Raw genomic sequence first — 143,022 nt, 5'->3', positions numbered from 1 at the left:
GATGATCGGTGTGAGTGCCACTGGACGGTAGTCGTTCAGGGTGTTGATGTTGGTTCTTTTCGGCAGGGGGACAATGGTAGAGGACTTTAGGCAGGGAGGGACTGTGGCTTGAGACAGGGACTGGTTAAAAATCTTTGTGAAGATTCCAGCCAGTAGGTCTGCACAGTCTTTAAGCACCCGTCCCGACACACCGTCAGGTCCCGCAGCCTTCCTTGGGTTCACCTTCCTCATCACCTGCCTCACCTCACTCTCCTCTACTGTGAGAGCAGAGCTGCTGTGGACAGGCAGCTGTGATGGAGCTGTGGTAGGTGTCACCTCAAAGCGGGCAAAGAAGATATTCATCTCCTCTGCCAGGGAAGTGGTTCCCTCCGTGCATGGCTGGTTGCTGGATCTGTAGTTTGTAATGTGCTGAACACCCTGCCACACCTGCCTGGTGTTGTTGCTCCTGAGCTGCTTCTCTATTCTCCCTCCGTATGATGCCTTAGCTTGGCAGATGCCTCTTCTCAGGTTGGCTCTGGCAGAACTGTAGAGTGCTTTGTCCCCAGACCTGAAAGCAGCGTTCCTGGCTTTCAAGGGGCCCCGGACCTCCTTAGTCATCCAGGGTTTCCTATTCGGATAGATCTTCATGAGTCTGTTCCTGGTGACATTGTCTGTGCAGAACCTGATGTAGTCCAAGACTGCTGAGGTGTAGTTCTCCAGGTCCTGATGTGCAAAAACCTCCCAGTCAGTTCTCTGGAAGCAGTCCTGTAGTTGGTGAGAGGCATCCTCAGGCCAGATGGTGACAGTCCGGGTTGTACTGGGGACACGTTTCCGCAGGGGGGTGTAACCAGGGATCAGTAGCAGGGACACCTGATCAGACTGGCCAAGGTGTGCTAAGGGTTTAGCCCTGTATGCTTGTCTGATGTTTGTGTCCAGCTTGTCCAGAGTTTTATCACCCCTGGTTGTCCACTTTACGTGTTGATGGAGTTTAGGGAGGACTGATTTCAGATCAGCATGACTAAAGTCCCCAGAGACGATGTGAACAGCCTCGGGGTTCTGGTTCTGGTTGTTGCTGATAGCATCATGCAGGAGTCCCACGGCCGAGCTAGCGTTAGCATCCGGTGCTATGTAAACCTATCGGGTCTGCATTTAATTGTGATGAACTCCACGCCTGGAGAACAGTGGCTAACAACTACTGTGGAGTTCGTACACCAGCTGTTATTTACATAAACTCATAGTCCACCTCCTCTTTTCTGACCGGAGCTGCTGATCGGTCCTGTCGGTGTGCTGTGTAGCCTGCTAGCTCGACCTCTGGTCCGGTATGGTTGGATTTAACTACGTCTCCGTGATCAACAGGACGCAGCATTCCCGGATGAGGTTGTCAGTTGCAATCCACAGCTTCCATTCGTCCAGTTTGTTAGCGAGAGAAAGATGCTTGGTAGCGGCGGTTTGTGTGGCTGTTTCCTGAGCCTCGCTAACACGCCGCTGCGACGCCCCCTCTTCTGTTTACATCTCTGCGCCGTCGCCCTGTCGTAGATACTGGGATTATAATCCAGGGAGAGCCTGGTGTCCGAGCAACATCGACCAGAATGTTGTTGTGGACACGGAAAAGCTCCTGTGACAGACTTTCCCCGATTGCTTGACCAATGGCCAGTAAATTTTGTCGGTTTTAGGTGTTTTTAACCGAGCAGAGTGGAAAAGACAAATTTCGAGTCGGTGAGCACAGAGCCGCTGCGTCTACATGCGCCGCCATCTTGAGTTATTACACCATATTGTAGCCATGGTAACACAACAATCAAACTATCAAGATGATTATTTAAACTTTTACAAACTAAACGTCCTAATTAAATCCTAAATGTAGTTTTTTTTCTCAGCTGATGCATTAAATAAAATGTAATAACATTGTTATTCTCTATAAATTATGCTACAGGTTTAGATCTATGGTCTGTGTTACAATTAAACCATTTCTAGGGGCCCCTGAATCTCTGGAGGCCCCTGAATGGCCCCTACCAGCAGCTACTGAGTTTTCTTTGCCTTGATATCTCAGTCTTATAATTCTAGATCTAGAGGTGCCAACATAGAAAACTGATGTAGAGTGAACCCTCTGAGCTTTTTGGTCTTTAAATCATCTCCAGCCAGGTTAGAGGTTAAACTGAAGTACTAGGGCTTATTTAATAAAATAGCATAAGATTTTCTTATTTCATAACTTCATAACCTTTGACCTTTGACCTTCTCTCCTCTGGTCTGTTTAACAGCTACAGTCTCAGATCAGCTCAGCCTCCAGCAGCAACATTATACCTATAGGGGAAACAAAGATTATATTAGCTTTGCATCGTCCCCACATGATGACAGTGATATGGTGTGGTCTCATTCAATATCAGATTGTTGATCAATCTGGGTTGTTGTATGGTGTTTTAAGACCTTGTTCAAAGGGCCCATTTTTAACTTTGAGCCCCCGCCCCTCCAAAGGTCTCTGCACGGCCCTGATGTGACTGATGACGGGCCTGATGGCGCTAGTGCAGTCCACCAGTCTGACCACTGGAGGGCGCCAGAAGACTGCTGACCAAGAAACAGAAAGCAGAAACGGTCAGAAGAGGAAAGCGCAGCAGGAGCAGGGTGGGGTGGGGGGTAAATGGTGTTTGTGTGTGTGTGGGTGGGGGGATAACTGGAGGGGCAGTGGGGGTCATTAAATCTCTGGGGTATTTTTTTGGTCGTTTTGTTGCTGCAAAGAAAGTTAAACTCGGTGCCTGCAGCTTTCGCCCCCTGGAGACCCAGAACAATAGGGGTTATTTCCTGCTCCTCGCTCGGCCCTGCTGCTGCTGGGGGCTTGGGTGAGTTCAGGTTGGATCTGCCGGGTTGGGTCGGTTCAGGACGGTTTCTTCACTGGAAGTCCAGGAGAAACATGAAACATGAAACTGAGACAGAGAGATTCCCCCAAACACCTCAACTTCTAGTTAAAAACCGGCATCACTTCCTGTTCTCTGGGAACCATCTGCTGTCCTTCAGGAAATGACTGACAACAGATATGACATCACTTCCTGTGAGAACCCGGATTGTCCAGCACCTGGTCCAGAAGTGTTCAGGTTTATATTCTCATAACGGCATGGCCTGGACAGCTGGACAGGCAGAGGACAGCCGTCCCGGTTCTGCTGGAGACACTCAGAGAGGAACAGAACCTGGAGCGGGTCCGGAGCCTTCCTCCATCATCAGCAGACCTTCTCCTCTTCCTCATGCTCACCAGAATATTCTGGAAGAAAAATCCTCCCAGAATCCCCTTGTGATGAGATCAGAGGGTTTCTTAAAGAACTGGATTGGTCCTGAAATCCCCCTGACCCGGTTAGAGGGAGACGGCTGCAGCCGACCCGCCAGCACGCCGTGTTCCTGGAGGTTCTGGACGAGAGATGAGAGGAAATGCTTCCTGTCATCAGAGACACCAGATCCAACCATCAGATGTTCACATTCCTCACGTCTGCAGAAAACTGCTGACAGCATTACAACCCAATCAAGCGGCCCGCTTCATGGAAACCAGAACAGCCCAGCTGCGGGGGGTTCGTTCACACAGCAGTGTGGTCTGGACCAGAACCAGAACCAAAACCAGACAATGGATGTGATGAAATCCTGAATCCAGAAGAGTTTCCATCCAGAGGGAAACAGAGACAGTTGTTTCCCTCTGGATCTCTGAGAGAAGCAGGAAAGATGTTAAAACATCCTGATTTTCCTGAACACTCTGTCTCTAAGTCAAACCTGATGGTCCGGTTGACCCGGTTTTACTGGAACCAGAACATCTGCTCCACCTCCAGCTGCTGTGGTTCTGACCCAAACCAACCTGTTCCCCTCCTGGCCTGTGGGGGCGCTGCACCAAGAACCACTGAAGGAAACGACACAAAAAACCTGTGAAGACACTGAGAGCAACTTCCTTCTTCACCAGATGGAAACAAGATGGAGGAGTCAGATTTTAGCGGTTGGAGGATTTCTGTTTAGTCTTTGGCTGAAGACCAGGAGCCATTTTGCTGCTAGCGCTAGGCTAACACGTTAGCTTTGGTTGTATTTACCCATCCTTACCTATCCAGAAAAGGACAGGTCAGGTCAAGACAGGTCAGGACAAGACAGGTCAGAACAGGACAGGTCAAGACAAGACAAGACAGGACAGGTCAAGAAAGGTCACGACATGTACGAAATGGACAGGACAGGTCAAGGAAGGTCAGAACAGGACAGGTCAGGACAAGACAGGTTAAGACAGGTCAGCACAGGTCCTGACACGTCAAGACAGGTGAGGACAGGTCAGGACACCTGACCTGGATGGTTCCTGCCTGGAGAGCATCAACACTCATTCTTCCATTCTAACGTCTCCTGGACCGGAGAGCCTCTGCACCTGGAGCGAACATTGAGTTTGTGTCAGACTTGTTCAAACAAGACGTCTTATTTTTAGTCCAGGTGTCAATCGCTTCATCTGAATTCATGACTCATTAACATTTATATAAACACACACACACACACACCCACGCACACACACAGCTGAGTAGCTGCTTCAGTATTCAGCCAGTGATCTTGATGCTGCATCTGAAGGATTTACCTCCCAGAGACGTGTCTTTGTCCTCAGCAGGGAGGTGAGTCCTATGTCTGTGGACAGATTTATGCAGGTCATAATGTCGGGTTTAGCCGCCCCTAACACACACACTCTCACACACACTCTGTCTCACAGGGGGCTGAGTGTTAGCAGATGTGCGTCCTCTGGCTGCTCTCTGCAGCTCTGATAGTTGATACATGCTCGATGCGGCGTGAAGCTGGAGGACATGGAGTCATGATGGATGCTGCAGCGTTGCACAACAACCTGCCGACTGTTTCACAACCGCTGAAGGAGTAGGTCCAGGTTCCCACCATGTTCTGGAGGAAGATCACTGACACCAAGGAGTCCCTATCAATCAACCAACAGCCATTTCTGCAGTGGGCACAATGGAGACCAAACTGTTTCAGGGTCAAAACCCAACACAGCAACAGGTAAACGAGCAGAAACAACAAACTACATACTAGACAAACTAGATAAATCCAGAAGCGTTTCCAGGTTGGGCGCCATCTTTACCATAATACAGGATGTTTACAGCAAGATTCTAAATATGCCAATACAGGAGCAGGGTGGGAACGGGGAAGAGTACGGTAGTTTCCTGACCAAAACGGGAGAATGGCAGGTGTGGTGGTGAAGTCCTGGAGTTGATCAAACGGATAAAAACAGCCTGACCTGGTTTAACAGGAGAAAATAAGCAAATCTGGAGAACAACAGAGATTTGTTGTTCAAGTTGTTTTGTCAGACGTGATTTCGGGTTTTTCACTTGTGGTGAAATTACCCAGGCCAGCAGCAGCAACTTTGTCTCCATGTGGGATCCGTTCTGCTTGCTGGTCGTTCGGGAACCGGGAACAGAAAGTTCTGCCTGGTGAATAAATATCACATCATCTCCATAACAAGTCAATTTGAAGTTTCGGTGGTTTGCAATAAATCTCAGAGGCAACAAGGAGAAAACCAAGAGAGCTAAAGCGGAGCCCTGCGGCACACCGCTCAGAGAGGCAGGAACCGTTTGAAGGCCAGACCACAGAATCCACAAAACCACAGCAAGGTCCACAGAGTCAAAGGTCACCATTAGCTCCAGAACCACCAGCAGCCAATTACTGACAGTCGAGTGACTTGGGTCTGGGTTCTGGATCTTGGTTCTGGTCCTGTTAGCTGGATGTTGCGTTGCGTCGCTGCTGGGGATCAATCGCAGCTCGGCGTGTTTGATCCAACTCCAACATCTGGATCTCATCAGCTGGTCCTGCTGAGCCTCTCTGGGTCTGCAGAAGAACCCAAACCTCACCAGAACCAAACTCAGCTTCGCAGAAATATGCATCCTAAGCAGCATGTTCTGCGCCGTCGCATGGAGGAGACAAGATGTCCTCACATGCCCTCCACTGCAGAAGGCGCAACTAAGACTGGAGCAACAACTTCTGCTCTCCGTGGACACCGGGGACTCCTGCTGTTGCTACAATTAGCACTGAATCAAGAAGACATTTTGAATCTCTAAGAGTACTGAACAAATTAACCAAAAACATTTAATAAAGTGGATATTTAATTATTGGTCTCAGACAGAGAAAACCTGCCAGAGCTGCCAGTTGGGTAGCAGTGTTTCTCTGGCTGCTAGCCTTATGCTAACAGAGCAGGGCTAACTGAGCTAGCAAGTGAGTCGTGGGTCTGCTGAGGCGGTCAGCGCAGACCGATGGAGTGAAGCTTCAGCCGTCTCATCTAGGAGGAAAACAAACGTTCAGGGTGTTAGAAATGATCATGTTTCCAGACAGACAGTTTCATTTAACAGAGTCCAGGAACTGCAGCCTCCAGCTGTTAGAAACATGCTTTATGTCAAATATGACTCAGAATCATTTTGACTTGACGTCTGTCTCTATAAAGGGATCCAGGGTTAGTTGAACAAGTTGGCCTAAATATGTTGTAATTTTCCAATTACCAAAAAAAATATTGTTTGTATTACGCCAAAACTCTTTAATTACTTCAAAAATGTACATTAGGCTTATTGCAATAAACAATACATCAATTAATCGCCTGATAAATGAAAATGATCGACCTCATTTTAATTTACCGGTTTCCTTGTTTCTTTCTGCCTTTTTCTCTTTCTATTGATGACACTGGATCAACTCCGATTCTCTCCACTGACCATCCCTTCCTCATGTCCTTGGCGTAAGGGAGGAGTGAACTATTGCATCAGGTAGTCGGATTTGCCCGTCGTCTCTATCTAAATCTAATGATTATTGAAGGCCAATACAGCATAAAGACTTCATAATCTGTACTCTTTTGGTTGAACGTACTTTTTATTTGCACTTTGTTTAGTTTTGATTGAAATGCATTTTTTCTTAACAAAGACTGAGAGTCCATTTTATTTTTATTTTTGGTTGTTTTATTTTGTTCCACTTCCAGTGTTAAGTGTTCTTTTGAAAGTAAAGTGCATTTATTTTTGACAGAATGTGCATTATTACATCGTTACCATTACATAAGTTTAAAATGGTCTTCAAACAATATTATCGTTTATTGCAATAATTTTTGAGACAATCGCTCAGCAAAATTTGTTATCATGACAGGCCTAGTGCACATCTTTTGTTGTATTTGTCACCCATGGAGGTCGCCATTTTTTCACCGATGGGTTGATGACGTCATCAGGTCCAATCTGTACTGGAGTCTACAGAGTAAACACAGGAAGGCTAACTTTATCCCAGTAGTTGTTGATCATATTGCGTTTGACTGGTGTAATTTTAGATAACGTCACACTGTGTCACTATCGACTGTGATAAAAAAAATAAAAATCTGAGGCGAATCTGGATAATTTCCCACATGAAAGAAAGGAGAGCGAAGGCGAGAGCCGGAGTGGAACAACAACGAAGGACCTGGGGGCGGGACGTTAGCATGCTAACGGTTTGCTCCGTTTGCATTCCCAGCTATTACCGCTGGGAATGCTAACGGAGCTATTACCGCTGGGAATGCTAACGGAGCTATTACCGCTGGGAATGCTAACGGAGCTATTACCGCTGGGAATGCCAACGGGGCTATTACCGCTGGGAATGCTAACGGAGCTATTACCGCTGGGAATGCTAACAGAGCTATTACCGCTGGGAATGCTAACAGAGCTATTACCGCTGGGAATGCTAACGGAGCTATTACCGCTGGGAATGCTAACAGAGCTATTACCGCTGGGAATGCTAACGGAGCTATTACCGCTGGGAATGCTAACAGAGCTATTACCGCTGGGAATGCTAACGGAGCTATTACCGCTGGGAATGCTAACAGAGCTATATCACCGGTACTGAATGTGAAACCACCACCAGTAACAGCTGTTGCCGAACCGGACACAGAGCTATAGTTCTTACCGGACCACACAGTGACCAGGTGAGTCTCATTCATTGTTTCATTATGAACCTGAAGGCAGCAGCTGCTGCAGCCAACTCTTCCTCTTCCTCTGTTTGCTCCTCCTCTTCATCACCTCTTGTTATTCCTAGTTCTGATCGGTTTCAATGCGCTCCGGTTCAAATTAAAAAGGCTTAATGTTACTCATCACTGTTCTAGATGGAGGAGCCATTACACGTCATCTACCCAGAATGCATTGCAGCGTGAACAAGATGGCGACATTCCTGTGACAATATTTTATTAAAATTTATAAAAACTAGGGCGTACCGTGGTGGCGTAGTGGTTAGTGCGACCCACATTTGGAGGCCTTGAGTCCTCGCGGGTTCCGTCGCGGGTTCGACTCCCGGACCCGACGACATTTGCCGCATGTCTTCCCCGTTTCCTGTCAGCCTACTGTCATATAAGGGGCACTAGAGCCCACAAAAAGACAGTGTTATTACGGTATTTGCCATGATCTGTGTTTTTCTGTGTATTTATTTCGAGTTTCTGTGTCTCTGAGTCTCCGTCTTGTCTCCCCTCGATCATTCCCAGGTGTGTCTCGTTTCTGTGATTACCCTCTGTGTATTTAATGCCACCTGTGTGTCTGCGTCCTGGCCGGGTCCTTGTCTTGCAGTCGTTTGTGCGTGTCGTATGCACTGTTTTGTTTGCTGTCCATTCTAATAACCAGTTGCTACCGGCGTTGAGCCCTGGCTTCTGCTCAGTTGTGCTGCCTGGTGTTTTGGATCTTGCACTTTCACCATTAAACTGTCATCATACATCTTACCTGGGTCTCAAGCGTTCTGCCTCACCAACTCATCCACCACCCTATGACAGTATTGCTTTTACATCTAAGATAAATATTTCCCAAATAAGGTCTAGTTTTATTACTAATCGTGGATCCCTTTAAGAAGCTCCTGCTCTTCCTGAAGATCCGCCTCCAGGAAGTCATCCCAACATGGCTCCTCTATTAATCCTTTAGTGTTTTCACCAGCGTTGCTTTGACAGCAGGTCCTATAATGAGCTCAGCAGCTGAGCTCATTATAGGATTGCTAATTGCTAATAGCTAGTCTTGCTGGCTAGTCTGAAGGAGCTGAGTGGGGGAGGAGCTGTGCCTCGAAGGCGGGGCTAGGTCCTCCCAGGTGTTTAGCGTCCTGGTTCTGTTTGGTTCTGTTGTGCACATCTCTGACAGCAGGGGGCGACGCTGAGTTTGCTCAGAGTGACTGGACTGATTGGGTTGAGCCCAACCCAAAATCAGCAGCTGATGGAATCAGGTTCTGCTGGGTTCTATTCATCGGTGTGGTGGTGAGTCATGTTGGAGGGAAAAGCTTTAATCAGAACATTTCCTCCAATAAATCATTAAAGCGTTAAACTGCTGCTGGGACGCACCATTCAGAAGCAGACAGGGTGTGTGTGTTATCAGTGTGTGTGTGTGTGTGTGTTGGGGGCCAGGGTTGGCCCAGGCCGTCTGGGCTCGGTTCTTCTGCTGTGAGACAAAAGGCTCTGGGTTCGGTACCGGGTCACTGCGACCCGGAGGGACAAATGGAGAAGGATTTATCAAAAATATCCCAGCATGCTTCAGGGTGCCGACTCAACGGCTCCACCAGACACACAGAGCAGAACCAGAACTGTTTCGGGTCTGAGAAGCCGCCAGAGGACTGAGGGAGAGCTCAGGTTCTCCAGTTTGGTCCCTTTAATCCCAGCAGAGATTCTGGTTTCAGGTCTTCATGAGGCTCAGTGGAGCGTCTGTAACGTCCTGTTCTACCCTTTATGCTTCCCAGCCAATCAGAAGGCTCCGTGATGGAACCAAGAGCCAATCAGAGGGCAGTTTAGTGGAACCACTCTGCTAAGCTAACAATAGTCGTATTCTAGAGGTTTTATGATCTTTTTGCAGAACTTTAGACTATTTTAGAGAATTTGAACCAGCACTCTGCTGGCTGCTAATACAATAATATATATATATATATATATAAATAATAGAATAAAATATATCTATGAACTCGTGTCGCACTTCATTCAGTTTCTGTTCATTAATGCTTTGGCGTTTCATTCAAGATCAATAGCAGCTTTAGCCAGACGGCTCTGTAGCGCCCCCTGGCTGTGGAGGAAGGCTGTGGCACGAGTTTCTCCTCTTCCTGTCTGCCCTCCATTAAAGGGGGCGGGGCCAATATCACACTCTTTAAGCCCCATTTGGATCACTGTGTTGCTTTGGTTCCATTTCTGCTGCGGTTCCGACTGAACCGGACCAGCAGGACTCGACATCTGCTGGGAGTTTTTACTCCTGCCAAGTCCACGACCCGAGTCCCGGAGCCAAGTCCTGGCTGCTACAGGTACAAAAAGCTGAAAAATGCTCATCTATAAACAAGAAATTATTCAGAACCGCCCCTGACCTTTGACCTCTGACCCTGTGCTATGGCAGAAACATCTGAGTAGAGCTGAAAATGATCGTAGCTCCAGGCTTCAGTCGAACATTCCTGCTCAAGACGGGACGCGTTCCTCCACAGGAAGCATCTTCTGCTCATCGGTTTCATTCGGCCGAATCGTCTCCAGATCTGTTCCTGATGATCCTCCCATATTAACAACAGAAATCAGTGAATAAAATCCGTCCGCTGTAACCTGGCCTCATGACGTCTGCTGTGGTACAAACCTTTTCTCCTGTGGTTGTGGGACCTGATGAGGACAGTGAGGACAGCACTGTCCTCACTGTCCTCCAGGACAGAGGTGAAGGTTTGAATCAGGAGGAACTGAGACTTCATGTTTTTATTTGTTCACGTGTCCTGTATGGACAATATGGCCGCCGGGCCTCTTTAGATGGTTTCAGTCCTGTGATTCTGGCAGCGACCAAACAACCGGACCCAGATCCACTTTCTGAGGCTCTGGTGTGAATGCAGACTGATCTCGATCAGAACCAAGTACAGAAAACGAATGTCTGTTTGGACTTCCTGAGTCACTGTAGCTGGGCATCATGGGTAAATGGTGCTAACGCTGCTGCAGGCTCTGATTTTACTATAGTGGACCTGACCCGACCTGACAGAACCAGAACCATTTCATCGGAAAACCAGCGAAGAAGGAGCTGCCCTGGACCCTAAACCGGTTCTCAAGGTCTGGACCTTTTACTGGTTCTTCCCAGAAGAGCCCAGCAGATCCCAGGGCTGCCATGTTTGTTTCTTCCCACTCTGTCTCAGCAGAACCAGCTGATCCGAAGCCTGACCCGGGTCCACTCCGTCTGATCTCATCGGTTCCTGGCGGATGGCCTAATCAAAGATCTGACCTACATTCTGTTTCCTCTCCCGGCAGGAACCTGAGCTGGAGATGAAAACACAACAACATGAAATATCTTGGCATCAAAATGCCTGGAATCAAACAGCAGCGCGGAGACGGAGTAATCTCTGCTCAGCTTTATTCTTGGTGTTTACTCTGGCATCCGAACCGTTCTGCTTTGTTTTGATAAAAACTGAGGGGATCAGGGTCTAATCCAAGCGTCCCGCTCTCATTCAGCTTCTGAAACAGACCGTGACTCCTCCATGGGGACAACAAGATCTCCCTGAAAGGCAGAAAAGAGGCCAGAGTTCACCAGCATATCGCAGCAGGACAGCTGCCAAAACGCGCTCTTCATCCTCCTCCTCCTCTCCACTTCAGGCTGGTTTATCTTTCCATCTGATGCTGAGGGCGATGACGGACGCCGTGTTTACTGACGGGAACCGTCTCCAACATGGAGCTGCTTGTCCTGATCTCAGGAAGTAAACAGATCTGAAGCTGAAACCGGGTCAGAACCAAAAACAGCCTGAGACCATTCACCAAGAACCCTGATCCTGGTCAGCACAGCCGAGCTAACGCTAATGAAACCAGCAGCTGACTATCAGCTCAGGAGGTGTCAAAGGTCAAAGGTCATCTCCGGGGCACGGAGGCCGTAGTCCTCGATGCAACTGTCACAGGATCGAATCTTCTGGTCAGACAAGAAAAGAAAGGAAACAATGGACCAGGATGGACAGAGTCGGACTGAGGCGGACCGGAATCGGACTGAGGCGGAACAAGTAATCAACACACTGCTATTTCAAATCCAGTAATCAGATTACATTTACTGAAGAAACACTGCAAGTTGCAGTTTCCTTCAGGAAACAGATGTATTGTTGCTTTCCTCGTGTGTCAGACCAGCAGAGGTGAAACGATGATGGAGGACAGAGATTTGTGTTTCTTACTGTTTCTGTCGGTAGTTTTTGTTTAGTTTCTGTCACTAAAGATGGAAATATAGATTTTGGTTGTTCTCTCTGAGTTGCTGCTGGAAAACCTGAGGGATTTCCTCAGCTGCTTGCTTCCTCACCATCCTGTTAGGTTAGCAGGACAAAACCAAGCTTGACTGGATTATTCTGCGTCCTGACGGGTATCCATCATGATCCACAGATCAGGTGAAGCCTGGAACAGGAACGGACAGAAGCTGAGCTGATGATGGGAACAGGTTTTTATGGCTCCAGCTTAGAAAGATGACTGAATTTCTTTGGGTAAATCAGAGACAGATTGGAGCTCTTTATAAATCCAGTTGCTGTCAGGAGGCCTCTCACCTTACACCTCTATCTTGGCTCAGGAAACGAGCCACCGTAAGATAAACGAGCTGCTCATGAACGTCTCTGACAGTCCAAACACTCGACCAGTCGCACAAATCCAGATAAATGCCTGAGCTTTCCAAAAATAACAGTCTGCCTGAGGCCGACCTCCACACTGAGAGACGCCGAATAACGAGAAAATCCTGCCGGTTCATTTGGTGTTTCTCTGGTAAGACGGACCGGGGCTGAACTTTGTCCTGGTTTAACGTCCAGCACCAGGTCGGAAACTACTGGTTCTGTTCAGTTCAACCCAGACTCACCAAGTCAACAGGAACCAGCAGAGCAACGGTCTGAATGAAGACATCCTCTGGTCCCAGGAATGCTTTGGTCTGGTTTTATTTCCTCCTGTCGGTGCGGCTTCCTTCACATTGTGCTTTTAAACGAGCAAACTACCGTTTCTGAAGGAAGCTGAGCGGCCGATGAACGTCGCTCATCTTGGACAGACCCGGGAAGAAAACAAAGATGGCGGCCGCGCAGGCTGTTGGTCAGATTAGTGCTGCGATCATTCTGAAAGTCCAGATCCACTCCGACTTCAGTCCAGCCACAGCATTAGCAACAACATCCAGGTCCAAAAGGACTTTTCTTTTGGATCGAGGAATAACACCAGAACCGGACTACAGTTAGTTTGGAACCGGACTCGGACCAGCTCAAAAACTGGGCCTGGGTCCAGTTGTGTGGTCTGCACCAAAGTTCTGATGGGGCTGTTCACACCAGGAGAACTGACCCGGACCTGCGGGTAGAAATGTAATAAATGGGGCGTGCTGTGGTGGCCCAGGGGGTTAGCATGCCCCAAGTTTGGAGGCCTTAGTCCTCGACGCGGATGTTGCGGGTTCGACTCCCGGTCCCGGCGACCTTTGCCACATGTCCTCTCCTCGCCCTCTTTCCTTTCTGCCTACTGTCGCAAAAAATACGAGCCAGTAGCGCTGCAAAAACTCTTTGAAGAAAGAAATGTAATAAATAATCTGAATTATGATGTCAATCGTAGGAGTGACATCAGGCCTTAGGATCTCATCTCTGCTCTTTGCAGACGATGTGGTCCTTCTGGCTTCATCAGGTCGTGATCTGCAGCTCTCGCTGGAGCGGTTCGCAGCCGAGTGTGAAGCTGCCGGAATGAGAATCAGAGCCTCCAAATCCGAGGCCATCATGGTCTGGAGCCGGAAAAGGGTAGAGTGCCTTCTCCGGGTTAGGGGGGTGTCCTGCCCCAGGTGGAGGAGTTCAAGTATCTCAGGATCTTGTTCACAAATGAGGGAAAAAGGGAGCGGGAGATCGACAGGCGGATTGGTGCAGCGTCTGCCGTTAAGCGGGCGCTGTACTGGTCCGTCGTGGTGAAGAGAGAGCTGAGCCAAAAAGCGAAGCTCTCGATTTACCGGTCGATCTACGTTCCCACCCTCATCTATGGTCATGAGCTTTGGGTCATGACCGAAAGAACGAGATCGCAGATACAAGCGGCCGAAATGGGTTTTCTCTGTAGGGTGGCTGGGCTCTCCCTTAGAGAGAGAAGCTCAGTCATCCAGGAGGGACTCAGAGTAGAGCCGCTGCTCCTTCACATCGAGAGGAGCCAGTTGAGGCTCAGGCATCTGGTCAGGATGCCTCCTGGACGCCTCCCTGGTGAGGAGTTCAGGTCCCACCAGGAGGAGGGGAAAACCCAGGACACGCTGGAGGGACGATGTTCCTCTACTGGCCTGGGAACGCCTCGGGATTCCCCTGGAGGAGCTGGAACAAGAGGCTGGGGAGGGAATTCTGGGCCTCCCTTCTGAAGCTGCTGACCCCGCGACCCGACCCCGGATAAGTGGAGGAAGATGGATGGATGGATGGATGGATGTCAATAGTAGAATCTAAAAAGAATTTTTTGTTTTTACTTCAAAATTGTTAATTAATGACGGTGGTCTGTGTCTCTATGTGGTAGAAGAGACACTGGGCTACTATTATGTAGCTCAGGATGGAAAGACTCAAAATCTGATAAATAGAACTACGTTCAGCATCCTAAAGTCTATGTAAGTGTAAATGTCTACTATTACTGATGATGTTGTTGCCGGCGCCATCTTCTTTGCTGCTGTGTGTTGGGGAAGCAGCATCAGAGCCGGCGACTCTAATAGACTGGACAAAATCATCAGGAAAGCTGGCTCTGTACTGGGACTAAGGCTGGAGTCCCTGGAAACTGTGGTGGAGAGGAGGACACTGAAGAAGGTTCTGTCTATTATGGACAATAAACAGCCCCCTCTCCACCACATAGTGGACAGACAGCGGAGCACCTTCTCACATAGGCTGCTCCAGCTCCGCTGTCGTAGGGACAGATACAGGAAATCCTTCCTGCCACATGCCATCTCACTGTACAATAAAAGCTAAATCATTGTTCTGCACTAATCAGTCCGATTTTGCACAACTGCACTGTGGCACACTTGCTGTACATATATTTACATATAAATACTGTATCTGCATTTTTTGAATCCTTGCAAGGACTGCTCTAAGCTGCTTTTTATACTGACAGCATGTTATATTTTATTTTTATTTTGTCTACATTGCTACTCAGTGGTGGTTGTTGTGTGTCTTTGTCTCTATGCTGCTGTAACTGCGAAATAATTTGCCTGCTGGGATGAATAAAGTAATTCTATTCTATTCTATGAACGTTTTTATAACTAACAAACTAGACATGAGTGACGATATAAACAAAACCCCCATTAGCCCCCCGACACACACACCAAAGAGCCAGCTCAGGTTATAGCCCAAGTCTGTAGCTTGAAATTACAGCTCATTATCACCTCCCATAGACAGACACACATTTTCACATTTTCTGACTCCTTAAAGCCTGTTGAGGGTTTTAGCTGTTAACTCTTGTGTCCCTGGAAACAACTGGGATAAAAGAAATGTATCTAGTTTGGTCAAAAGGTGTGGAAAATGTTATTTTTGGTGTAACAAGCTCTAGTGACCTCTGTGTTGGTCAGAGAAACTCAAAACCTGCTTTAAATAAAAGTCAAGAGTGTCCCCTTTAAGATGATACCAAAGATTATATTATAGACCTTTGACAAATGCCCATACCATGAGCCTAAACCAGACATACACCAGTCTCAAGAAACAGAATTTGTCCAAAGGGGTCGTTCACTTCATGAGCTGATAACTATGACCCAGCTACCATTTTGGAAGGGCTATCATGCCAAAATATTAACTAGAGACATGTATCTTTTCAAAAAATATTGATAGACTTTGCCACCCTGAAATGGACAAATAAATGGTCTGACACATGGACTACAGAGTGAACAGTCTGAAGGCAGCAGATGTTGCTCAGCTGGACAAGCCCAGACCATGATGCCACCGCTACCAACCCAGAACATGTCAGGGTGTGATGACCCTGACCCTGACCCTCCATTACGGTCTGGCTTCTTTCTGTCCCAGAGAATAACTGAAAGTAAAATGTTTGCAATTTGAAAATCTCGATGATTTCTGCATTCAGTGGGAGGAGCGGCACCGTCTGGCAGGAAGAGGAAGATAAAGACTTCCTGGACGGTCTCTTCCCATCAGGTCAGACTGGGTTTAGATCAGGGGTCTCAAACTCCAGTCCTCAAGGGCCGCAGTCCTGCAACTTTTAGATGAGCCTCTGCTGCAGCACCTGAATAGAATAATTAGGTCATTAAGGCTCTGGAGAACTGATCTACACCAGGAGGAGGTAATTAAGCCGTTTCATTCCAGTGTTTTGTACCTGTGGCACATCTAAAAACTGTACGTCTGCGGCCCTCGAGGCCTGGAGTTTGAGACCCCTGGTTTAGATGGAGCTTGGATCGTTCCTGTGTGTGTGCCGCAGAAATCCTTCCTCTGGGCCCGCGCTCCGGAGACCAGGAAGGAGGTCCAGGTCCTAACCCGGACCCCGCTACCGTCCGTCCATCCATTTTCTTCCAGCCTCGTCCCACTGGGGTCAGAAGGGGTGCTGCTGCCTCTCCAGCTGTCAACGGGCAAGAGGCGGGGTCACCCTGGATGGGTCGCTGGTCCGTCGCAGGACCCCGCTACTCATGTTAGCAAAATAAAGACCTACAAGAGAAAGGGTTTGTTTAAATGAGCAGAAAGCTTTGATGGAGTTAAGACCCAGCGTGAGCAGCTCGGCTCGGTCCGTGACTCAACGTTTAAATAATCGTTTCAAACTGGTCATAATCTGATGCTGATGTGTCAAACCATCAAGTATTTTTTGGTTGTATAAGTTCACAAAACGATCAGCTTTCCTCATTTCAACGCAGCTTCGTGCCCAAATGATGACTCTGTTCTTGTGACTGAAACAAACCAAAGAAGTTAGTCTGGCTTTACTGGGAATGCTAGATGCTATCCCCTGTTTATCTCTTCCGATAAGCTAAAATATTAGCAACATTGTTGTACGTTTTACACAAAAACATAAAAAGTTATCAACCTTTTTGAGAAGGAAAAAGCAGCTGGAAAGTGAGCGACGTTTAAATTTTAAACAGGTTTTGAATTTGGAGGAGCGATTCCTCTCAGCTTCAATAAGAACTTCTGTATTTGACCGTAAAACTCAGCCGATCCTGTTGATCCGACGTGGTTCTGCTCAATAAAAGCTGTTTTATGGCCCACATGGCGGCGCAGTAATAAAGTCCACTTTTAGACTTTTACAACTTGGATTCTGAGCAGAACTTGTAAAAGGAGCAGAAGTTTTCAGGCATCACATCACGACCACGGCTGCTGCTTCATCACTTCCACGTGTGGTTCCAACTCTGCCCGGTGCTGAGGGTGAGCGCCGGACCGGGTCAGAACCTGCTTCAAGGAGAGTTCTTGGACTGGACTGGGTTCTGTTTATATCATTTCTCCGTTTTTTATGGTTCCACTGGAGAACCCAGCCAGACTGTTTCCCATGGACCTTACCAAGCTCCGCCCACAACGACCCACGTGACCGCAAGTCTCACAAACAAAGCCTTGCGGCGCGTTGTTTCTATGGAAACATGACTGATTAGTGCATCATTTCTAGCGGATTTTCACAATATATCAGCTGCTAAATGGACAGAGGATCTAACAAGTTCATGTCATCAACTGGGAGGAGGTTACTGGTTTCTCAGTCACAAGCTGGTTGCAAACCTGAGGCCAGCAGGTGTCAGTCAGTTATGGTAGATCTGAACTTTGACCTCAATATGAGAAGCTACAGACTGATAGGAGGAACCAAAGAGCTCTGTAAAGGTAAAGGCAAATCTGAAGTTGGGATATAATTCATTTAATTTCACATAATTACCGCGGTAGAAGCCATTTGTTTGTTAAAATTTTATGAAATATATTTGTTCTATTTGATGTTTGTTGTGAATGACGTAAACTCACAAACTAACGAGGTAATTAGTCCAACATTTAGAAACTACAGCGGCTGTAATGAGCCACAGCAAAGGGAAACAAAGGTAAAATAACCTGAACAGGTGATCAACTCAAAACCACTCCTACCTTTTTACTCTCTCTCTCTTTGTAGTTTAAGCACACCTGTTACCGTGGCAACCGCCTGCGCCCCGCAAGACGAGCAAAGATTACGTTAAAAACATAACATTCAGTCCGTTACGGTATCAAGTTTCCAGGCTTGATATTTATTTATCGATTATTAATCAGCGCTTCCCTGAACACAGCGATGGTTGATTGACTAGCTGTACTTGGTGCTAACGTGGCTAACAGAGTAACAGTTTAGTCCAAAGCCTTTTCTGCTAAAATAAAACCTTTAGTGTATATCAGATACAGACACATTGCATATTGATCTGTTTAGCTAACGTCAGACTGTGTAGCAGACAGGCTTCAAGGTGTACAAGTTGTATCAGTTCTGCCATTATGCTGTACTTAGCTAACGGGAAGCTAAGTGTGTTTGTGAGACGGCCACGCACGTGACCAGGTAGAATGGGCATCAGCCAATGAAACGCGGCCTCTGTGGTAAGGTCCATTGACTGACACGCAGAGTAGCTCCACAACAAGCCCACTCCTGATTGGCTGACCAGTCCGCTGCAGACAGCTGGCCCAATCAGAACCTTGGAAATTTGCTGACCCAGTCCAGAAGGGAGACCGGATGAAAGATTCTCAGACATTTTGTTCCTGAGCTCAGCAAGAAACCCAATTCAGCAGAACCTGAGAGGGAACCGCCAGACATGGACGGTTCTGACCCGAGCAGCATGAGCCAAAACCCGAGCTGGGACCACAGCAACACCTGAGGACCAGATCCTGCTGTTCTGGTCCAGAAAGCTGATGGACCTCAGTACCATCAGCGTCTGACTCTCCAGTTCAGTTCTGGACGAATCTTTGAGCTGCAGCTTGATGGAGTCTGGATGAGGGAGAGACTGATTGATCAGTGATTATCAGCATAGCTGATTATAGCTTATTATTGTTACCAAAGGAAAAATGAAAACATGAAACTGACTGAAAACAGCAGAAGAGAAACTGGATGTTTATCAGGACAGGTGGAGACAGAGATCAGAACAGAGGAGGCAAAGTTAGAGAAAATATAGTAAACAGCAACACAACCCCACACACACACACACACACACACACACACACACACACACACACACACACACACACACACACACACACAGACATTAATCTGGTGTTTTCTGGCAGCTCAAAGGCTTGGCAACAATAAAGTGATTAAAGACAGAAAAGCACCATGTTCCCACTGATTTAATGAGTTTGTGGCGAAGTGTGTGTGTGTGTGTGTGTGTGTGTGTGCGTGTGTGTGTGTGTGTGTGCGTGTGCATCAGGGTATTACCATCAGACAATACCACAGGACAAGATGAGACGTGTGAGAACCTTCCTGCACGCCGCCCTCTGACCTCCAGCCTGAGTGTTGAGGATGTTTTCACCATGGCTGCCTTGCAGCAGGAAGGTTTTGGATTTGAATCCCTGCCTGGTCCTGCTGTCTCCTCTGGTTCTGACACCACCAGCAAAACTGGGTCTGAGTTTAGGACTTTGTGTAGGCCTTATGGTCTTTAGCCAAAGACTAAAGAGAAATCCTCCAACACTAAAATCTGACTCCTCCATTTTGTTTCCATCTGGTGAAGAAGGAAGTTGCTCTCAGTGTCTTCACAGGTTTTTGTGTCGTTTCCTTCAGTGGTTCTTGGTGCAGCGCCCCCACAGGCCAGGAGGGGAACCGGTTGGTTTGACTCAGAGAAAGAGAACCACAGGAAATCCACAAGATGGAGAGGTAGAGGTCAACGGCCTGAACTGATTCAGTCTGTGATAAAATCATCTATCTGACCACAAGGGGGTGATGTTCAGTAATTTCTAGTAAAATTTTCTTGATTCTAGGGTTTCCATGCAGATTTAGATCATCAGAAATGAATTATCTAATTTGGGGTTGAAAAGTATTGTTGCCTGGAAAATAGATTCTGGCCCTTTAAGAGCAGCTCCTGCAGGGTCCCTGAGGAGTGCCTTCCAATCATTAAGGCCCTTGTTCTGTTCGCTGCAGCTGAACTTTTCTAATTGCCCAAGTGAGTGACCTGCTCCCCTGCGTGCTAACAGCCGGAGCTAGCAGCCTGCTCCCCGCAGTGCGTGCTAACAGCCGGAGCTAGCAGCCTGCTCCCCTGCGTGCTAACAGCCGGAGCTAGCAGCCTGCTCCCCGCAGTGCGTGCTAACAGCCGGAGCTAGCAGCCTGCTCCCTGCAGTGCGTGCTGAGGAGCTTCATGTCATGGCATTGCAGAAGGACAGCAGCACGTTGACTGGAGCAGCCAGAGCCACGTGTCTCTGGCCGCCGTAGCGTAGCGTGGTTCTGAAACACACTGGCCCGGCTCTGCTGTCCACTCTGGGTTTATCCCTTCTTAAGGTGGCGCTTTAGGTCAACCTGTGTTTTAGAAAATTCCTGCTCAATCCTGCTAAAGCTGCCAGATATCTTTAACAGCTACTACAGTAAATCTGCTTAGCATGCAGCAGGAACATTACGTTTGGAACAGTGACCACGAGGAGCGCTTTACTCCAAAACAACAACAGCGGCCAGGCGCCAGCGGCCAGCTGGCCTCTCCCTGATGCCCGCTCTAATCTGGCCGCTGCTGCTCCGTCGCTCGCTTCACAGCAGATTATCCCAAACGGAGACAAGTCACAGAACAACAAGGACGTTCAGGACGCTTCCTGCCGCAGACCAGAGCCCGTCCTCCAGGTCCTGCATGTCTTCACCTGGTCCAACTCACCTGGACCAGGTGAAGCATCATCAGCAGAACCTCAGCAGAATGCTGCTGAGGAAATGCATCTGGAAGCGAAGGAATGGAGCTGGACTCTGTGGTTAATAGCATGATGAACCAAACTGACAGTTTAAATGTAAGAATGGTCCTGACCTGGAGTCAGGAGGTCTGAGGATCTGGAGGACGAAACAAGTTACAGGAAGAAGACGTGAGCCGGTAACAAGCACATAACCTGACCTGGACTCTCATGTTAACCAAACTACAGAGCCGCCGAAGCAGCTGCTGCTGCAGCTAGCCATTTCTTTTTTTAAGGAGCTGCTGCCTCCAGGTTTTAAATCCTCATCCACATTTCAGGTGGAGGTTAGCTGCTGGAGACGGTGACCTGTTTGTCTAAATGTGCAGACCCTCCACATTTCTTCTTCTGTGGTAATTGTTCTGAGGAGGGCGGTGCGTACCTCTCATCATGACGTGCAGCGAGAGTCGGTCCTCCTGCACTAAACTAGTAATAAATTTATCAGCTTAAAGCACAGAAACGCAGAAAAACACCGAGAAGGACGGAAACCTTTTCACCTGCCATGATGTCCCAGACAGATTTCTTTCTTTCTCTTTAGCAGCAGATCCAGCTAAATGTCACCAACTCTGCTAATGAATCAGCTCCGATTCCACCAGCAGAGAAAAACAGAAACACTGCAGCTAGAAGCTGAATGTTATCTGTCCGCTACAACCAGAGCAATGAGAAAACCAAAGACAAACTGAGAATCAGTCAGATAACAAACTGATTTCTAAGTTCAGAGTGTAATGTTCATAACTCAACATGAATGAATCGGATAATAATTCGGTTTTACTGAAGCCATGTCTTCTCTGCTCCTCCTGAGGCAAAACTGAACCGATGATTCCTGAATAAATACTGAAGCCAACCTCGGATAAGGCGAAGTCAGGAAGAGGGCAGCTGTTCCTGAAGCAAGGTGAGCAGATTAGCTCCTCAGACAGGTCATGACCTTTCTATCCACAGCACCACAGCAGCAGCGCGGCAGCAGAGTAAACACCGCCGCTCCAGGAAAACCCACCCCCTTTGGGACAGGAAGTCCTGTCTTGGACACCGATTAGCTGTTGAGTAACGCTGCACTTCCTGCCATCATGGAGCAAAGTGACCCTGAGACGACTTTAAGGACGGTCCTAAAACAGGGACACCTTTAACACCAGCCTTACTCAGCGCCCTCTAAAGCCCCATCAAGTCATTAGCGCTAAATGAGATGATGGTGAGGAAGAGGAGGAAGAGGAGACCCTGTTACGTCTCAGTGATTACAATGTCAGTGATGGATAACATGCATGGTTCCAAGGATCTCTACATAGAAAACGTAGTGATGCAAAAAGGAGATGTGCATTATATGCGCTGCGCAGGCGCCAACATGATGGCAGAATCTGGTCTTTTCTGAATGAAATGATGTGAATAACAGAGGCACTCACATTCAGTTAGCGTAGCTAGCTTTTCACTTAGCGTGACCATCTCTGCATATTTCCTGTTCTATATCATCAAATTTAATTGAAACAAACATTGTGGAGGATGGCGTCTCTGCACAGTTCAAAGGTTTTCAACATGTTTCAGGGTCATGTGACCATCCAGGAAGTCTTGTTGTTTCCGGCAGACATGCCAGTCATCAGCTCACCCTCCGTCAGATTCACACGTGAAATAATGAGGCTTAACCCTCCGCATGTTGTTTACTGCTGCTAACGGTTAAATGAGGCGCACACGGCCTGCCATTGTCCCGCTTCCTGTTTACTGAGGACATGCGATGTCCTAACAGCGTTTCAAACACATTGTGTCCATGCTGGAGGTCTCCGTGTCACGCCATCCTCTAATGAGAGGACGACTAGAGCAGCGGCACCTCCACTGCCACAAAGACCGCATTCTGCAGGATGTTGACTTTCTGCGGTGACCGATTGCTGACCGATGGCAGCGCTCACATGTTGGGCTGAATTATCTCAGAGTCCCGTTGAAGAAAACAGGTCAGAATGTTCGGCTTCTCTTCATGGGAGATGGACCCATTTGTTCTGAGCTGCTGGTCCGTTTCACGACTGCGTGTTGCCCACCAAGCTTCCCCAACAGCTTCTGATTGTTTCATAATGAAAACAAATACAGGAGGATTCAATGTCAGACCAGGAAACCTTTACCAACACAACTAGAGAAGAGAGTCCTGAACAAACTAACTTTGACCTCACAATGAAAGAACATGACAGACGATGATGATGATCATGATCAAGGTGTTCTCTGTAACTTCAGGCTCAGATCCAAACCTGGTTTTCCAACAACCTGAAATGTCCTGACGAGTTTCGCTGTTTCAGATCAAACTCAGCCTTCAACATCAGCCGTCGGCCTGAACGCTCTGCTGCTCCTAGACGGGCCGTCTCCTGCTAGTTTGAGTCTCGCGTTATCTGAAGGTGTTTCTAGGATCTGTGGAGAAAAACTCAGCTCCTACTGGTGGTGGTGAACCCCAGGGGTCCATCCTGGGCCCTGTTGTGGTTTCACTGTGCTTGATGGTTCCTTTTGTTGATGAAACTGTGTGATGGCGAGCCACACCGGGTCAGATCCACACCTCAGCATAAGTTGCTTTTCACTTTAGTTTGCTTTGCAGTTATTTAAGTATTCCTTATTATATTATTTTCTAACACCTTACAGTGTTTATATGGAGTACACACATGTTAACACTGCAAGGTCAAAATTCAGTTCTGTTGTATTGAGTTAGCTGGAGTTTGGCTCCCCCTCAAAGGGCCGAGGTTCCTGAAGTGCCGCTGATGGCCTCATCGATCAACCACATGCTGGGGGTGTTTGAGGATTTATTTCATTGGTTTGGGTTAGTTTTCAGGTGGCAGCCATTTTGTTTTCCCCTATTGTGTCAACATGGTTTAGCTAAGGCAGGATTTAAACGCCCTTATGTGTCATTTCAGGTGAGGTCAGTCTGTCTTTGAGTTTAGTCTTTTATTGGCATGTCCGCCTCATTGTTATGTGAATCGTTGTTAATACTTTGGGGTAAATAAAAACCCACTTTTTTTAATTCAACCCATGTTCTGCATTCTGTACTGTTTGGTCCCTGACAAACTAAATTAATCGTCCTTCTCATTGGAAGTGTCTGCCCACTGCTGGCTAGCCGCGGCTGCGTCGGTTCCTGCTGTAGCAGGATGTAGGTCAGAGCGCCCAGCAGGGGTCAGCCTGGCCCAGGGCAGCTGAGGCTACTATGCAGTAGCTCAGCACCATCAGAGGGGAACGACTGAAGCTTTGGAGTCCTCTGGACTTGATGTGCTATACCAGTCCAATTAGCATTTAACATTTAGCATTATGTCTGGTAGGACAGGTGGGTGGATCCTCCTGCTGCGGTTCCCCTGACCTTCCCCTGACCTTCCCTGGTCCCAGCAGACTCCGTCAGTTGCCTCCATGTTTTACTGTGAAACGTTTAAAGGCCAGAGAGCCGATTATTTGAGTGAGTGTCTGGACCTGCGTGACCCGAGGAGCCGCGGCGTCTTCCAGCCAGATGTGCAGCTAAAGACTCTGGAACAAGCTGCCTCTTCGCACTTATTGCCCTTTTACTCACATTGCTTTTTATCTGCTTTATTTCCTTAATTTCATTGCTTTGTGTTCTTTCCTGCTTGATTTTGATGACCTTGTAAAGCGCTGCGGTTAACGTTGTGGTTTTGAAATGTGTACTTTGTTCCAGAGCCGTTTGGTTCAGCTGAGAAAAATCTGCAGCAGATGAAGCCGTCGGAGTTGCAGGACATCTGGAAAACTTTGGTTCCTTTGGGTTCACATGGCTGCGGCTCTCTGGCCCGAGGAGCCGGGAGTAAACGGGATTATTCTCCAGGCGGCTTCTTTCAGCCAGGAACCAGAAAGTCTGCTGGAAAGGTCAGAGGTTAAGCTGAACCTGCTGGGAAGGTCGATGGCTGATGAGATGTTCTCCTCTCTGGATACTGATGGACACCACATGGTTTGGAGATGACCTTTGACCCTTCCCTGGAGAGCCTCAGTTGTCCTAAAGCTCACCTAGATAAAATGGAAACTGTTGCTGGTGACGGCCAGGCCGCAGACCTGATGATGTCATGAAGCGGTCCAGCTCATTTTCCAGTAAACACCACCAGCTGCTCCCAGCTCCGGGTTTTCCCAGAATCCTGCTGGGTCTGGTTCTGGTCGGCCTGTGTGACACACTGACCTAAATCTGCAGCTCCTTTGTTCTCTGGAGTCGCTTTGTTCTGGTGCTCTGCAGGTGGTCACATGACCCCTGCCCGCTCCGGTTCCGGTCGGGTCCGTTTCATCACAACGGCTTGTGGAGGCAGAGGACAAGACGGGAGCCACGGGTGGCTGCCATGGGCCGGCTCTGATCCAGACCCATCAGAACCTCTGTAGAACCTCCATCCAGCCCAGAGGACAGCCTGTTCTAATCAGAGAGGCTGAGCATGGAGCATCCATGAGGTGGTAGAGGTGGCATCATGCTGTGGGCCTGGATCCTCACCCCTTCTCTGATAATCCAGTAAAGTCCAGCAGGGATTTCAGAGCCTCTGCATTCAGGTACAGGTGCAACCGTACAACAAACGCACAGCAACCGCACAACAAACGCACAGCAACCGCACAACAAACGCGCAACAAAGGCGCAACAAACGCACAACAAAAGCGCAGCAAACGCACAACAAACGCGCAGCAAACGCACAACAAAAGCACAACAAACGCACAACAAACGCACAACAAACGCGCAGCAAACGCACAACAAACGCACAGCAACCGCACAACAAACGCACAACAAAAGCGCAGCAAACGCACAACAAAAGCACAACAAACGCACAACAAAATCACAGCAAACGCGCAACAAAGGCGCAACAAACGCGCAGCAAAAGCGCAGCAAACGCACAACAAACGCGCAGCAAACGCACAACAAACGCGCAGCAAACGCACAACAAAAGCACAACAAACGCACAACAAACGCACAACAAAAGCACAACAAACGCGCAGCAAACGCACAACAAAAGCACAACAAACGCACAACAAACGCACAACAAAAGCGCAGCAAACGCACAACAAACGCGCAGCAAACGCACAACAAACGCGCAGCAAACGCACAACAAAAGCACAACAAACGCACAACAAAATCACAGCAAACGCGCAACAAAGGCGCAACAAACGCGCAGCAAAAGTGCAACAAACATCCTGTCTCTGTCTCAGAGGTTAGACCTGGTTTTGGGGTCCAGCGCTGTAAATCTGAGCCTCCACTGTAACAGTTCCTGCTGAAGGACTGGGACAGATGTTTTCCATGTGAGGATGATTTAAGACACTTTCTGCGTTCAGTTACATCAGATCTCGTCCAGTTATCAGTGGGACAGATGTTTCCACTGATGGGAGAATTTTAATGGCTCTCTTATGGCTTACAGACCGCGGCGGGTCGGAGCTGGTTGCGTTCAGGTCTCTTGTTCTCTGCTTGTTTTTCCTTCTGGTTTTCCTCGTGTTTCTGCGCTGCCAGCTTGTTAATCTGCATCATGTGGACTCCGCTCAGATCTCTCTGAAAAAAGCAGCAGGAACGTTTTGGACGCTGCTTCTTCCCTCTGAGCAGAACTTTAAACGCAAACTGAGCTGAGCAGAACATGAAGAACCTGATCAAAGAGCAAACAGCCTTTCAGCAAGAGTCTGATATCGCCTTCATGTTGGACGTGTCCTACATGTTATGTCCAGCTTGGTTCCAAACAAATCTCATCTCATCAGTGACTCAGTTCATTTAAATTTTCCAGACACCCGAGTGAAGTTGGCCTAGACCAGGGGTCACCAACACGGTGCCCGCGGGCCCCCGGTCGCCCGAGGGGACCTTGTCAGTCGCCGGCAGAGCAAGTTCTAAAAATAGCCATTGTCATTAGGAAGCACTGCCAACAAAATTATTTAATTTAATGTTTTTACATTGAATTAATAACATTTGTTTATATTAGAATTTTTTTAAAGCAAATTACAAAAAAGATTTAAAATTAATTGCTTTATGCATAAATTTTTTTTCTATGGTTAAAGTTCAGAACTGCGCAGACGCCTGCAGGATTTTATCGGAGGGCAGCAGCGCCTGCAGCTGGACGGCTGCACCCACTCTGCCTACCTTAAGATTTTCCTTGAAGTAAAAAAAGAAAATAATAATTTCTGAAAGTTTTATTATCGAACCCTCTTTACAGCTCACAAAATTGTGGAGAAAAAAAAAAGATCTTATGTGTCAAAACATCTTGTACGTAGCGCACGTCTGAGTCTGTGGGGGGAGGGGAAAGGCACGCCAAAGCTTAAATCTGATTGGTCAGTTTGCTTTTGTTTATTTTGCGGCTTGGCGCTTTTTCTGTAGGATAAAAATGAATGACAGGAGTTTGAACCTCCCGTAGTTCTAAGAGCGGTCGTTTGGATCCCGGCGGAGCTTTGTACCGTGTCGGTTCTGGCGGGTCGTCGGTTTCTGAGCTTTTTTGATGTTTCCCGAACTGGAGAGCTGATGGTCACCTGTCGGCTGACATCTGCTGCTCTTCCTGAGCGTCGCGCTAAGACTGCGAGTTAAACAATTTAATCTAGTGGAAACGTTCCCCAAAAGAGTAGAAATTAAGCAAACATTGTTGCTTCACCTTCTGCTCCTTTGGACGTCTGACACCACCTGAACCTGGGAATCAACATCCTCCTCTTTCCGTGGATCACACGGGTCGGCTTCGCTTCCATGTCTTTATTATTTAGCACCGTTTGTGTAAAACGAAAAAAAAGGGTGCGCTGCTTTAGTGGTTTAGGTTTGTGCGGCTTTTGTGCGACGCCACATGATGAGAGAGGTGGTTGTGCTCTATCAGGTCAGGTGCAGTGATACTTTTGTACATACCTCCCAATCTGTCGGACAGTTTTTTTCTACATCTGCTGGTGTCAGCCAGCTGGTGACCCGTCAGCTTTTAAGTTTGTGAAACCACAAAAAAAAAGCTAATAAACCGGCGACTCGCCAGAACTACACACTGTAAAAAGTTCAGGTGGGATCTTAGAACCATGGGAGGTTCAAACTCCACTCATCATTTTTAGCTCACAGAAAAAGCAAACTGACCAATCAGATTTAAGCTTTCGCGTGCCCTTTGACCCCCACAGACTCACACTGATGTGCGCTACATACAAGATGTTTTGGCACAAAATAACTTTTTCTTCTCTCCACTTCTCTCCACAATTTTGTTAATAGTAAAGAGGGTTGGATAATAACAAAATACAATAACGTTTCTTTTTTTTATTTAAAGTTAAATCTGTTCAGCTGCACCAATCCAGACTCTTCAGTCACTTGTGGGCAATTTAGAATCACACAGAAAAGCTCCAAAAGGGAATCAAACTGAAAACTCTGAACTAAGAATTTCTGATCACATAATAGCAATTAACCATAGCTGCATGGTAAATTATTACTGCTAACTATTGTCAGTAGTACCTAACATTAATATGATCAGGCAGCATGCAATCATATACCATATACTCTTATTATAATGGCTGAGCCAAGAAAATGTATGTCCGTATCAAACAAGTAGCCCTTCGTGTTACTCTGTACCCGTGAAGTAGCTCCCAGTCTCAAAAAGGTTGGTGACCCCTGGCCTAGACCTTCTTCAAATCAGACAAAATTGGTGTCAAACGTTTGAGCTGTTCTGACCTTTGATGACCTCTAGAAACACAAACCAGCACAAACATAGTCGAGTGAATTGACACCCATTTTGTTTGATTTGAAGAACGTGGGGGGGCTAGCTGACCTTTTGACCTTTAACATTTCATGAATATCTTCAAAGCCAAAGCAGCACAAATGTTTGACACCAATTTTGTCTGATTTGAAGAAGGTGGGGGGCAACTTCACTCAGGTCCTCCAGACATTTTAGTTAGTGTGACTGCAGGCGCCTCGTTTTTACTCGCGAGTCTAACAAGACGGCAAACCCAAACTTTGCCGTCGTTTGGGTTCCTACTGGTATTTGCTGGGTGGTGGTGGAGGAGTTCGCCCTGTAATCGGCGGGTTGCAATCTCCAGCAACTTGCGTTGCACTTTTTTCCCGTTATAATGTGAAGTTCAGGGACTGAACATGGCATTGTAAAATCCAAGCAATAACGTGACTTACTGATTCCGTGCGTCTGTTACCCGTCGCCTAGCGTACATTTACTAGAGTACATTTACTAGAGTACATTTACTAGAGTACATTTACTAGAGTACATTTTTGTCTGTGTATTTGTACTTTTACTTTCTCCACCACTGTTGTTCCCAATATAAATAAATTTGTGATTTATTGCACTTTTCTTTAATTTTTCTGTATTTTTAAGAGAAATATTTCAGTCTGTAGCATTAGTGTATTAACACAGTTTATGTAATGAAATAAAAATAATTTACTCTTAAAAGAAATTTCACTCTGTCTTTGAGGTCTGTAGCTGAGTTTACATATCAAACTGTAATAAATATTTTTTTTCTGGAAATATGGTAAAAAAAAAAAATTAGCTAACGTTTGAGAATGACTGATTTATCAAAGTTTATTGTCTTTACAATAAAATGTCAAAAAAATAACATTTCTTCATATCTTGAAACATTAAATGCTTTAATGTACATTAAATTGTGGAATCATGTAAATATGTTCTTTAATAAAACACTGTAAAAGTGTGTCTGTTTATCAATGTCAATATAAAAATGATCAGAATCATTTCTATCAAATTAAAACATTGTGCTCTTTATTCAGAAATCCCCCAAAACAAAATAAATAATCCTATCAAAAGTTAGAAACTCTGATTTTAGTCATTTCTCTGATTACCAAATATATCAGTGTGTGAGAGAAAATGTGTCGTTGACAGGAATTAACTTAAAATACTTTGTAGAACAGCACTTTATGAAGTTCGGTCCAGTTACTTGTGTTAGTTTACCGGAAAATTCAACATGGCGGACGCTGTGAGGTATCGCAGCAACGGGCCGACCCGCTCCGTCTGTCTATGCCTGGAGCTCAGGGAGATCGGCTGATCCAGAGGAGCAGCAGTGCATTCTGGGTAGGAGATCAGCTGGATAGACCTGGAAGACGGACCGGTGCCGAGGGTTCTGATGTCAGCATGCGAGTCCGGCAGAACCCAAACAGTTGGACATTCTCCATCAGCAGGCAGAACGACTGCCTTTCATCAGGCTGACCTTTGACCTCTGAGGCTGTGAAATGTTTCCTGGACAGTAATTAGATCAGAAGCTGCATTAGGTCACGATGTTCCTCTGTGTCCTGGTGCGGATCAGGACCCGAGCGCAGCCGGTTCCAGGCACAGAATGTGGCGCCGCCGGCTGTTTGTTTTGGTGGACATGCTTCCAGATTTCACAGAGGACACGACCCGATTCTCACCGCAGAGAGAGCGTTGATCTGAGAGGGGCCCCGAGGGGAGGCGGGCCCCGGGCCCCGGCCCTCCCCCATTATGTCATTTCAGGACAGGCCTGGGCTTCTGTCCGTGACAGACTGATGCTCCATGTCTGTTGGCCAGATTAACCCTTCCACTTCCTGCTGACCTTCAGGGCGGCTCCCAGAACCGCCGACTGTCTGAACACAGGAACAGGTCCAACCTAACAGGATGTGTTTGCTGAGCTCAGTCACGTCCAGAAGCCGGTCTGCTGCACGCGCATCTGCTAACCTGGAACTTGACCGATGATCTCTGGAGTCTCGTCAGGATCCTACATTTTTATTCATCTCTTGTCTTCAATTGGAGAATAAAATATGTTGATTTTTTTAAATGTAAAAACTTGATTAAAAATGTTATTCAAATTAATTTCAGGGTCTTTAAATTAATCACAATTAATCAAAACCTATATTGACAAAATCAGCAACATTTTTAATTAAAAAATCTTTTAGCTGCTAAATTATGGAATAAATATCCGCCAGATATTTATAGTTTTTAATCTTCAGCTTCTCCGTCAGATTGGAACAAAGTTCATCTTTCCAGAGTTTCTTTGATTCAACTTCTTTTGAAATGTGGATGCTATTGTTAGCATTAGCTGCTACATGTTAGCATTGAGACACTATTTTAGGCTAGCATAGCTTCACTGATAGGCTAACTGCTTTTAGCTCAACTTGAACACAACAATAGTGAAGCTTCCATTGCTACCGTTAGTGATGTAGCTGTGCATCAGATTTACAGTCCTACCGGAAACACGTGAAAACAAAGGTTCCACCTTGAGACTTTAGTATGTGAAAAATAAAAGTAATTGCAAAACTTTAACGTTAAAATCTATGGAATTAGTTAATTGCAAGTCATGTGTAAAGGTTTTTAATTTTTATATTTTTGAGGGTTAAGATGTTTTTGAATCTGAAGTTCTGATTGTCCTTGAAAGCCAAGAGGAGTCAGGCTGATGACGTGTAGATCAAGCTGTGCTGAGTGGCTCTGTGTGATGATGATGATGATGATGACGATGAAGATGAAACAGGCTGTCCCGTTCTGACCGGCGCTCCTGGTGTTTCTGTGTTGAGCTGTTTTCCAGCAGCAGAACCAAACTGGATGAATCAGTTTGACCTGGAAACAAAAAACCACCAGCTGAGGAAGAGGAGGAGGAAGATCAGGCGGAACCTTTCAGGTTGGAAAGTAAAACTTCAGAAAAATCAAAATGATATTTCTTATGAGCTGCATAAGAAATCCTTTCCTCAACACTACATCCCAAAATAATCCAGCACAGATTATTCTACATTCCCTGGTTTCCCTTCTGGAGATCCGGTTTGTCCTCAGCAGCGCCGCACCGCCGTCTATCTGAGCTGCGTTCAGAAACCTAACAGCTGCAGCGTGGCGCGGCTGCTAGCAAGAAGGTCCTGGGTTCAAATCCCCGCCATGCAGGAGTGTGTGTGTAGCGCAGCAGTGTGTGTCTTTACATCGACGCGTGATTCTCTCTCTCTGGTTCTGCGGGTGAAACAATCCCCAGTAAACACACAAACTCCATAAGGATGGATGTTTGTTGATGTCCGTGTCTCTCAAGAGGATCTCCTTGGAAACCGCCTCAGTCTGGTCATCTGCTACTTCCTGTTTGTGGTCCCAGCGTCCTTCCTGTCAGCTTCAGAGTCTGACCTGATCAGGCTGTGATCCGGGTTCTGGTCTGAACTGGACGTTTTCCATGACAGCTGCTGATATTTAAGCCTCCAGTTCAAACCAGTAAAACTTGAAACACCAGCAGGAAGTAACCAGCCCAGATAACGGCGCAGTCTGTCCCTCGGCCAGAAGGAAACTTCTCTTCCTGTTTCAATAAAGTTATATCTGGGTGAACATCCTGTCTGCAGCTTGCTTCTTGAGTTTCTATCTCCCTCCATGACGCCGCAGATCTTCACCAGGCAGAATCCCTCCTTGGTTTGACCCAAATATCTCCGATCTTGTAATCCTGGAGTTATTCCTTGTCTCTGCTCCTTCTCATCACATCTTCCCAAGTCATGAAGCTGCTGCTCTCCCTTCATCATGTTGAGGAGACCATGGCGTCCTCTGGACTCTGCTCCGGTTTCGTCTGGATTCACGGAAGCTGCAGCCTCTCATGATCAGGTGAAGGATGAAGCTCAGACTCTGTTTCCATGTTTCTCTTGTTTCTAAAAACTTCCAGTTTATTTTGAGGTCCAGCTGAGAAGTTTGGGGAGAATGTGGAGCTCATTCTAAAAGTTAGCGGCTCTTTGTGTTGAAAACCCTGTTTTCCTTTGGGGATTAAGACACGTTTAAGGTCGGGGTTAAACTCTGATCCTGCAGAGCTGTTTCCTTCCCTCAGACCTGGAGGCCCACAGCATGCTGGATCCACAGCAGGGACCGGGTCGGCTTCTCCTCTGGGAGTCGGCAGGTTGCATGTAATCTGTTGCACATCCCGCCCAGGCCGGGCTTTCTCCTGAGCTAAAGCTGATCTGGGACACGTGAGGACCGGACGGGATGCGTGTGAAACGCTGCTGGGATTAGGGGAAAAGGTTAGACCTGCTCTGGGAGGCGGCAGGTGATCGAGTCAGGCAGGGGAAGATGGGCGACGTTGTGCCGACCAGATGCCGACGGCGGCAGCAGGCCTGAAGGAAACGGTGCAGGACTCCTTCCCTGATCCGGGCTGTTCTCTGACTCAGGTCTGTTTGTTTGACTGAAACCTGAGTCAGATGAACAAGCGGGAACAAATCATTGAGCCGTGAAGGTTCTCTCAAGTCAAAGATAAATAAACAGACAGAAAAACCTGTTTTGATGCCGAGGACATTCCGTTCCCAATCCTGAAGTCGATGCAGGATCACTGCAGTCGGGCTGTATCGGGTCCAATGAGGACACGTTTGGAAGGAAAAGACATTATTCCAGATTGGAGCTGTATTTTATCCTTTATATCATTTCCATTCCTTCTACTGCCTGCAGCCGATCCCAGCAGGTTGAGAAGGAGACGGATAGGAACGGCGTACAGTTCTTTCTCTGCATGGCAGAACTTCATCCTGCTGTGAACTTTGACCCATCAGGCGGTTCTGATTCCAGAACCAGCTGGTAGAACCTGCAGGACAGAGGTCGGTCCAGAGAGCCTTCATCTGCCTCCCAGACATTCAGTCACATTTCACTGATGAATCAAAGTTTGCCTTGTGTAATTATTAATGATCGTTAGCAATTTATTATTGTTAATGAATATTTTAGTAATTGAGAGTTCTGTCGATTATTTTTACGATTAATCTGATAAAAAACAGATAAAATAAAATATTGGTAAATCTAACATAACAGCAGAGTTACTATCGCATATCAACATCAGTCCAATTTTTCATATTTGAGCTTTCCTAGCAATAACTTTTGTGTAGTTTAGAAAATTAACCTGTAACATTAACAGCTCACTTTCAAAGTTTATCTGTAGAAAAGTTATATAAGAATCTGAAATTATATTCAATTTAATAATAAAGAGGCAGACTCACAAATATGCTTGTAAAATAAGTCTCCCCTCCTTCTCGCTCTGAACCAGCAGCTCCAGGAGGAGAAGAGCTGCCGACTCTAACCCACTGCTTACCGGGCCCCACAAACCCAGACATGATCATCGGTCCATGAAATCCTCGTTATGCTGCTAACACTTAGCTTTCCTCAACAACAACAACTCAGACGGAAGTGAGAGCGCTGCGCAATGCAAATAATGACGCGGCGCGCTAAATAATAAAACATAATTTAACGAGACTTCCAGGCAGATACGTTTTCCTTGAAGAATTTTAATAATCAAGTAACTCAAATCAATCAAGGAATCGTTTCGGCTCTACAATTCATTAACAGAGTTGAATCAAAAAACAGTAGAATGGAGTCAAACCAGCCAAAATGAAAAGCAGATTAGGACTGAAGCGAACGGCGCCAACAGCAGGAGCTGTCCGCATGACCACAACAAGCACAGGTCACTGAAGCGGGAGCAGCAAAGAACAGCTAGCATGCTACCAGCTAGCATGCTATGAGCTAGCTGGTTAAATGCTGATCAATGAGCAATCATGATTCAGATCAACATACTGAAACATAACTTCAAGACTAACTGACTCATTAATAAAAAAGAGAAATCAGCAAAACAAATGATACAATGACGTCATCACTGAGCAAGGAGGAAGAGGAGCAGACAGGGTGATGAAGGCAGACCAGAAACAAAGCTCCAGAACCAGGAAACCTCAGCATGAGGCAAACGGAGAGAGATCAGAACCCGCCGGTTGGCTTTGGAGCCTGAACTTTGACACAGAATATAAGAACCACTCTTCAGAAATGACATGGTATGAAATGATCTCAGCCACGGCTCGGTCTGACTGAGGGGATTCCAGCCATGTTCAGGTCCAACAGAACAGCACCGGACCTCTTCTATTGGACGGTACCGCTGCCGTGCCGACACTCGGGCGAGTCTGGGAGAAGCTCAGGTTCTAACCGTCCAGCAGGGCCAGCGTCTCCATCGAGGTTCCGCTCCAAAGTCTCCCTGATCTCCATCTGCAGCATTCGCTGGGTGGTGATGCAGCTCTGAGGGCACAATGAATGCTGGGAGACGCAGTCCGATCGGTCCGTCTGAGTAAAATGGCAACTTCTCTAGACCAGACGGACCGGTTCTCCCCTTAGAGATCCACCAGAACCTCTGCGACACTGAGGTCTAGTCCATGATTGGCTCCGTCCAGGCTGGACTTCTGTAAGGCTTTAGGTTACTTGACCTTTGGCTGCTGGAGGTCAAGCTGACCTCTGCTCCTCTCTTTTTTCTCCTTGCTGTTGTTTCTGTTTTCTGTCCATGGAAGCTGAACCTGGTCTGGTGTTCTGATTGGCTGGTACTGAGCCCGGTTCTGGTTCTGCTGGAGGTTTCTTCCTGTTCGAGGGGAGTTTTTCTGCTGCTGGGTTTCCTCAAACAGAAAATTAATTTGAATAATGAACTGAAATGATTTTTTGTTGTGAAATGTTGCATCGTCAATAAAACTGGAGTGAATATTTGATCAGCTGTTCCAGGAGGACGAGGACAGAAACCAGCGCAGACTCTTCTTGTCCTCCGAAGCCAGGAGACGTTAGCGTGCTTTTATTTTGTCCGACTGCAGCCAGCAGAAACTTCCTGTTCCTCCCAGCTGCTGTCCAGCAGTAAGTGCGTCTCTGCTTTTGTCCCTTCTTGGGTCAGACGAGTTCAGCTCTCTGAACAAAGAGTCGTGTCTGATTTTCCGAGAGCTTTCAGCTGCTGCTCCTCTCAGCAGGTGCTGCCGGCCTTCACCTTTCATCCTCCTAATGTCGCTTTTCCTCGCTGCAGAGAAACGGAGCAGACTAACTGGAAGGTTCAGGAACGACGTGTTGAAGTTACAGCTGCTCCCTGTTAACGTGCCAGGTAGAGACGAAATGATGAAACCTGACATTTCTTCCTTTCACTTCTGAGAAACAAACATCTGCTGGCGAGAGAAATAGAAAAATGTTTCTAATGAAAGACAGAAAGCGGCAGAGAGGCTGTGAGGGGCAGGACAGCAGCTTCCAATCGTTCTCCATGAGACAGCCGAGTTTTCCTCAAGTCTGGACTACAAACTGCCAGCCTTGACGCAGGACGTCTTCGGGTCTTATGGGACAAACTGGAGCCTTTGGACACAATTCAGGCAGGACAGAATGAACAAAGCAGGGTTTCCCTCGGGGCATCGCCAGCACCAGGCGACGCGTCGCTTTTTATTAATATTACGTTAGATTTTTATGTAACCATCATAGCAAAATGGGTTAGCCAGGGTTACGGTCATGACTGGCCGCCCAGCACCAGAGGAAACCTGGAAGCATCTATAAAAACATCTCAGCCACGGCGAAGCACGGCTGTAGCCACATCATGATCCGGGGTTAATTCCTCGGGAACTATCAGCATCACAGTGAGTCAAAGCCAAAAGGAAATGATTCAACCACCAAACAGGAAGCCACATGATGTCACGCGGTCATGTGACTGCTGGGAGACGGAGCTCAGATCATCTGGAAGTCCAGATTTAAAGATTCCCCCAGCGCCTCGTCTCTCTGCTCTTCTCCTCACAGGTTCAGAAATCAAAACGCTTCATAAAGCTTTTCTTTCCAGAATATTTTCTAGTTTTAAACCCAGACGCCAAAAGCTCTGCTGAGGGACGCAGTGACACCTAGTGGAGCAAATGGCAACTAACAGGCGCTGAAGGCCAGGAGGGTTTGGATGTGAGGAAGAAGCTTCTGGACTTTGATCATTTTTTGTTGCTCAGACCTGCTGGGGGACAGATGGGGACAGGTGGGTCCCTCGGATGGGGCCCCTCAGAGCAGCGACTTCCTCCAGCCAATCAGCAGCTCTGTGTCTTCCTCTCTGCAGACCAGAGACGTGACCAATCAGCAGTGAGGCTGGTCAGATAGCAGTGTGTGTGTGTGTGTGTGTGTGTGTGCAGATTAAATGCAGCCTGTAACCCCTCCCCCTGCAGCCTCTATATATTGAGCAGTGGAGCCGGCGGGCTGCACTCTCCTGCAGACAGTCAGAGAGAGAGTTGTGTGTTCAGCAGAGAGAGAGAGAGAGGAGTGTGTTCAGCAGAGAGAGAGAGGAGTGTGTTCAGCAGAGAGAGAGAGAGGAGTGTGTTCAGCAGAGAGAGAGAGGAGTGTGTTCAGCAGAGAGAGAGAGAGAGGAGTGTGTTCAGCAGAGAGAGAGAGATAGGAGTGTGTTCAGCAGAGAGAGAGAGGAGTGTGTTCAGCAGAGAGAGACTGAAGCGACCCCTGGAACACGATGGACGACTACAACCTTCCCTTCTGGATCTACCTGGCCGTGGTGACGGTGTTTGTGGGCGGGGCCATGAAGAAGATCCTGGCGTCCCACCTGAGCGCGGGGCCCACCCTGGTGGCCTGGCTGGGGGCCACGGTTCTGGTGGAGCGGCTGTGGGCGTTCTGCCTGCCGGCCGTGCTGCTTCTGGTTCTGCTGGCCGTCGTCTGCTGCGTCCGCTCCGGCTCCGGGACCGGCCCGCCGCCCGGCCCGCCCGCGGAGGGCAAGGCCGTCTTCATCACAGGTAAGGGGAGACTCCGCCTCCTTCCTCAGGTGCGCCGGACTCTGAGAGGCGAGCTGAGAGCAGAACGCGTGCAGGCGGCTCCCTGCTGGGAGTTCATGTCTGAGACGCTGCTTCACGTTTAGCTGCACAGACCTGCAAGGAGCCCAGAGCAATAAAAAGGTCAAAGGTCAGAAAAATGTTCAAGCTTGGCTTAGGAACTTGTTTGGTAAGTTTCCTGCAGGTTCCAAATAAAACCACAAACACAGTTTTTCACTTTTTCTCTTCAAACAAAATCTCAGTTTGAATTCATGGAAAGCAGCTAGCAGCTAGCTGACCTGAGCTAGCAGCTAGCTGACCTGAGCTAGCTGGAGGGGTGTGTGTGTGTGTGTGTTTTCATTTAATGACTTTCATATTAGAAGTCATTAAGATCTGCAGTGTTTTTTCTGGTCCCACATTATCAGAGATCCAGTTGATAACAGGCAATGTGTGTGTGTGTGTGTTTGTTTGTAGTACCTTGTGGGGATCATTTTCCTGACACTACGTTGTGGGGACCCACTGCTCTTTATGGGACTGAATTCTGGTCCCCGTAAGGGGAAACTTATTTAGGACTAAGGTGTTAATAGACCCTTTTCACAGTGACGTCAGACAATGGCCGCCATAACTCAAAACTGGGTATCTTTACTTCCGGTGTGATTTTGCCTTGGGAACCAAGCTGAAAACTTCCCGCATTCTCATAATCTTAAGGATATAATAAAAGGTAAGTTTAATAATAACAGCATTTAAGTGTTAGATAGCTGTTACTAATCATTGTAAAGTCACCATTCTCTATCTGTGTATAAAATAAACAGCCTCCGATCGGAGAGTAAACCACCTAGCAGCAGCTTTAGCCACATTTAGGAAAAATATACTCTCTGTCAGCGCTGTAACGTTTAGAGGTTCACTTTCTGTGTTTTATAAAACAGTGTTTACGTGCTAGATAACCGTTATAAGTCATTGTCAATTTACCATTCTCCAACTGTATTCAAAGGAACCAGCTTCCGATCATGAGTAAACCAGCTAGCAGCAGCTTTAGCCACAGTTAGGAAACATATACACCGCCGCCTGTCAGTGATGTAACGTTTAGAGGTTCATTTTCTGTATTAATGGAAAATAAAAACAAGACAAAAGCCACAAATAACAGTTGGGCTTGACGATATTTCTGTTTTTCCAGCAACAAAATGCGCATCTCCATGCACTGTTCATGTTTCTGTCACTGCTAACTGTCACAGAGTCTCTCCCAAAGACGCAAAGAAGGAATAAAAATAAATACACAAGAAAATATTAATGTGCAATGATTTGGATAAATAACTTTAATCTGATTACTGGATTTGAAATACGAACTCGTTAGATTATTCGTTACCGAAAAAGTGGTCCGATTAAAGGCATTACAAAGCAGCGGCGGCACCGGACATCTCTGCTTATAACAAACAAATCCCTATTTTATGGGATGAGTGGCAACTCCAGTCTATAATTTAATAATCTGATCAAGATTAGAGCCTAAAACGTTAGAGTTCAAAAACAGTAAAAAGTTCTGGTTAAGGAACAGTTATGTCACGTAGTTAGCTAGCTAACAAAATTCACTAATGCTAAGCTAACGGTTACGCAAAACAAAAATACCTACCTTCATAGTCAAACAGGTATTGTTCGGTGAAGAATTTGTAGCCTTTGTCTAATTTAGATTTTTTTGTCAGAGAGAACTGGTTTGCAAATCGTGATATATCTTCAAATCTTATTTTAGGCAAATGTTTTAGAGACTGTGTAAACTCCATGCTCCGGTGATCTGTCTGATCAACATATGCTGTCAGATTTATACATCTCTCTCTCTCTCTCTCTCTCTATATATATATATATATATATATATATATATATATATATATATATATATATATATATGACATATATATATATATGAAATAGACAACTTTATCATTACTTACTATGTACACCGGAACTAAGGATACACAGCTTCGAGTCAAAACGGAAGTTGTGTGACGTCATGTGAAAAGGGTCTATTGAGTTTTGGTTATGGTTAGGGTGTAGAAATGAATGGAAGTCAATGGAAAGTCCCCACAAAGATAGCCACGCAAACATGTGTGTTTCAGTGTGTGTGTGCGTGTGTTTGTGTGTGTGTGTCTGTGTTCTAGTACGTTTGTTTCTAATACCTTGTGGGGACCATTTTCCTGACATATACTACGTTGTGGGGACCCTTCTTGTGGGGACTGAAGCCTGGTCCCCACAAGGGGAAACACTGTTTTTGGGTCAGGGGTCAGATTTAGGACTAAGGTGTGAATTGAGTTTTGGTTAGAGTTAGGGTTAGGTATGTAATGGATAGGGTTAGGATTAGGGTAAGGTTTAGGCTGTAGAAATGAATGGAAGTCAATAGAAAGTCCCCGCAAAGATAGCTGCGCAAACGTGTGGGTGAGTCTGTGTTTCAATGTGTGTCGGCGTGTTTCAGTGTGTGTTTCTTTAGTAATTCTCCGGCGGTGGAAACCTTCCCAAATGGCCTCTCCGCTCAGCTCTTTGAAAAGTAAAACAGGCGTTGCCACGGAGACCGGGAGCCATCATGCGGCCTGCTGTTAGCGGCGTATAAGCTCCGCCTCTCACTGACGTCAGGGGAAATGCACCATGTGTCAGAGAAATGCTAAAATGATGCAAGCAAACCAGGCGACCTTTAACCTTCGGCCGGAGCTAGATAAGACGCCCCGTTTCCGTCCGTGACCTTAACGTCACCAAGCAGCCGTCTGCACATAGCACACCTCCAAATGTCCTCCAAGACGCCGCCTTTGAAAGGTCAGAGGTAATAGGCGAGACGACCGGGCTCCGATCTAATCCATCGATCATCCATTCTACAAAGGCCAGATTAAAAATTGATCAGCTACCTGGGGAGGGTCAAAGGTCATGTCCAAACCATCTGGACTCCATCCACAGGAAAACATCTCTTCAGCTGTCAACCTCCTAAGCAGGTTCAGAGGTCAAAGGTCAGAGAAACGACCAGAATCCTCAGAGCTCTGCCTCAGACTCTACAGCAGGGGTCTCAAACTCCAGGCCTCCAGGGCCGCAGTCCTGCAGTTTTTAGATGAGCCACAGGTACAAAACACTGGAATGAAACGACTTCATGACCTCCTGGTGTAGCTCGGTTCTCCAGAACCTTAATGACCTCATTATTCTGTTCAGGTGGTGCAGCAGAGGCTCATCTAAAAGTTGCAGGACTGTGGCCCTCCAGGACTGGAGTTTGAGACCCCTGCTCTACAGGCTTCAGGTCAAAGGTCATACCACACCTACTCTCTCTAGAAACAAGATGGCCGCTGAACTGAAGAGTCCTCTGGACAGACAAGAGAGGAGACACTGGACTTGGATGGACAGAACCAGGATGGCACACCAGATAGACGGGATAAAACATCTGGAGACTTGGCTGTCCCACAGGTCTACGAGTCTCTGTGGTCCACGACCCGCATCCTGCGTCCTCAGGTCCAGAGGACTCCACAGCGTCATGCGAACTCTCCCTGTGGTGGAGAAGAGCTACGGGACAGTAGCCGCCCTGGACTGGGATGCAGCGCCAACTCTGCAGGCAGGACACTCGGAGGAGATTCGGAGGAAAGTTGAAAGGGATTTTTAGGAGACTTGGAGACTCAAAAAGGAATGCAACGGTTCGGACTCGGGTCAGCTGCCAGGTTCTGTTAATTGAGTCTTTATACCTTTGACAAGTCACTGACCACAGACTTGTATCAAAGTGCTTTATTCTAGTCTTTTTTTCCCTTGCCCAAGTCGTTTTTATTGCTTTCATTATTTAGCTTTTTATTTCTCCTGTTCTTGTTTTTCTCGGTTCTGCCTCATTTTCCTGGTTTTGGTTTGTTTTTTGCCGAGTCCTCTCCGTGTTTCATGACTTTTTATTTCTCCTCTTGCTATTTCTGCCTCTGACATTTCGTGTTATTCTGTTCCCACACACGCCCCTCCTCCCCCTGCTGCTGCCGAGTTCATCAGAGTTCAGCTTTATGTGAAGACCAAGTCAATCGGTGGCGAAGAGTTCGCCTTGTTCTGTGCTTGGTGCTCGTCAGAGTGTTGAGCAACGCGCTGCGCGCCGAGTGGATTTCTGCTTATGGAGAGTTTTTCTCTCAGAAGAAGCAATGCTGACCTTTGCTGTCTGCAAAAAGGGAGGAAAACAACCCAGAGCTGCAGAAAGTTGCTTAATATTTGTGCAGAGACTCGTCTGGTTTCGCCGCAGAAACACGTCAAAATGGTCCGATACCACAGAACTCTCTGCAGCACCACAAAACCAGCGTCTGGACATCATAGGAGACATGATGAAATGTTTGGGTAAACGCCAGCAGAGGCAGAACATCTGATGTTATTTATAAAGAAACAACAGAACCTGACGAGTCTCTGATCTCATTACAGACCTGAGAGCAGCAGGGGGCAGCGGTTCAGGCTCCGAAGGTTTTAATGAGACTCCAGTAATAAAGACCAAAGTATTTCAGATTTGTTATTGGGACACGACATGATCACGAGTCTCATGAAATATTTTCCCATCTTCTGGCTGTTACATAACCTGGAGACAGAGAACATCTTGGAGCATGCCCAGAGATCCACAAATTGCTCAACAGCTCTCTGATCCTCATTCCTGCTGTCTCCAGCCTGGCAACAGGCGGACCAACTGAGCCCAACAGAACCCCCCACAGGTGCCTCAGAGTCTAACGGGTCCAAACACAGCAGTTACAGGACCTACCAGAGCGCTCCACACTAATTCATCATTTAGCCGTAGTATATCTCCAGCATCTGTCCTTCCTCTTCCTCCAATCTTCGGACATATTTCCAAATGTCACCAGAAAGATGTTTTTCTGCCTCTTCCTGCTCAGACGCTAGGCAACATCGTCTTTCTTCAAATTAGTGTTAGGAGCAGCAAGAAAAGTTTGTTTGTCTTATTGGGATCCAGTTAGAAGATCTTCTGGGTCACCAGTAAAACTTTCAATTCTCTCTGAAAGAACATCTTCAACTTCCAGAATAATACATAAAGCCCAGAAAATCAAGGAAGAACTTCAGATGGAAGTGGACACTTTTATTTCCTCCAGGTTGTGGAGAGCAGACCAAGTCCCTCCAGATCTCTCTGCTATCAACGGTCTTCTTGTTGTTGTTGAAATCAGAGATCTTCTCATGACCTTAAGGTGTGGCTCCCAGCTGCATGATCGACCTTCCCGACAGATTTATAAACTCTCTGGTCTCTTCTTTCACATCTTTGAAGCTTTGGTGGAGCCGTAGAACTCGAAGCATATTTCCACAAAACGTCTGCACCATCAGTCAAAGTGACACAGGTCTACTTTGACTGATTCTCATCTCTGCTGAAAAGAAATTACATCTTAAAATGAAGGAAACGTGAGATGAAAACTTTGTTTCAGATGTTCTTGGTAAAACGGATGCAGATCTTTACTTCTCAGGTCCAAATACAAACGCAAATACTAGAAACCTTTGTATGGAAAGTTCCCAAACCAGCATAAGTGAACACTGCACCACAGTAAAGCCTAATGTTCACGCTCTGACTCTTTGTAAGTACAATGTTTATTCATATCTATAAATACGGGTATGAAGACATAAGAGAGATTCCATGAATGATCAGGGGTTCCTGAAACAGTAACAATAAATCCTCGTGTCTTCAGGTGTATTGAATGAAGGCAGACCATCCAGAACCAGAGCTGGATGGCAGAAGGAGGAAGAAAATTAAAACAATTTGATAAAAATCCTTCAGAAATATGAGAAACGGCCGATTAGAACCTGATGAACCCGAGATTCACAAACCAGATCAGAGAATCTCCTTGTTTCTGAGAACAGCAAGTTTCATCTCCATGTTCTCCTGGAGCCAGTCGACCCAAAGTCAGAACCTGGTTCCTGTGGAACCTGGACCACGCGGAAGCAAGCGGACCATGTGGATCATGTGAACCCTGCGGACCATGTGGAACCAAGCGGACCATGTGGATCCAAGCGGACCATGTGGATCATGTGAACTTTGCGGACCATGTGGAACCAAGCGGACCATGTGGATCATGCAGAACCAAGCGGACCATGTGGAACCAAGCGGTCCATGTGGAACCAAGCGGACCATGTGGATCCAAGCGGACCATGTGGATCCAAGCGCACCATGTGGAACCAAGCGCACCATGTGGAACCAAGCGGACCATGTGGATCCAAGCGCACCATGTGGAACCAAGCGGACCATGTGGAACCAAGCGGACCATGTGGAACCAAGCGGACCATGTGGATCCAAGCGGACCATGTGGATCCAAGCGCACCATGTGGAACCAAGCGGACCATGTGGAACCAAGCGGACCATGTGGGACCTGGATAATGCGGACCCTGGCAGCCTCAGTAATCGGAGCTGCAGATGTTGCTGCTGGCCTCCACTCACACACAGATGTGTGTTTCTAACCCTGTTCGTGTTTCTGTATCTGACAACGTTTGTTTGTTTCTTCACCGTGGGGCCCCTTGGAGCCTTGGCCCCGTTGCATAACCACGTTGCCCCCCGCTTGGGATTGGATAGCATTAAAACATGTTCAGCTGTCCCCCTTTGTCTAAAACTGGACTCTTGACCCCACCTCACCCTGCAGACAGAGGGAAGCACTGAGGTCTCCTCCAATCAGATGCAAGCATTCACCATTTACTCTAAAACGCAAACATGAATTATGTAAGCTCAATTAAACAATTAGTTAACAATTGGTTAATAATTAGCTAATAGTTAGTTGGTGTGCCGTGGGATTATTCCTGGGCTGAGAATAAAGCACCAGGCTCAGCATGACGCCGTGTTGCAGTCATGCTGCGGCTCTGGAAATAAAACGGCTTTCTCCCCAGGGCAGCAAAGCCTGAGGGGAGGCACAATGATGCATACTGTTGGTTTCACTTTGAATTGCTTTTCTGCTGCTTCTTAGTCCATCCAGTAAGTGTGCATGAGCGCCCCCCTGTGGTGAGCATATTGTAAGAACATGATGTGTCTCTGGGAAGCTGCTGATGCTCCAGTTGGTGTCTGACTGAGCAGTAGTTAGTGTGAACTTTGATTCAATTTCTGTGGATTTAAATCTGCTCCACTGTGCAGCGGCTCGCCCCCTGGCTCTGGTCTGACTCCCCACACCTGCTTTCATCCCCCCCAGCTGTCAGACTGCGGCTCAGAATAACCCGGCAGGTAAAGCCGGCTGGCTCTGCCTGCAGTGGGGAGCCGAGCAGAGGATGGATTTCACTCCCACTCAGCGGCTCCTTTCTCAGGATACGATGCTGGACGTCCTCCAAGGACACGGCAGCAGCAGCGTGCCAACGCCTCGCCGCTCTCGCCAGCAGAGCCGCCGCACAAAGAGGCCCAAAGAGAACAGAAAGTTCTGCTGCAGACCAGGCTGTGGGAGAACTGGACAATGAAACGGGTCTGAAGACCAGAGAGGATGGACATCAGAAACCTGGAAGTCCATTTATCGGGTGTGGGCCCAACAGAACCAGCTGGTTCTGCCAGAATCATCAATTAAAACAATGAAAACGATGTCAATATGGATAATTTTCCTTTTTCTCCCAGCATGTTGAGTTTCTCCACCTCCAAGTCTTAAAGCAGCTGCAGGTTGAAAAAAATCTAATGCTTTCTGATCGGTTTGCTCTGAATTCAGTTTATTTGGAGAAAACAAGACCGTTCAAAGAAATTCATATCATCAAAACATAAAACTGAACAAATGTCACTTTCTTTGCCTCTGCTAGTCAGAAGACTCAAACCTGAAGCTGATAGATTTACTTCTGCACCAGATTCACAAAGCAAAAAGCCCCAAATGGAAGAAATTTATTTAGAACAATTTTAGCTTCAGATCTGGACGCTTTAGGGTCAGAGGTTAGGATGTTTAGATTCTGAATTTCAAACTGTCACTATGTGATCATTTATGAGAAAATTTTATATGTATATTACATGTAATGTATGGATGGATGTGACTGTGTGTATAGATCAGTATGTATGAGTACAGGCTGTCGCTGTTTGTTCCCGCCACATAAATTTATGACAAATTAATAGTAGAAATCTGGCAGTGAAGCAAAATGATCCTCGTTTCTCAGCAGTCTGAGACAAACATCTCAAAACAAAGTTACTGAGCGGCTCAGTGGAGCTCCTTCAGAATCAGAAGATAAACCGACAGCAAACACTTCTGACCTGTGAACTCTGAACTTGGCCCTCTGTGCAGGTCTATGCAGAAAAGAAAACAGACGTACAGATTTGTGTTCAAGAAATAAAGAAGTCTGTAATCAGCTGTTTGCTTGGATTTTATAAACCTTTTAACAAAATGAATCACAGTTTAAAGGGATTAACAAAACTAGACCTTATTTGGGAAATATTTATCTTAGTTGTAAAAGCAATACAGTAATAACACTGTAGGTTATTTAATTTATATAAATTTTAATAAAATATTGTCACAGGAATGTCGCCATCTTGTTCACGCTGCAATGCATTCTGGGTAGATGACGTGTAATGGCTCCTCCATCTAGAACAGTGATGAGTAACATTAAGCCTTTTTAATTTGAACCGGAGCGCATTGAAACCGATCAGAACTAGGAATAACAAGAGGTGATGAAGAGGAGGAGCAAACAGAGGAAGAGGAAGAGTTGGCTGCAGCAGCTGCTGCCTTCAGGTTCATAATGAAACAATGAATGAGACTCACCTGGTCACTGTGTGGTCCGGTAAGAACTATAGCTCTGTGTCCGGTTCGGCAACAGCTGTTACTGGTGGTGGTTTCACATTCAGTACCGGTGATATAGCTCTGTTAGCATTCCCAGCGGTAATAGCTCTGTTAGCATTCCCAGCGGTAATAGCTCTGTTAGCATTCCCAGCGGTAATAGCTCCGTTAGCATTCCCAGCGGTAATAGCTCTGTTAGCATTCCCAGCGGTAATAGCTCCGTTAGCATTCCCAGCGGTAATAGCTCTGTTAGCATTCCCAGCGGTAATAGCTCCGTTAGCATTCCCAGCGGTAATAGCTCCGTTGGCATTCCCAGCGGTAATAGCTCCGTTAGCATTCCCAGCGGTAATAGCTGGGAATGCAAACGGAGCAAACCGTTAGCATGCTAACGTCCCGCCCCCAGGTCCTTCGTTGTTGTTCCACTCCGGCTCTCGCCTTCGCTCTCCTTTCTTTCATGTGGGAAATTATCCAGATTCGCCTCAGATTTTTATTTTTTTTATCACAGTCGATAGTGACACAGTGTGACGTTATCTAAAATTACACCAGTCAAACGCAATATGATCAACAACTACTGGGATAAAGTTAGCCTTCCTGTGTTTACTCTGTAGACTCCAGTACAGATTGGACCTGATGACGTCATCAACCCATCGGTGAAAAAATGGCGACCTCCATGGGTGACAAATACAACAAAAGATGTGAATTTTTGAAGTAATTATGAGTTCTGGCGTATCAAAACCAGCATTTTTTTAGGTAATAGGAAAATTAACAACATATTTAGGTCAACATGTTAAATAATTCTGGATCCTTTTAAAGTTTAGGAAAGTGAGACATAAAAATGGTGCAGAAACAATGTTTTTACACCTCAAGAGCTTTAATGGAATATAGTTACATCTTTTAAATTACATTAAATACTTTTACAAAAAGTATGAAATGTAATGACGGTTTGGCATGGAAGCAGGAAGCATCATTGGTTCCCAGTTTTCCCTCGGTGTCCCTGCAGGCTGCGACACCGGCTTTGGGAACGCTGCAGCGAAGCATCTGGACTCTCTCGGTCTGGACGTTTTTGCCACCGTTCTGGACCTGACGGGAGACGGAGCCAGAGCTCTGCGGAGAAGCTGCTCATCCCGCCTCACCCTGTTGCAGGTGGACATCACGCAGCCGCAGCAGGTGCAGCAGGCGCTGCTGGACACCAAGGCCAAGCTGGGCCTCCGAGGTGGGTTAGGGTGGAGGCACGTACGTACGCACACACAGCACCCTGAGCGAACACACAGTGGGATGCAGATATGAAGGAGTCAGGAAAACAAACCTTGCATGGATTGAAAGCAGTAAAGTTTGATTGGAGCCAAAGGACGGAGCTCTAGAGGACGGCGCTTTGAGGGACGGTGCTCTGGGGGACGGAGTTTTGGGAGACAGAGTTTTGGGGGACAGAGTTTTGAGGGACAGAGTTTTGGGGGACATAGTTTTGGGAGACAGAGTTTTGGGAGACAGAGTTTTGGGAGACAGAGTTTTGAGGGACAGAGTTTTGGGGGACATAGTTTTGGGAGACAGAGTTTTGGGGGACAGAGTTTTGGGAGACAGAGTTTTGGGAGACAGAGTTTTGAGGGACAGAGTTTTGGGGGACATAGTTTTGGGAGACAGAGTTTTGGGAGACAGAGTTTTGAGGGACAGAGTTTTGGGAGACAGAGTTTTGGGGGACGGAGTTTTGGGAGACAGAGTTTTGGGGGACGGAGTTTTGGGAGACAGTGTTTTGGGGGACGGAGTTTTGAGGGATGGAGCTCTGGGGGACAGAGCGATGGGGGATCGTGGAGGAAGTCATGAGCTCCAGATGTTTGGCAGCAGCTGCCGGGACTGATGGACAAGAGGACTGGGACCAGAGGGACAAACATCCACTCAACAGGTCCGGATGGTTTGGACCGTAAAAACTGGTCCAGATGGACCTGTAGGTCTCAGAGCCGCCAACTGTTTTGGACCGGTTCTGAGATAATCTGAATGAAGCTTTACAGCCGCATTCATTCCAGTCCAAGTTTGACTTCCTCTGCTGGTTCTGCTGGTCCCTCCAGTCCAATGGACTGTTTGTGCCGCAGCCTTCTAGGAAACCCTGGAACAAGCAGCTGTTCTGGGACCAGTCCGAGAGTCGGTGGCTTCCACTGGGACGAAAAGCGGAGGGGGCGGTTTCGTGTTTCACCCGGGAGTCAGACTCTCTGTGATTGGCTCAGAGCTGCAGCTCCCACAGGCTTAGAGCTCATAGAGTTGGCTGCTGCACACAGTCATTCAGGGATACGCTGGCTGCTGTATGTGTGTGTTGCAAGGAATGAAGGTAAAGGTCACAAACACACTCTCTCAGGGCTTCTCTTTGTTGTTATGTTGTAGGGACATAAAGCTCTCCGCGGTGACTCTCCTCACTTCTGAGGACAAAGATCAGAAGTCTTCATCACATGAGTCATTAAAGTTTAACGCAGCGGTTTGAGGTCTGGGCCAGGTTTCCAGGAAAAGTCAGGGATGTATCAGGATCTCCTGCGCTGAGTGAGAAAATGTTTATGGAACAATGAGCAGATTTGTTTAATCCTTTGGTTGCGGAAGTATTCAGAGGGTTTGTTGAGGCTGCAGACGCTGCTTTGTCCTCAAATGTCCCCAGGACATGTGTCCCAGAAAGAGAAGTCGAGGGATTGAAGAATGAAAGATGAGATGTCCTCGGTCAGGGTGGACACAACACATCTGGACGAATGAACCCGGCCTTGGGCAGATTGCTTTGTTTCCTCTTTGGATCCCAGCTTTGATCTCCAGACGCATTTTAAGCCAGAATTGTTCTGAGTTTTTATAAAGACAATAAAAACAAATTGTTGTTTTTATTGTCTTTATTCAGGTTTAACCTGATTTTGTTCAAACACCTCACACCGTCTCTCAGGCTGGTTTCCTTCTGATGGTCCGGTAGACCCAGTTCTATTGGAACCATAACTCCATTATCTGCTCCAAACCAACCTGTTCCCCTCCTGGCCTGTGGGGGCGCTGCACCAAGAACCACTGAAGGAAACGAAACAAAAACCTCTGAAGACACTGAGAGCAACTTCCTTCTTCACCAGATGGAAACAAGATGGAGGCATCAGATTTTAGTGTTGGAGGATTTCTCTTTAGTCTTTGGCTAAAGCCCAGGAGCCATGGGGCGTGCCGTGGTGGCGTAGTGATTAGCGCGACCCGTATTTGGAGGCCTTGAGTCCTCGACGTGGCCATTGTGGGTTCGACTCCCAGACCCGCCGATATTTGCCGCATGTCTTCCCCCCTCTCCTTCCCCCTTTCCTGTCAGCCTACGTTCATATAAGGGACACTAGAGCCACAAAGACCCCCTGGAGGAAAAGAAAAAAGACCAGGAGCCATTTCTGCTGCTAGCGCTAGGCTAACACGTTAGCTTTGGTTTTATTTACCCAGAATGCCTGTGCTGTAGTCCACTTCCTGCTTTAGGTCTCTGGTTCGGTTTGTATGTGAACGCCAAGCGGACCAAAGTTCACTTCAACCGAGGTTTGGAGGACCAGAGGTCAGAGGTTGATTAGCGTTCACACCAACTGGACCGGACTTTATAGCAAACCGACTGGAGTTGGACTAAAGCGGATTGGTGAGAACAATGCAGCCTAAGGCACGGTGGTGGAGGGCGTATGATCCGGGCTTGCTTTGCAGGTATTGAGTTGAAGATGCTGCGACAGACTGGCGACCTGTCCAGGGTGACTCCGCCTCTCACCCGGAACATTAGCTGGAGAGGCACCAGCAACCCTCCCGACCCCACTAGGGACAAGGGTGTACAGAAAGTGGATGGATGGATGGAGTTGAACATGAACTTCTCTGGAGGTCAAAGTTTCTGCCTCAAGCGGAAACTTTGAAATCATCTTTGTCTTGATAAATAAGCTGAGTTAAAAGAATAATCTGAGGTTCTGTTGAGCTGACTGGTTCCGGTTTCACATGATGGGAACCTAAAGAAACAGGAAGTCACCTGGTCGCTCCCTCTGAGGCCTCTACAGGCCATTCTCAGACCTAAATACGGATCCCACAGCGACCGAAAACAAAGCCTGGGATTCTGGGTCATTGACCCCAGACGGGGCGAGCGAGGCTTGTTTACAGATGGGGAGAGAGACAGGCTGACTGTTGGTGACCCGACCGTGGTCTTATCTGCACGTAGCCACCCTGCAGATGTTACATAAACCCTCAGAGACCGTTGGTAGGTTTCCGCAGCTGACCCATAAACATGGAGTGAGGTCCATCACTGAGACCCTAAAGCCACAGAACCCGGTCCAGTCAGGACATCAGTTGGTTCTTTAGGTCAGAGCTGTCTGTGTTTTTCCACTTTCCTCCAACATCAAACATTAACATTCAGGAAGTTAAAGTCAAACCGGAACCGTTTAGACTCAGCCTACAAGCCTCAGCTCCCACTTGATGACTGTGTGTCTCTGTGTGTGTTTGTTTCTAATACCTTGTGGGGACCATTTTCCTGACACGTACTATGTTGTGAGGACACACTGCTCCTTACGGGGACTGAAGCCTGGTCTCCACACGGGGAAACGCCGTTTATGGGTCAGGCCTAAGATTTAGGACTTAGGTGTGAATTGAGTTTTGGTTAGGGTTAGGATAAGGGTAAGGTCTAGGCCACAGGTGTCAAACTCCAGTCCTCGAGGGCCGCAGTCCTGCAGTTTTTAGATGTGCCACAGCTACAAAACACTGAAATGAAATGTCTTAATTACCTCCTCCTTGTGTAGATCAGTTCTCCCAGCCTTGCTAACGACCTAATTATTCTATTCAGGTGGTGCAGCAGAGGCACATCTAAAAGTTGCAGGACAGCGGCCCTCGAGGACTGGAGTTTGACACCCCTGGTCTAGGCAGTAGAAATGAATGGAAGTCAATGGAATTCCCCACAAAGATAGCCACACAAACATGCGTCTGTGTGTGTGTGTGTGTGCAGGTCTGTGGGGTTTGGTCAACAACGCAGGAGTGTGTGTGAACTTGGGAGACGCAGAGCTGTCCTTGATGTCCAACTTCAGAGGCTGCATGGAGGTCAACTTCTTCGGCACGGTGAGCGTAACCAAGAGCTTCCTGCCGCTGCTACGACAGGCCAAAGGTCGCATCGTCAACATCTCCAGCCCAGCCGGTATGTAACACACACACAGTACATAACTCAAGGTGTTAACTGTGTGACATGCATTTGTATTCAGAGCCCAGCAGTTGGTATGTTTTTGTAGAACAGGGGTGGGCAACTTCATGCCTGGATGGCCGGAGTCATGCAACCTTTAGATGTGTTTCTACTTCAACACACCTGAGTCACATAACAAGGTCGTTAGCATGAGTCTGGAGAATCTGACTGCACTGAGGAGGAGATTCAGCTGTTTGAAGTGCAATGGACCAGGAAGACATATATGTAAGAGTTGCAGAACACCGGCCCTGGAGGGCTGAGATTTCCCTCCCCGGTTGTAGAACCTAACACTGCTGTAAACTCATGAACTCCATCCTCCCGGACCCGCTGGGTCTCTATAATGCTGAAGGTTCTGGAGAACATCTGAGGCCAGAACCAGAACATCTGCACTCTGGTTCCTAGCTCCGACATCTGAAAGTTGGATTGGATTTAATTCAGGGGGATCAGGATTAAGGGGTTCGCCACATAACAGATATTTCTTAGTGAAGATGCTAAAAACTGTCAGTGCTTTTCTCTCCTGTTCAGTCAGAACCAACTTTCTGTTGGTTCAGCATTTGGCTGCAAAGTGACAGAGTGTGAAAGAGTTCATGGGGTGTAAATACTTTGGCAGGACTCTGCACCGCTCCAGAATCAGCCACCTGCCAAAGCAAACAGACTGAGCCAATCCAACTCAAACTGTCTGGGAGCCAAAACTAATCAATCACAGATCTTCAGGCCAGATATTTTCCACCCTGGACAACAAGTTTAGCAAACTGTGTTTTTGTGACATTAACCCATTAAAGTCCAGCTCTGCGTTGACTCACTGGGGGCCGGCGGTGGGCAGAGCGGGCATCTCCTTGGTCAGACTGTGTGTGACATCAGAGTGATGCTCCGACCTCGTCTTCCAGGTGACCAGCCGTTCCCCTGCCTGGCGGCGTACGGAGCGTCCAAGGCGGCGCTGAACCTGTTCACTGAAACCCTGAGACATGAGCTGGTTCCCTGGGGGGTTAAAGTGAGCACCATCCTGCCGTCCTCATATAAAACAGGTAAGCCCCGCCCCCAGACGTCGACCTGGCCTCACCTGCAAGGGGCAGCTGCAGATCTGATGTAGAGTTGGCACAGAAAGAGCAAAGCAGCTCCCCCTGCTGGCCATTGACCAGATCTACACTTGTAACTAGATGTCTTAAAATAAACATATCCTGTAAACAAATTTAAATCGTTTGGCTCAAAACTCTCCACATTTATGAGAAAGGGTTTACCTCAGTCAGCTGGTCAGTCGGCTTCCCAGCTCAACACCAGTACAGATCAGTTTTTAGTGGCCGTGGACCCGTTCCGCTTCAGTACCGACCCGTTATTCCCAGCATCCATCAACACATCAGCACTACAACGAGTCCTTCAAACACCAGGAGCAAAGCCATAATGAGTGACCATCCAAGTCAAGGAAAACATTTATTATCAAACTAATGTTTTCTATTCATAGACAAAAGTAATAAACTAAACTAATATAAATAAGGATGACCAGAAATGTTGCCTGCGGAGTCTGACATATAATAGTTATTGATCCCTAATAACCAGATTCTCATTATTGATCTCTGAAAAGATCTTCACTTTTTCCTGCTTGCTTTCTCATCCAATCTGACCTAAAAGAAGAAACGTCCAGTTTGAAGTCAGACAGAACCTCTTGGTACACTGAACTCCTGTCTGGGTGGTTCTGAGAGGCCGGACTCTTCGCATCCCAGGGATCCCGTCTCAGAACAATAAATAAAAGCTGCTTGGTTTTCCAGTTAAGGAATTAATTAATTCGACCTGTCTCAGTTCTTATAAGCTCCAGGTCCAAACTGAGCTGCACCAGAACCAACCAGCAGGGAGAAAGGGAAGCCTAAAGCCCGTGACGCTCCAGGTGAAGAGCTGACACCGGTTCTCGTTGGCACAGCTACGTGACAGAAATCGCATCAATTTGTTTGTAGCCTCGTGTTGTTTGCCTCTTCCTGTCACAAATCACCTGGATGAACTTTTCGCCCTCTCTCTGTGTGAACCTATTGGTTTCAGTTTGTGTATTTGTTTATGTGGAAGCTCCTCAATTTCCAGCAAGTAGGATGTGTAGGTTCAATTCTCTGAGACAGTGAGAAAGTCCTACTGTTGGACCAAAACACTGTACTCACCGCTCAATTCTGGTCCGATATATCAAAGGAACATCCCGCTGACTCCTTCGCTTCTTCAAATGAAGAATAACATGAGATGTTGCAACTGGTCACTTATTTCCTCATCCTCCAAACTTATGAACTTGAAACAGTCAATTATCTTTCTCGGAGTTGCTGCAGTAAACCCTAACACTGACCAAACGTCCTGACGCGCGACCAAACGTCCTGACGCGCGACCAAACGTCCTGACGCGCGACCAAACGACCTGACGCGCGACCAAACGTCCTGACGCGCAACCAAACGTCCTGACGCGCGACCAAACGTCCTGACACGCAACCAAACGTCGTCACCCGAGAAAACGTCATCATGACATCGATCTGACCACGCTGGCCCTTTAATGCGTCTCATCAGATGAGCTTGGCAGCATTACATGTTATTGCAATGCTGCCAATTTGTCTAGACAGATGATGCTATCACTATGTTGGTTGCCATGGTAACTCTTATCTTCTCCTCCCAGCTCCCTCCAGCAACAACGCCTACTGGGAGCAGCAGCACCAGCAGCTCCTCCAGAGTCTGCCTCCGGCACTGATGGAGGAATACGGCGAGGACTACATCGCCGAGACCAAGGACTTGTTCCAGAGCTTCGCCGAGCACGCCAACCCAGACCTCAGTCCTGTGGTGAACGCCATCGTCCATGCGCTGCTGTCGCCGCAGCCGCAGCTGCGCTACTTCGCCGGGCCCGGCATCGGCCTCATGTACTTCATTCACAGCTACTGCCCACTCAGCATCAGCAACCGCTTCCTGCAGAAATTGTTTGTGAAGAAGACACTGATGCCACGCGCGTTAAGGAAGCAGTCAGGTCTGGAGGCAAACCTCGGCCTCAGCAACAACAATAACAACGAGGAGAAGCTGCAGCCGTTGTAAGGAGTAGAGGACCACTCCAGTAACACTCAGAGCCAGACCCCTCCTGTTTGTTCTGTAACTGTTTGACTCCGCCCACCTAGGAGACTACTCACCTGGAAGTCAGGGGGCAGAGCCTGTTAGACGTAGCAGCACGAGTTGATCAAAGAACCTCATCAGATTTGCTCTGTGTGCCTTCATCACTGAGAGTGCAGAAGCCTTATGCCACACATGGACCAAAGGGGGCACTCACGTAAATCATTCAGTCACCGGTTCCTTAGACTCCACCCGGTTGGCATGCCTGAACTCCTAAAGTGAGCGCTCTCAAACAAGCTACTGCCCGACAGTCAGCCTCTCTGTTTTACCTCATCACACTCCTCTGAAAGGACGTGGCCAATCACTTCAAAATAAAAGTCCCCATACGATAGAAGACATTGGTGATATCAAGCCTCAGTCCTTCTGCGTTAAAGCTGCTGTACCTGTAGCACATTGCCACAGCCTAAGGCACATATTTAATGAAAAATATCTATTTAATCAGACACATGCTCCAGATTTTATAACAGAATGTGTTCCCAGAGGGAGAAGACCCTAACCCACCAGCCGCATGGTTTTTCTCATCCCTGAGAAATGTTTTAATCTGTCCCAGTTTGCAGCAGATTTACAGAGCCAGTCCAGTACCATGTACTGGAGGACACATCTGTGTGAGTGAGCGTGTGAGAGAGAGAGACAATGTGTGTGTGCCGAGTCTGAAGAACCACCTGTGGAAACGTCCCATTATATTGTTTTATAATCCAACTATTTATGGCGTATTTTCTTCTATCACTTAAACTGTGAATTTTATACAAAAAATGAAAGACTGTAACAAAAATATATGTTCACTTTGTTTATTCTTTCATAGAAATAAAGTTGACTTTTTCAGACATGAGAGCTGCTGATTTTTTGAAGATCTGATTGAGATCAGCTTTCAGGAAGCAACAAGATCAAATGAAGAAACTTTGAAAGACTGAGTAAATTAGTAGTTTCTATCATTTCGTATCATAACAGAAAACAGTCTCAGCGATCAGCAGACCCAGACCGCCAGCTCTGCACTGCTGGCTAATTTTACCAAATCAAAAGATGATTTGGTTAAAATTTTATGTGCAGCTTTTTTCCTCACTGAATGAATGTTCCTAAATTAATCTCAAAGTTTTTCACTGAGTTTTTGCTGAAGGAATAAAGCCTGAATTTCTTTTCATTGTTTCCGTGTCGACCAGTAGGAGGAGCTAGACGAATAGCAGGGCTCCATAACTTGAGCGAAGTGTAGAATAAAATAGAATACAATAAAATGGAATCAAATAGAAGAGCTGGGTTTCCCCCAGTAAACCTGCTGAGCCGGCGGTCGTGGCGCCGAGGCGTCCGCCATGTTTTTCTAAAAATATTACTGGGTAATTACATGTTACAGGAAAACATTGCCAGCTAGTCTTAAAAACAACAAATTAAAAAACACAATTAAAATGAATATCAATTATTTGCACTTCTGTTTAATCCAAATGAAGTCAGCGGCTCCATCGGGCCCCCAGGGCTTCAGGGGCCATAAATGCTGATATTTTAACACAGATACATAAATATAACATTTATTTATTGAGATGATCGATGCTGCTAAATTTGGTTTAATGGTTTCAACATAAATTAAAAGATTTTAACATTTAAGTTTAAGATTTTAAGGAACTGGCAAGTTTACTTTGTAAAAGTTCAAAGAACAATATTCATAGTTAGATTGTTTTGTTACCATAGCAACAATCTGATGCTGTGAGTTTAATCTTTAAGTTTGAGCTGTTTGTTCATAAATACAAATTAATAAACTGTAATTATAACTGTGTCAGGTTCTGGGGTTCTTGGTTTTTTTTGTTTTATTTTCCCCTTTCTCCCTCTGCTGCCACTCACCATTCATCCACTAGATGGCGCCAAGCCGTCCTCTTTTCAGAGAAGCGTGCTGTCATTCTGCACACTAGAGTTTAATCATCTCATCAATCCTGGAGTACAAGAGGAGCGGACTACCAGTACTTCGACGCTTGAGTGTTAGCCTACTAACGGTGTTTTCCTTGAGACGCCCTGGATCCTCCTTTGTGAAGATCAAGCCTGGTTTGTGGACCAAGCCTCCCTTGTGACGCCGTAGAACGTACCTGCTGGTTGCCCGAGTTCCCATACTCACCTTCTCTGCTGAATTACAAGTCTCTCCTGGATTCCCCGACTGGCTGTCGCGCCGCTCTTCTGTCTCCGCTCCACCCAAACTTACCTGTCCGCCCTCCGCCGCATGTCCTCGTTGCCTTCTGGATTTTCTGTGGACGAGCGCTGGATCACCTGGACCGACAAAGAGACCAGGACCCCGAACTCCTCAGGAACCCACTCCAAAACAGATATCTTCATCCTCACAATGTGCTGACCGCGCCGTAAGCCCCCCTCCCGACCAGACCGGTTCACCCTTATCCCTCCTGTCCTTCAATAAATGATCATTTACTGATTTTCGTCTCTCCTGTGTGGTGTTCTGCATGTGGGCTAGACAGAACTAAACATGACAAACTGATTGTTTTATGTTGGCCATTTAATCTACTCTCTCTCTCCCAGATTAAATCAAACCCAGAAGCTGTTAGAGTTCAATCTGCTGCACTGAGCAGAGATGAGCAACAAACTGGAGATTTAATTTAATGCTGCTAATGTAGCTTTAGCAGCTCTAACATTTCTGTCTGTTGAGTTTTTAATAAGAGACAAACTATTTTGGTTGCTGCAGTTTATGGGACGAGTTTCTCAGATCTCCGCGCTAATTAACTCTGTCTGGCTAAGTGGACAAAGCATTTCATATGGTTTGATGCATCATGTAAACAGAAAAATAATACTAAAAATAATAATAAAATAATATAAAACCAGCGTGATGCGTGACTATGAGCGAAAGCTCCTGACCGGGCTGAACCTGCATGATGAGGTTAGCGCTGGTTAGTTAACCACTAAGGCTCCGACCAACTGGGACCAACTGGGACCATACGTAAACTTTATCAGCGTGTTGAGATGGAAACGCCACACAAAATTATTTGTTCACAAAGATAAATCATTCTCACCGCTCCTCTGAAAGCCACTACAAGTTATTCCTGCGATGTGTGTCTGTCCCTATCAAATAAACAAATTAAATTAAATTACAAAAGAGCATTTAAAACGGTTCAGTCTAGTTTTTGGGATTCTGTAGTTCTGCCAGAAGGAAAGAGCTGGAGCGGATCAAACAGCAGCTGGCTGAGAATGAAGCTACTGTCAGGACCAGAGCTCTCCCAGTGAACCCAATCACCAGGACCGGGTCCATCTGGACCGGGTCTCTTCTCTACAGCCGCTGGCCTTGCTGCTGCTGTCTTTATCAAATCCAATTTTATTTGTTGCACATTTAATCAACAAGGCATTTCAAAATGCTCCGCATTCTGAAAACAAATCAAGCAACAAAGAATCAACAATGGAAACGTTACATTTAGAGCCGCCGTTAATCTCCGACTCTGTTTTGCTTCAAAAGGTTTTAGTGTGGATTTAAAGGTTCTGCTGGTCCGATCGGGTTCCGTCTGTCTGATCGGGTTCTGTCGGTCCAGTGTGTTTGGCCTCATCGACGTTCAAAGTGCTTTAAATGATAAAAACACAGTAAGAAACCATGAACCGATTCATCACAGGGCCAAAGCGAAGGCAGTAAAAATGTGACAGTCACACTAAGATTCAGCATCGCTCCTGTTTTTTATCAACAGCTCCAACAGGAACTCAGTGTTTCAGCAGTTTTCTGTTTTCCTGACGTTTTTTCCAGACCAGAGGAGCATCAGGACAGAATGCTGCTTCGCCATGTGGAGTCAAGTCATCTTGATGAATCACTTTCTCCAACTACATACAAATATGCTGCCAGGGTTAGGGTTAGACCATCTGCACTGGGTGACATCAGAGCTACGTCATCTGAAACCCAGCAATATAGATTTTGGAATCTGTAAAGTATGGAGATGATGGGGCATTATGGGTGGCAGGGGGGTAATATTATTAATCTTAAACATAGAATGCAATCAGCAACTGATAAGGTTGGCAGAATGGGGGATTCATTTCTCTGTTGAGAAGACAAGCAATATGTTTTTCAAGGAAAAGGGTTAAACCTAAAGTTGATTTTAAATTATATGGGCAAAAGGTTATTTCTTAGGGCAGCATATTTAATAAGTGCAAGCTAAACAAAAAATAAACATGTGAATAAAAAAATATTTGCGTCAAAATCTGTCGTTGTTCCAATAATTAATCAATCAATGTACGCTGTTAAACTAATTGTTTATTCTTAATTGAGAGCTCCTGTAACCTTTGTATATATATTTTAAATCGTATCAATTATCAGAATAATCCATACATTAAGCAACTATAACCATGCAGAGTGAGAATCAGGTGTGAGAATTAAAAAATAGAAATTATTGGTTAGAGGGACAGAAAGCTAATCAGTTAGTGTAATGTTTAGTTCATCAAATAAATCTGTGCAGATTAGAGTATCTTCCATTTATTATCACAATGAATTAGGTAAAAAGATATATTTACAAAATTAATATATTATGACTTGTAGATCATTTGTAAATAGTGGTATTATAATCAGAGATGAAGTAAGATAAACTGGTAAACATTTGATAGAGTAGCTTGTCACACAGGGCAGTCATTGAACAGTGCAGGAATATAATATAAAAACCTAATATTTTCATTTTCAGGTTTTAATAATAGTGTAAAAATAATAAGTTACTTATGAATGTAGTTGTGGATATAATACAGTTATAAGGAAAACATTTTAGATGTGAGTTTTATTTCCTTGCAGGGCTTTCTGTCAGCAGAGTCTCCATGTCTGAGTGGGTCCGCCGCCGTCAGCGGAACCAGAACCGCAGACTGACGGAACAACTCAGGAGTTAAACTGCAGCCTGCGGAGGGTTTGCTGGCTGGGACAGTGTTTTACTCATCATGATGATCCCACTGAGCTTCACAAAGACATGCTGTCCACATGGGCTCTACTCTCCGCTCAAGCTGCAGTTCCACAAAAATGTTTTTATAAATTCTACGTTTTAATATAAAACCAACTGCTGTACAAAGTGTGTGTTTTATGCTGACCTGGGTAAAAACCTGAACACATTGCTGATTAAACCGCTCAGTTTCAGCTGTTCCACGCAGCTTTGTTCGGTCTGCCGTACGAGAAACAGAGCAGGACAAGGCTGCTTTCTGGTGTTCGATAGCCGTTGGCCCCATTTCTGAGCAACAAATTGCCATGACTGGGCTGGACAGGAACGATGTGATGGGACAACTGGGATCCAGTTCTTAACCACAGACAGCCTTTAACTGCAGCTGCCATTGTTTTTAGGAAGTCAAAGCTCCTCTCAATAATTAAAATTAGTAATTAAAATAAACCTTTTCCTCTGGTGAGGTTTGGGTGAGAATGCTCACTGATGCAAATTGATCATAGTTACTTCAGTTCTCTCTCAAATACTCAAAAGAGCCAGAAAAACTGAGTTAGTCTCAAGTGGCCACTTGGCTTGACAATCTAGTTACTTTACTGTCTTATCTTTTTATTGTGTGTATTATGATCTTTTGATCATGTGTCACTTTTATGGACACCACAGAATACTTGAATTTCTGACAGGATGAATAAAGCACCATCTTATCTTATCTTATTTCAGACCGTTCGTTCCAGGAACTGCGGATCATTATAGTAGAAAGCGGTTCTAGAAAGTACAGCACTCTGTCAAAATGCCAGATAGCTGAGATTAGATGAAAACATCGTACATTTCTGCCTTTCAATTCTCCTGGGAAACAATCACAGTAACCTGATTTCCTGAGAAGACATAAAGTTCAGCTCCTCTCCACATTTTACTGACGTTCATCCTTCAGCTGAAGCTACAGAACCAAAGGATTCCTCGAGACGATGTGAGGATGATGATGGCAGCGCTGAAGAGCTGCAGCAGGTTTCCATGTGAGGCTGAGTTTCCTTCTGCCTGACCTGCATGGAGCAAACCTCTGAAAACCTTCATGCACCAAGACTACCGGTCTTATTGCTCAGTGGGGTGTGTGTGTGTGTCTGTGTGCATGAACCTTGTTTTTATGTCCTTGTGGAGACCATTTCTGTCTATAACGTAGGGTTGTGGGGACATTTTGGTCCCCATGAGGAAAAATGCTGGAAAATCCCCACAAGATATGAAAACACGACTGTGTGTGTGTGTGTGTGTGTGCAGATTAAATGCAGCCTGTAGCCCCTCCCCCTGCAGCCTCTATATATTGAGCAGTGGAGCCGGCGGGCTGCACTCTCCTGCAGACAGTCAGAGAGAGAGTTGTGTGTTCAGCAGAGAGAGAGAGAGAGGAGTGTGTTCAGCAGAGAGAGAGAGAGAGGAGTGTGTTCAGCAGAGAGAGAGAGGAGTGTGTTCAGCAGAGAGAGACTGAAGCGACCCCTGGAACACGATGGACGACTACAACCTTCCCTTCTGGATCTACCTGGCCGTGGTGACGGTGTTTGTGGGCGGGGCCATGAAGAAGATCCTGGCGTCCCACCTGAGCGCGGGGCCCACCCTGGTGGCCTGGCTGGGGGCCACGGTTCTGGTGGAGCGGCTGTGGGCGTTCTGCCTGCCGGCCGTGCTGCTTCTGGTTCTGCTGGCCGTCGTCTGCTGCGTCCGCTCCGGCTCCGGGACCGGCCCGCCGCCCGGCCCGCCCGCGGAGGGCAAGGCCGTCTTCATCACAGGTAAGGGGAGACTCCGCCTCCTTCCTCAGGTGCGCCGGACTCTGAGAGGCGAGCTGAGAGCAGAACGCGTGCAGGCGGCTCCCTGCTGGGAGTTCATGTCTGAGACGCTGCTTCACGTTTAGCTGCACAGACCTGCAAGGAGCCCAGAGCAATAAAAAGGTCAAAGGTCAGAAAAATGTTCAAGCTTGGCTTAGGAACTTGTTTGGTAAGTTTCCTGCAGGTTCCAAATAAAACCACAAACACAGTTTTTCACTTTTTCTCTTCAAACAAAATCTCAGTTTGAATTCATGGAAAGCAGCTAGCAGCTAGCTGACCTGAGCTAGCAGCTAGCTGACCTGAGCTAGCAGCTAGCTGACCTGAGCTAGCAGCTAGCTGACCTGAGCTAGCAGCTAGCTGACCTGAGCTAGCAGCTAGCTGACCTGAGCTAGCTGCGGGGTGGGCAGACTAAACAAGCTTTTACTCTAATATAAATACATAAACAAACCTTTATGTAACTTTTCAGGTAAAATAACCTTGTTTATTTATACAAAATAAACAAAATGGACATAAACAGTAACGTATAAAATGTTGCTCATGCTTTGCAGAAATAGAAGAATCTCATGTTCCCGATCTCTGAAGTCTATTTCTTTAAATACAAAATCTACTCCAATAAGAGTAGTAATAATAATATTACTCAAATTAAAAGAAAAAAAATGTACAGTGCAGTAAAACCTATAAATACCCTTTTTTTTTAAATGACTCAAGTAAATGTAACCATTTTGAACATCAGTAACAACTAGCAGCCTGCTCTTGCTAACAAGCTTAACGTGATATATCGACATTAGCTGGTCATCATGTAGCTAACATTAGTTAGAACATGAAGCTGAATGATTGTTATAGTAAGAATCATAAAAGTCACAATAAAATTGATAAAGTAATTATTTCTGAAACCAACGTAACTTTGTCTATATCTTTACTGCACTATTTATAATTAAACGAAGATAATTAGCATCTTGAAGCAAACTTACCAGCAGCTAGCAACACGTTAGCAGCCTTCGTCCCTTCGGCTCTTTTCGTGACCCACATTTCATTTCCATCGGTTCTTGTCCTGTTGTGTTGTCGTCTAACTTGGACTAGGACGTCACCAGCTTTAATTTACCAAAACTACCAACTATTATCAAGGCCCTCTTTACTTTAAAGGCAATATTGTGCGAATAAAAATGGCAAATTTGAACAGCCTCTGTTATCGTCATGGCTTTTCTTTTTTTCATGCTCTATTCAAAAAAACTAAAGGTGTGCAATACCGCCACCATCTGGTCTGGAGTGTGAACTGGAGCTAATGTCGTTCACTAACAGATCTTCCATCATACATCTGAAAATGGATTCAGGAAAAACAGCTTCCGTATTTTAGTTAAAAAACTGAAAACAACAGATGAAATTCACAGAGATGTAAAACTGAAGATACCTGCTACATTTAGTGTTTTTGTTGAAGAACCTCTATCAACTAAACTGTCAACGTTTGATGTTTGAGGCATGAACAAAATATGTATTACTTTATTAAACAATGTTACAGTAACTTCCACTATAAGGAGGGTGCTGTCACAAAGAAATGCTAAAATGATGGAAGCAAAGCAGCAAACCGGGCTCCGATTCAATCAGTCGATCAAACTGCATTCACTCGTCCTGATGATCGGCAGCGGATGCTGGCTTTCATTTAGTTGACTTTTCAGCCATCCCTCGTTCCAAGCGAGGCTAGGCTAGTAGAAATGGATACAAACCCAAGTTTTTGTTGCTTGAGGTCAAAGTTCACGTTTCACTTTAATGCAGCATTGAGCCACCATGTTCAGCCCCACTGTGTGAACTTGGCCTGCTGCGTTTATATCAGTGAAATGTAATGATGGTTTGGCATGGAAGCAGGAAGCATCATTGGTTCCCAGTTTTCCCTCTGTGTCCCTGCAGGCTGCGACACCGGCTTTGGGAACGCTGCAGCGAAGCATCTGGACTCTCTCGGTCTGGACGTTTTTGCCACCGTTCTGGACCTGACGGGAGACGGAGCCAGAGCTCTGCGGAGAAGCTGCTCATCCCGCCTCACCCTGTTGCAGGTGGACATCACGCAGCCGCAGCAGGTGCAGCAGGCGCTGCTGGACACCAAGGCCAAGCTGGGCCTCCGAGGTGGGTTAGGGTGGAGGCACGTACGTACGCACACACAGCACCCTGAGCGAACACACAGTGGGATGCAGATATGAAGGAGTCAGGAAAACAAACCTTGCATGGATTGAAAGCAGTAAAGTTTGATTGGAGCCAAAGGACGGAGCTCTAGAGGACGGCGCTTTGAGGGACGGTGCTCTGGGGGACGGAGTTTTGGGAGACAGAGTTTTGGGAGACAGAGTTTTGAGGGACAGAGTTTTGGGGGACATAGTTTTGGGAGACAGAGTTTTGGGGGACAGAGAGATAAATTGATTTGAGGCAAAAACAAAGTCTTAGCGTAAGCTAACAGTTACCATTATAACACAGGATACAAGAATATAAGAAAAGTAGACATTCTCGCCAATCCTCAACATTTCACATTTTTAGGGACTTAATAGCTGCTGGGAAAAAGAGAATTTTGTTCTTCTCGGTTTAATTTAATGATGCGTTTTAGTGAGTCATTGTGACACCTCTGCCAGTTTTCCATGTGCTGATGGTTGTGGGCCAGCCAATCTCTGTGTGTGTGTGTGTGTGTGTGCAGGTCTGTGGGGTTTGGTCAACAACGCAGGAGTGTGTGTGAACTTGGGAGACGCAGAGCTGTCCTTGATGTCCAACTTCAGAGGCTGCATGGAGGTCAACTTCTTCGGCACGGTGAGCGTAACCAAGAGCTTCCTGCCGCTGCTACGACAGGCCAAAGGTCGCATCGTCAACATCTCCAGCCCAACAGGTGTGACACACACGCCCACACACACATATCCCCAGCAGGCTCCTAGAAGCAAGAACACTAAAATGTACCAAGAAACTCACTAGGAAGTCAAGATATGAGAGAAAAGTTAAAGCACCAGCTGAAGCAGAGATCAAGTAGAACTATAAACAAAAGCGGTTTTCAGCCGCCTCATTGCAACAGTTAAAAACTGAAAACATATTTGCAAAGAATGTTGCCATAAAAGGGATCTTGCTTCTTGTTACCGGAAGCGTTTGGAGAAGTTTGGCGACTCTGGCACTGTGAGAGGAGCGTCACTCTTCTTCACAGCAACAGGTTCATAGTGTCTGATGGGCTGAGCTTTGTGGACCTCAGCCATTACTTAACCATTACTGCAACATCCGCCCAGGTAGAACCATCATGAACTTCACCATCATAACCCAACAAAGCCAGAGGTCACCACCCCCAGCCCCACCCGCTCGTGCCCAAACACCGAACCCCCAGACATACGGATGGATGGAGCCCACACCACCTTCCCAAAGTGAAGCCTTATTTTGACCACAGCTGCACAAGGCCAAAAGTCTCGCTCCAATTGGCTGCAAAGTGACAGAGTGTGAAAGAGTTCATGGGGTGTAAATACTTTGGCAGGACTCTGCACCGCTCCAGAATCAGCCACCTGCCAAAGCAAACAGACTGAGCCAATCCAACTCAAACTGTCTGGGAGCCAAAACTAATCAATCACAGATCTTCAGGCCAGATATTTTCCACCCTGGACAACAAGTTTAGCAAACTGTGTTTTTGTGACATTAACCCATTAAAGTCCAGCTCTGCGTTGACTCACTGGGGGCCGGCGGTGGGCAGAGCGGGCATCTCCTTGGTCAGACTGTGTGTGACATCAGAGTGATGCTCCGACCTCGTCTTCCAGGTGACCAGCCGTTCCCCTGCCTGGCGGCGTACGGAGCGTCCAAGGCGGCGCTGAACCTGTTCACTGAAACCCTGAGACATGAGCTGGTTCCCTGGGGGGTTAAAGTGAGCACCATCCTGCCGTCCTCATATAAAACAGGTAAGCCCCGCCCCCAGACGTCGACCTGGCCTCACCTGCAAGGGGCAGCTGCAGGGACTTGTTTCCTTAGAACAGTGTTTCTTTCTGTTTTGTGTTTTGGTGAGTTTTAGATTGGATTTCAGGTCGATTTAGAGAACACAGCATTGCTAATATGTTCCTGCTATATCTCTCCCCATTGGATCAGAACCAGTAGAGCTAAAGCAGCTACAGTGAGTTTTCAGCACACAGCCACGTGAGCGCATGTCCTGATCGACCATTTAGAATCAATTTTCAAAATCTGGTATGAAGCCCTTAATACAAGAAAACCATAAAGATATTTTATGTGAATCAGTGAAGCGGCATCACTACCGTTTTTTTTTTGTTAAAATTTATTTTAAGTATTTATAGTTCCATTTTTGGTCAAAGGTTATAAGAGTTGATCAGAGCATCAAATGGCAAATTGAGAAGTCCTAAATGTGTTTTTCATGTTTTTCACACCAATAAGAGCTATGCTAGTGCTAAAAACATAATTGTTTTTGCTAACAAATAACACCAAACTAATGCTAACAACTAAAACACAGCTAATGCTGACAACCATTACTAAGCTAATGTTAAGAACCAATACTAAGCTAATGCTAACAACCAATACTGAACTAATGTTAACAACTAAAACAGAGCTAATGCTAACAACCAATACTAAGCTAATGCTAAGAACCAATACTGAGCTAAAGCTAACAACCAATACTAAGCTAATGTTAAGAACCAACAGTGAGCTAATGCTAAATACCAACAGTGAGCTAATGCTAGCAACCAATACTGAGCTAATGCTAACAACTAATACTAAGCTAAGGCTAACGACCAATACTGAGTTAAGGCTAACAACCAATACTAGGCTAATGCTAGGAACCAACACTGAGCTAATGCTAACAACTAAAATAGAGCTAATGCTAACAACCAATACTGAGCTAAGGCTAACAACCAATACTAGGCTAATGCTAACAACCAACACTGAGCTAATGCTAACAACTAAAATAGAGCTAATGGTAACAACCAATACTACGCTAATGCTAACAACCAACAATGAGCTAATGATAACCAACAGCAAACTAATGCTAACAACTAAAACAGCGCTAATGCTAACAACCAATACTGAGTTAAGGCTAACAACCAATACTAAACTAATGCTAACAACCAACAATGATCTAATGATAACCAACAGTGAGCTAATGCTAACAGACAACAGTGAGCTAATGCTAACAACTAAAACTGAGCTAATGCTAACAACCACACTATCTCTTCCCAGCTCCCTCCAGCAACAACGCCTACTGGGAGCAGCAGCACCAGCAGCTCCTCCAGAGTCTGCCTCCGGCACTGATGGAGGAATACGGCGAGGACTACATCGCCGAGACCAAGAACCTGTTCCAGAACTTCGCCGAGCACGCCAACCCAGACCTCAGTCCCGTGGTGGACGCCATCGTCCATGCGCTGCTGTCGCCGCAGCCGCAGCTGCGCTACTTCGCCGGGCGCGGCCTCGGCCTCATGTACTTCCTGTATAACTACTGTCCAATCGGCATCAGGAACCGCTTCCTGCAGAAACGCTTTCTGAAGAAGACGCTGATGCCACGTGCGCTGAGGAAGCAGGATGGGTCTGCAGGCGAACCTGGACCTCAGCAACAACAGCAGCAGCAACAATGAGGATGAGCTGCAGAAGCCAGAGGAACTCTTCGCTCTGGATCCCACTGCTGGAAGGACACCGAGAAACAGAAAAGAAACAACAAATCTAGAAACCACAGAGGTGACAAGAACAGAAGTTCCTAAATATTTCAGATATAAATCAGAAACCAATCAATAGCCAATCAGACATATTCACATTTATGGTTTTAATAAACTACTTTTCAGACTTTTTTCCAGATAAGGAGCAGTTGCTTTGTTAAATTTAACTGAGTTAATAGACATCATTTTCTGTGTCCCTAAGGGAGACAAGTGGAATAAATTTATACTTGACTTTGATCAAATAATAAAAATGATCAACTGTTGAGTTCTTTTCTTAAAAAAAACAACAAAAAAAACTTAATAATTATCTTACTAATGTTGCACTAAAGAGGTTAAAATAAAGAAAAGTACCGATAAAAATAGAAGCAGGAGTTTGAAATGATAAATAATTAGCACTAAATGCTCAGGTGCAGGACATATAAATAAGGATTTGGTTTGACATTGAGAGAATGTGTTGTGCATCAATTCAATATTCTTTCATTTCTCTTTGGGATTGAATTAAAGAAATGTTAAAAATTTTAATAAGATAAATCTCATCTATTTTTGAGCCAAGTATTTTATTCATAAATGCAAATTCAAAAATAAAGCTCATTGTTGATCTGAGGAAATATTTTCATTTTCTGTCTTGTTAAAAAAAAGTGGAACAATAAAAACACAGTTTATTCTCTAATTTCAGGTTTTTTTATCTGCATGACCCATTGGCTGATGCTATCCTTTGTAGACTGCCTATTATTTTCTGTTGTTATTTTAATTTCAATTTATTATAACAAATATAAATACATGCTCGGAACGGCAATCGAACCCCGACATCTGTATGGACCTTACCAAGCTCCGCCCACAACCGACCCACGTGACCGCAAGTCTCAAACAAAGCCTCGCGGCGCGTTGTTCCGATGTAAACATGACTGGATCAGTGCATCATTTCTACCGGATTCACCGTAACACTGACCTTATAACAGGGCCGCTTTTCATTGGCTGATGCCCATTCTACCTGGTCACGTGCGTGGCCGTCTCACAAACACACTTAGCTTCCCGTTAGCTAAGTACAGCATAATGGCAGAACTGATACAACTTGTACACCTTGAAGCCTGTCTGCTACACAGTCTGACGTTAGCTAAACAGATCAATATGCAATGTGTCTGTATCTGATATACACTAAAGGTTTTATTTTAGCAGAAAAGGCTTTGGACTAAACTGTTACTCTGTTAGCCACTCTAGCTCTAAGTACAGCTAGTCAATCAACCATCGCTGTGTTCAGGGAAGCGCTGATTAATAATCGATAAATAAATATCAAGCCTGGAAACTTGATATCGTAACGGACTGAATGTTATGTTTTTAACGTAATCTTTGCTCGTCTTGCGGGGCGCAGGCGGTTGCCACGGTAACAGGTGTGCTTAAACTACAAAGAGAGAGAGAGAGTAAAAAGGTAGGAGTGGTTCTGAGTTGATCACCTGTTCAGGTTATTTTACCTTTGTTTCCCTTTGCTGTGGCTCATTACAGCCGCTGTAGTTTCTAAATGTTGGACTAATTACCTCGTTAGTTTGTGAGTTTACGTCATTCACAACAAACATCAAATAGAACAAATATATTTCATAAAATTTTAACAAACAAATGGCTTCTACCGCGGTAATTATGTGAAATTAAATGAATTATATCCCAACTTCAGAAGATTTGCCTTTACCTTTACAGAGCTCTTTGGTTCCTCCTATCAGTCTGTAGCTTCTCATATTGAGGTCAAAGTTCAGATCTACCATAACTGACTGACACCTGCTGGCCTCAGGTTTGCAACCAGCTTGTGACTGAGAAACCAGTAACCTTCTCCCAGTGGCAGAGTCTCACTGAGGAAGAAACTGCATCAGGTTTTCTATCACTTTAATATTTCTGCTATAACTGATGGATATATAAAATACGACAATAGAGTTTAATTTACAATTTTTATGTCTTCGTGTCATGGAGTAGATCTCAGCCGGCTGGTGAGAGAAAAAGTAGGTCTCAAAAAGTTGACATGAACTTGTTAGATCCTCTGTCCATGTAGCAGCTGATTTATTGTGAAAATCTGCTAGAAATGATTCACTAATCAGTCATGTTTCCATAGAAACAACGCGCCGCGAGGCTTTGTTTGTGAGACTTGCGGTCACGTGGGTCGTTGTGGGCGGAGCTTGGTAAGGTCCATGGACGTTTTTTTTAATTTATTTATTTTTATTATCATCATATACAACAAACTTGGTATCGGCATCAGATGTACACAAGCCTGAAAAACTTGAAGAAGCCGAACCAGGCTGCTTCCATACTTACAGAGAGGATGAAAAAACAAAAAGAACAATAAAAAACAAAACAAAAAAAAACACAGCAGGGGTTTTCCATCAGTTTCAAATAGTTTATCATATTATCCAGTTCTTCTGCACCTTGTTCTCTGTCCATGAATTTTAGAGATAAGAAAAGGAGGCAGAATTCCTTGTGAAAAGTGAGGAAAGATGGTTTGGCTTTAAGAAAACCACATTTGTGAATGAAAAACTTGCCCAAGATAATTATTACATTTAGTAGCCTTTCAAATTTCTTTTCTTTTCTTAGAGTCCCAAAAATGTTTCTTAGAAAATTCAGGTAAGTTTGGAGTTTTAGGGAAAAGCCAGTAGTGAACATTATAACAGAAAACTTTGCAATAAACACATTAATAGAAAAGATGTTCAGTCGACTCAATATCACAAAATAAACAAGTTTTATCATCAACAGCAAATCGAAGTCTAAGGATTCCTTAGAGGGAAAAACACCTGAAAAGATTTTAAATGGACTTCCTTGGGTTTTGGAGGAAGAGGAAGATTTAAGTAATTTGTTGTAATTTTAACTATTTGAAACTTTGAAAAGAAATGAGATATAACATTTGGATTTGATACAAAAGTAAACAAAGTCCTAGTAAAGCATTCCCTAATTTTTGAATTTTTTAGGTTATTGTCTGTGATACTGGGTCCATTAATCAGAAGTCCAGGTAGATCAGGGATCTCATAAAAACATTTAGCTGTGCATAAAATATTTAGGGGAATAACTAATCATTTTTTGAAATTCACTTTTATTAATTTGCAGGTTATATTTAACACTGAATCCCTCCATTATTTAATAAATGCATCACAGACCAAACTCCTTGTTCTAGCCCATTATGTGCAAAGATGGATTTATTATTAATTTTTATGTAACAACAGTTCCTTAGGGAGTATTGTGTGGGCTATAGTTATGTTTATAGATTAATCTCCAATATAATAAAACTTGCTGGTGAAAGAAGGAAAGTTTAACAGGCAGTTTTTTAAAAGTCACATCTAAGAAGAAAATTAACTCCACCCAGATTTGAAAATATTTTACTTGGAATATGGAACCATAATTCATTTTGATTTGTTAGAAATGACCGAAGCCAGTTTATTTTTAAAGTTCATGCTGTCAAATTCAATATCTTGCAGTTCTTCATCTTCAAACTGTTTGATTAAATTACTTTTTCTGATGTAGTGAGTTTTCTGTTTCCATATAAAGTCAAAATTCATCCTGTTGATGGATTTGATTGCTGAATTATTGTTTATTCCTAATGTATATGCAGGATAGATAAGTCTGGAAATGCTTTCTATTTTGGTGAGAAATATTCTTCCCAGAATAGATAAATCTCTGTGTGTCCATTTATTTAAATGAGTTTTACATTTTTGAAGTTTCTCCCAAATATTCAGATTTTCTAACTCAGATTTATTTTTATTTATATTCACACCCAGATATTTGACATTGGATTTTACAGGAATATTAAAAGTAGTGGATATAGGACAGTCTGTTAGAGGCTAAATTTAACTTTTGTTTAAATTGAATTTAAGTCCTGAAGCCTTTGAGAAAGTTTCAATTAAATTAAGAACTTCAGGAATTTCATTCAGTTTATTTAAGTAGATAGTTGTGTCATCAGCTGACTAATAGAAAACTCTTTGCCTACCACTGATAATTTACCAAATTGATCATTTTAATTGATATGGAAAACATTTCTGCAGCAGCAATAAACAGCAGAGGAGAAATGGAACAACCTGGTTTTCTGCCTTTATTAAATCTTTGAGAGGTTCCATGAGGAAAACACACTGAACTGTTTGTATCTTTGTAAAATGTTTTAATTACATTAATAAATTTATTTCCAAACCCAAATAAATCTAAAGCTTTGAACATAAATTCATGTTCTATCATATCAAAGGCTTTATAAAAGTCTAAAAATAATACAAAGCCTTCATTTTCAATTAAGTGGTTGTAGTCAATTAAGTCCAAAATAAGGCGGATATTATTATGTATAGACGCCTTTTATAAAACCAGACTGAGTGTCAGAAATAATTTGGGATATTCCTGATTTTAACCTGTTAGCAAAAATGTGTGTCAGAAGCTTGTAATCATTATTTAATAATGTTATCGGTCTTAAATGATCAAGAAGAGTTGGATCTTTTCCAGGTTTAGCCTGATGACACCTTGTTTGGGTCAAACAGCCGTTTTCTAATAGTTCTGTCAGCATCCAAACACGGTTCTGATCTGAACCAAAAATGTTTATAAAGTTCCTTGTTAAGCCGTCGCAGCCTGGAGTTTTGTCCTTGGATAAAAAGCTTTATCCAGTTCCTCTGTGATGATGTCTGCCTCACATATCTGCTTCAAACTGTCATCAATTTTAGGAATTAGATGTTGAACAGAATGATAGAATGTTTCTGCCATTGAGTTATTATATGCGGAAGAATATAAATTGCTATAAAAGGTAAAAATTTCTTTGGATATTAATTTTGCATGGTTTATTATTAATTTGCAAGCAATTTATCGCATTTCTTTCTTGTCTAATTTTTTCCAATCTACAAAAATATGCAGAACTTTTCTCACCATCTTCAATCCACTTAGCCCTGGACCTCAGATATGATCCTTTGGCTTTTTTAGTATAAAAATCATCTAACTGTTTGTCATCATCATTAAAAAACGGTTTAGAGCAGATGTGACTAAGTTCTTGAATGATTTCTAATTCCTTTTCCTTATTTTGGGTAGCCATTAATTTACTGTGTTTGATTGAGATTTGGCGAACTTTAAATTTAAAGAATTCCCATTTTTCCGTGTAAGAATTCAGATTTTTATCACTACAAATTAAATTGAGATGCTCCAGGATTTCGTTATTAAACTTTAAGGTCCAATGGACCTTACCAAGACTGTAATCCAGAGTTTATCACCCCGATGCGTCATACGTCGCTAGGCGGGTCCTGGCTGACGTTGACCAATAGGAGCAGATTTGGAGCGTTACCAAGGAAACGGCGTACAAGGCTACGTGACTGTGAGGGGCTACAAGAGCGCAGCTAGCGGAACAGCGGACCGAGGCGCAGCTTCTACAATATATATATATATATATATATATATATATATTTACTGATTTCTAATAAAAATTCATATTTCCGGCAGCGGTTTGGATCTCTGCCGAGGCTGACGCTTCTGTGGCCGGAGTGGGCGCTCAGTCCGGCGCCCTGCGGGTTAGTTAGCCAGTTAGCACGGGACCACAGAGCGGGCTAGACCTCGTTACCTCTCCCGGACTGTGGGCTCTGCTGCGGGGATGGAGCTGAGCTAGTCGCCGGGCCGGGACCGTCTGGCCTGGTACTGACCCAATTTTTCTGGACAGCAGCCCGTCTCCTTTTGGAGACAGACCCAGGGATGTGGGATGAGATGAAGCGCCGCGGACCGAACCTGAAACCCAGACCCGACCAGTCGTGTTAGCCAGGTGAGCTGCCTCCAGAACCGGGCTCGGTTCGACTAGAGCAGGGGTGCCCAAAGTCGGTCCTCGAGGGCCGGCATCCTGCACGTTTTAGTTCTCTCCCTGGTGGTACCAACAACCTTCGCAGCAGGTCAGAGTTCTTGTTAGGCCTCTAACGAGCCATCATTTGATCCAGGTGCGGATGCCGAACCTCAGGGACCCACTTTGGGCTCCGCTGGTCTAGAGGAAGCGTCTCAGGTCAGATGGACCCGCTACACTGAATCAGTGATGATCAAGATTGAACTGATCATTTCTGTCGGGATATTTTCATGTCCAGTTTAACGATTGAACGATGAAAACAGTGAAAGATTCCAGGCTAAAAAATGAATTAAAATAACAACAGCTGCTTTCTAGGAAATATGTCTCTAACTGTAAATCAGTTCAGTGCAGATTATTTATCCTGACATCATCTTAAGGGAGCTTTCCTATTGGTCCATGTCCTGTCAGCTTCTAGTGGATCACTGGTCTCATTCAGGTCCAGTTCAGTTCTAATTATTATCAGAACAATCTGAGTCAGTTGATTATAATATCTAAACCCAGCCGCCAGCAGGAATCACCAAGCATGTGGCGACAGTGGAGAGTACCACTGTGTTTCACTGATCGGCTGATGAATTATTGATTAGCTGATCAATAGCTGGATGCTAAAGGTGATTAATTGGAGGTTATTTTTCAGACTGTGAAGCAGGTGAAGCTAAAACCCGGACCCGGCCGGTTCTGGTGGAACAGATTTACAGAAACAGGTTTTTATCTTAAATGTTTCTATTTATTGATCAGTTTTTATAGAGTTATTGGTGATCATCCCAACAATCATCTGAGCTCCAGATGTGAACCACTGACCAGTTGGACCAGTCTGGAGTAAAGAGACCAGTGATCCCAGAACCAGCAGCTGAACGGATCTAGTGACTCTGGTTCTGGGTGAAGCTTCAGACTGATGAGGCCCCCCCCCCAGGGATGGAGGTATGCGGCAGGAACCCCAACCGCACGGCGCCGACCCCTGACCCCCGGCGCTCCGAGGTGCCGCTCTGCTCGCGGACCAACGGCTGGACCTGGCCGCCTCACCCCTTCCAGCTGCTGGCCTGGCTGCTCTACATCTACTTCGCCGTCACCGGCTTCGGCGTGTTCGTCCCGCTGCTGCCGCCGCACTGGGTCCCTGCGGGCTACATCGTATCCTTCCTGCTGCCGGCCGGGGTCAGAGGTCAAACCACGTTGCCCTGTACCTCTTGTTGAGATTGTGGTCGGTTGAGCACATAGAGCCAGGTTTAGCCGGGTTTAGTGGATCGGATGTTGGCATTCCTGATCCAGTCATTCAGTTCTGGTCTCAGCCGAACCAAACTCCGGATCTTCCAGAGAAGATCCGGAGTTTGCATTCTGTGGATAATGGAGTTTCCATTATCCACAGAATTACACAAAATTTATGAAAATAAACCTGCTTAATGGAAACAACAATTTTGAAAACACTCTGGTTCTGATAAAAAGCTTTGGCGCTGGGATGAAGTGGTTTTCAGCTGCATTAAGATAGATTTATTCTCAAAACTGCAATGGAAACATTTTAATTGCTTCATCCGAGTCAGATGATCAACAGCCGAATGTTACTACTGGCGGAAATGCAGAAGACGACCGCAGGAAGTGGCAGGAGGAGGACGTTGGTTTTTGGCTTTACTTCATTACGTCATTTCATTGTGTTGAATTCATAACTCTTCTGGAAATTCTCAGTTTTCCCAAACGTCGCCGCTCCTAAGTAGGCGGGGCTTGTTGCTCCAACGTCTCCTCTGATTGGCTGATGATGATGAGCGCGAGCGGCTGGATTATTATCTCATGTAAATGTTTACACCCATCGCTGCATGGTTTTTAACAACTAATGAACAAAGTTATTAACGTCCTTTCTTCTTTAATGGAAACACTAAAAAGTGTGAAATTGTGATTTTCAATCACAATTTTCAACTTGTGATCATTTACTAATGATTTTCAAACATTAGTAACAGAAATGCAGCAACAAAAAACACCGAAAGCTGCAGGAAACGGCGGGACAGAGCGGCTCAGCTGCTGTGGCCGAGTCCGGCTCCAGGTCTACAGGTGTCTCCTAGTCTCCACCTGTTGCTGATCCCTAACCGCCGCTCAGTGCACCGGCATCCTGTTCGTGTCCCACCTGTGCGTCCACGTCCTGGCTGTGTCCATCGACCCGGCTGACCTCAACGTGAGGATGAGGAGCGACAGAGGGCCGGTACCCGCCTTCGACCGCTCCAAACACGCACACGTCATCGAGAACTGCCACTGCTACCTGTGCCAGGTGGATGTGTGAGTAACAGCCTCACAAACCGCCTCAGGCGTGTTTACCTGCGCCGCCGCTTAGGGAGTCATTAAATCGGCCTCAGGAGGTCGGAGTGCCCCCCGCAGGCCGCTCAGTGCAAACACAGCAGCAACTCAGTCAGCCGGTTCAGCTCTGACTCACATGAGCAGCTTCTGCTCAGAAAACACGGCTTCATAAAACCACCATGATCAGTAAAACATGGAGGACAGAGCTGCTGTTCCTGTCCCCTTCCAGCCGGGGGCAGGGGGCAGGGGGCAACACGTGGCATTAAGTGCCTGTGAGGTGGAGCATGATGGGAGCTGAAACCAGGTCTCCTGGGACTGGAAAACTCCCATGATCCTCTGCTGCCCATCAAATATCTGAAACAGATTTAACCTGGCATGCTGCATTACATTCTGGGGATTGTAGTATTTTACTTAGCTTGGAGTGTGTGTTGTTTCAGGGGACCCAAGTCGAAACACTGCAGCGCCTGTAACAAGTGCGTTGCTAACTTCGACCACCACTGCCGCTGGCTCAACAACTGTGTGGGCAGCAGGAACTACAAGTGAGTACTTGCTGTTTCCTCATGTCAGCTGGCGGGTTCCCTCCTCCAACCCGCCAGCTTCAAGTCCTCCTGTCAGTCTGAAGCGCAGCTACATGTCAGTAAATGAAAAGCTGATTATGATCCAACCTTTTGACAGAAATCAGCTCTATTGCTTGGAGATTTGGGTATTAAAATGTTTTTTATTGGTCTGAAGTTTTCATTGGTTGGAAGCAGAAAATCATCACAATTAACAGAAGATAGTGTTGAAAACATGAATATGACGTGTGACTTAATATTGTATAATATTCTCACTTACTGAGATGCAGCAGCTTGTTGAGGGAACCGGAGTTCTGCTGCATCATTACCGGGTTCCTTACTGCTCCGTCTGGACGCCACGTTGATCACACTTGTGTTATTGTCCTCTTTGTGACTTCTGATTGGCTGATCCACTGCAGTGGGGCGGGGCAGGACACGTGTCCTCACATGTCCCCCTGTCCTGCAGGTTGTTCCTCCACAGCGTTGTCTCCGCTCTGCTGGGCGTGTCTCTGGTTCTGGTCTTTGCCTCCTACGTCTTCGTCGAGTTCTTCAGGGACCCGTCCAACCTGCGCACCGACAAATACTTCCTGGGTAAGACTTGACCTCTGACCCCATGGAACAAGGCTTGTAGCTTGGAGTGTGAGACGGAATGTGTTTATTGTGTCCACAGTCCAGAATCAGACAGGTGTGTGGTTCGTCTTCCTCCCGGTGGCTCCTCTCAGGTCAGCGGCTGCCGTCATCCCGGTTCTGGCTGCCATTACCATGGCAATGGGCCTGCTGTCGTCGGGGCTTCTCTGCCACCTGCTCTGCTTCCACATCTACCTGAGTAAGAGCCTCACCTGCCTCACCTGCGTCCCCCGCCAGCCGCTCTGGTTCACCCGGAGCCGTGTGTCTCCTCAGTGTGGAACAGACTCAGCACCTATGAGTACATCGTGCGACAGCGCCACCGCCTGGACAGCAGAGACCCCAGGACGGCCGCCGCAGCTAAGCAGAGCAGACGCCCGTCCGTCGTCCAGGTAACGAACCGCTCACCTGAACGGCCCAACCCGCCGCTGCGTCCTGACGCCTCTGCTGTCCCCACAGGATGTGAACTACTCAGGGACGCTGGGCTACACCAACCCCCAGCTGGACATCCAGCAAGAACAGGCGGAAACCTGTGCTGGTTCCGATCCGGTCCCCAGGTAACGTCCAAACCCAGAGCAGGGGGTCCTTGTTGCCATGGAGACTGCTGTCTCCGACTCCCAGGAAGCAAACAGAGAGTGTGCTGTGTGTTTGAGCTGAGGGAGTGTGTGTTGTAGGGAATCGTCCCGTATTGAACCGATACGAGATGCGATTTGTTCGACACCAAGTGTCACAACAATGACCAAAATAAACACAGGAAATATTGAGGGCAGCTAAATTGTCGTGGCGGACAAAAATAAATATCTTGGTATTAGTCTTTAAAACACCAGAATTTTACAGAAGAATCTGATGACATGACTTTAAAATATTAAATTATGCGTTATGATTAGTTACTCTGTACTTAAGACAATTTTTTACCAAGTACTTTTTACACTTGATCAGTTAAAGCTTAATGTTTTAATACTAACATGTTGAAGTTATGCTACTCTGATTGGAGTACAGTCTTTGAGTCTCACCTACAACCTTCAACCTTAAAATCCTCTGAAATTTATCAAGAAATGTGGAAAAAACAGATCAAATCTGCTCTCTGGTGGTCACAGCAGGAACTGCACCGTCACGTCAGCTGCCCTCTCTGTTTCAGTTTCCTGGCCAATGGCAGAGGGAGGAGCGCGTCCAATCCGGTCCATGACGAGGAGGCTCCGCCCATCGCCTCCACGGAGCTGAAGGCACACACACACCGACACACACAGGTCAGCACACACACACCATCATGACAACCCAAACAGTTGTTTCATCTCAACCATGTTGTTTTCAAAGCATTTTCGTCCTGCTCCGTTTGGCCCGCTCTTTATGATTCTGGTTCTGTTCAGTCACTTTTCTGTGTTTATCTCTTTTATACCACAGAAGAAGAAGAAGAAGAAGGGGCGTCAGGTTCCAGCGGAGGTGACCAGAGAGCACTGCTCACCTGTAGCTCCGCCCCCAGGTATGAGCTCGCCTGTCTCTCTGCTACCGGCCGACCCGCAGGCTCTGGAGCTAGCTGTGTACTGCGAGTTAGCTCCAGCGTGGAGAGCGGCCGTCTGCTGCTCGGGTCTGGATGATGAAGACCTCTGATTGGCTCAGAGGCCCAAACAGAAAAATGAACATTTACATAAAGAGCAGAGATGAGGCTTCCAGCTGCTGGTTGATTCTCTGAGAGAGAAATCAGTGGGACTTCTAATGCATTTAATGAACATCTGATCGCTCACTATTTGTAGAGGTGCTGATTTAAAATCGAAATTTGATCATAAAATCAGCCAGAAGTTCATTTCTGGAGCAAAGTTAACCCGTCGAGTTCCTGTAGAGCCAAGGCTTTTTCCATTAAGAACAGAAAGCGTGCAGAAACGGGGCTCCCACACACCCTGTTGCCTCCGACCGTCTTGCATGATCTTAACTCCTCCACACTCTATATCCTCCTCTTGGCGGCGTCTCTCCTTCCCTCTGTGTCCATCTGAGGAGTTGGAAAAGATCCTAGCCCGGCTCGGTCCTTCCTCTGCCCTCCGCTTCCTGTTCATCCTCAGCTGGATACCAGCTTTGGCCACCTTCGGGTCTGCACTGTGGCTCCGCAGACTTGATGAGGGTGTTCATGGCCAGGGAGATCAGAGTCACAGAGACGGTGCACCCTGTGCTAATACTTTCCGTTGAGTCAATCGTAGCTTTATTGGGCAGCCAACTCTGTCTCTGACTCTCCAGTAGTCGCTACACTGGACATGGTTGTCATCCAGTCTTTTGTGGCTGCCACTGATGTCTCAGCGTGTTCATGTGTAAGTACGTCCACTGATGCGTCTGGACACGTCATCGGTGATGTTACTGGCGTGTTTTGGGTCTTTCATCTTCACACACCCTCTTCCAGGTGACCCATCCAGGGATGTTCAGTCCCTGCTTGGGTCCAGATGGCTAATTAGCTACATTGACTCCACAGTTCTCCTTTCTTAAGCCACACCCATCTTGAGGCCATTTCTGCTGCTTCAGTGGCGCAATGGGTGGCTCTCCTCTTGCATTCTCCCTCGATGTCAAGATTACTCAAGGCTCTGGCCAAAGAGTGAGCCGTAAAAGTTCTGCAACCAACCTCATATGTGAAGCATGTTGCTCTCCAACCTGCCTGCTTGCAGTCACTGATCAGCCATGCGTTCTTGGAGAACCTTTTCTTAGACTCTTGTTCAAACTTCCCATTGGACTCTCGGCTCCAGCAGCACGGTTTGCTTGATGACCTCAGACACAAGGACGTGTGTCTGAGCAATGTGGCTGGGGAACTTCAGTTGCTCTTCCAGATCCACCAATAGCTTCCTCTCTCTACCAGAGGTAAGGAGACTGAAGGCAATGCTTTAATTGGAGAGACATAACGTCTTTGCTCAAATGAGTCCTGTACTGATCATAAAAATTACAAAACATTTATCAGTGTGTTAATATCTGGAATAATATAAAGACCTTTCCATATTCCATGTTGTTTCAATGAAAAATAATTATCTTTCGTTTCAAACAATAATGGAAGATATCGTAGTAAGCTTTACTAGCAGGTATGTAATAGGTGCCTGCCATGCAATGCATAGGGATGTAATCCCTATGCATTGCATGGCAGGCACCTATTGTTCTACACCTCAAAATAACTGCCGCTTCCTACTACCGTTAATGCGGCTCGTACCGCTGCATGCCCCCTCACAATATATATATCAAAACGTGAGGCTCAATCCCGTGAGGGGAGCTATTACTTTCGTTGGCATTTCGAGTAACTGTGGCGACATAATTAACAAAAAACGAGCCAAATTTAACTCAAAACAAAAGTCTAACTGACACAAAACAGTGTCAGTTAGACTCAAAATAGACATAGAATTTAGTCTGCCTCTCTGAACTGCTCTTTAGAACTACAATGACTGAAGGTTAGAACTACAACATGGCGGACACTGAGTGCCTACAAAAGAGGTCTGAGCTGAATGTCAGAACTACAAACATGGAGGAACTGTCAGTTACTACAGAGGAGGACTGAGCTGGCCTTTAGAACTACTTGTGTTTTGGGCTTTTTATAACTGATTTTACCCAACCATTGTTACACATGGGATTAGTTTAGCTCTTTGAAATGAAGCATACTGAAAATTTCAAAATAAAAGCCTTGAATATTTTTACATCAGATAATTGCTCTTTTTGGCTTTATGTGACTTTTTTATCCAAAGCACTGTTACACATGGGATTAGTGTGGCAATTTAAAATTAAGCTTAACAAAAATTTCAAAATAAAAGCCTTGACAATTTTTACATCAGATAATTGCTCTTTTGAGCATTATATAACTGATTTAACCCAGCAATTGTTACACACGGGATTAGTTTGGCACTTTGAAATGAAGCTTAACAAAAATTTCAAAATAAAAGCCTTGAGAAGTTTTACATTAGGTAATTGCTCTTTTGAGCAATAAATAACTGATTTAACCCAATGACTATTAGACATGGGATTAGTTTGGACCTTTGAGATTAAGCTTAACAAAAATTTCAAAATAAAAGCCTCATCATGCCCCTGAGGTTAGTGCACCGCCGCAGGCGGTGCAATAATATTATTCTGCATTATCTTTTTCTCTCAGGTTAGGGAACTGCCTTGCGCAGCAAGGCAGTTCATTAGCATTAGCATTTTAGCTTAAATAAGCTATTAGCTATTTATTTGACTTATTAGCCATGTTTTTTCTACTTCTTGGAGTAAGTCCATTATAGAGAACATCCTAGTGATATCCCACATGCTAGTGACAGCAATCATGCTAACATTAGCATTTTTGCTAATTTTAGCTGATACACTTACTTTATCATACTGAATGGTGCAAGTGAATGTTAGTCAACAGTCTTGTCAATCTCCTCATACTATTGCAGCTTTCTCTAGCATTGATGCTAATTTCTAGCATCAGAACGCTGGGTCCAAACCGACGGGCACACTTTGGCAGGCCCCGGTTAAATTTCTTCAGGAATTTTCTAGTTATAACCCTAACCCTAACCCTAATAGTCATTATATAATGACCAAACTTGCTTGTCATTTATGCTGAATTTTGTCAACGCTGTTCTGTTGAATTATACATGCATAAAACAACATTAAGCATTAAGAGCACTCAGTGTCAAAATTTGATTTGCTGTTATTTAAACAAAGCAGCACAGATTCTTACTCGACGAAGGCTGATATGTACCACTAGTGTGTGCAATTTAGTTAGGATTGTGTGGAGAGTTTGGCAAAAGTCCGATCAGTGGTTTTACAGTGCCACCTAGTGGAGGAAAGTTGACAAACCAGCTGGACATGGTTGAAATGCTTGTAACTGGTGGAACGAAGGAAATTGTTGAATTTGTTTTGTTGTTGCTATGGCGGCGTACAGAGGTGCATTAGCCTTTCTAGCTCCTGAGATTTAGCCCTACTTTAACATCTAGGAAGCTAGGAAGCCATCAATTATGACTCTCTTTCTTGGGCAATGTTCACTCACTGGTTACATCTGAGGCTGAGGGTTTCTGCAGAGATGAAGAACTGTGCTGTTCTTTGCCTAACGGAAACCTGGCTTAACAGTAACATGCCAGACTCAGCCTTCCAGATCAACTGTCTTCACTTATTCTGAGCGGACCTCAACCAACGGTCGGGAAAAACACGGGGAGGAGGACTCTGTGTGTACGTGAATGAAGGTTGGTGTACGAACTGTGGACTAGTAAAAAGCTGCTGCTCTGAAGCGACCCACTCCACTGGGTGCTAATGATAACGAAGCCTCAAAGAACCTGTATGAATGACAGCATTAGCTCAATGCAGATGAAGCACCCGGAGGCTTTTTGCGCAGTTGCAGGGGACTATAATCCCGTGAAACAAACACTCTGCCCGGTTTTTACCAGCATGTCACCTTTCCTACATGCGGAGACAACACTCTGGACTGTGTGTACACTAATATTCAGAGCTCTTCCTCGCCCCCATCTTGGCCTATCTGATCACATCTCCGTCCTGCTGGTGCCAGCATGTCATCCGCTGATGAGACTGGTTAGACCAACGAAGAAGACAGTCACTGTGTGGCCCAGGCCCTGTTTTGAGTGCACAGATTGGCAGGTCTTCATAGAGGCAGCTACTTATGAAGGAGAGGTGGACCCGGGGGAATACACCTCCTCTGTCATTGGTTCCATCTCCAAGTGTGCTGATGATGTCACCACCACCAAGACAGTAACCTGTTACCCGAACCAGAAACCCTGGCTGAGTGCTGAGGTGAGAGCTCAGCTGTAAGCTAGGGACGCTGCGTTCAGGACAGGAAGGCATCAGCAATCCGAGAAGCTAGGAAAGAATTGGCTGCAGGCATGTGAGTGCCAAAGCCGCATAGGCCCAGAAAATTCAAGGTCACTTCACCACCAACGACCCCCAGTGGATGTGGAAGGGCATTAATCAATCAATCAATCAAATTTTATTTGTATAGCACATTTCAGCAGCAAGGCATTTCAAAGTGCTTTACATCATAACAAACACAGAATCACAATGCAACATAGAATCAATCATTAAGTCAAGTTACATCAATAAATTTGTAATTGATTACATTTCAAATACAATTCTAAACAGGTGGGTTTTCAGTTGAGATTTAAAAGAAGTCAGTGTTTCAGCTGTTTTACAGTTTTCTGGAAGTTTATTCCAAATTCGTGGTGCATAGATGCTGAAAGCTGCTTCTCCTCGTTTGGTTCTGGTTCTGGGGATGCAGAGCAGACCAGAACCAGAACCTGAGAGGTCTGGAAGGTTGATACAATAAAAGCATATCTTTAATGTATTGTGGTGCTAAGCCGTTCAGTGATTTATAAACTAACAACAGTATTTTAAAGTCTATTCTCTGAGCTACAGGGAGCCAGTGGAGGGACTTTAAAACTGGTGTTATGTGCTCTATCTTCCTGGTTTTAGTCAGAACACCAGCAGCAGCATCTGGATCAGCTGCAGCTGTTTGATTGATTTGTTGGACAGACCTGTGAAGACGCTGTTGCAATAATCAATACGACTGAAGATGAAGGCATGGATGAGTTTCTCTAGATCTGGCTGAGACATTAGTCCTTTAATCCTGGAAATTAAGTGCATCACTAACCACAACATCAGGGATACAAGATGCCCAGTGGACCCCTCACTGCCAGATGCACTTAAGTTCTACCCCCGCTTCGAGGATCATAATATCTCACTCAGCACCAAACTAATACCATCATCTGGTGACACGTCTCTCTGTGTGACCACAGAAAATATGGTCCCTCCAGGAAATCAGCCCTTGTAAGGCTGCAGGCCCCGACAACATCCCAGGGCGAGTACTGAGGGACTGAGCACATCAGCTGTCTGAGGTGTTGGCGGACATCTTCAACGCCTCACTGTCATCTGTGCCCACCTGCTTAAAGACCGCCTCTATTGTCCCTGTCCCCAAGTGCTCCACAGTAACGAGCCTGAATGACTATCGGCCTATAGCCTTAACATCGGTAGTCATGAAGAGCTCTGAGAAGCTAGTCATGAACCACATCAAGGACTCCATTAACGTCCCTGTGGACCCCCGTCAGTACGGCTATAGGAAGAACCGATTCACTGCTGATGCCACACAGCCCTCACCCACCTGGAGAGCAGGGATTCTTACATCCAACACACCTCAGACTGTCATTATCCACAACGCCGTCTCCTTCGCCATCACCCTCAGGTCTGGCTCGCCACAGGTCTGCGTGTTGAGCCTCCTCCTCTTCACTCTGCTGACGTATGACTGCTTGGCAAGACACCCCAGCTGTCATATAGTGAAGTTTGCCGAAGACACAGCAGTAATGGGACGCATCATGAATAGTGATGAGTCCAAATACAGAGAGGAGGTGAAACACCTGGTGCAGAGAAAATAACCTCTGCATCAACGTGAAGAAGAGCAAAGAGATGGTGGTGGATTTCAGAAGAGACAAGGATCCCCTTCAGCCCCTGTACATCGGAGGAGCAGCTGTGGTCTCCAGCTGCAGGTACCTGGGTGTTCACATATCCAGTGACCTCACCTGGAGTACCAACACCTCCTGTCTGGTCAGGAAGGTCCACCAGCATCTCTACTTCCTCAGGAAGCTGCAGAGAGCTGGACTTGGGAACTCAGTCCTGAGGAGCTTCTATCGCTGTGTGGTGGAGAGCTTTCTCTGTCTGCATCACCGTGTGGCGCAGCAGCTGCACTGCTGCTGAGAGGACGGCTCTGCAGAGGCTGGTCAAGGCTGCACAGAGGACTGTGGGGAGCTGCCTTTCCTGCACCATGGACCTCTACAGTATGATACGGGAGGAGAACGCTCCTCATCATGAAGGACTCCACCCATCTTGCACACAGCTGCTCCCCTCAGGCAGGAGGCTGAGGAGCATCCAGAGCAAGAGCACCAGGCCTTCAAATAATTTACATTTATAGCATAAATCACTTTATTATTTATTTATGTGTCTGGGACCTCGGTCAAACATTGTACCACAAACAAGCAAAGCTGGTATGACAATAAAGAATCTTTGAATCCTCTTTACGGTTTCAAAATTATGGGCAATTTAATTTTGCAGCTTTGTGCATAGGGATGTTTAATTATTATGTTCTAATTGGGGAAAAATTCAAAAATCCTCTGCGATGACATTTTTTGTTTCTTCTATAGGGTATATAGTGCTAGGTTTCATTTGGTTCACAGTTGGTCCTAGAGGGCGATTGGTTTTGATGAGTGCAATCTTCATGGCTCTCTGCTGAAAAAGAATTCCAGGCCAAAAACTTTTGCACAGTAGCTCATCTGTCTCTTACTAAGAAACTTTGAACACATACATTTTGTTAATGGAACATTGAGTTTTAGAATTGTAAGTTGAAACCCGTATTTCTATCATAGCGCCACCTACAGGTGAATCTGCCTGAATATGTGTAACCGAGTAGCAGTGTGGTCCTGAAGCTGGATGAGAATAAAAGTTCTAATAAGTTTCAGGAGGGCAGGATGCAGGCAGCGTTTCAGCTGAGAAACAAAAGAAGAAGAATGAAAAGACATCAAGGTTCCAACAGGGTTCCAACAGGGTTCCAACAGGGTTCCAACAAGGTTCCAACAGGGTTCCAACAAGGTTCCAACAGGGTTCCAACAAGGTTCCAACAGGGTTCCAACAAGGTTCCAACAGGGTTCCATCAAGGTTCCAACAAGGTTCCAACAGGGTTCCATCAAGGTTCCAACAAGGTTCCAACAGGGTTCCAACAGGGTTCCAACAGGGTTCCAACAGGGTTCCAACAGGGTTCCATCAAGGTTCCAACAAGGTTCCAACAGGGTTCCAACAGGGTTCCAACAGGGTTCCATCAAGGTTCCAACAAGGTTCCAACAGGGTTCCAACAGGGTTCCATCAAGGTTCCAACAAGGTTCCAACAGGGTTCCAACAGGGTTCCAACAGGGTTCCATCAAGGTTCCAACAAGGTTCCAACAGGGTTCCATCAAGGTTCCAACAAGGTTCCAACAGGGTTCCAACAGGGTTCCAACAGGGTTCCAACAAGGTTCCAACAGGGTTCCAACAGGGTTCCAACAAGGTTCCAACAGGGTTCCAACAAGGTTCCAACAGGGTTCCAACAAGGTTCCAACAGGGTTCCAACAAGGTTCCAACAGGGTTCCATCAAGGTTCCAACAAGGTTCCAACAGGGTTCCAACAAGGTTCCAACAAGGTTCCAACAGGGTTCCAACAAGGTTCCAACAGGGTTCCAACAGGGTTCCAACAAGGTTCCAACAGGGTTCCAACAAGGTTCCAACGTGCCGTAGTAACGCTCTGCTGGAGCCAGCGGACTGCCTTGCATTGGCGGTCCAATCGCTCGCGCTGGTTGGGAACCCCAGTATTACTAAGTTCAGAAAAGTTTTGAAGAACAAAACATGGGAAACTGTTGAATTTAAGTTTCATGGCTGAACATGACCCTGATATTTACTGATGAGCTCATCTAAAGTTCCTAACCTCTGACCTCTGATCCCATTGTGCTTTTATTTTCCAGCAGAGTCCTCCCAGGGTCAGCGGCTTCCTTTCCCAGCATTCCCTCTGAGGGCCCCCCCAGGACACGCCCCGGCCCCGGGCCCCATCCAGGCTGCCGCCCCCCCGGCCGAGTACCATTCGGACTCTGCCGAGTCCCTGGAGGAAATCCCCGTGGCGCTGGCCAAGCTGGGCTCCTCATCCTCCGGAGATGCCACCGGGACGTCTCGCCGGGCGGACCGCCGTCTGGCCCGAGGGGCCCACGGCCCCCTGACGGACCGGCCCGCTCCGGCGCTCCACAAGACCAGGAAAAAGAACCCGTCCTCTCGAGGGAACAGAACCACGGCCCAGCTGAGGTTTGAGATGGCGTCAACGCAGCCACCGTCCGTGTTCGTCAGCCGCACCAGCAGAGAGACGGCCGAAGTCCTCGGCTGGACGCAGATCGGATCCAGACCGGTTCTGGAGTCCTGACTGGGTTCATTGGTTGTGGTCCAGCCTCCTGGACCGAGTTCTGACCTGAAACAGCAGCCGCTGTTGGAAAGGGACTTTTATTGTGAAAGGTTGTGTGTATTTATTGGTGGACATGACTTTTAATTTGAAAGCTAAGGTGATTTTCTGTGAGTTTCATCCCCATCGGATCGGACGCTGTTCATCGGGTTTAGTCAAAGCAGATCAAGGTGCTTCACATGATCAATTGTTATTGTTGCTGTTTCCTTAGCAACCTTCTCTCCTGGTTTCTATGGTAACTCAGACTCGACCAATATATTTGGTGAATCAATCCGATCACTTCAGTGTTTCACTGCCATCTGTGTGGCGACACCCAGTGGCTAAACTGTGAACTGCAGCTCAAAGAAAGCAGAATACTGAGGTTTCCAGGTCAGAGGTCGTTTCTACTCTGCTGTGCCTCTTCTCTTCATCCTCCTGCTTCTGACCTGAAGTCTGAATCTGTCGGTGTGAACTGCTCCTTTAAATCTGATTAGCAAGGGGGCGGAGTCACCTGTGTGATGTCACTGTTTGCAATAAACTATGATCCACAGTCGCATATTCCTCTTCATCACAACCAAAAAACATAAATCATTTTTACTGAACCAGCTCGATTGGTGCATGCAACAGTACTAATGGAAAGTTTGGTGAAAGGAAAAATGTAGCAGAAAAGGTTGGATTGATTTCCATACGAATCACTTTCTTTACAGAACACATTTCCATGAACACGCTAAATGTTAACAAAGGCAAAACGTTCAGAAAGAGAGGAAGTGAGCCAAACAGCAAGCGACATGGAAAGGCCTTTGACCTCTGACCTGCAGCCTCGCTCAGGCTGCGGAGGTCACCGGGGTTTCCAACAAACCGAGGAACAAAGAACTTCCTGCATAACAGCAGGGGTCCTAGTCCAGAGCCCTGCGGCGCCCCTCAGTGGACAACACAGGAAGTTCTGTCAGAACGCTCCGGGTTTCAGCTACACACCAACCGAGCCATCTGGGGTCAAAGGTCAACAACACAATGACTGAAAACCTCAGGAAGAATTTGTGTCAAATGCTCAGAGAATGTTGGGTTCTCATTCCGTCTGAACCAGAACCGACCCATTTCAGCTTCACTTCTGGATCTAAAAGCTGAGCTGAACTTTTCATCCCGACACCCAGCAGTTCTGACGTTTATTAAAACCAGACCTCCGGTTCTGACTCTGCTCAGAACCACAGGGCACCCGGCTCCACCAGAACTGGACCACATCACGTCCTGCTGCTGGTTCCTGTCTTTCTGTCTTTCCATTCATTTTTAACCTTTGACCCAAACTCACTTCACCCGGAACCCAAAACCCAAACCAGCGTTTCCCCTCATGGGGCCCACGCTTTAGGCCCCAGCAGGTGCAGTGGGTCCCCACGATGCATCTAATACATGGTTCACACACACACACATTAAAACCAACCAATATGATCCATCAGTCACCAGCAACACCTCAGGCTTTTATTTTGACAAGCTGATATCATCGGTGTGTGTTGCTGCATGTCATCATCCTCCCCGGATGAGGAGTGGTTGCTCTGGCAACCAGCCTCCAACAACATCAAAACAACGTCAATCACGAAGGAGGGGCAGCGAGAAGTATGTGACACACACACAAAGACACACACCAAGCAGCGTGGGAAGTTCACAGAGCAACACCAGGGACCGGTCACACACACACACACACACACACACACACACACACACACACACACACACACACACACAGCCAGACCGCGGTTTTTAGAGAGTGAATGAGGCGTAACAGCCAACAGGAGGACAGGTTTCCATAATAACTCCAGACCAAAATAATCTCTAGTCGCTTTATTTCAGTTTAAAATCATGGAACACAAAGAGACACCTGACAGACAGAGAGCAGGGAAAACTGGATCAGCAAAGACAGATGGACAGAGACAGACAGACATCCATCCATCCACTATCTGAACCTGCTTATCCTTGCAGGCTGGTGAGACGGAGTCTTAAAAGTGACCTCTCATATCCGTCCTCTCTCATGGCCGTCCTCATATCCCCCCTCTCTCATGGCCGTCTTCATATCCGTCCTCTCTCATGGCCGTCTTCATATCCGTCCTCTCTCTTGGCCGTCCTCTCTCTTGGCCGTCCACATATCCGTCCTCTCTCTTGGCCGTCCTCATATCCGTCCTCTCTCATGGCCGTCCTCTCTCTTGGCCCTCCTCATATCTGTCCTCTCTCTTGGCCGTCCTCTCTCTTGGCCGTCCACATATCCGTCCTCTCTCTTGGCCGTCCTCATATCCGTCCTCTCTCATGGCCGTCCTCTCTCTTGGCCCTCCTCATATCTGTCCTCTCTCTTGGCCGTCCTCTCTCTTGGCCGTCCACATATCCGTCCTCTCTCTTGGCCATCTTCATATCCGTCCTCTCTCATGGCCGTCCTCTCTCTTGGCCGTCCTCATATCCGCCCTCTCTCATATCCGTCCTCTCTCATGGCCGTCCTCTCTCATGGGCGTCCTCATATCCATCCTCTCTCATGGCCGTCCTCTCTCTTGGCCGTCCTCATATCCGCCATCTCTCATATCCATCCTCTCTCATATCCGTCCTCTCTCTTGGCCGTCCTCATATCCATCCTCTCTCATATCCGTCCTCTCTCTTGGCCCTCCTCATATCTGTCCTCTCTCTTGGCCCTCCTCATATCTGTCCTCTCTCTTGGCCGTCCTCATATCCGTCCTCTCTCTTGGCCGTCCTCATATCCGTCCTCTCTCATGGCCGTCCTCATATCCGCCCTCTCTCATATCCGTCCTCTCTCATGGCCGTCCTCATATCCGTCCTCTCTCTTGGCCGTCCTCATATCCGTCCTCTCTCATATCCGTCCTCTCTCATGGCCGTCCTCATATCCGTCCTCTCTCTTGGCCGTCCTCATATCCATCCTCTCTCATATCCGTCCTCTCTCTTGGCCGTCCTCATATCTGTCCTCTCTCTTGGCCGTCCTCATATCCGTCCTCTCTCATGGCCGTCCTCATATCCGCCCTCTCTCATATCCGTCCTCTCTCATATCCGCCCTCTCTCATATCCGCCCTCTCTCATATCCGTCCTCTCTCATGGCCGTCCTCATATCCGTCCTCTCTCATATCCGTCCTCTCTCATATCCGTCCTCTCTCTTGGCCGTCCTCATATCCGTCCTCTCTCATGGCCGTCCTCATATCCGTCCTCTCTCTTGGCCGTCCTCATATCCGTCCTCTCTCATATCCGTCCTCTCTCATGGCCGTCCTCATATCCGTCCTCTCTCATATCCGTCCTCTCTCATGGCCGTCCTCATATCCGTCCTCTCTCATATCCGTCCTCTCTCTTGGCCGTCCTCATATCCATCCTCTCTCATATCCGTCCTCTCTCTTGGCCGTCCTCATATCCGCCCTCTCTCATATCCATCCTCTCTCATATCCGTCCTCTCTCTTGGCCGTCCTCATATCCATCCTCTCTCATATCCGTCCTCTCTCTTGGCCGTCCTTCCAGGGCTGCATCTAGGTTGAGGTACTGGAGTACATCCAGACAGACACTGGAGCACATGAGCTTAGCTAGCTAAGATAGCAGCTGTAGATGGATAAAACGAAGCTTATCAGGTGTTTACAGCGATTGATTGGTTCAATAATTAACTGGATATTTGATCAGTAATTATTATTATTGATTTTTTCTGCCAATATATCACCAACACGTTTTCTCTCACATTGGCATGTTTACAGTCGTCGGTCTATCAGGAGCTGCTGGTTCTGTCTGGCTGGATGTGGACCATGGTCGTCATGGCAATGGCCACACAAACAGCAACAGCTGTGGGACATCCAGGAAGTTCAAGAGCTTCAATTTCCCACTGAGAAACAGAAGTTTATGTTCCAGTTTACAAACATCCTGGTTGTTTTTTTGCTGACTGATGATGGAGCAGATAATCAAACTGATTGATTATTGATTGCTTCTGCCTCACTAGGAGCAGAATGTGACCTCTGACCTGATCATGTTTCCATCAGTTTGAATCTGTTGTGCCTCACTGTGGCTTCATTAAGGGAATGTGTGTGTGTGTTGACCTCTGACCTGAAGCACTGGGAGCTGCCCGGCTTCGTCCTCCTCCTCTTCCTCCTCTGCCTCGCTGCCCCTCCCCTGATGTGGGACAGGCTGGCGTCATGGCGACGAGGTAAACAGACGATAACAAGCGCCTCGGAGCGCGCCTCGGACCAGAGGACAGACGGAGACAGACGCAGGAGGACGTGAGACATCAAGGAGCTCAGGTTTGAACTTTGACCTTCTGGGAAACTCTGTTTTAGTTTTTGAAGCTTTTACCTTGAAAGGATTTCCTGGTAGACCTGCTGGGTTCTGGTCTCCAGAAACCGGGTCGGACCTCAGAACTGCTGCTTAGTCAAGCATCTTACTGCTTGAGACCTGCAAAGAAAACTGGATTAAAACTGTGGGTGTGTGTGTGTGAGAGAGAGTGTGTGAGTGTGTGTGGTTGCCATCATACAACATTATCACTGCAGCAAAACAGCCGGAAGGATTTTATTGATGATTTATTATTTTGAATCCGACCTGCAGGTTGATTTTTATGATCACAAATTTCTGCTGGGTTCTGGTCTCGGTCCAGTTCCACTCTCCTTTCAGGGCTCCAGTAAACCTGGAGGATCTCTGGTCCAGTGCTCTGATGTCCATCTTTACCTTCTTAGCCCAACTCTACAGCTTTGACGTTCTATAACTCATGAATTAGTCTGCAGAGGTCAGAGGTCATGAATCTGCATCAATATGATGTCATTTAATGTGGGGAAGGAAGGGTCCATATAGTTCTGGTGAAGTGGTGAAGAGGTCCATTTGGTTCAGAAGGCTGCAGAGAGGTTCTGTTCTGGTCAGCGGCTTCGACTCAGGATGTTTTCCTCCTTCAGTCCGGTCGACCCGGTTCTACTGGACCCAGAACTCCATCATCTGCTCCACCTCCAGCTGCTGTGGTTCTGACCCAAACCAACCTGTTCCCCTCCTGGCCTGTGGGGGCGCTGCACCAAGAACCACTGAAGGAAACGACACAAAAACCTCCGAAGACACTGAGAGCAACTTCCTTCTTCACCAGATGGAAACAAGATGGAGGCGTCAGATTTTAGAGCTGGAGGATTTCCCTGAAGATCCAGAACTGACCGTCGGACGTTCAGCTGTAGGAGGTTCTGGCCCGGGTGAGGACCATGGTTCTTCTGTGGTTCTCTGGAGACCTTAGAGACGGTTCTGGTTCTTGAACTGTTTCTAGACTGATGGAGTCTTTGGTTCTGATCTGTTATGGAATGCTTTGTTGATTTCTGAGATCTTCTGCCTACTTCCTGTTGTCAGCCGGGTTCTGTTCCACAGTTTTCACATGTAAATGTTCATAGTGACGGTGCGTTGACTGACCTTTGTTCTTCTTCAGGAGTCGTCTCATCATGGCGGTCAGTTCAGACGCGGAGCCGCTCTTCGTGGCCTTCAAGAGGTTCTCCGTCTACGGAGACACGAAGGCGAGCGGCAGGGAGCTGACCGGGAAGGCCTGGGCCAAGCTGTGCAAGGACTGCCGGGTCATTGACGGGAAGAGCGTCACCGGCACCGACGTGGACATCGTCTTCTCCAAAGTGAAGTGAGTTTTTCTGCAGCGGATCCACATCGGGTCAGGGTTTCCTCTCATGGCTCATGAACAAGCAGCAGATTCAGTTTGGCGCTGGATCCATTGGAGGTTCTGGAGTGAATACAGGTTCTGGTGAAGGTCTGAGATGAAGGTTGTTGATGGAATATCTCTGTGTCTTGTAGACAGAGGTCAGCTCGGGTCATCACCTACAAGGAGTTCCAGCAGGCGCTGGAAGAACTGGCTCCCAAGAGGTTCAAAGGTCAAAGTAAAGAGGCGGCGCTGCAGTCCATTCACAAGCTGGTGGAGGGCCAAGAGCCGACCAACGTCGGCGTGACGGTGAGCCTTCGTGGAGACGTTTCCTGTTCAGTTGAATCTCGTTTAGTTTCTGTTTCCGACTGAAGGCTTCTAGAAACTCTGGATCAGGCGAGTTTAGAGCAGAAAGTGTCCGACCCTCGATTAGCTTCTGCTAATCTGACTTTCTGAGAATAAAAGATGTTCAGAGGAAAATCACTGAACTGCTAATGAAACAAAATTTATCACAAAGACTGGAATAAACCTCAAGGCGTCCAGCTGGTTCACTTGCAAGATTTAGAAACCATCAGACGATGTTCAAACCTAAGCTCCACCCCCCAGCGCCCTGCAGCCATAAAGCTTCCTGGATGTAGCAGGTTTGGTCGTACTGTGTGACGTTGAGCCTCATGGTAGGAGCTCTTCACACAAAAACCCTTTTCACTCAAAAACATCCAGGTGAGATCATCTCTCGAGACCCAACATGAGCTCAGAGTAAACAAAGATGGCCGACTAGGAGAAAGCAGTTTGTGTACTATTTTTAATGGACAAAAAGATACAAAGACGTCTCCAACGTCCACTGGACTTTCTGCTCCTCCACGTTGTTTTATCTTTTGTGTTTCTCCTCAGTGTTTCCATCACCTCGCTTTCTGATTGGCTAAATGTCACATTCAACAAGCGGCGTTCTCTCACGCTGCAATATCAGGTCAAGATGATCCCACATGTTGAAACTCTGAACACACGGCAGGAAAATCTCCTCATACTAACTTTAAAACTGATAATCGGAGTGTCTTTGAGATGGTGGAAGGAGGAAATGGGATGATGTGAACCGTGTGAGCCGGGCGTTAAGGCCGCTCTACACACGTTTTCTATCTACGTTAAACTGGGAGACTCAATAATGTCGGAAGAGACGATGCTTCATCGTAAGATCCTCCAACTGACTGACTTTAGTTGCTGCTTTTTAACCAAACAGTCATTCGCTGTTGGATCGGGTTCTTCATAATCTGTCTTTCACTTAGAATCATGAGTATTGAAGTGTTTTTGAAATCTTGATTTTTATTTAAATATTTCTGATCAAATTCATCTTCGTCAGGAACTCCTAACTTTTATGTCGCATTCTGCGGAGCAGACAGGAAGTAGCTGCACTTGTCCCCCGATTTCCTTCCTGTCCTCTCTGTGTCCCTCAGAAAGTGGCGAAGACGGCAACGGTGGACCGTCTGACGGACACGTCCCGCTACACCGGCTCCCACAAGGAGCGCTTCGACGACAGCGGCCGGGGCAAAGGCCGCGAAGGCCGCGAAGACCTGGTGGAGCACACGGGCTACGTGAACGCGTACAAGGACGCCGGAACGTACGACAGCAAGGTGAAGGACGCCGACAAGTGAGGAGACGCCCCCTGCTGGAAGCTCAGAAGAAGTCCTCTGGGACTGGACCAAACCCTGCATGGAGGGAGCTGAACAGAACTCCGGGCCACCTGCTGGTGGAACCAGGAATTAATAAACAACATTTAGAGCTTCTAGGTTGTTTCACAATGTCTCCTTCCTGTAATAAACTTCACATCCAATGGGGTTCATGAAAATATGATTTATTAAATCACTGTTAGATTTCTGAGCTGAATAGAAAATGTTGAGTTGGAGAAAAAAACATTTTCAGATGATTTTAACTAACATCATATAAATTAGAAGCTCAAAAATCTAAAAAATTAAATATTCCAAGAGGAAATTATTTATTCTGGTAGAAAAATGTCCAACAGCAACAAACAGTTTGCAGGTGTGTGGCGCCCCCTCGTGGCAGAGATAAGCTACAACAGGTTAATCCATGTTGCACTAAAGAAGAGATTAAACTCAAACATTTTAATGCTGTCAGATAATTCTATGTTTGCTCATTTTTTGTGAAACATTGTTGTATTTAGAAGAAATAACCAGACTCTGGGTTCATTCAGACCTTTACTTGATTCTTTATTGAAATAATTGTGTTTGAAAAGTAAATGCAACTAATCAAAAAAAGAAAAATCTGTAAATGTTTCAGTAAAAATGCTTCAATAACGCAGGATGTTAAATCTGCTCCATTTCCATGAGTCCAACTAAAACCCAATAAGGAAGAAATGAAACAAAATGAAAACCTGAAGCTGCTGAAGGTCCAGAAGCTCTGACTGACGTTCAGGAAACCAGCAGACCACCATAACAATCCAGACCCCCTTAACCCATACAGACCACCAAAAACGATCCAGACCACCTTAAACAACCCAGACCACCTTTACCGATGGTGGTCTGGACCTTAAGCGATCCAGATCATCTTAAACGATCCTGACCACCTTAACAATCCAGAACCCCTTAACTGATCCAGACCGCCTTAACAATCCAGACCACCTTAACTGATCCAGACCGCCTTAACCGATCCAGACCACCTTAACTGATCCAGACCGCCTTAACAATCCAGACCACCTTAAACGATCCTGACCGCCTTAAGCGATCTAGAGAATTGAAGCTGAACTGAGCAGTGAGGAAACATTAACAGCAAGACCATGATGCACCACAGAAAACAGGAAGTGGTCCAAACTCCACCAGGAAGTGATGACTCAACAGAAAATCGTTTGATGCAACAAAACTTTATTCTGAAAACTACAGAAACATAACTTCTTCAATATTTGCAGCAGGAAATCAGATTATTCAAGTTCATCAAGTAAAAACCAAAAGAATCTTCCTGAAGACAAGATGACCTCTGACCTTCCTTCAGGTTCCTGTTGGTCCGGCTGACGGACGGCAGACATGAAGCCTTTGGGATGCAGCTGGCCGGTTCTGTTCATGACTCAGTCCAGTCTCTTTTCACAGCTAGATCCCTGGGTGGTCCAGTCTGTCCTGGAACCACACCGTGTCCGGCGGACATCATCTGGAGCTTCCGGAGACGCCAGTTGCGCTGCAGCACGTCCAGCCACTTGTGGCTGCGCTTGTGATTGGCTCGGATCAGCGCCGTGGCGAATATCTCCCCGCAGGCGTCACACTGATACCCGGCGTGAACTCGTTGGTGGCGCCTCAGGGAGACGGCCAGCTTGAAGGCTTCTCCGCACTCGCCGCAGATGAACGGTTTCAGGTCTGAGTGGATGACCTGGTGGGTCTGGAGAGCCTGCTTGGTGACGAAACGTTTGTCACACTGGTGACACCAGAAGGGTTTCTCTCCGGTGTGGTGGATCCGGTGCTGTTTCACCTCAGACAATGTTTTAAATCCCTTCCCACACACGTCACACTGATACGGTTTCTCACCCGTGTGTGTGCGTCTGTGGACCGTCAAGGCGCTGGACTCAGCGAAACACTTCCCACACTCGTCACACTTGTAGGGTTTCTCTCCCGTGTGCAGCCGCTGGTGTTTCTTCAGACTGCTGGACACGGAGAAGGACGCTCCGCACTCCACACAGCCGTACGGTTTTTCTCCGGTGTGAATCCGCTGATGGAGCTTCAGGGAGTTCAACACCTTGAAGGAGGCGCCGCAGTCGCTGCAGATGTGTGGTCTCTCCTCACTGTGGACGATCTGGTGGGCCTTCAGCCTCTCAGCTGACTGGAAGGTTTTACTACACAGCAGACAGCGGTGACCCTTTGACCTCGCTTTCCCTTTACGTTTCTGCTGAACACAAATAAACAACATTTGAATGCGTTAGAATCTACATGGAGAAGAAAACAAGTCGTATCTGGACCGATATTTAACCCCAAAAACAAAGAGGAAACCCGAATGAGATCGGCTCCCTTCTAGACCAGACGCTGATCATCTTATTTATTAAACTCTCCTTTCATTATCAAAATCAAAAATCTAAACCAGCAGTGGTTTTACAGACAGAATACATTTTCAAAGATCACATTAACAGATTAATGGAGGAAACATTTCTCTGCTGATTCTTCATCATCAAGACGTTTGGAGAGTTGATGGACCAGCAGATCTACACATCCAGATTGGTCGTCGTCTCCAGTTAAGTTCTGGATGTTTTGGCTCTACTTCCTGCTTTCTTCACCTTGGACACGTTTTCTTCCCACTTCAGATTCTTGCTGTTCGTCTCCAAAAGTTTTTTCTTTGGTTGTCCAGATGGTCTCTTCTTGCTGCCAATCTGGTTATGGAGGCGTCGACATCATCAAGCTGTCAGAAACGGTTCGTTTTCCAGCAGCAGCTTCAGATCGACTGCAGGGGAAAGATGGAGGTTCAGGTCCCGGAGAGCCACAGACCTTCTGCTGGCAAATGATCCAACATGGAGGCAACAGCAGCTCAGATCCTGGAGGCCAAGCGACAGAACCACTGGGTCCTCCTCACCTTTTTCTTGTCATTCTGAGGATGTTGGACGTTTAGTGAACCACAGAACCCGGCCAAACTTCCCAGTCCATTAAAATCCAAACAGAACTGTCTTTCCTCTCTTCTTTGCTTCACAATCCACAAATGAATCAGGAATGTTGATAATAACATAGAGATGGGATTTGAAGACATTCATTTAGAGTAATTAATTACATCGATTTTAATGAGTTGCATATTGTAACCCAGTTAATTGCAATATTTATATATACATGTTTTTTTACAAGAAACAGTCCCAAGGGGGAACCTTTGTATTCCTGTGTTTCTGGTACAGTCGTAAATCTGACGCACAGCTACGTCGCTAACAGTAGCGATGGAAGCGGCTTTTCTCGGTTAATTTCTGCTTCTAAATGATTTGACCAAACCCAGAAAATGTTCACAGCAGGACAGCCAAATAAAATAAAAAATATTTATTTGTAGCTTTATGAATCTATTTATTCATTCACCTTTACAGTCATGTTATTGCGCTCATTTGTCCATTTATTCAATAATTTAGCAGCATAAATGGTTTTATCAAAAATGTTGCTTATTTGGTCAATTAATGGTTTTCAATTACAAAGCAATAATTCAACCCTGAAATTAACCGGAAATATTCGAACCACTAATTCAATCTGTTCACGAGGAAAACCAGCAGCTGGAGTCGGACTATTCACTGCTGGTGGATCAGAACTCGGGCCCGGTTCGGATCGATTAGACAGGTTCAGGTCCAGTTCGGTAAAGTTAGAGACCGACCGGTCTTGTGCGAAATTCTGTTCCCTGTGAAAATCTGCCCCCTTGTGTCGGGAGCGCGCATTGCAGCCAGAGAGGCGGATCTGACCATTCTCACGGCGCTTCTGATCGATTTCTCGGTAGAAACAACTCAGTTAATCATGTCAAGCTTGTAACATTTAGTTTAATCGGCTGCTGTTGTTTACAAAATTGTCAAAATAATTAAATAAACGAGATTTTTTTACGCTGTTTTCTGTTATTTTAAACGCCAAGAGAATCGGTCTTTTTCCAACTTTTGTCACTTCCGCCTGACAGAAATAAAAGTCAGTCACCAAAACACAGTTTTCCAACACCTAGTGTGTTTTTATAATTTTTCATTGCTGATATAAGAGGATGGCTGAAAGCAGGGCACAAAAATGAAGACTTCCTGAAAAGACGAGAGCGTAGACTTTCTGTTAAATCCCGTTCTAATGTAAAATATGACAGATTACTGTAGTAAGGAAATTTCTAATATACTACAGGCTATCACACATAACAATATTTGAGAATTTGGCAACAGTTGCTCTTTATTCCCAAACGTTATGGGGGGAGGAGAGAATGGATATTTCAGCTGCCTGAAATAATCTGTTCCCCTCCATAACATGGGAACAAATTAATTCAGCAACAATCTTTATATATTTTTTAGCTGCCTAAAATAATCCGTTCCTCCATAAAATGGGGAAAAAATGAGCAAATCCTGTGAATTTTGAAACTGTTGGTCATTATTTGTCTATGTATCGTTTGAAGCAATTAATTATTTGATATTTTGAAATCTAAGATGGTTATAATAAATATGACTGTTGATTTGATGATCTTTATGTAATGTATGTTCTGTTTATTTTCCAAGTTACAAATATTTTGCAGATATTACATTTAACAATGCACCTTACAATATAAACACATACGCTGTTTTCTAGAAAGTCAAAAATCACGTGGTGCTTTTCCTCCAGTCAATTATGCAAATGTGCAGGTGGTGGGCAGATTGTTCATCACGTTTTGCTTTAAGTTAAGCCAACTATTGCATTAACTCCACACTTTTCATAAATATGGACAGTGTGGAATATGAAACGCTCTTTAACTATAAAGTTAAAGGCGAATATCCACCGCAGTCAACGAAGCAAAGAAAATATGTCATTGGAAGGAAAGCCTGGTCGTACAAGATTGAAGGTAATTATCTTTATCTTCCAGAGTGATGCATTGACGGTAACCTCTACTTTAATATGTAGTAAATAGTGGAATGCATAAGTTATCTAAAAACAGATAACATTCAATGTTTTTGTTATTGATTTACTGCTGCAGTAATATGTGTGCACACAGGAACGTTACTCCACGTTATAACGCAGGAATAACGCACAATGTTCTTGACTGCAGCTGTTATTCATGTTAATTACACTTTTACTCAGTTCTATTTCTAAGTTGTGTTGTAGAAAGATTCCCGTACTTCTACATTCATCAATAAAAGAAACTAAATCTAACAAAGTGGACAATTGTGAATAAAAACCATTACGTCAACAAATTCACAGACATTACTCCTTCAAATGAGCACCGTTGTTTTTCCTCCAAAAGTCAACTTTTTAAATAAATATGCATTTGATAATGTCTTTCTTCATGTTCTGTTTGTTGCATGCTTCTTGTTTCAGCTTCTATGTATAACTCAGTAGTAGTATACATTTGCATATTTGTAGAAATATAAATGTATTTTAATAATAGAATTTCATGCTTCAGTCGTATTTTTATTGGTGTCCTTTATCTTTTCCAAGGAAATGACCTCTTCTACGTTAAACACAAAGGCAGTTTGTCCTCAACAAAGGTCAACGTTGTTAAAGGTGCTGAGGAAGCCGAAGGAATATTTGTTGACTTCCTGCCAGGTGCACAAATAAAAACTACAGATGCGTCTCAAGGAGATTTTATTGGCCAGGAATGTCTGTGGACATCAAGAAATGGGTGTGTTACATAAGCAGTGGACTAAATAAAGAATTTTATTTCGTAATAAAAATACAAGATTTAAATTTTAGGAAAATAAATGTGTAAGCCTTATTTGTTTTACCAATATGAAACTATAACTGTCCAATAATGTCAACTTTGCATGTGTTAAATTCTTGCTGGTTTTTGTGTTTTCCCAGGTGTCAGTCTCATCCTGTCAGGCCGGCGCCCATCAGTGAACATCCCATAAAAAGAAAAGAAACCATTTTTATGAGTGAGACTACATGGTAGTGCAGTCCATGTTCTCACAAAGGGCCTACATTTTGAACAAGTTGATGTATAAAATTAAGGAATGTATTTTTATTATACTAAACATTTTACAATATACTGAGAACATATTATTTTAGCTTGACAAAATACTGCTTATGAAGCTGCTACCCCCGCGACACGACCCCGGATAAAGCGAAGGAAAATGAATGCATGGATGATATACTGCTTTCAAAGATTTTCCTGTTCTATTTTTTAGTTTATTTACTAATCTATTAAGTCTTTCATTTCAGGTTACCCATCCCTTTGAATTAATTGGGATGGACCTCATTAGAAAACTGGCCGAAACAAAATCTGGACACAAGTATATTTGTGTCATGATTGACTATTTGACGAAGTGACCACAGGCTTAAACACTAAAGCAGCAGCTGAAGTCACAGGATGCATAATTAAGTTTGTGCATCAGTCTGACCAAAGACGACAAATAAATACTTAATTCTGTAAGTATTTATTTTGAATCTCTTAGCTCAGGGGTTTTCAAAGTATGAAAGTATGAGCCCCCCTCCAAGGAGCACAATGCCTGCTGCCCCCCCCATAATCAACACACACACAAACAAATGCCACAACAAAACTAACTGCTTTTATTTTAGAACCATCTCATCTTTTAAAATGAGACTTTATCTGAATGAAATTTAACACATGAACATTTTAAAACATTTCCTCCCATTTTAATTATTTTATCAGGGCCTTTGTATGACAAATACGACCTTTTTTCATTTTTCTAATGATAAAAACCCCAAACTCATTTTTCAACCGTTTTCTCAAACAAATGTTACATCTGAGATTCTGAGTTTAATGTTTGAGATACCAACAGTGTTTTCACATCTTAACATAAACATTTTGATCAGATCTCTGGAACACATCTGTAAATGTTGCACATTTCCTTGAAATTAAAAAATAAATCAAAAACCTAAACAGTTGCAAAATGGTGGAGCTTTTTTTGTGGCTCATCTAAACAATTTATCTCGAGCTAAATGAGCGTGCTGTATGAAAGAGCGGAGGCGTACAGAGGAAAAAACAATTACGCACGCTATGCGCAAGACAGCCAGCAGATAGCTTCTTTTCCGGTTTATTTTTTCCCTCCCCTAAAGTGCTCTGGCGCCCCCTAGGGGAGGCGCACCTCACACTTTGAAAACTGCCGTCTTAGAGAAATTTAACACAATGAATGTCCTCCTTCACACTATTTCGTTCAATATGTTGTTTAAATATGCATCTATTTTCTCAGAGCTATTTGTTCATAACCAAGAAATGTGCAAAATTCTCAATATCAAACGAAGTCTGTGTTCCCCATACCATCCCCAACCAATGGGTTGGTTGAAAAAATGAATGGGACAATTCAAAGGTGAGTACTATCTCTAATCTATACATTTTCAAAGAAAGGTCACAAAACAAGACGTGTATTTGCTAAACTACTTACAAAATAAGGCTAATTGTAAGAAATCAGGTGTTATGTGTGACATCTTACACTTTTCGTGTATTTCAGAGCTCTGAGTCAGGCTGTGGACGGCCGTCCACACACCTGGGACGAGTATTTGGATGCTGTGATGTTGGGATGCACACCAAAAAACTAATAACCACACAGTATTCCCCAAACTTCCTCATGTTCAGAAGAGAGGCACGCCATCCCTCGGAAGTCCCTGAACATTACATGGTCAATCTTTCCATTTCATGGTATTGTATTTAAGTAAAAAATTCTATTTTTCAGTTACCACTTGAGTTTCTTCAAAAACATTTTGTTTTCTTGCATAGTCAGGAAGACTTTGCATCTGAATTAAATTTCAGCATCTACTTTAAGTGCATCATTCACAAAGGACTTTATTCTGAAAAGGTTTTCAGAATTTTTTCTATAAATGTGAAAATTGCATAAACCATTTCAAGAGACATTGTCAGTATACTCTCTTCCAGAATATATTGTGATATCTCACTGTAGCATGCCATAAACATGATGAGTGTATGCTTCTAAATGACAGATTTGAACTGACACATGAAATATTAATTTTGTGTTGAAAGATTGACGGTGCTGTGGAGGACATCGTTGGAGTGGAGGAGTTGGCCGAGGACGTCAAAATACAAGAAAGCCTGAGGAGCATCGTCAGCGACAGTGTTTCCAAAAAACAGGAGAAAGCAAAGGGCAGAGCACAACACTTTGGCACTGTGTTTAGACCGTGTTTAAACCTGGTTTAAACCTGCTTTAAAACTGCGTTTAAACCTGGTTTAAACCTGCTTTAAAACTGCGTTTAAACCTGGTTTAAACCTGCTTTAAAACCGTGTTTAAACCTAGTTTAAAACCGTGTTTAAACCTGGTTTAAACCTGCTTTAAAACCGTGTTTAAACCTGGTTTAAAACCAGGTTTAAAACCGTGTTTAAACCTGGTTTAAAACCGTGTTTAAACCTGCTGACCGAGTGTGGAGGCAGAACATACGCAGTCAGCACAGAAAAGGTGGGAAATTGGATGCCGGTTTTCTCAGACCCTATACAGCCGTCAGTATCCAAGGCAAAAATGCAGATATCCAAGACATAATGGTGTGATATTCTGGAAGATAAACACTGACCATCTGAAAATCTGCATTAGAGAGAGTCCCCGACTGCCACATTGTTTAAAAAACCAAGGAAGCAAAATAAATGTTGCTCAACCCCTGGCTGATGCAGCATCTGCTACCCAGAGAAAATCTCTAGCAGAGAAATGTACATTTTATTTTAAATTCTTATAAATATATATCAAAGCACATCAATTTCACTTTGTATTATCATACACATGTGTTTCACAAAAACTGTCTGTCTTTGTACTGATATATATATATAAACTGATATCTTGTTTTAATGAAAGGAATAATTTCAGTCAGTGCAACAAACTGCTTGCTTTATTATTAATTCCTATGCAGAAAATAGCTGTATGAATCAGTGAAGTTAATACTTCCTCATACTCCAATCATATGATTTGCATTGTATGGATAACATATCAAATGTTTTGTAAAATGAAACTAATCTTTAACTTTTGTTTTCCACTCGTCATCATCAGATGTGCATGATGCTTTAACTGGAAGAAACGTCTTTGTCCTTTGTCCTAATTATATAAGCTGTTTTACTTTGACATGAATAAAATTGGTCCTGACATGGAACTGGAGTCGGGTCAGTACCATGACTACACTGTTTTCAAATATCACAGCTGTTACAGTATTTAACTCATCTTTCTTCTTGTTAGACCCGAGCAGCAAAGCGCTGCGAAGGCCTATTGTATCTGTACTGTTTCTTATTATTCTAACGATTCTTCCCACTTCTTCGTGTGCCTTTTTGGGGGCTTTATCATATTCAAAAACTCACCAAACTTGGCGGAAGCGACTAGGCGGTTTAAAAATTTTGAATTTTAAGGTCGCCGCAAAAATCGCAAAAAAAATTGCTCAACGGCGGCAACTAGCAATTTTCAACAGACCCATTGCTATTCACTTACTTCATCGTAGAGACTTGAAATTCGGTACAGTTGTAGAGCTCACTAAGACGCTCAGAATTTACAAGTAATGTCATAGTGCAAGTATCGCAGGAAGTCGGCCATGTTGGATTGAAGGTCCATTTTGGACCCTATTTTGACGTTTACAGCCTTCGTATTTGATCGAACTCCTCCTAGGGATTTCGATTGATCGGCTTCAAACTCGGCCAGTCTGATCATAAGGCATGTCTGATTTAAAGTTATCAAATTGGTGAGTTTTGGAGCATGTTGAAGGGGGGTTACCAGGGGTCAAAGTTCACCTACACGCCATGAAACAAAAACCTCTTATATTTCCTATACAAAAACACATAGAGGGACCAAACTTTCAGTGATTGATCGTCATCGGGTGTCCTATAATACCCTGCAGTGAAATTTTTTTTTATGTAGGCCACGCCCCCTGAGAGCAGGAAGTGTAATGTTTTACTGTGAACGGTCGCTATCTTAGCCCTTTGACCTAATCAACATGAAACTGTGTCCAGAGACAGAAGACATGTTGGTGTGTTGTGGATTCCAACCCCGACCGGCTGCGATGAAGCAGGTGGGCGTGGCGGCGTTGCGAACGCCGTCGAATTTCGTTTGGCTCTGAATTCCACAGTTTCGGGGTGAGCTGCTCCAAACTCACTAGGATGGATCCTTATCCATCCCCGAACAGGAATCCATAGCGATATTTGGTGGGCGTGGCCTAATTTCTCTATACGGTCCCCTAAAATATTTTAAAAAATCAGCCCCAAGCCATGCTTTAACTTAGAATTACGAAACTTGGTACACATGTGTATCTTGTCAGGACGTACAAAAAAGTCTCTTGGAGCCATGGTCGAAACCCAACAGGAAGTCGGCCATTTTGGATTGAAGTTCATTTGACCTCGATTTTGACATTTAGAGCCTTCGTATTTGATCGAACTCCTCCTTGGGATTTCGATTGATCGGCTTCAAACTCGGTCAGTCTGATCATAAGGCATGTCCAATTCAAAGTTATCAAAATGGTGAGACTTGAGCAGGTTGAAGGGGGATTAGCAGGGCTCAAAGTTCCCCTGTGATCGACTGTGTAATATGTAATTACAAAGGGGATCCTTGTCATGTGTAGGGCAATGCTGCCCTCTGGTGTCGAATTACTGAAATAATGAAACTATTTCAGTAATTCGACACCAGAGGGCAGCATTGCCCTACGGAATGACAGTTCAATGTTGTAATGAAGAGGAAAAAATTAAATAATTAGTAATTCTAACACAAAAACTCACAGAGACACCAAACGTTCAGTTATTGATCATCATCGGGTGTCCAATAATATCCAATGGTCAAAAGATGACATCACTTAGGCCACGCCCCCTGACAACAGGAAGTCTCGTATTTTACTGTGAACGGTCGATAGCTTCTGCACCAAACTTGACCTGAGTGATGCTGGTGGGATGCCTGATGATCCTATGTCATCATAGTATGACGTCATCTAAGCCCTGCCCCCCCCCCAGAACAGGAAGTGCTATTTTTTTCCTTATAAAGGTCCATCTATGGCTCTCTTGACCTAATCAAGGTGATTCTGTGTTGGATGACAGACAGGAAGTTGGTCTCGCTTGCTTTAAAGTGCCAAGAGTTTTCAATGGCGGCAACGCCGTTCGTATACGTTTGCCTCTACATTCCACATATTTTGACCGAGCTGCATCAAACTTGGCCTGAGTGATCCTGGTGGGATGCCTGATGATCCTATGTCATCATATTATGACATCATCTAAGCCCCGCCCCCTCAGAACAGGAAGTGCCGTTTTTTTCCTTGGAAAGCTCTGTTTATGGCTCTTTTGACCTAATCAAGATGATTCGGATGATAAACTCTGTCAATGCTCGCTGCTGGCTGAACCGTGTGGGCGTGGACAAATGGCGAATATCAGTCCCTCGCCATATGCATACGTTTGGCTCTTATTCACGCATGGATCATCCGATTGGCGCCAAACTGGATATGTATGACCTTTGTTGACCTCTAAAGAGCCCGACGAGGTTGAAATGTAATTTGGCTCCACTGCGCCCCCTAAGTTAATACATCGGCTGTATCTCCTCCATGCATCGACCGATCTGCACCAGATTTTTTGACAGTCGTCGGGGAGCGCCGCCAAACGCATTCACGCGTGTCGCCCGGTGGACGGGCGGGGAAACTGCGGCAGAGCTTCTGCGGTGGCGAGCGGGCTGCGGCTCTGGAAACCGTGCGAGAGCTTCTGCGGTGGCTGGAACCCCCGGGTGGCCAATAGGCCGGAGCGGCGCTTGCTGCGAGGGCCGCCCGAGGCTGCTGGCAGCTTTAATTTACATTAGAACGGGATTTAACAGAAAGTCTACGCTCTCGTCTTTTCAGGAAGTCTTCATTTTTGTGCCCTGCTTTCAGCCATCCTCTTATATCAGCAATGAAAAATTATAAAAACACACTACGTGTTGGAAAACTGTGTTTTGGTGACTGACTTTTATTTCTGTCAGGCGGAAGTGACAAAAGTTGGAAAAAGACCGATTCTCTTGGCGTTTAAAATAACAGAAACCAGCGTAAAAAAACCTCGTTTATTTAATTATTTTGACAATTTTGTAAACAACAGCAGCCGATTAAACTAAATGTTACAAGCTTGACATGATTAACTGAGTTGTTTCTACCGAGAAATCGATCAGAAGCGCCGTGAGAATGGTCAGATCCGCCTCTCTGGCTGCAATGCGCGCTCCCGACACAAGGGGGCAGATTTTCACAGGGAACAGAATTTCGCACAAGACCAGGTTTTTAGTAGCAGTCCAGAATCACTGACCTTCTTCCACCTAAAAGGAGAGCAGGAGAGCTGGTCTTGGTCCTGGTTCTGGTCGCGGTCCTGGTCCTGGTCCTGGTCTTGGTCCTGGTTCTGGTCGCGGTCCTGGTCCTGGTCCTGGTCTTGGTCCTGGTCCTGGTCCTGGTCCTGGTTCTGGTCGCGGTTCTGGTCCCGACTCTCCATCGCAGCCCCAAATTGCTCCAGATTCTGGTTCTGTATCGCTCACACCACCGGACCGGAGTCACTGATTTCTGAACGCACGAGGTTCAGGGAGCATGCGCAGTAACTTCTTCTTCCACTTTTTTATGGCGGTTGGCAAACAACATCATGTGCATTAGCGCCACCTTCCAGACTGGATTATGGATCAGATGCTTTTACTGCCATAATCTCCCGTTCTTTTTTAAAAACTAAAAAGAATATTAAAATCACCAGATGATATCTCAAACAATTCCCATATATCTAGTTTACTTGCATTCCTATCTAAATTGTTAATTAACACCACTTTCATGAACATTATGTAATTGGGGTTTTTTTTTTTACCCCTCCAGGGTATTTTGTGGCTCTAGTGTCCCTTATATGACAGCAGGCTGACAGGAAGACATGCGGAAAACGTCGTCGGGTCCGGGAGTCGAACCCGCGACGGCCGCGTCAAGGACTCAAGGCCTCCAAAAATGTGTCGCGCTAACCGCTACGCCACCACAGCAGGCCTTCACGAATATTATTACATTCTAAAATATATGTTGTACTGTTTCTATTTGTTCACTATTTAATCCTGTATGTCCAAATCTGGATATAATATCATTTTCTACTTGCTAAAAAAAATTCTATGACATTTTCTAAATTCCCAACTTTTTAAATACTATAATGAAACCTAGCATTACCTCCTCTATCACATTGTTCTCGCCATTTCTTCTTAATGTAAAGTTTTAGAATATTCTTTATCTCATTTTTATTTATTTTAATATATATAATATAATATATATAATATTCCTACCACACCAAAGTGGGCAGGAATCCAAACTAGTTTTACCTGAGATCCATGATTTTTAATCCTGAATTTGAGAGAATTATGTCCAATATAATATATTGCCTTGATTGTGAATTTACCTTTTGAGTATTATTAATGTACTTCTTCAATCTGAACAAAGTATAGCCTTTCTCTCTCTCTCACTTCTTCAATCCATTCTAAAGCCATTAATTCAACTTTTTAAAAAAAATTTTTTATTAAACATTTTGAACAAGTGTACAAGATCACGTGGCATGCACATACGTGAAGAAACAAGTCTGCAGGCTTAAGGCACACATACAATTATGACAATAAAAAATAAAATATAAAAACATGTAAACAGGTAAAATAAAATTATAAATAAATAAAATTTATCAGACATCAAACAGAGGGATAGCATAACGACAAAAACAAACCAAAAAAAAAAAAAAAAACAGAGACAAAGGACCTTTAGTTTTCTAATAAATTCACACCATTCTAGGCGTCTAACAGTTTTATTTATTCCTGCTGGTTTTTCATCAGTTTAAGGTTCTGCAGTGATTTTTGTCCATTAAAAGGTTTTTAAAGGCTGAAAAGTCAGGATTTCTATTTCCCATTTACAGGAGTGGATGGAGAATCTGGTGAGGATCAGCAGGTTGTGAGGAATGAGGTTCTTCTGTCTCTGTGGGTTTTTCCAAATATTGGATCCTCTCTTTTTAAGGGATGATGGAGGAAAGTTTTGATGAGATCCAGTCCTGAAAGTTCCTCCAAAATGTTCCAGTTTGCACACAATAGAAAAAGAGACGATCTGTTGTTTCAGTCGTTGTCACAAAAGGTCCAGCTGTTGGTATCAAAGTTGAATCTTTGTCTTAATAATTCCCTGGATGGAAAAAAGTTATTGAGAATTTTAAAATGAACTTCTTTAGCTTTAGGACTTAGAGGAGATTTAAGGTCAGCGGTTCTCCACTTATTAACCTCTGAGTCAGAAAACAAATTTAAAATGGAGTTTTTATTTGGTCGGACAGGAAATATAAAGTTAGTTAGATGCTGACGCATCGGTTTGTTAGGGTTACTTTTATCCAAAAGGTTAAATCCAAACAGTTGAAGTAACTGAAGGTTAGCTGATTGAATGTTTATATTTTAACCAGATATTTGACTGCAGAGGGGTCAGAGGTCATTACTGTGTTAAACTGAGTATCTGAGCAGTCCAAATTATACAATAAGCAAAATTCATCATAAGACAACCAATCTCTACTGTCATTAAGAAAATGTCTTCTGGACCAAATACCTTTTTCCATCCAGTGATCCAAACACAGAGATGATTCCTGTGTAACACAGATCTGTTGTTCCAGATGGAGTTTGGTGAGGAGTGAAGTTGTGTGTGTACATTAGTTTCCAACACAACAAAACCTGCTTGTAAAGGCAGATATCTTAACAGGAAGTCTGTTGACACCAAAGTCACATCTAAGAACAAAATCTATGCATCCAATTTTTTTAACAAACCTTTGGTAAGACAAAACCAGAAACTATTTCTATTCATTAGAAAAGATTTCAACCAGTTTACCTTTAAGACCGCATTTAAACACTCAAAGTCAACAGCTTGTAAACCTCCATCTTTAACGTCTTTAACCAGATTTGCTTTCTTTAAGTAGTGGACTCGATTTTTCCCGATGAAATTAAAGTTCAGCTGATTTATAGCTTTAATGTATTTGTTAGGTTTGGTTCAACAGGTTCTCCCAAACAGGCTCAGATCTCTTTGGAGCTTCTATTTAACTGAGATTTGCAATTCTGTATTTTATTCTCTATGTTAACAGTTTCACTGCGTTTAGCATCTTTAGTCATTAAAATTCCCAGATATTTAACTGAGGATTTAATGGGATACTATAAGCTTCCATCAGATCAGAGCCATGAATCGCCATCAGTTCACATTTCTGCAGGTTAAAGGTCAATCCTGATGCTTTGGAGAAAGTATTAATTAACTCAAGTACTTTAGGGGTTTGGTCTAGACTCTTCAAAAAACTGTGGTGTCATCAGCTAGTTGACTGATTATAATTGGTCATCTAAAACTTTCAATTTGGGTCTGTTTGAGTTTTTTATGAAAATACTCATCATTTCAACAGCTAAGATGAAGAGAAACAGGGAAATATTGCAGCCCTGTTTTACTCCCCTATTAATGGAGAACCGTGGAGACGCACCGTGTGGCAGAGCAGCTGAACTTGTTATAAAAGCTTTTTATTATTCTGCAGAAGTTTGGTCCAAATCCAAACATGTGTAAAACTTTGAAAAGAAACTGATGTTCCAACATATCAAAGGCTTTGTAGAAATCTAGGAAAAGGATGAAGCCTTTATCCTCAGTCAGGTCACTGTACTGGAGTAAATCCTGCACCAGCCTGATGTTATCATGTATAGATCTTCTGGACATAAAACCTGTCTGTGTTTCAGAAATTACGTCTTTAAGGCCAGTCTTTAATCTATTTGTATAGATATACGTCAGTAGTTTATAATCACAGTGTAGAAGGTGGTTGTCTAGAACCTTGTTGTCTCTTCCTGTTTGGGTTTCAGGGTGATGACTTCCTGTTTCACGGTGTGTGGAAGTGAATTATCACACAAGATCTCTTTAAAAACCTGGAATATAAATTCTCTGAGAACATCCCAGAAGTTTCTGTAGAAACTGGCAGTAAGGCCATCAGAGCCAGGAGATTTATCCAGCTTCAAGCACATGGTGGCGCTGTCTAGTTCTTCCATATTATATAACCCTAACCCTAACCCTTCCATATTAATATCTTTGTCACAGTTTTCCTTGAAATCATCAGAGATTTGAGGGACAAAGTCTTTGACTTGGTCTAGCAGAAGGTCGCAGTCTGGGGTTGAAAAAGAAGAGCAATAAAGGTTTTGGTAAAAGTTGCTCATTTCTTTTGCCATTAGAATTTGGTCGGTACATTCATTGTTGTTAATAATAAGGGATTGAATGTGCTTTTTAACTTGCCTCCTCTTTTCCAGCCTGCAGAAGTATGAGCTGTTTTTTCCCTTCCTGAATCCACGCAGCTCTGGATCTGATAAAAGCTCTTTTCTTTCGTAGATTGAGTCTAATTTAGCTTGTAGGTCACGAGGTTATTTTTGTCAGCATCAGTCAACATTTGTTTAACACATAGTAGGTTTAACTCTTTAACTAACCTTACTGCTTCCAGGCCGTTGTTTCTTTTTAGGTTTTTGCTGAAAGAGATAGAGTAAGCCCGTATCTTATATTTTAGGTATTCCCATTTTTTAGTGTAGGTTATTATTGAATCGTCTAACAGAATCTTTTTCACTAGTTTCTTGATTTCCCTGCAATATAATTCATATTTTAAGAGACTTGCATTGAATTTCCAGTACCCTCCATGTCTCAAACTGTCAGGAAGAGGAGTAATTAATAAATTAATGCTGCAGTGATCAGTGAGAGGAGTTGGAGACATATTACAGTCTGATGTTAGTGTGAGAATATCATCTGTTCCTAACCAGAAATCTATTCTAGATCTGCTTGAAGCGTCTGATTTAAACCAAGAGAAATGTTTTTCATTAATATGTTTGTCTCTCCATAAGTCAATAAGACCCAAACTGGTACAGAAATCAGACAGAATCCGGTTTGGATGAACTTTAGTGCATTTGTTTGGGTATCAAGAGCTTCGTCCATAACCATGTTCCAACCCCACCTAATAAAACATATTTAGTAGGAAATCTGTGTTTAACTTGTTTGATATTTACTTCAATCATAGTAAGAAGCTCTTTATTTTTCAAAATGTTACAGTAACCATAAATATTACCTAGGATTATTAATGAGTCCTCAATATGTAATACAGAAAGAGACCAATGGCATCACTGTCATCTTTTGTATTATTATTTTCCCTGGAAAGTTATTCAGTAATATAGCCACACCTGCTGATTTTGAAGTACCATGTGAATAAGTAATTTGATCTGATTTGACCAAAATCTTTCATCAGTCCGTTGAATGGGTTTCTAAAGAAGAATAAAATGTGGATTCTTGTTTCTACATAAACTTCGCCTTCCTTTTGACATTTTCTCTCAGGCCCCTCACATTCAACGACAAAAACTTGAGATTAGATTTTAAAGACATAAAATTAAAACAAAAGAAAAGTTTAAAAGACACAAACCTTATTAAAAGTTTTGTTAAGACAGAAGGAACTAAAGGCAAGAATACCCTTTACATTATAACATAGAAAAATCAACCTGCATCCACAACCTTCACTAACTTTAACTTAAAACTTTTTTCATTTGAGCGAAAACAGAAATAACCTCTGGAGCGCAGATAAGAGTTTTACTCTGACAGGTAACTTAGAGATATAACTCCATACTAAACGGAAAAACGGTGTGGATCTTGATTTTTTTTTTAACCTTGTAATAGGATGATGTAAACATCAGATTAATCTGTAGTCTCAGAAAGGAGATGAAGCTTTGATCACCTTGCCGTCGATCACTGCCATGTGACCTCTGTAAAAGGTCACCTGACCCTGGGATCTGGCTTTGGTAATCTTGGGCCACAGTTCTTCTCTTGCCAGCCGGTCTTCCTTAATAAAATCTTGAGCAAAACGCAGACCTTGTTCTTTGCACACCTCTGAATCCTTCGTCACTTTCCAGACTGTGTCTCGACGGCGCCTCCTAGTGGCGCCTCCTGGTGAACTGCAGGATGACCTGACGGTCCGTCCCTCTTCTTTTCTTCCTAATCGGTGGATTGTATCGATCACATCTCCTATCTGGTCCGCCCACTGTCCTAAGATTCTTGAGAGAAGTTGTTCTGCCTTTTCTCTGAGGTTTTCTCCTTCTTGCTCTCCAACGGCTTCAGGTTCTTGTATCTTTCAGCCTCCAAGAGTTTTTCTTTCAAATTTGCATTTTCTTTATTCATTGCAGCGAACCTCAGTTCAAGATTTTCCATCGTAGATTTACATTCAGCAACGCCGACGGTGTTCTGCTCCACTTGGAGAGTAATGCGGGCAAACAAGTCAGAATTTTCTTTTAGCTGTTTTCCAAAGTCATCAGCCTGATATCCAGACTTTTAATGGCTGCTAAGACGGCAGCTCAGGAGACCTCAGTCTCAGTGGCTTGTTTTGTAGCAGGTGGGAGTTTGGTTGGAGTTGCATTCAGTTGCCGTCTAATACCGGAGGCATTTCTTGATGTCTCCATCGGTGTTTCAGCGCTAGCAGCAGGTAGTTATGCATGTTTAGCTTAGCAGCGTTAGCATTCTTCAGACTAGGAAAATCTTTCTCATTAACGGCCGACATCTTTTATAAAACTCTTATTTTCCTTCCTTACTCTAGAGCGTGGATGTTCCGGGTCGCCTTGGGGATGAAATGATGAGTAAAGGCCCAGTTTAAGTAACTGGTTTTGGGCTGAACGGATGGAGCTCAGAATAACACGTGTGCCCATCGCCATCTTGCCGGAAGATCTCGCCATTAATTCAACTGTATACTCTGTCAATTTATCTGTTATTCTTTTATATTTCATAATATTTAAATCTGGAATTTCAAACTGCATATTTATCATTTAACATTTTAGAAGCATCTGCATAGATCTGTATATACTCTGGGCACAGTAACTTCCCAGGTGTACTTGAGGCTAAATCAAACATTTAGATTATTTCCGGCTTTAGAAACCCAAAGAGGAAGTGATGAAAACAACCTGATCGACTCGGGAGATCAGAACCAGAAATCATGGGGTTAAGTATTAATGGTTTGTTTGCTGTTTCAAATATAGATTATAGATTTACAACGTTCCCTGAAAGCATCATTTTGTAAATAAATCCCAAGTCCACCTGTCATGATATGAGGGAAGACAATCGTAACCGTGCTTATCTATTTATCTACAGCCTAAGGGAGCATGAACTGCTTCCTATTCGAACTCCTTTTCTCTCTATAGTTTCCTAGGGCTCCCCCAGTGGCCATGAAACCAAACTACCGTTACTCCAGATATACAATAGAAACTGATCTCACAATATTTCCCTTCTTTTAAAGTTAATTGTAGCATACTGTGATCACACTACTAATATATAAAATATGTAATGCCAATATACTGAAAATACATGCTAAATGTATTTTAAATGTATTTCAATCACAAAAATAGTATGTGACCGGTGGACTTCTGCGTTGTGTGTGTTATGTGTTGATCGGACAAACCACAAAACACCAAGTCTGGGTTTGGAGGCTCTCCGTTCATTTAATCTGTCAATCGGGAGATATTAGCATTAGCACATAGCATGTGCTCCAGTTCTCCAACCCGATCTATACAGAATAATAGTGTTAGCATGCATCAAATGTTATAAAGGAGTAATAGCAACTCGAATGAAAATATCCAAACACCTATCATTAATACAGAAGGAAAAATAAACATTTGAACAATATAAATGAAAGGATTACAATGGATTATAAAACTTGCCTCTCGCCAGTGGAACGAGTAACAAAAGGGAAGAGGAAATTAATAACTTAATATTTATAATGGTGCTGGAGGACCCTGAACAAAAGAAGAAGAAAGTAGGGCGCAGCTGGAGGACCAAACTGCTAAAGCAGACACAGAGGAACACAAAGACAGTCAAGTATAAGCGGACAAATACATTAAAAGACTACGTAACTATCATTTAACACTAAAACATGCAAGAGAGGCTTTCTTTGCAGATGTCATAAACAAAAACATTAACAATGCTCCAGCTTTATTTGCAACAGTTGACAGAATCACAAACCCTCCTGTGATGTTACGCCTGAATTCCAATGTATTGCCGCCTGCAACCAGTTTTCCAGCTTCTTTTCAGAGAAAATTAATAAAATCAGAGGATTAATCTGAACATCCACTATAAAGTCAGTACCAATGCTGAGCCCAAACAAAACAAATACAGGAAAAATGACCCAATTTCAACTACTTAATTATAAAACCCTACAGGAAATTATAAGTCAATAAGCTCCAGTTCCTGCTGTCTTGATGTCCTAGATCTATAACTCTAGAACATTTCTTTAAGAAAGTCCTGCCTGTTATTGCTGCTGATCTGATCCAGATAGTAACTCATCGCTCTCATCAGGCGTTTTCCCCCAGGCTCTGAAAACAGCAGTAATCAAACCACTGATAAAAAAGAACAATCTGGACAAATCACTACTGCAGAATTACAGGCCGACCTCTGACCTCTGACCTCCCATTCATCAGCAAAGTTATTGAAAAAGCTGTGTAAACAATTAACTAGCTTCCTAACAATAACCAACCGCTTTGACTCCTTCCAGTCTGGTTTCCATGGTTACCACAGCACAGAGACTGGCCTAGTCAAAGTGTTCAATGACATCCATATAAATACGGACTGTGGCAGAACCACAGTGCTGGTTCTGTTGGACCTCAGTGTTGACCATGACATATTACTGAATCGACTGGAGAGTTGGGTCGGACTCTCCGGTCCAGTGCTTAACTGGTTTGAATCCTACATAAAGAACAGGGATTTCTTTGTTTCAATTGGAAACTTCTCATCAAAGAGGTCAAAGGTCACATGTGGGGTACCCCAAGGTTCAATCCTAGGACCCCTTTTATTCAATATTTATATGCTCCCACTAGCTCAGGTTATAACAGGAAATAATATTAGCTACCATAACTATGCAGATGACACACAGCTCTACATTACGATGTCACCAGGTGACCTTTGACCCCATCCAATCACTGAACAGAAGCTTAGAACAGATAAATATGTGGATGTGCCAAAACTTTCTCCAGCTGAACAGAAACAAAACTGAAGTTATTATTTTTGGACCTAAAGAGGAACGATCTAGAGTTATAGATCTAGAGTTATAGATCTGGAGATATAGATCTAGAGTTATAGATCTAGAGTTATAGATCTGGAGATATAGATCTAGAGTTATAGATCAATCAATCAATCAAATTTTATTTGTATAGCACATTTCAGCAGCAAGACATTTCAAAGTGCTTTACATCATAACAAACACAGAAACACAAAGCAACATAGAATCAATCATTAAGTCAAGTTCCATCAATAAATTTGTAATTGATTACATTTCAAATACAATCCTAAACAGGTGGGTTTTTAGTCTAGATTTAAAAGAAGTCAGTGTTTCAGCTGTTTTACAGTTTTCTGGAAGTTTGTTCCAGATTTGTGGTGCATAGATGCTGAAAGCTGCTTCTCCTCGTTTGGTTCTGGTTCTGGGGATGCAGAGCAGAACCAGAACCGGAACCTGAGAGGTCTGGAAGGTTGATACAACAACAGCAGATCTTTAATGTATTGTGGTGCTAAGCCGTTCAGTGATTTATAAACTAACAACAGTATTTTAAAGTCTATTCTTTGAGCTACAGGGAGCCAGTGGAGGGACTTTAGAACTGGTGTTATGTGCTCTATCTTCCTGGTTTTAGTCAGAACGCCAGCAGCAGCATCTGGATCAGCTGCAGCTGTTTGATTGATTTGTTGGACAGACCTGTGAAGACGCTGTTGCAATAATCAATACGACTGAAGATGAAGGCATGGATGAGTTTCTCTAGATCTGGCTGAGACATTAGTCCTTTAATCCTGGAAATGTTCTTCAGGTGATAGAAGGCCGACTTTGTGACTGTCTTTATGTGGCTCTGGAGGTTCAGGTCAGAGTCCATCACTACTCCCAGGTTTTAGCCTGATCACTGGTTTTAGTTGTAATAACTGAAGCTGTGCATTGACTCTAGATCTATATCTCTAGCTCTATGACTCTAGATCTATAACTCTAGATCTATAACTCTAGATCGTTCCTCTTTAGGTCCAAAAATAATAACTTCAGTTTTGTTTCTGTTCAGCTGGAGAAAGTTTTGGCACATCCACACATTTATCTGTTCTAAGCGTCTGTTCAGTGATTGGATGGGGTCAAAGGTCACCTGGTGACATCGTAATGTAGAGCTGTGTGTCATCTGCATAGTTATGGTAGCTAATATTATGTCCTGTTATAACCTGAGCTAGTGGGAGCATATAAATATTGAATAAAAGGGGTCCTAGGATTGAACCTTGGGGTACCCCACATGTGACCTTTGACCTCTTTGATGAGAAGTTTCCAATTGAAACAAAGAAATCCCTGTTCTTTATGTAGGATTCAAACCAGTTAAGCACTGGACCGGAGAGTCCGACCCAACTCTCCAGTCGATTCAGTAATATGTCGTGGTCAACACTGAGGTCCAACAGAACCAGCACTGTGGTTCTGCCACAGGCCATATTTATATGGATGTCATTGAACACTTTGACTAGGCCAGTCTCTGTGCTGTTGTAACCATGGAAACCAGACTGGAAGGAGTCAAAGCGGTTGGTTATAGTTAGGATGCTAGTTAATTGTTTACACAGCTTTTTCAATAACTTTGCTGATGAATGGGAGGTCAGAGGTCAGAGGTCGGCCTGTAATTCTGCATTAGTGATTTGTCCAGATTGTTCTTTTTTATCAGTGGTTTGATTACTGCTGTTTTCAGAGCCTGGGGGAAAACGCCTGATGAGAGCGATGAGTTACTATCTGGATCAGATCAGCAGCAATAACAGGCAGGACTTTCTTAAAGAAATGTTCTAGAGTTATAGATCTAGGACATCCAGACAGCAGGAACTGGAGCTTATTGACTTATAATTTCCTGTAGGGTTTTATAATTAAGTAGTTGAAATTGGGTCATTTTTCCTGTATTTGTTTTGTTTGGGCTCAGCATTGGTACTGACTTTATAGTGGATGTTCAGATTAATCCTCTGATTTTATTAATTTTCTCTGAAAAGAAGCTGGAAAACTGGTTGCAGGCGGCAATACATTGGAAATCAGGCGGTAACGTCACAGGAGGGTTTGTGATTCTGTCAACTGTTGCAAATAAAGCTGGAGCATTGTTAATGTTTTTGTTTATGACATCTGCAAAGAAAGCCTCTCTTGCATGTTTTAGTGTTAAATGATAGTTACGTAGACTTTCTTTATAGATGTCACAATGAACGTGGAGTTGAGTTTTACGCCATTTTCGTTCTGCCCTACGGCAGAGTTGTCTTGCAGATCTAACTGTTTGTGTATTTCTCCATGGAGATTTCTTTTTACCAGACACAACCTTCATTTTAATGGAATCAATAATATCTGAGACTTTAGACTGAAAATCTTTTACCAACTTATCTACATCATTACAGCTTAAGGGTGAGGAAGAAGAGTAGATTTGATTAAAAGTTTCTGCTGTGTTTTCAGTGAGAGAACGTTTTGTGATGGTTGCTGTTTGTCCAAGTGGGTTAAAAGATAAAGAACTTTCAAAGATAACAGGAAGTGATGCGACAGGCGACATCAGTTACAGAGACATTGGAAATATTCACACCCTTACTGATAACCAGGTCCAGTGTGTGTCCTTGAGTGTGTGTTGCTTGTTTGACATGTTGTGTTAAACCAAAAGTCTCTAAAATATTAGCGAGCTTTTTTGCCCCTCTGTCTTGGGGGTTGTCAACATGAATGTTGAAATCACCGACAATTATTAAACAATCATAATCAATACATATAAGAGATAGAAGTTCATTCAAGTCAGTAAAGAAATTTTCCACAAAAGTTGGAGTTTTGTATAAAGTTACTGTCAAAGTTCGTTTGTGGCCTTTAGCTTCAATTCCAAGATACTCAAAGAGGTGAAGTGACCGAAAGAGATTTTACTACAATTTATGGTATTCTTAAATATTGAAGCCACGCCTCCTCCTTTTTTATGTTTTCTATTCTCACTGAAGAAATTGTAGTTAGGAGGCGCAGATTCAATTAGTACGATCGATTCATTATTATCATTCAACCATGTTTCTGTCAGAAACATAACATGGATATTATGCTCAGTGATGAAATCATTAATTAATAGAGCCTTAGCACAGAGAGATCTGGGATTTAAAAGAGTTTAAGTGACTTGGAGGCCAAGAAATCTTCAGTCTGAGGTTCCTTTAGGCAGGGGAACAGTCTGAGGTTTGAATTAGGTTCCCTATATTTTATGTTTCTGTTTCTTGTAAATTTTCTTGTAGTGATCCGGACAGGTAATGTCCTGTTCTGCAGTGCCGAGATCTAGAGTTATAGATCTAGAGTCATAGAGCTAGAGATATAGATCTAGAGTCAATGCACAGCTTCAGTTATTACAACTGAAAACCAGCGATCAGCCCGAAACCTGGGAGTAGTGATGGACTCTGACCTGAACCTCCAGAGCCACATAAAGACAGTTACAAAGTCGGCCTTCTATCACCTGAAGAACATTTCCAGGATTAAAGGACTAATGTCTCAGCCAGATCTAGAGAAACTCATCCATGCCTTCATCTTCAGTCGTATTGATTATTGCAACAGCGTCTTCACAGGTCTGTCCAACAAATCAATCAAACAGCTGCAGCTGATCCAGATGCTGCTGCTGGCGTTCTGACTAAAACCAGGAAGATAGAGCACATAACACCAGTTTTAAAGTCCCTCCACTGGCTCCCTGTAGCTCAAAGAATAGACTTTAAAATACTGTTGTTAGTTTATAAATCACTGAACGGCTTAGCACCACAATACATTAAAGATCTGCTGTTGTTGTATCAACCTTCCAGACCTCTCAGGTTCTGGTTCTGGTTCTGCTCTGCATCCCCAGAACCAAACGAGGAGAAGCAGCTTTCAGCATCTATGCACCACAAATTTGGAACAAACTTCCAGAAAACTGTAAAACAGCTGAAACACTGACTTCTTTTAAATCTAGACTAAAAACCCACCTGTTTAGGATTGTATTTGAAATGTAATTAATTATGAATTTAATGATGGAACTTGACTTAATGATTGATTCTATGTTGCTTTGTGATTCTGTGTTTGTAATGATGTAAAGCACTTTGAAATGCCTGCTGCTGAAATGTGCTATACAAATAAAATTTGATTTGATTTTCATTTTAAAGAAAACATTTTGTGTAAATATACTATTGGGTACCTCTGCTATCACTCGCTAGTTCCTCCAGTTCCTCACTAAATGTCCTCAGAGAGCTGGATAGGCCAGAACCTCCCCGAGCCTCCTCTGCACACCTGCAAGTATTCTCCGCTTATCAGGTGGAGCATAAGAAGAGCCGGCGGCCGATCCTTTGATGCCAGAGTGTTCGTCTATATGGTAACTCCAGCCCCTCAGAGTGTCAGGTAGTTATCTGCAGATCTTTGAGTTCTCCGCTGATCCGCGCTTGTATCTTGTCTTCCTAGGTGTGGTCCTACTCTGGATTCCAGTCCGATCGTGCAGTCTGACCTCTGATTCGGAGTGATTCCCCGTGGCTTCCACGGCTGGTCCTAGCTCCACCGTTAACCCTCCGTTTCCCACGCTGCCACTCTCTAGCAGACAGCTCTCCGGCGCTTGGTTCCCAACCACCCTCCTAGTGTATTTTCCCTCCTGTCCTGAGCATCTGAACTTTCAGAGTCACGCCTATAGTTAATAAAGCGAAAGCACTGCTTCGACCTCCCGATGGTGTTTTCTGCATGTGGGTTAAACAGATTCTCAAAACCATGACATATACAACTATTGATATAGACCCAGTTACAAGTACACTCAAAAAATACTAATGAAGCACATTTATATTACATAAAAAACAATATACTTAAAATATGCTAAGTGTAACTTAAATTGTTCCAAAAAGTACGTGAAAGTACACTTACTACACTTTAAATTGTGCTTTAATACAATTTAATTACTATTAAAATACACTAAGCACAAAATTAGTTGTTCCAAAATAGCACACTTTAAGTTAACTAATCCTAAGTGACCTTAAAGTATACTCATGATTAGTCTGACTTAAAGTATGCTCAAGTATACTAAAATTTAACATAGTTAGTATAAACTGTCAAGAAGTGGCTTCATTAGGCGCCAGAAAGGGAGGAAAGAATCATGGAACCAAAGTGACGCCAACCAGAGTCAGACCTGGTTTTAGCCCAACTTGTACCGTTTCCCTGGTTCATACAGTACAAGGCTGAACCTCCTGGACAACAGACTGTTGCTCTGACAGTCAAAAAGGAGTCAAATGTTTACAGACCTATGTCTGTTTTCTTAAATAAAATGTTATATTAATGCCATGTTGTCATTTTTTAGCTTGTGTACACATTTTTGGAAATATGGTAATGTAAGATAATTATGAATGACATAATACCCATTGTCTGCCAATAAGATTGTGTGTTTAACACCAGTGAAGAAACTTTTAACAGTATGCTATGATGTAGAACTATCAGACCAAAAATGTACATGAATGAACATTGATTCCTTAACTTTCATTCAATATAAAATCAACCTAAATGTGCATGTAGATCCACATTCAAATGATGGTTCAATCAACATTGATACAAAGTCAGTTATAGTTGAAACTGTCATGAAGTGCGGCAGTTGGTGAGGATGGAACACAGCAGGACCCAGGCTATAGTGAATAAATGATGGTTCATAATCCAGGAGCTCAGATGCTGGTAGCAACTGGTACAATGAACAAAAATAAGACCATAAGTCTGACAATGACACAACAGAAATGACAAGGACCTGACAGAGAGCAAGAGACACAGGTGGGTATAGATACACAGGGAAGGTTATCAAGGGAAACGAAAGACAGTTGGAAACAATCGGAACAACAAGACAACACAATAACTAAATTGACACACAGAAAACCAAATCCCCACAAAAACTTTGATTCAACATGAGACTCACCAACTGCTTTCAATTTCGTTTCAATGTCAGGCTTCAACGTAGATTCAATGTTTCTGCCTAATGTTGTTTCACCAGATTTTGCTATCTGGGGTAATTGTTCTTTATTGCTCTTAACCCAGCAGGTGGTGCTGTTAGCTTCTGAATTTCCCGGCTGAAGGAAATCTGAAAAACAATGTTTGTTTTCATCCAGAGCTGCTGAGGCAGAACTTCAGCTGATCTGGTAAAAAGCCCGACCCACAGCGCCGCTAATCCAGATTAGAGAGTGAGACGCTGAGTTGAGGACAGAAAGGACAGGAGGACAATCAGGATTCTGCTGCAGGAACTGTGATGCCGTGATGGACAGCAGAGGACGCAGAGGAACCGATGGGTCAGTGAAACGCTCGTCCATCAAGCGCAGCGTGTCTTCTGGATCCCAGAGGGTAAGATGCTGCTGAGTGACCAGAAGATGCAGGGATGGAACAGTCTCTGCATTTTCTGGAGATGGTTTGGAACAGATATCCTCTGGTCCAATCGGAGCGGTTCAGACTGGACCGGAATCAGGTTGGGGTTCGATTGGACCGGATTTGTTGTCATGGCTCTAGTTTCTATGGTGATGATGGAGTGTTGCTGACCTGACAGCAGAATCCCAGCACTGGTTCTGTCTGACCATTTCCATCTCTGCATCTCCTTGGTGTTCTGGTCCAACTCTCTTTCCCACGGTTCTTCAGTTACATTAGGTCTGTTCAGATCACTAAGCATCCCACTGCATTCCAACCAGGATGAGTCCAAACTTTGACTGGACTTCAGTTCAGACATGGACTCAGACCGGTGTTCTGACTATCTGTGCTACCTCGTCAGATTCTCCTACTGTAGCACGGATTGATAGCTAAGTCTATCTGTCTGTGCTACCCGTCCAAAGCTGCTACCGTCATGTTTACAGTCAGAAAACTACAGCAGGTTGTTAATGTTAAATATATTGGATAACAATATTTGAGTGACTGAAGTGGAAGCTTAGCAGTTATGGTTAGCTTAGCATCGGAACAATTTCTATCCATGACGAAACCACAAGAAGATCACTTCCTTCATCTGAACATCTACCTGTTTAAAATGAACAGCTGTAGAAGTTTGCACTAATCCTTTACTAGAATATCCTACCTGTTAAAATATTTTAGATACAGAGGTTTGTGAGGATAAACATTTAACAGGTTTTTATTGGAATTAAACACAGACAACAGATCAACACAACTCTTTTATGCACATTAATCTGCTGTATGACAGACTTTATTAAATGCAGCCACAATGTGTCACTGAACCGCGCAGGTCACTGAAATGATAGGATATGATTCATATACACTAATATTACACGGCTATTACAGCTTCAATCCCACTTATTATCGCTAACTTCTGTTTAGCAAAGTTTAATAATAAAAAAGAGCGTAATTAAACTAAAATATTTAAAGCATAAGGACAAAATAGCCCCAAAAACAACATAATTTGTCCTGATAAACAATGACTTGTTTACAGTAACGACTTTGCAGACGGCAAACTAAAAACAATTAATAAATATATTTACAAGCTGCTGTCATGTAAAGTAAAACCATGAAGTAATTCAGCAGCTTAATGAAAACCAGGAATCAAATAGATGAAATAAAACACATGAAACAAAACGTCCACAGGTAGGACATATTTATAACAAATCTGCTGAGTCAGCAGTATGTGACGTAGCATCGATGAGCGCATTACCACAAGGTAGGACAGATTTACGGGTAGCACAGATAAACAGAACAGTGGCCCACTGAGAAATGTCCCGGTGCTCCCAATTAGCCAACAAACTGGGACTGACAAGTCAGAAATCATCTGGGCTCATTGTCTCCTGATTCAGTTTCCCTCTGATCTGGTCACATTATAGGACCTTCACTGGAGTTCTGCTGAAATTCTCTCAAGTTCTTTTTGTCCAACTGGGTTGTTTAGTCCAGTCGGAGTGAGCTGGTTTATTGAACCCGAGGTTCCACCTGGTCCTCCTCTTCCTCAGCAGGATGCAGCGTCTCCACGTCCGCAGGTTCAGTCAGAGCTGAAAATGTCTGAACCAAACAGGTCACAAAACTTGGAGTCAAGAGTCCAGCTCCAACCAGGAGGAAGAGAGCAAATGTTTTTGTTCTCAACAACAATCCGAAGATATAAAAAAATCCAACAAATTAGCTGAAAAATAAGAATAAACATTTGTTTTTGTTCAATTTCACTGAAGATTAATCATTTTTTTCCTTTATTATGCAGTTGTTGAGTCACTCCTCCACCATGTGATGATGATGATTATGGTTTCTGTGCAGCTTTATTGTTCACATGAAACAGACAAATCACACTGAGGCTAATGTTCCACTCAGACAGTAATCCATTACTTTAACAAAGTGGAGATTCGGGAACACACACACACACACACACGCACACATGCACACACACACACACCCCGACGTGCTTTCATCACTTGTGGGGACTTAACATTGACTTCCATTAATTTCTACAGCCTAAGCCTTACGATATACCTAACCCTTACCTTAACCTTTGCCCTCAACCTAACTATCACAGACCTAACCACTAACCCAAATACAACAATTTCCCTCATGGGGACCAAGAAATAGTCCCCACAAGGAGCAATGATTCCCATAACCCCACATTGTAGACAGAAATCCATCCATCCATCCATCCATCTTCCGCTTATCCGAGGTCGGGTCGCGGGGGTAGCAGCTTCAGAAGGGAGGCCCAGACTTCCCTCTCCCCGGCCACTTCTTCTAGCTCTTCCGGGGGAATCCCGAGGCGTTCCCAGGCCAGCCGAGAGACATAGTCCCTCCAGCGTGTCCTGGGTCTTCCCCGGGGCCTCCTCCCGGTGGGACGTGCCCGGAACACCTCACCAGGGAGGCGTCCAGGAGGCATCCTGACCAGATGCCCAAGCCACCTCAACTGTAGACAGAAATGTTTACAGCAAAACAAAGACCAGCACATCAGCTTCTGTCTTTCACTGATTGACTCTCCAGTAACATTCTGGTTTTAAAACCAGTAAGACTTTGATACAAACTCCCAGTTACCTGAAATCAGTCAGTCGCCTCCTGGCCCATCAGCCAAATTCCAGGTCAAACTCCAGACAATTCCTGTTCTTGTTTCATTGAAGAAACATTTTCAAAATGCAAAACATGGCCTCCAGAGCTGATTTAGAGACAATTATTTGCACTTCCTATCACCTTGACAACGGCTTTTACTAGCCAGGCTTCTGACTGGCTGAGTCAGCTACTGAACTCTGCTGCTCTGGACCTTCACCGCCAAACATAGTGGCTGGAACCTAAAGAGGCATTTCAGTCCATGACTGGGCCCAGTTTGGCCAGTGACTGGGACCAGTTTGCTCCAGCAGCTTTGTTTTGTTGAAGCTGCTGTTTTTTAAATCCTCTGTGGAGGATTAAAAAAACCAACTGGAAGCATTTATTTCCATAGGTTTTTGTATCTAGATTTTTTTCTGTATTCTTAACGTTTGTTTGGATCTTATGTCTGTGAAAAGTGCTTTATGAATAAACAGTAGTTGTTATATCCAGCCTTAGTGAGTCTGCAGTGTTTTAGAGCAGCAACACCTTAACCACTGCTTGCTGTTTCCTGCTGCAGGTTCACAGAGCGTGGATCGAGAGAACCTTCCAGAAGAGAGAATGCATCCAGATCATTCCCAGCAAAGATGCCAGCAGGTGAAATGATGCACAGATCTCTGTTATATTGTTGTTGTGTTGATGAAGAGAAGCTCAGGTGCTCTGAGCAAGGCGGTCACATGGTGCTGATCTCGTCTGAGTTTCAGTCATGTGACTCTCAAGAAATCCCCTGACCCCTGACCCAAAAACAGCGGTTCCCCTTGTGGGGACCAGGCCCACAAGGGGAACCAGGACGAAGCAGAGCAGCTTCTCATATTCAGAGATTTCCTGAAGGTGGAGCAAAGCAGGGAAGCTAAAATCTGAAAACATCTGCTCCACCTCCAGCTGCTGTGGTTCTCTTCCTCTCTGCTCTGAGTCAAACCAACCTGTTCCCCTCCTGGCCTGTGGGGGCGCTGCACCAAGAACCATTGAAGGAAACGACACAAAAACCTCTGAAGACACTGAGAGCAACTTCCTTCTTCACCAGATGGAAACAAGATGGAGGTGTCAGATTTTAGCGGTTGGAGGATTTCTCTTTAGTCTTTGGCCAGGAGACCAGGAGCCATTTCTGCTGCTAGCGCTAGGCTAGCAAGTTAGCTTTGGTTGTATTTACCCAGAATTTACCCTGTGCTGTAGTTCACGTCCTGCTTTTGGAGAGGTCTCTGGTTCTGTTTGAATGTTTGAATTCAAACAGAACCAGAGTTCACTTCAACTGAACCCAGACCGAGGTCTGGAGGACCAGAGGTCAGAGGTCGGTTAGGATTGAGACCAACTGGACCGGACTTTATAGGCAAATGGACTGGAGTCGGGTTGAAGCAGACTGAACGGTGAATGATGCAGTCGAACTGACTTCAGGTTTCAGCCAAAGACTAGTGCCGTGTTTCCTAGATCATCAATGAGGGGTTGAAGGTCAGAAGTCAGCTCTTCTCTTACAGGCATAATAATCTCTGGATGGAGGTTTTAATTCTGTTTTAGTTATTTTTGGTTTTAAAATCAAATCTCCAGTCAATGAGACACAGTGAGTTTCTTTTGCATGATGACCCTTCATAAATAAACTTGCCTTTAATGTGAGGTAAAGTGGATGTCTTCTTTCTGCTGTGTAGGTGCAGCTGTGGCCAGCTGGTGGCGCAGCACCCCCCCATCCCTGCAGGGGCAGTGGAGGAGACGGGCCAGCTGGTTCAGTTGGATGTCCAGCCTGCAGAGAGATGGAGCATCCTGAAACACACCCAGACCTTTTCCACTGACGCCTATGGAGTCCTGGAGTTCCAGGGGGGAGGACATGTCAACAAGGCCATGGTAACACGGAGCAGACCAGGTTACTAGGATGATGGTAGCAGCTCAGACTGACTCTCTCCCTTTCATGCTGTCTCTGTCCTGCAGTACATCAGGGTCTCCTATGACTCCAAGCCAGACTCTCTGCTCCACCTGATGGTGAAGGAATGGCAGCTGGAGCTGCCTACGCTGCTCATCTCCGTCCATGGAGGGCTGCAGAACTTTGACCTGCCCCCCAAACTGAAGCAGGTCTTTGGGAGGGGGTTGATCAAGGCCGCAGTCACCACCGGAGCCTGGATCTTCACAGGAGGAGTCAGCACAGGTGCAACACTCAGCTCCAATAGACTAATATCTATCAGTGTGCCTGTTAGAGCCACAAATACCCAGGATGAAAACCTGATGAGTTGATGACAGCAGAACCAAACCAAGAGAGAAGTGTGATCATATTAACTCTGATTCTGCTGAGCTCCCTCCATCTGCTGTTGCAGGGGTGATTCGACATGTTGGAGATGCTCTCAAAGACCATTCATCCAAGTCCAGAGGAAAGGTCTGTGCCATCGGCATCGCACCCTGGGGAATTGTCGAAAACAAAGAGGACCTGATTGGGAAAGATGTAAGAAGAGTCTGATTAAATCAGGTTTACAAGTCCAGAGCATCTCTGAGCTTCTGCCTTTGTTTACTCAGTGGTGGACTTGTATGGTGGTAGCTTGCTCTGATTGGATGTTAGTAGACAGTCATGAATGAAAATGGCTGTGATATCTCCTGATGTCTAGTGGTCTGTTCATTTCTACTGATGAAGGGATTCTCTTCACCCTTAGTTCAGTTGGTTCCATCTTTGTTGGGTTTGTAGAGGACATGAGCTAGTGGCCCTTTGGGTATCATGGGAGGAGTAGGAGGTACTGTGCAGCTCCTCCCATGCCCTCGTTAGCTGGGTCCAGATTTCTGACACATTGTGGAGGATGAAGCATGGACTCTGCCAGGCAGCCCTCTGTCAGGTGTTAATGGACCAGATCTCAAGGTACCTTCAGGAAGAAGACCTGGAGAACCTCGGGTTTGGTCTTTGGTTGGGATGCTGGCATCTTCAGTATGCACTCTAGATGCTAACAGCTGAGTCTGAAGTGACCAGGATGAGAGTCATGAGCTGGAATTCAGGAGGTCATGAGGGAAATATGGAGCAGGAGTTGTGTAGATGACAGGGGTGATGATGCTGTGATCTGCTAATCTGGTCTGTCGAAGAGAAGAAAGATCGGTTGCTCCATCTGTGTTTGGACCCTTATCCTCGGTCGGGAATGTTCATTGATCTGTGAAAGTGTTTAATTCATTGTTATTGATGATGTTAATATCACCATGATAACCTCTAATGCAGGGGTCTCAAACTCCAGGCCTCGAGGGCCGCAGACCTACAGTTTTTAGATATGCCACAGGTACAAAACACTGGAATGAAATGGCTTAATTACATCCTCCTTGTGTAGGTCATTTCTCCAGAGCCTTGCTAACGACTTAATTATTCTATTCAGGTGTGATGCAGCAGAGGCACATCTAAAAGTTGCAGGACTGCGGCCCTCGAGGACTGGAGTTTGAGACCCCTGCTCTAATGGAAGCCTGCTGCTGTGTTTCAGGTGACTCGCCCTTACCAGACCATGTCCAACCCGCTCAGTAAGCTGTCGGTCCTGAACAGCAGCCACTCTCACTTCATCCTATCCGACAATGGCACCACTGGCAAATATGGAGCTGAGGTCCGCCTCCGCCGGCAGCTGGAGAAACATGTCTCCCTGCAGAAGATCAACACACGTAAGTCATGTGACCCTGCAGCAGCCTCTCCCTGGCCTGCTAAGTCTCCTCTACTCATGTGCCTGGTCAGGTGACCTGTGGGTTTCCCTTTGTCGTCCTATGCCTGGAGGTGTCTGTAAGGCAGGGACAGCAAGGGGAGCCTCAGCTGTCACCCCTTCCTTCAACTCCCACAGAACCAGGCAAACCCAAACGAGAGTCCAACCCTCCAGACAGAGACAGAACAGACCCATCAACATAAAACCAACCAAACAAAACCAAAGGAAGGTTCTAGAGTCCTTCAATGTCAGGAAATCAGTGAAACTACTCAACCTCCTTTGTGTTGTGATCTAATGTCCACAGAACAGGAAGGAAAATTGAAAATTGCTGAGGAGTTTTTAAATGGGGTTAAAGGGTCATGTTTACATTGCCTCAGAGTTATAAGGTAAAAAAGAGCCTTTATTTTCGTTCTCCAACCATAGAATAAAACACACTGATACAATCACAACATCATAGAAAAAGACATTTTGTTTGCCATGGGCAGCTGTGAAGCCTTCTGTTCCTGGAAGGCACAAAAATCTGATGAAATGTTTATACTTACTGGTCAGACCTTCTACAATCAGATCCTGTTTTCACCGACGATCCTCCATTACTTTGTCTTTAGTTTCATGACAGTCCCTTTTCTCCTCCTGTCTGAGTCTGAGCGTGGCTTTGGGAGGCTGGCGATGGTCATCCTGACAGGTGCTTTGATGTTGCCAGGTTTGGGCCAGGGTGTCCCAGTGGTCTGCCTGATCCTAGAGGGGGGTCCTAATGTCATCTCCATTGTGCTGGAGAGTTTGAAGGAGGAACCACCTGTCCCAGTTGTGGTTTGTGACGGTAGCGGCCGGGCCTCCGACATCCTCTCCTTTGCTCACAGATACTGCGAAGAGGACGGGTAAGAACATTTCTGCTGCTTTGGTGTATGTGTTGGTGGTAATTTTCAAGGTGCATGTGTGATGATGCTTAAAGGTGGCGCAGACACGACCTTAGGTGGACAGCGAAGGATTTTATGCACAACCACCGAATCGGGGGAATCATGCCAATCAGTGAGGAACTCCTGCAGATCTCAGGAGTTGACCTCTGGTTCTACTGACATTCTTCACCACAGCTGGCCTGTGGACTTGTAACTCAAGTCTTTCTATGCATTCTGTTATCATCAGTTCCTGATTCCTGCCCTTCTGTGATGCTGGAAACCATTCATCTTGTCAGTTCTGTGAGAAACGGGTTTTAAGCTGCAGACCTGAGAGGCCGTGTATTCTCAGACACAATATTACCTCCGGATGACAACGTACCTTCCGGTTTCTCCTCAGTGTCCTGTTCTACCTCTGCAGGCTGGTGAACGAGAGTGTCAAAGATCAGCTCCTGGTCACCATCCAGAAAACTTTTAACTATAGCCGCAGCCAGGCGCAGCAGATCTTCCAGATGGTGATGGAGTGCATGAAGAAGAAGGCTCTGGTAAGACAGCAAAGCTCTAGCTGTTGTAATGGCTGCATCGTCCTGTTCAGTCCCTTCATTGCTGCAACAACAAATCTCCTTCTCATCACCCTGTCTGTGTCATCATTCATCCTCCTGACATCAGAAACCCTTTTTCCTGTCCTGTTCACACAGTAAACAGATAAGGTTCTCTGCTGGTTCTGACAGCATCTTATCAAAACCAGCAGGACTGTTTTCAGTTTTCACATGGTTCAGTCCTCACTTCCCATGCGTATCAGCAATCCAAGGAAAACACCCTGGCAGAGCCAGATGTACTGAAACAGTGGTCTGCTATGGCAGGACGTTATCGGAGGGTACGCACAAAACTACCTCTGCACAAGACACAAGACAGGAGCACAACCACATCACCAACAAACTAGCAAACCCACAAAATAATCCACAAGAACACAATGCCCATGGCCCACAAAAACAGAGGATCTGATCCACATAAGGCCTAACGTGCACAACACGACACATTCGCATACAGACACACACTTATATATCTGCATAGTGTTTCTCCAAGCTACATTCTTTTTTTTTTTACCCCTCCAGGGGGTCTTTTGTGGGCTCTAGTGTCCCTTTTACGAAAGTAGGCTGACAGGAAGGGGGAAGGAGAGGAGGGAAGACATGCGGCAAATGTCGCCGGGTCCGGGAGTCGAACCCGCGACGGCCACGTCGAGGACTCAAGGCCTCCAAATACGGGTCGTGCTAACCGCTATGCCATCACGGCACGCCCCCAAGCTACGTTCTTCATGTATGAGGTTGAAGAAGAGTCAGTGAGCTGAATTCCATTTATTAATACCAAAATACAGCTGGTCCATAGTTCATGTTATCCTTAAGGGCTAGCAGAACAAAATGGCATCAAGCAACAGTTTGTAAAGCCCTTCAATAGCTTTTATCTAAGGCATGCCCCAAAAAGGGCGTTCCCCTCTAGTGTGTCATATCCTTTAACCTTAGTGTCATGATCCAAGTTTTGGTCCTGAGTTTTCTCTTTAATTTCCTCCAGCTGGGCGTTAATTGACGCCCAGCTGATCGTTTTCTCTGGGTAAATTGGTAACACTTTATTTGACAGGTTGTGAATAAGACCGTCATGACACTGTTATAAACATCAGGAAGTCTTCATGAATATTTATGACTGTTGTCATAAAGTATCATTTGGTAAATCATGACACTTTTAATACAAAGTTGACATTATTCAAAATGTCTTTGTTATGACAACTTGTCATTAGCCAAGAAATCATGAGCTGACATAAATTTGTTATAAAAGTATTACATTCAGGGGCCTCCAGAGATTCAGGGGCCTCCACGCATTCAGGGGCCTCCACACATTCAGGGGCCTCCAGAGATTCAGGGGCCTCCACACATTCAGGGGCCTCCACACATTCAGGGGCTTCCACACATTCAGGGGGCTCCACGCATTCAGGGGCCTCCACACATTCAGGGGCCTCCACACATTCAGGGGCCTCCACGCATTCAGGGGCCTCCACACATTCAGGGGCCTCCAGAGATTCAGGGGCTTCCACACATTCAGGGGCTTCCACACATTCAGGGGCCTCCACACATTCAGGGGCCTCCAGAGATTCAGGGGCCTCCAGAGATTCAGGGGCCCCTAGAAATGGTTTAATTGTACCACACACCATAGATCTAAACCTGTAGCATCATTTATGGAGAATAACAATGTTATTACATTTTATTTAATGCATCAGCTGAGAAAAAAAACTACATTTAGGATTTAACTAGGACGTTTACTTTGTAAAAGTTTAAAGAATCATCTTGATAGTTTGATTGTTGTGTTACCATGGCTACAATATGGTGTAATCTTTGTGTTTGTTCACAAATACGTCACAGCAAATAACCAATAATCAGTGATTGATTTTAAACCTGGTCTCCCCTCACAGATTCACTAAATCTACATTTAAACATGTTAGTGATGCTGGGGGGGGGGTCTGTCTAAGGCCCCATATTACCTTGGGCCGGCCCTGCATGAACGGCCTCTAGGCTGGAATCTACCTGGAATCAATGTTCCCTCTAATTTTTCATGTGTCTGGTCATACACACAGGCTCCCTGAGTACACTGAGGACAAACTGTGAGCAACATCAGGTGTGAGCACGATGGCCACACACCTGTATTACACCTGTAATAAATCTGGGATTATAGAAAGTTACATGGCTTATTAAAAGAATCAGATTACAGCAGAAACTTCCATTAGTTTGCTTTTAATTTAAGTGATTTGCTGCACTTAAAATGAAAAAAAAAAACAACAAAAAAAAACATTGCTGTTCATGAGATGCAGTATGTTCTATATAAGAGTCCTGCTTTGGCCATGGTGAGAAATGAGACATAACTTTTTGTTCACATTAAAACATTCACATTCTGCACAATGAAATGTGTGCTCTAGCTTGTGATAGTGTATACATTTTTGTAACTCTTTGTCTGTAAAATATTTAATTACGCAGTTTTTTCACGTCTGTCTCTCACTTCTCCAGTGACTGTGACGCTTGTGGTTGTCCAACTTCCACTCAGTCCATTTTTCCCTCTGAAAACTCGCTTGCTACTTTGGCTTCGCTGCATGTTTTGCAGAGTAAACTTTCTCACTCGAAAAAGAAAAAATCTTGTTCTTCTTTTTGCACAAGCTCCGACAGCCATTCCATCTTAAAAGAAGCGCATTTCTGTTTTACTTTGGCTGGATGAGTGGATGTCCCGCTGCCTGTTCGCTTAGCCATGATAGGGTGGTAGCTTTAGCGTCTCTTAACTCCGCCGCACTTTTCCTACCAAGCAAATCTGCACGGTGCCACAACGCATTTTGGCAAAGCGCATAAACACAATAACATGCGATGATTGGCTGCGTAGCGTAAGTGAACTGTATCGTATCATTGGCTGGACGCCTGTGACTCACCGAGTTAGATCGTTATACATCATTGGTCCATAGTCAAAACTGATGTCTGAGCCCAATGTATAATTTACATTGGATTTTATTTGATGCGCTGCATAGATTTTATTGGGCGCTAAGAATGTGCGAGCAGTGCGCGATTGCGCAAGCACTCAGCTTAGAGGGAACATTGCCTGGAATCTACCTGGAATCCACCTGGAATCCCCCGGTGGCCCCTGTCGGTCCCCCGATGTTTTGGAGCCATTTTGGTTCCTTTAATTGTGGCATGTTTGGCTTTTTGCTGCGGTTCTAATTATTGCTACAATATTTTCTCTGATGTTTATGTTCTGAACTCTAATTGGGCCGAATCTTTCTTTATCACTTGAGGTTCTGCAGTAACTTCTGTTTACAGCCCAGAACCTCCAGCCCAGATCAGCAGCGGCTTTAACCCGCCTGGCAGAAACGATAAGGAGAAGCAGAGAACAGTTAGCAGGCAGTACCGGGTGGTACCGGGTGGTACCAGGTGGTACCGGGTGGTACCGGGGCTTTGTGCTGCGTTGCGACTCGCGGTGTCAGTCTCAGTACCGTGTTTATATCAGGATGTCCAGATGTTGGACCACTTTTTAAAGTAACCAGTAATCTAACGCGTTGCTATTTCATATCCAGTAGTCAGACTACAGTTACTTATCAAAACCATTTTGCTTTACTATTTTCTTTTGGAATTGAATTTTATTTCCTCTGCGTCTTGTCGAGTGATCGCCGTTTCTATGCGACAGTCTCCACAGCGACAGAAACGTAAACAATGGAGGGAGATGCGCATTTTGTTGGTAGAAAAACAGGAACTACTTTGAGTTTCTGTCGCCAAGTCTGATTAATATAAGTGGCTGTGTTTTTTTTTAAAGTCGCTAACAAATTTAATGAGTCGCTTTCTGGGCTGGTTTTTGAAGGTGAAGTTGCTCATTTGGGCTTGGAAATAAACAGACAGAAACCCCAGAATGTGTCTGACCTCCAGCTAGTTTTAGTCAGACTCTCCCTGTCCATCATTTCCAGGATGATCCGTCCCGTTGTGTCTCTGTTAAAGTTAATCTATTACCTGTGAATCACGTCCAGCTATCCAGAACATTGGAAACACGGAGACTAATATGAACAGAGCAATAAACGTGAAAACAGCCACGAATGAACGAGTCCGTAAAGTTGTGCAACTAAACGCCATTATAATTATTAATATTAGGATAAGAGTCACTAATCTGTGCAGCAGCCATCTGAACTGTGGAGCCGCAGGAGGAGCTCTGACCTTTGACACCAAACACACAACCTGGAGGTTGGGGGTTAAAATCCTTAGAGTTTTCCAGACAATAGTGGAAAACACAAAAACTGCACAAATTACTAACGTTGTTTTTTATTGAAACCATTAAAAAATCTCCCCTTCAGTTCAACCTTATAAGTGGAGACAACATGTTGATGTTACTATTATAAAATACACTGCCTGGCCAAAAAAAAGTCGCCACCTGGATTTAACTAAGCAAATAGGTACAAGCCTCCTATTGAATACGTTCTGCATAGGCGATTATCTTTCAGCTGGCAACAAGTTATTTAACCCCAGCTGATGCAATGAGTAACTCCTCATTTCTTAAACAACCATGGCAAAAGACACATCCTGTGGTCGTGGAAAAGACTTTAGTCTGTTTAAGAAGGGTCAAATCATTGGCATGCATCAAGCAGAGAAAACATCTAAGGAGATTGCAGAAACTACTAGAACTGGGTTAAGAACTGTCCAACGCATCATTAAAAACTGGAAGGATGGTGGGGAACCATCGTCTTCCAGGAAGAAATGTGGTCGGAAAAAAATCCTGAATGATGGTGATCGGCGATTACTTAAACGTTTGGTCAAATCAAATCGAAGAAAAACAACAGCAGAACTCAGGAGTATGTTGTTTTTTTTTTCAACAATAGTTTTATTGTGTTTTTTACAGATATATCTGCCATATAACCAATACAATAAACCAGACCAACAAACGCCCTCTTAGATACATATCTGCATACATTCCTTTAAGTGTACAGGAGATAATAGTCCACTGCTGAGGCTCCCTTGTTTAACATTATGATTTGACATTAATCTTGTCTTTAGCTGGTTTTTTCATCTTGTGACAAGTCCTCTCCTTACAACAAAATTCCTGAAGGGTCTCCAAATGTTTTCAAATAATTCGCTTTTCCCTTTTTGGAGATATGTTATGCGTTCCAGAGGTAAAGTCTTCATCATTTTCCTGATCCATTGTTTGATGCCTGGTCCTGTTGTTCTCTTCCAGAATAGTGCTATCAGTCTTTTAGCTTGTAATAGACACATATCAATCAATAGTAGCTCACATTTGGTAAACAAGGTATTTTTTGGATACAGACCTAAAACTAGAAAAACCGGGTCTAGTGCAACATCCTTTGACACAAGTTGTTCTACAGTTGTTTTTATTGCTTTCCAAAATTTTTGAATTTCCCTGCATTCCCAAATACAATGAAACAAAGTCCCTTTTCTTCTAAACATTTTGTGCATATATCTGGTATATTAGGATTGTACCGATTTAAATTGACTGGTGTAATATAGATTCTCATTAACCATTTGTATTGCAGTAACCTTAAGCGAGAGTTAACAGTTTGTTTCTGAGCCTTTGTACAGACAGACTGCCAGTCCTCCAGTGACAGGTTTACTCCCAGGTCTAATTTCCAGGCTTCTAGTTTCAGTGCCGAGTCCTCTGGGGAATTTAAAACCATAAAGTTGTAGAATTTTGAAATCGCACCTTTACTTGTGTTATCTTTGCAAACCATTTCTTCTAGCTGGGACTTTGGTGGCTTGGTTAAATCTTTGTTTTTTGTCCTAATGTAGCTTCTAAGCTGAAGGTATTTAAAGAAGTATTTTCTATTTATATTAAATTTTTGCCTGAATTCTTCAAAAGACATCATGTAAGCTGAATTTGTTTGATACAAATCATGAATTTTATCTATTCCCTTTGCGGCCCATTGTCTAAATACAGAGTCTGCTCTTCCAGGACTAAAATCTTGGTTTCCCCATATAGGAGTAAACTGTGATAATGTAACTGGTCCTTTTGTGAATTTCTTTACTTCATACCATATTTTGATCATGTTTTTAACAATAGGATTAACCGTTTTTCCCAACAGTCTTGGGACTGAATCAGAAAAAATGTATACAGGTAAAGGTGGACTTACAGATTATTCAGATTCCATTTCTGTCCATTGCGGGGCGTCTCTGGCATTAAAGTAATATTTAATGGTCCTAAGTTGGGCTGCCCAGTAATACCACTTCATATTGGGACACCCTAGTCCTCCCTACTTGTGAGGTAAATGTAAGAGCAACATTCTAACCCTGGGTCGTTTATTTTGCCATAAAAACCCAACAATTAACTTCCTAAAATTATTGAACCAGTTTGCAGGAGGCAGCAGGGGGACATTCTGAAAAATATACAATACTTTTGGAAGTATATTCATTTTGTAGGTGTTGATCCTGCCAATCAGTGATAAGGGAAGGGGCACCATCTATTGATATGTTCGGTGATTTCTTTTGTTAAACATTCATAGTTCTTCTTTACAATCATGTCTAGATTTGAAAATATTTGAATTCCTAAATAAGTGAAATCTCTAACAACCTTAAATTCTGAACTTATTTCTGGGGACATTTCTTTTTCGTCCAATAGTAGTAATGAAGATTTAGCTTTATTTATATTATACCCTGAAATATGACCATATTCCTCTATTAAATGAAGCAAACTTGGAATAGATTCTTTTAAGTTTGAAATGAACAGGATTATGTCATCTGCATATAATGAAAGTTTGTGTTCTACTTGTCTAATTGTAATGCCTGCTATAGATTTATGGGACCTCACAGCTATAGCAAGAGGCTCCAATGCTAAAGTAAATAACAAAGGGGACAAACGACATCCTCGTTTGATAACAATTGGTTTAGACACATTTTTATTTGTTAATATTTCTGCAGTAGGATTTAAATATAACAAGTGTATCCATTTTTAAAATTGTTTCCATAACCAAAACGATTTAAAATGTTGAAAAGATAGGCCCATTTGACTCGGTCGAACGCCTTCTCGGCATCTAGAGAAAGAAATGCAGTTCCTGATTTAACACCCAAGCCATGAATGTTTAGAAGCCTCCTCACATTGTGTAGACATTGCCGACCCAAAACAAAGTCATTTTGATCCCTGTGTATCACTGAAGGAAGTGAATCTTGTAAGCGTATTGCTAATAATTTACAGAGTATTTTTAGGTCAGCATTAAGCAAACTTATTGGCCTCATGTTTTCACATTTATTGCTGGGTTTCCCTGCTTTGGGTAGCACAAAGATTAAAGCACTTGTCATAGATTTTGGCAGGCCACCATTACAATATGCCTCCTGAAACATCTCTAAGATAGGACTTAGTAATTGTTTTTTAAATTTTTTATAAAAGTCTATAGGGAACCCATCAGGCCCAGCTTTCTTCCCTGCCTTCATGCAGTCAATAGCCTTACCCAGCTCTTCTTCTGTCATTTCAGCTTCCAATTGTTCTCTATAACCTTCATCTATCGAGGGAATAATTAACTTATTTAGAAATGAGTCGTGTTCCTGTAAATCGGAGGTGTCTTGAGAATCATACAGCCTTTCATAGTATTTTCTAAATTCTTCATTTGTCTTGATTGGGTCTACTAAAGTTTCCCCTTTACTATTAATAAGAGAGGTTATGTTTTTTTGCACTTCCAGTTGTTTTATTTGCCATGCCAAGAGTTTCCCCTGTTTTTCTCCTTGTTCATAGAATGATTGATTTAATCTTAATAAACTGGAGGCCGCTCTGTCTGCAGATTCTTTTTCATATTGCGCCTTTAAAAACAGCAATTCCTTCTGTTTCTGTGTTGCCATTTCTAAAAGCTTGTAGTTCTAGTAATTTAATCTTAGATTCTAATTGTTGTCTGCTCTTGCGTTGTTCTTTAGATTTTGATGCGGTGTAACTGATTATATAACCCCTCAAACATGCCTTAAAAGCGTCCCATTTTATACAGGCTGAAGTTTGTGTGGTATTGATACTGAAATATTCATCTATCTTTTCTCCAACATAATTAAGAAATGTCTCATCTTTCAGCCATTTCTGGTGTAAGCACCATCGAGGAGGGTCTCTCAACATGTTGTTATTAGAATATAATAAATTACAGGGAGCGTGATCTGATATTAATATGCTATCATAGCAACAATCAGTAATATTTGAGAGTAATTCTTTTGAAATCAAAAAATAGTCTATGTGTGAGTATGTTCTAAATGCTTTTGAATGGCATGAGTATCTTGTTTCAGTGGGTTTTAAATGTCTCCAGATATCTACTAAATTTAATTCTTTCATAAAATTACATATTGTTTCCCTACTTCTGGTGTGCGTTTGGTCAGCTCCTGAAGCCCTGTCCAGAGCAGGGTCCAGAACACAGTTCCAGTCGCCCCTATAATGTATTTTTCTGTCAGCGATGAAAGGGCAAGAAAGATGTTGGTATAGAAAACATCATCATCAGTGTTGGGACCATACACGTTTACCAAGTTCAGAGTTTCTTGTAAAATGGACCCCTGAATAATCAGATATCTCCCCAATTTATCTTTAATAACATTGGTCACCTGAAAAGGAACAGATTATGAATTAGGGTCATTACTCCCCTGGCTCTTGATGTAAATGGAGCTACATATACATCCCCCTGCCACCTCCTACATAATTTTATATTTTCTTCCTCCAAGAGATGGGTCTCTTGTAAAAATACTATTTTAGAGTTTAAATCTTTCAGTTTGTTCATGACTTGTTTGATTTTTTTGTTTTATGTAAGCCTCTACAGTTCCAGGATGTGCATTTAATTTCCGTCCTCTGCGTCATGTCATCTTAAAAGACATTGATGCAATAACTCCACAAATATGTCCAAGAGGGGCAACAAAAACAACTGAACAGTTAACATACACCCACAATCCCTGAACTACCTGAACAAATAAAACCCCATTCCCAACCAAATGGTCAGGCCCTCCCAGTATGTTCTATCTATTCCAACCACTGACATGTATAGATCCTTATGATCTATTCTCTCAGTTCTTAATCTCTACCAACAAATAAAAAATAAATATATGTACTGTACTCAACCTTATCCTGCGTTTCCAACAGTCTAGTTATCCCTATGCATTTGAGGTGATCTCTGGTGTGTATAATAGAGGTAGAACATCACAACAGAACAATGAAACTAGAAGTATAAGGTATATATATATAAAAAAAGTATAATAAACAGTGCAGCTTCACGTTATACCATGTTAACATAATGATGATCTAACAAAAAGGTATATTTATTATTAGAGACGCACCAACGCTACACTACATCAGTGCATCTATTCAGATAAGATAAGATTTATTTTATTTATTCAGTCACTCCGTTGCACTTTTCTGTCCCTTCTGAATCTGATCGCTGAACGTTTGGACCTCTGCTGGTGTGTTGAACCTGAAGGTTTCCCCTTGTTACGTTAGCACCAGTTTAGCCGGAGGGATGATGCCGTGTCTCAGCCCAAGCATCGTGCTGCTTGCGCTGCTTGTGTATCTCAGTAGCAACGTCGTTGTAGAATCTCACCCGCTGGTTCTTGTACAGGATATCCGTTTTGCTTTACTTGCTTTGAATATCAGATCCTTTTGTTTACAGTTAAGAAATCACATAATTACGGTTCTTGGGGGTGCTTCTGCATTTCTTTTCAGGCCAACGCGGTGAGCTCTTTCGAGAATCAGCGGATTTCTCAGGGCAGGCAACTCCAACACTTCTGGTAACCAGCTTTCCAAAACTCCGCAGGCATCGGAGCCCTCTGCGCCTTCGGGGAGATTCACCAATCTAAGGTTGTTGAGGCGGGACCTCATTTCCATGTCAACTATTTTTTCCTCCATTAGCTTCTTTGTTTCCTCCAAGCTTTTAACTTTGTTAATTAGCGACATTTGCTCGTCTTCCATCGTGGACAAATGTTCCTCTGCATGCGTCAAACGCTTTGCACACTCACCCACTTCTTTCCTCACTGCTTCTATTGCTGTCATAACATCGTCAAATCTTCCAGAAAAATCAGACTTTAAGCTTGTTATTGCTCCAAGTATATCTGCTATGTTGCCGAGTGAGCTATTCATTTTGCCGCTGTTAGCTGCTAGTTCTTCTTCAACTGCCTTGCTGCTGCTCGGCTCCTTGCTAACTTTCTTGCTAGCTTCGTTTGTGCTAAGCTCCACGTTTTGTGGTCCGTAGTCCGTCAACTTGGATTGCATAGTTATTTTTGACTTATCTTTGCTCGTTCTTCCAGGGCCTGGCATAGTTTCACCCAAATCAAACTCAATTACCGTTGTTGTAGCGTTCAGTAATTTTTAAAAGGGGATTTGCAGGATTTTTGTCAGGAGCAGTGTCGAACGCGACCTTCTACCTTGCGGTCATACCCGGAAGTCCCCACTCAGGAGTATGTTTAATTGTGAACGCAAAAGCATTTCCACACGCACAATGCGAAGGGAACTCAAGGGGTTGGGATTGAACAGCTGTGTAGCCGTAAGAAAAGCTCTAATCAGTAAGGCTAACCAGAAAAAAAGGCTTCAGTTTGCTAGGGAGCATAAAGATTGGACTCTGGAGGAATGGAAGAGGGTCATGTGGTCTGATGAGTCCAGATTTACCCTGTTCCAGAGTGATGGGCGCATCAGGGTAAGAAGAGAGGCAGGTGAAGTGATGCACCCATCATGCCTAGTGCCTACTGTACAAGCCTGTGGGGGCAGTGCTATGATCTGGGGTTGCTGCAGTTGGTCAGGTCTAGGTTCAGCAACATTGTGGCCCAAAGAATGAGGTCAGCTGACTACCTGAATATACTGAATGACCAGGTTATTCCATCAATGGATTTTGTCTTCCCAAATGGAATGGGCATATTCCAAGATGACAATGCCAGGATTCATGGGGCTCACATTGTGAAAGAGTGGTTCAGGGAGCATGAGACATCTTGTTCACACATGGATTGGCCACCACAGAGTCCAGACCTTAACCCCATTGAGAATCTTTGGGATGTGCTGGAGAAGGCTTTGCGCCGTGGTCAGACTCTCCCATCATCAAGACAAGATCTTGGTGAAAGATTAATGCAACACTGGATGGAAATAAATCTTGTGACACTGCAGAAGCTTATTGAAACAATGCCACAGCGAATGCGGGCTGTAATCAAAGCTAAAGGCGGTCCAACAAAATATTAGAGTGTGACCAGTTTTTGGTGGCGACTTTTTTTTTGGCCAGGCAGTGTAACTTACAATTAAGTTTTGGCAAAGATCAATGTCATTTTCACAGCGTTGTTGTTAGCAGCTGCTGAAAGTAACTAAAAAAGTTACTTTTAATGTAACTTAGTTAGTTTCCAAATCAAGTAATCAGTAATCTAACTGAGTTACTTTTTCAAGGAGTAATCAGTAATCTGATTAAAGTTACTTTTTCAAAGTAACTATTCCATCACTGAGGATGTCAGATATTCTTTCTATCAGTCGGTGGTTCCGACCCAGACTGCCTGTAGCGAACCGAACTGGGCTTTTAGCAGAATGATGAAGTTAAAGTCAGAAGTTTTTTTTTTGAAGCATTTCTGTGTTTAGGGGCGAGGTGGGTTTTTTCCTGCTATTATGAAAATATAAATAGAAAAAAGTTTTCCAACGTCAACATCAGACCTACGTTTTTATTCACAAACCAGTGTATGAAAAATATTCTTGCCCATAATTTGATAGAAGAACAGATCCTCCTCCTCCTCACCATGGAGTCTGAACAACATGGAGGCAGAAACTGAGAGTCATTATCAGACTGAGGGCAGCCGGTTTATTTTGCTAAATTATTATATTTAGATAAATATGATTGCTGAGGGGCACAAACAGGCCTTCTGATGCACAGATTAAAAATAATAATAAAAAATTGAAAACAATTTTGTTTGGAAAAAAACCCTCAAAAAGGGCTTTAGTGGCATCAAGGATAAAAGGGGCAGGGACTCAAGGGTGCTCCGCCCCCCCATCTCTACGTGCCTGCTCCCAGGTGTGTCTGAACATCCAGAGGACGGAGGGACAGTCGTTTAATTTCTACTCTTTCTGGAAAACGTTTCAGACAGATTTAACGGTCTAACCCTTCAGATGTCACAGCCGGTCAACAGAGAAGCGATCAGGTTTTACCATCAGCTCCTCAATTCCTGAAAACCGCTCCACCCACACAGATGTGAGCTAAAGATAGGATGTTTTAACAAAACAGAGTTTTTATTTTTTTTGTCCACAATATTAATAGTAAAGCAGGAAAAACATAATAATTTTATTTTTACTAAATGGTAAATCCCAAGCTAAGCACAGTGTGCACAGCCGCACAGCTGCAGCATAATGTTGGATGTTCTTCTAAAACTGGGAGCCTGGAAAAGCGTCTGGAGTTCAGGTTAGCATCCAGCTAGCAGCTCCATGTGACTCCGGGACGACCAGTCCAGACTGTCCTGGATCTGAGCCGGTTCTGACCCGTTCACTGCAACATTAGCATAATGATGAAGGTTTTACATTTCATGCAGCACTTAACTGAGATTGTTCTGTCCATTTCTTTAATCCCACAATCCCGCGCTTCTTCCACTGAACAGCTGCAGCAGCATGTAAAACAATCGGAGCATCAATTCATTAAACTGATCTGCTGTCAGATTAACAGGATCACATGACCTCAGCTCAAACAGGCATGTTTGCTTTCAGAACAACTTTAATCCAAACATCTCCTTTAAAAAGTCCAACAGAAATCCTCCAGAAGAATCAGCAGATCTTCATCCAGTAACCTTCAGGCTCTAACAGTTCAGCCTGGAGCCACTGCTGTTCTACCTGACAGCTCTGGCTCCAGGTGAGGCTTCCTGCTTTCCTCTTCCTCGGTCCCCTGGTTGCGGGTTAAAATCCCAGTATATCAGCAGGTTCTGAAACTTTTGATGCCTGAATGCGCTGCTGCTGCTGAAACCCCGATGAAGCTCTGACATTCGCTCAAGGCCTTTTGAAGTAAAGAGCTTTACTCTGTGATTGGCTCATTCTGAGGAGGAGCTGCTCTGATCCTCTGCAGGAAGCTGACTGAGCGGCTGGAAGGCGCGTCCTGATCGGTTGTGTCTCTGTGCAGATCACCGTGTTCAGGATGGGCTCAGAGGGCCAGCAGGACATCGAGATGTCCATCCTCACAGCCCTGCTCAAAGGTAACCATGGCGATGAAGACGGCAGGTGTTCTTCATTCAGACGCCCAACCTGACCATCTTGATGTCTTCAGGTACGAACGCTTCGGCGTCCGACCAGCTGAGCCTGGCCCTGGCCTGGAACCGCGTGGACATCGCTCGGAGCCAGATCTTCGTCTACGGCCTGCACTGGCCCGTGAGCACTTCGGCATTCCTCGGTCTGTCCGTCTGACCTCATCTCTGACCTCAGCATTTCTGTTTCTCAGCCTGCCGGCGCCGTGGCGGCTGACCGGCCCAAAAGCCCGGCTGCGCAGCGCCAACCGGCCGGAAAGGGAAAAGTCAGAGGAAAGAAAGGCAAAGGAGGGAAAGCCAAAGCGGAACCGCCGGAGGAAACCGACCCGCGGAAACTGGAGCTGCTCAGCTGGGTGAGAGAGGCGGGTCCATCAGAACCCCAGAACCAGGTCCATCAGAACCCCGGAGCTGGTTCCACTAGAACCTAGAGCCGGTTCCATTAGCCGGTTCCACTAGAGCCATGAACCGGTTCCACTAGAATCAAGAGCCGGTTCCATTAGAACCCTGGAGCCGGTTCCACTAGAGCCAAGAACCGGTTCCACTAGAATCAAGAGCCGGTTCCATTAGAACCCTGGAGCCGGTTCCACTAGAACCAAGAACCAGTTCCACTAGAATCAAGAGCCGGTTCCACTAGAGCCAAGAACCGGTTCCACTAGAGCCAAGAGCCGGTTCCACTAGAACCAAGAGCCGGTTCCATTAGCCGGTTCCACTAGAGCCAAGAACTGGTTCCACTAGAGCCAAGAACCGGTTCCACTAGAATCAAGAGCCCGTTCCATTAGAACCCTGGAGCCGGTTCCACTAGATCCAAGAACTGGTACCATTAGAACCCGGGAGCCGGTTCCACTAGACCCAAGAGGCGGTTCCACCAGAACCCCGGAACCGGGTCCATCAGAACCCCGGAACTAGTTCCACTTGGACCAAGAGCTGGTTCCAATAGAACCCCGGAACCAGTTAAAGTAGAACCAAGAACCGTTTCTACTAGAACCAAGAACCGGTTCCATTAGAACCCCAGAACCAGTTCCACTAGAGCAAAGACCCGGTTCCATCAGAACCCTGGAACCAGTTCCACGGTCTGACCAAGTCTCGTGTTGACAGGTGAACTCCCTGGAACAGGCCATGATGGACGCTCTGGTTCTGGACCGGGTGGACTTTGTGAAGCTCCTGATTGAAAACGGCGTCAACATCCATCACTTCCTGACGATTCCGCGCTTAGAAGAACTTTACAACACGGTGAGGCCACATCTGGAAACTACATGTACCAGAAAACCCTCCACCAGGCAGAAACATGGCTGAACCACAGTAGGACATAGGAAAATTAATTATCGATCAGTTATTGATATTAATTAATGCACTTAAACCCAGTAAGCTTTTAGATGTTGAAAGTTTTCCTGTAAATCTGTTGTTGAATCAAATTGAGGTTTTATTCAGACAAATTGAATCTAAGGATAAAAGCTCTTTGTTTTGTCCTCCATCTCTGTTTTAACCTTAATCTGTAAAACGACATGCTGAGCTTTTAAAACAACAGCAGCTACTCTCAGATTACAGAGTCGCTGCTCGCTGGCTGACGCTCCAACTCAGGGATTAAGGGTTGACTAATGTTCAGGGTCACAGTCACCGGAAAAGGTCAACCTCCAACTGTCTTTGTTTCTGCAGAAGCTGGGTCCTGTGAATACGCTCCACTTTGTGGTACGAGACGTGAAGAAGGTGAGTGTTGTTACTGGTGACCAGTTTCCCCACTGAAAAAACACACTGGTTTCCTCTGAGCTCCGCGTTGTTACGCTGCTAAGACTGAAGACATGTTAATGCGCAGTGACATCCAGAGTCCAAAGCCCAACGCGACACCAGGAGTGAGCTCACATGAGCAACTGTTGCCCGGGAAGGGTCAAAGGTCATCTCCAAATCATCTAAGGCCTGTTACCATCCAGTGAGAAAACATCTCCAGCTGGCAGAGGTCACAGCATGCAGCTCAGAGAAACTAACAGATTCTACAGGCCTCAGTTAACAGCACACAGGTTAAAGTTCATAGCACTGAAAGCCTCTGCTCTCTAGAAACAAGATGGCCACCA

General features: G+C 44.7%; 6 protein-coding genes across 10 annotated transcripts; 5 read left to right on the top strand and 1 right to left on the bottom strand.

Annotated features, from left to right (window-relative positions):
- The first annotated feature begins 36,658 nt into the window (after window positions 1-36,658).
- Window positions 36,659-54,850, top strand: LOC111608364 (corticosteroid 11-beta-dehydrogenase isozyme 2-like). The gene is made up of 5 exons (XM_023332106.1): window positions 36,659-37,036; window positions 46,730-46,942; window positions 50,672-50,857; window positions 51,787-51,924; window positions 53,537-54,850. The coding sequence occupies exons 1-5, from the start codon at window positions 36,760-36,762 to the stop codon at window positions 53,941-53,943; spliced, it is 1,221 nt and encodes a 406-aa protein (XP_023187874.1). The 5' UTR covers window positions 36,659-36,759; the 3' UTR covers window positions 53,944-54,850.
- A 5,403-nt stretch (window positions 54,851-60,253) lies between these two features.
- Window positions 60,254-67,344, top strand: LOC106700365 (corticosteroid 11-beta-dehydrogenase isozyme 2-like). The gene is given in 6 exon segments (XM_023332104.1): window positions 60,254-60,655; window positions 62,594-62,806; window positions 63,363-63,548; window positions 64,450-64,587; window positions 65,870-66,206; window positions 66,208-67,344. Coding segments are annotated over 6 exon segments (1,362 nt in total). The 5' UTR covers window positions 60,254-60,378; the 3' UTR covers window positions 66,419-67,344.
- A 4,304-nt stretch (window positions 67,345-71,648) lies between these two features.
- zdhhc1 (zinc finger DHHC-type containing 1) lies at window positions 71,649-86,092 on the top strand. Of its 4 annotated transcripts, none has more exons than XM_023332456.1 (11): window positions 71,649-72,082; window positions 73,065-73,279; window positions 74,235-74,410; window positions 74,866-74,967; window positions 75,449-75,573; window positions 75,653-75,808; window positions 75,883-75,998; window positions 76,066-76,163; window positions 76,745-76,853; window positions 77,008-77,086; window positions 85,079-86,092. In XM_023332456.1, exons 2-11 carry the CDS (start codon window positions 73,067-73,069, stop codon window positions 85,522-85,524), a joined length of 1,620 nt encoding a protein of 539 aa, XP_023188224.1. In that variant the 5' UTR covers window positions 71,649-72,082; window positions 73,065-73,066; the 3' UTR covers window positions 85,525-86,092. The 4 variants fall into 4 exon arrangements, with proteins under 4 accessions (XP_023188224.1, XP_023188223.1, XP_023188225.1 ...); XM_023332455.1 differs by having other exon boundaries at window positions 73,037-73,279; XM_023332457.1 differs by having other exon boundaries at window positions 72,890-73,279; window positions 85,082-86,092.
- Window positions 86,093-89,601: 3,509 nt separating this feature from the next.
- LOC102236791 (tubulin polymerization-promoting protein family member 3-like) lies at window positions 89,602-92,992 on the top strand. Its single transcript, XM_014473759.2, has 4 exons — window positions 89,602-89,795; window positions 90,947-91,147; window positions 91,318-91,471; window positions 92,611-92,992. The coding sequence occupies exons 2-4, from the start codon at window positions 90,960-90,962 to the stop codon at window positions 92,806-92,808; spliced, it is 540 nt and encodes a 179-aa protein (XP_014329245.1). The 5' UTR covers window positions 89,602-89,795; window positions 90,947-90,959; the 3' UTR covers window positions 92,809-92,992.
- Window positions 92,993-93,474: 482 nt separating this feature from the next.
- Window positions 93,475-105,282, bottom strand: LOC102238346 (gastrula zinc finger protein XlCGF7.1-like). Of its 2 annotated transcripts, none has more exons than XM_023331960.1 (2): window positions 105,002-105,282; window positions 93,475-95,041 (listed from the first exon to the last, which is right to left on the bottom strand). In XM_023331960.1, exons 1-2 carry the CDS (start codon window positions 105,179-105,181, stop codon window positions 94,226-94,228), a joined length of 996 nt encoding a protein of 331 aa, XP_023187728.1. In that variant the 5' UTR covers window positions 105,182-105,282; the 3' UTR covers window positions 93,475-94,225. The 2 variants fall into 2 exon arrangements, with proteins under 2 accessions (XP_023187728.1, XP_005812261.3); XM_005812204.3 differs by having other exon boundaries at window positions 93,946-95,038.
- A 19,227-nt stretch (window positions 105,283-124,509) lies between these two features.
- LOC111608350 (transient receptor potential cation channel subfamily M member 1-like) lies at window positions 124,510-127,239 on the top strand. Its single transcript, XM_023331924.1, has 5 exons — window positions 124,510-124,558; window positions 124,643-124,856; window positions 125,023-125,147; window positions 126,154-126,325; window positions 127,061-127,239. The coding sequence occupies exons 1-5, from the start codon at window positions 124,556-124,558 to the stop codon at window positions 127,237-127,239; spliced, it is 693 nt and encodes a 230-aa protein (XP_023187692.1). The 5' UTR covers window positions 124,510-124,555.
- The last annotated feature ends 15,783 nt before the right edge of the window (window positions 127,240-143,022 follow it).

Source organism: Xiphophorus maculatus, chromosome 4, assembly GCF_002775205.1.
Source record: "Xiphophorus maculatus strain JP 163 A chromosome 4, X_maculatus-5.0-male, whole genome shotgun sequence".
In the NCBI taxonomy this organism is placed as follows: domain Eukaryota; kingdom Metazoa; phylum Chordata; class Actinopteri; order Cyprinodontiformes; family Poeciliidae; genus Xiphophorus; species Xiphophorus maculatus.
The sequence above is the reverse complement of the archived record's forward strand: the minus strand, read 5'-3'. Positions and strand labels throughout refer to the sequence as shown.

What these genes read in the sequence shown, in the direction of transcription:
- LOC111608364 (XM_023332106.1), top strand. Translation starts at nt 36,760, where the DNA reads ATGGACGACTACAACCTTCCCTTCTGGATCTACCTGGCCGTGGTGACG. An exon ending in CAACATCTCCAGCCCAGCCG is followed by an intron (nt 50,858 to 51,786) that starts GTATGTAACACA and finishes CTCGTCTTCCAG; the next exon opens with GTGACCAGCCGTTCCCCTGC. An exon ending in GCCGTCCTCATATAAAACAG is followed by an intron (nt 51,925 to 53,536) that starts GTAAGCCCCGCC and finishes TTCTCCTCCCAG; the next exon opens with CTCCCTCCAGCAACAACGCC.
- zdhhc1 (XM_023332456.1), top strand. Translation starts at nt 73,067, where the DNA reads ATGGAGGTATGCGGCAGGAACCCCAACCGCACGGCGCCGACCCCTGAC. An exon ending in GACGCCCGTCCGTCGTCCAG is followed by an intron (nt 75,999 to 76,065) that starts GTAACGAACCGC and finishes CTGTCCCCACAG; the next exon opens with GATGTGAACTACTCAGGGAC. An exon ending in ACCTGTAGCTCCGCCCCCAG is followed by an intron (nt 77,087 to 85,078) that starts GTATGAGCTCGC and finishes TTTATTTTCCAG; the next exon opens with CAGAGTCCTCCCAGGGTCAG.
- LOC102236791 (XM_014473759.2), top strand. Translation starts at nt 90,960, where the DNA reads ATGGCGGTCAGTTCAGACGCGGAGCCGCTCTTCGTGGCCTTCAAGAGG. An exon ending in ATCGTCTTCTCCAAAGTGAA is followed by an intron (nt 91,148 to 91,317) that starts GTGAGTTTTTCT and finishes TGTGTCTTGTAG; the next exon opens with ACAGAGGTCAGCTCGGGTCA. An exon ending in CGACCAACGTCGGCGTGACG is followed by an intron (nt 91,472 to 92,610) that starts GTGAGCCTTCGT and finishes TGTGTCCCTCAG; the next exon opens with AAAGTGGCGAAGACGGCAAC.
- LOC102238346 (XM_023331960.1), bottom strand. Translation starts at nt 105,181, where the DNA reads ATGGAGAGTCGGGACCAGAACCGCGACCAGAACCAGGACCAGGACCAG. An exon ending in CTCCTTTTAGGTGGAAGAAG is followed by an intron (nt 95,042 to 105,001) that starts GTCAGTGATTCT and finishes ATTTGTGTTCAG; the next exon opens with CAGAAACGTAAAGGGAAAGC.
- LOC111608350 (XM_023331924.1), top strand. An exon ending in AGGACCTGATTGGGAAAGAT is followed by an intron (nt 125,148 to 126,153) that starts GTAAGAAGAGTC and finishes GCTGTGTTTCAG; the next exon opens with GTGACTCGCCCTTACCAGAC. An exon ending in CCTGCAGAAGATCAACACAC is followed by an intron (nt 126,326 to 127,060) that starts GTAAGTCATGTG and finishes TGATGTTGCCAG; the next exon opens with GTTTGGGCCAGGGTGTCCCA.